This window comes from Melospiza melodia, chromosome 23, assembly GCF_035770615.1.
Source record: "Melospiza melodia melodia isolate bMelMel2 chromosome 23, bMelMel2.pri, whole genome shotgun sequence".
Taxonomy (NCBI): domain Eukaryota; kingdom Metazoa; phylum Chordata; class Aves; order Passeriformes; family Passerellidae; genus Melospiza; species Melospiza melodia.
This window is the reverse complement of record NC_086216.1, coordinates 7770840-7913483: the sequence shown is the minus strand read 5'-3', so window position 1 is coordinate 7913483 and position 142644 is coordinate 7770840. Positions and strand designations below refer to the sequence as shown.

At 45.7% G+C, this 142644-nt stretch overlaps 2 protein-coding genes across 4 annotated transcripts; one reads left to right on the top strand and one right to left on the bottom strand.

Annotated features, from left to right (window-relative positions):
* The first annotated feature begins 25644 nt into the window (after nt 1-25644).
* Nucleotides 25645-80477, top strand: DPYSL2 (dihydropyrimidinase like 2). 2 transcript variants are annotated; one of them, XM_063175213.1, is made up of 14 exons: nt 25645-26216; nt 39500-39588; nt 40829-41013; nt 59205-59369; nt 60133-60194; nt 61279-61359; nt 62620-62688; nt 66599-66719; nt 69825-69981; nt 70138-70279; nt 70468-70638; nt 73693-73872; nt 76543-76708; nt 77684-80477. In XM_063175213.1, exons 1-14 carry the CDS (start codon nt 25866-25868, stop codon nt 77773-77775), a joined length of 2031 nt encoding a protein of 676 aa, XP_063031283.1. In that variant the 5' UTR covers nt 25645-25865; the 3' UTR covers nt 77776-80477. The 2 variants fall into 2 exon arrangements, with proteins under 2 accessions (XP_063031283.1, XP_063031284.1); XM_063175214.1 differs by lacking the exon at nt 25645-26216 and adding an exon at nt 36156-36361.
* Nucleotides 80478-91570: 11093 nt separating this feature from the next.
* Nucleotides 91571-121620, bottom strand: ADRA1A (adrenoceptor alpha 1A). Of its 2 annotated transcripts, XR_010030401.1 has the most exons (4): nt 121380-121620; nt 118574-120209; nt 104996-106136; nt 91571-95064 (listed from the first exon to the last, which is right to left on the bottom strand). XR_010030401.1 is itself a non-coding variant. In XM_063175248.1 (3 exons), the coding sequence occupies exons 2-3, from the start codon at nt 119454-119456 to the stop codon at nt 105625-105627; spliced, it is 1395 nt and encodes a 464-aa protein (XP_063031318.1). In that variant the 5' UTR covers nt 119457-120209; nt 121380-121620; the 3' UTR covers nt 100739-105624. The 2 variants fall into 2 exon arrangements, 1 of the variants encoding a protein (XP_063031318.1); XM_063175248.1 differs by lacking the exon at nt 91571-95064 and having other exon boundaries at nt 100739-106136.
* Between the last annotated feature and the right edge of the window lie 21024 nt (nt 121621-142644).

Below are 142644 nucleotides of genomic sequence, written 5' to 3'. Positions count from 1 at the left end.
CTGTATAGTTAAGTTCACAGGTATCCAGGGACAGGCAGAGCACAGAATCGCTGAGGTTGGAAAAGCCCTCCGAGAGTATCGAGTCCAAGCTGTGCCCGATCCACACCGTGTCCCCAGCCCGGAGCACTGAGTGCCACATCCAGGGACACCTCCGGGGCTGGGGGCTCCAAACCTCCCTGGGCAGCCCCTGCCAAGGCCTGACCATCCTTTCCAGGAGGAAATTCCTGCTGCTGTCCAGCCTGACCCTCCCCTGGTGCAGCTCAAGGCTATCGAGCCCCACCTTTAAATCCTCTGCTGTCTTTTCACAGCGCTGCAGGCCTGCCTGGGCTCTCTGCCTGGAGCTGAATTGCTTTGACCGCGTTTGGGATAGAAACCCAAAGTCTGTTGGCTGCATTGTTATAACAACGAGTTAAAAGCACCGGTGACGAGGAGGAGGAAGGTTCTCCCTCCCCCTGAAATCCCTGCACAGAAGTAGGAGGCTGTGATGGGAATCGCCCCCTCAGTCTGATGCTCAGACCCCCGGGTTCGCTGTGCAGGGCTCGGTGCGCGGGTGTAGGAGGGCTCACTCACGCTGGAGTGGCGAGGGGAGGAGTGGCAAGATAAGCATCGACGAAACAGGATCGAGTGTTTGCCGTGTGGAGCATTCTCCTATAGGCTCCTGCAGTCGGTGAGAGGGACGGCAGCGAGAGAGCCCTCCCCAATTGGCTGCTCCTGCGGTGGCACCATCGCTGATGTCACCCTGGCAGCCTCCACACCAGGCTCTCTTTGGGGGCTTTTCTTTCCCGGCAGAACGCTCTGAGAGAGAAAAAGAGTAAAGAGTGATGGTGAAAGTGCTGCCTTCCGTCCCCTTCTGGGAGAGCCGCTGGCAAATCCCCAGCGCTCCTCCCAGCAGTGCAGTCGGAGCGAAGTTGATGTGAAATTAGCGGGGGGGTTAATTAGATTTCAGCGCTTGTGCACCAGAGTTTGGGTTTGCGAGGAGGGGCGGAGAGCTGCCGGAGATCCTGGCGCTGCTGAGTGCGTGAGGAAGGGAGATGCAGCGGCACGGGGAGGATTGGGTCAGTCGGGAGCATTTGGGAGTCGATTACAGGATAAATGTAAGAAAATAAGGAGAAAAGGCAGAAAAGAAAAGATTTCCTCCCAGCCCGTTTCTGCCAGAACTCTCTGACTGGGATTTGTGATACTGAATGCTTGAAACATGGGAACATGTGTTTTTTGTCCCAAAGCACTTGTATGTTGTTGCTGCTGCACGCACCTAGCTGAGCATCACATTTGCATCATTTGTGTAATTGACACAGCCACTGCCTGCCAAAGCCACTCAGGCTGCACAACTCCCCCTTTCTCTTACCAGTTTATTTTGCTCTCCGCCCCTTTCTGCTGAATTTGATCTTCTCCAAGTGTTCAGGACTTTATTTTTTAATTGGGCTAGAAATAGGAATTGTGTGTTTGTTTTCCAAGATGAGTACTTGAAGCAGCAGGTGCCTTTATGCCACTGATTTGATACTGGCTGTAGGAAAGTCTTTGTGACTCAGTCCTCTGTAAAATGGAAATATTAACGTGCTGTGGAAAGATGTTAATGACCTTAGTTAAAAGCAAAGGATTTCTATAATCCTTTCTTGTAATGATCCCAAATACCAAGGATATTTTTTCCAAATTCTCAGCCAGTGTAGATAATTTTAGTGTCAGCCAATTGCATGCTAACGTGTGCTCTCTGACCTGTTCTGGTGTAATTTGTTTTGGATTATATTCTATGTCTGTCTTAGTTTATAAAACCAGATTTAATGACCCATGAAGCAATTACTGAATTTATATTCCTATAGAAGAATATTCCTATGAGACTCATATTTGTGTGGAGTTCCATGATTTCTGATGGGCTGGTTTTCTGGGCCATATCTTACAGCGATAATGAGGTGATGGTCTTTAGTCTTAAATTACTGAACTTGATGTGTCAGCATGCTGAGTCAGTGAGCATATTTTTAATCTCTGTTTTTGATGAAATTAGTATTTCACATTTATCTCTAGTACAATGCTATGTTTATTCAATGGGATCAGGCAACGGGGATGCTGCATGACCTGTGCCATGAGGATCAGGATTTGAAAATCCAGTGTCATTTCTGCAGTGAGTTGATATTGTGGAGTCTCACTGGAGAGCAGTGGGTCTGTGATATCAACTTGTTGGTGTGAACCAAACTGGGATTGTGCCAAATTCTGCTGCGCAGGGGAGGTGGAGCCTTGGACATCTCTGTGCATGGGGTGTGAGTGATTCCAAGATGAGGGATGCTGCCATGTTCTGATGCTTTCTCAGTGCACACACAGAGCCTGGTATAAAATCTGTCCCTCAACATTCTTATCCACAAGAAAATGTACATTGTTTTCCTGGCAAAATCCCTCGGCCTTCCCAGGCCTCCCATGGAGAGCAATGAAAACCTTGCTGGTAAGCCCCACATGCCTTTATCACATGCAGCAGGGCAGTGAGCCAGAAACTCAGTGATGATCTCTGGAGGTCAGGCAGAGCCATTAGAATATGGATTGGACAGGATAATTTAAACCTCCTGAAGGCTTTTCTCCAATACACCAGTAAACACCTTTCTTCCTTAGAGCTTCCATTATATTCAACCAGCAGCTGCTTTTCCTTTTTCCTGAAGGAAGTTTCTATCGGTTTTATGTCAACCTGTTAAAATCTGCTTAAATATTTGCTTTTCCCATCTCTGCCTGGGTTTGCTGACAGCCTGGCACACCAGCTTTTGGATGGATTTGCCTCATGCAGGAGAGCTGAACTTTCACATGTGTTGGCTGTGACATCACTGTGCTGTCAGAGGGCTCCCTGTGACAACGTCCTCAAGCTGGGTCACATGCCAGGCCCCTCTAAGGGTCCTGAAGATGCAGTGGATGCTTTCCAGCATCAGCATCTGTCAGAAGATATTGGAAAAAGGGCTCCCAATATTCCCAGTTAGATTGTGCCTGGGCCAGTCTGACCCTCGCTGCTGGGCCAAAGGCAGCAACTGCGGTGTGTCACCCCAGAGATACCTTGGCTTGCTGGAGATTGCAGCTGGGCACTGAACAAGTCCAGGCTTGTTAGGAACCCCGTTTACCTCAGGAGGAATGGCTTCAGGCGATGGTGAAGAGAAAAAGGAGAGGATTCTGCTGGAGGGGTTAATGTCCAGAGGTTTATTCCATGGTTACAGAGGTCTGAACGTGAGCAACTGCTCCAACAGAATAATGACCGCATGGTCTGATCACCTTTTAAGCTCAGGGACAGGGGGAGGGGAGGTACAGGTGAGCCACCAACCAGGTGAGAGGGGCAGGGTCTCAGGGGAAGATGACACCCAGACAGGCCAATGACCTCTGGGCACAGGGGCATCCTTTGAACTTGACCAACCACACGACGCCTTGCTGGAATGTTCAGCCTGATTGACAGGACTCACTCAGCATGGGGGCAAGGGGGAAGGGAGAGAGGCACAGGCACACCTGGGGGGATGACCTGGAAGGCCAAAATGGGACATTACAGCACACCACAACAAGAAGACAACTGGTTTAAAGCATGAGGAAGGGAAGCTGAGGCTTCTGGACAGGCTGGCTCAGAGTCCCAGCAAGCCCAGTTTGTGCTACACCTCACCCTTCACTGGGAGTTGCAAATTCAGCAGCAGCAAGGAAAGGCTTCTTTCTGCAGGAGGTGTGTGTGAAATATCAGCAGCTGCACTGATAAGGGACACGGCTCAGGTTCCCTGTGCACAGTCTGTCCTTTGTGGAGCCCGAGGGTGCCCAGGGCAGCTCTCTGCACCTGAAGCACGCAGCGAGCTCTCCCCCGTCCCCCGTGGCCTCCAGGGCTGCCGTGGCCATGCAGAGCCTGGAGCAGGGCTGGGGGAGCCCCCACGGTGCTGTGCAGGTGCTGGGGTGAGGGACAGGGCCGCGGGGGCTGCACTGGCAGCGAGTGTTCCTCTGTGTCTGCTCTGCAGCTCCAGCCTGCAGTGGGGTTTGCTGGGGCTGGCACAGGGAGCTCTCAGGCCAGCCCTGCCTGCAGGGAGTGTCAAAATCATGGAATATCCTCGGCTGGAAGGACCCACAGGGAGCATCAGTCCAGTCCTGGCCCTGCACAGGCTCAGGGTCACGGCCCTGCTGGTTCCCAACCCCACCAGTGCATCCCAATCCAGGAACGGAGATTTCCTGCCCCAAGCACACACTTGCCTTTTGTTCCTGGAGCCTCTACTCCCTAGCAACTGCTCACAGGGATTTTCCCCCACCCCATGTGTGTTCTGACAGATAATTAACCTTTCAGCAGCTCGATTAACCAGGAGCTGCTGCAGCCCTTCCAGATAATGCAGAATGCAGCAACTTCCCTGGAAAACCACACTTTCTCTCATCCCAGCTTGATTTTTAAAAGAAAACATTAATCAATCAGCACTGATTCTTCATTCTTGATCATATGACCTTTGTGTGTGTTGATTCTGGGTAACATGAAGAAAAGACAACATTTGGCTTGTGACTAGTGGCAATTTATTGTTGTTAAAAGCTTTTTTTTTTTTTTAATCACCTATAACTTGGGTAAAACTGACACTATTTTTTTCAGAGCTGTGGAGGTATTTTAGTGTTCCTATTTGCAATGTTTCAAGGGAAGTCTGCAATTCTAGTGGTGATTTTTTCCTTTTCCTGAGATGTGGGATACTTTGAGATAACAGAACGTTTCCCTCAATGCATAGACCATATTGTGTTTCACTTTGAGGTAAGAACAAGGAGATTTAGCTCAAGTTGAAGGGGCATAAAATGAGTAAAATCTGTATCTCTTTGCATGGTTGTAGGAGGAAAGAAGAAGGTGTGATACACATTTGTAGCATTAGGCTCAGACAGGGAAATAAGAAATAGGATTTGGCCTAAGGATGCTTCTGTAAAGCATTTAATCACAGCAGCCTAGACAGCCTTGTGCGTTACTCATTAGCTCCTCGTTTTTCTAGCTGTATTTTTCCTCTATGAACTCTGTAGGGTGGGATAAGCAGACTTTTAATAAGGCCATTTATACATAAATTGAATCTAAAGTTTGTCACAGCTGTCTGTGCTGAGTTTTTGTCTCTTGCAGGGTGCTGGTAGATGCTTAAATATTCTGACCTATGTTGCTTCTGCCTCCCTTTGCTTTTCCCTGGCCAGGGAGCACTCACCCAAAGTGTTTGCATTGCCAGAGATCTTGCTGTTGCTCTCCCTGGATTGCAGCTGTATTTACCCTCCCACCTCTGCCACTCCAAGCTTTGTTCCCAGAGGGATGTGGAGTCTCCTGGCTTTAACCAAAGAGCAGCTTCTTGTGTTTGTGCTTTCCCAGGTGCTTTCCTGTGGGATCTCAGCAGCTCAGGACTGATGTGCAGAGTGACCGAGACCACCCTTGGGGGGCTCGGGGGTCCTGGGATGTTGCCAGAAGTGTCTGGTGGCTGCACTTTGATCCTGCACGGGAGACGACACCTGTATGAGGATGGGAGGATCTCACTGGGATAAATGGTGAAGGGATGGGTTAATTAGAGTGTGAAACACAGGGTTTAGGATTTCTGTACAGGGGGGTCTGGAGAAGTAAGATGGAGGAATTGGGGCGTGTCCTGTCCTTCTTCTTCTTCTTCTTGGCCTCCATCTTCTGTGGTGATGTTGGCACTTTGGGATTGGTTATTACTAAAAGTGCACTGGTTAATAAGGGTAGAAGGTATTGGGGAAAAATTATAAATATTGCATACGTAATTTTGAGTATAAAGATAAGTGACCGCCCCGGGGGCTCTCAGTGTGCCCATGGCTGGCTGCTGTGCAGACCTCTGTTGGGCCGAGAGAAAATCTTTTAGATAAACAATTAATAAACACCGAGACCGAGAAAAGATCTGAAGTCTCTTCTCGTCCTTTGGAGCGTGGGCTGTCCAAGGCCACCCCGAGCCTTTCCAGGCCACCTAAACAGCCGAGAAACCGACAGTTCCCCAGCCTCAGCAGCATCTCCCAGCTCCTCAGAGTCCATTACTGCCCTGAGCTTGCCATGGGCTGTTCTTTCACTGGCTGGCTGCTAAAATAGGTCTGCTTCAGAAAGGTCATTTCCCAAGAATTTAAAGGGAAAATTGCAGATATGTTCTGATGGGTTAGAATCTATGATGCCCTGGGTTTGCTGAGGAAGGTGAACTCCTTGAGATGGCTGTAGCAGAGCTGTGCCAGCCCTTGAGCTTCTCTGCTCTCAGTTTCAGCAGAGCAATCCAGGCTTTACCCCCCTGCCTGAGGGTCTCTCAGGGCTTTAAAGTTCCTGCAGCTGAGCCCCCTCTTCAGTGGCTTCTTCTTCCCTCTATCAGGGTCTCTGTCTGACAAATCATGGGAGATGGAAAAGATCTTTAGGTTGGAAAAGACCTTAAAGATCATCCAGTGCCACCCCCTGCCACGGCAGGGACACCTTCCACTGTCCCAGGCTGCTCCAAGCCCCGTCCAGCCTGGCCTTGGGCACTGCCAGGGATCCAGGGACAGCCACAGCTGCTCTGGGCACCCTGTGCCAGGGCCTCATCACCCTCACAGGGAGGAATTCCTTCCCAATATCCCATCTAACCCTTCCCTCTGGCAGTTTGAAGCCATTCCTCCTTGTCCTGGCACTCCATCACTTGTAAGTTGTCTCTCTCTATTTTCTTGTCAGCCCCTTTAGGTACTGGAACACCCCAATTAGGTCACCCTGAAGCTTCTCTTCTCCAGGCTGGACAGTCGCAATTCTCTCAACCTTTCCTCACAGCAAAGCTGCTCCATCCCTCCAGTAGGAGGATGAGGAAACAAAGAAAAATTAAAAAGCAAAACCTTCTTCCTTCCCTGGATCACACCTCTGTTTCCTTGCCATGGAACAGGTCTCTGTTCCCATGTGCCCAGAAAGTGGATGCACGACCTGCTGGAGGCAGGCACACCAAGAATTTGGGCCTCTGTAAGACGTCTCAAGTTGGGAATCTTAATTGCTAAGCCCTTTTGAAGCCCTTGCTGTAAACACTTCAGGGTTTTTCCTGTCAGGATGGGCATCTGGCCAGTGGATTTCTATTGCACCCCCTCCCTTTAACATCAGGATCTTCAGAAGAGCCCTTCCTGACAGTGGTGGTGAGTGCTGGGCTGCTCTCAGCTGTTATTTCTAGGGTCAGCTGCCTGATTTGCTGATCCAGAAATCCCAAGGCAAACAAGCAGGCTGGCAGGAGGGTGCTGCCCTTCAGCACTGCAGCTGGACTATCAGAGCCAGCATTTCCAACGTCAGGGGGATCCACCCAGGCTGGAATGTGAGGCTGTTTGCTCTGGCTTGCTGCTCCCTGACCAGGCTTGTGTCTGGGGCTGGGCTCCTCTTGAGTTTATCTGTGCTTAGGTGTTAATTCAGGGGTGAAGGATTATTTTGTTCAGAATCCAATGGAATTATCAGGACCTGAAGGTTTCAGAGCCTCCCAGTCTGCTGATGGGGCTGAGCTGACAGGACTGGTCCAGCTCAGAGCCTCTGCTCTGTGTCTGTGAGCACGGGGAAGGAGGGCACTGCAGAATGACTCAGTCTGCATGAATTGTTCTGGCAGGGCCTGACCCTGCTGTATTCAGGTTTATCCAGGCATAGCTGAATGAAATGGAATGGTCTGGAGTCCTGTGATGATCTTTGCCCAAATTACAGTGAGGTTTCTTTCAGTGGAAGTCTGATGTTTAAGTCCCTTCTATTCCTTTACTTTTTCCAAGGCTTATTCCCTTCCTTCCTCCCAAGTTTGAAGGTTGGAGGGCCATACAGGTGTTGTTTTAGCTTTCCACAAAAAAAAAAACAAAAAAACAAACAAACAAAAAAAAACCCATAAAAAATTAAAACATAGAAGAAACCTACTTGTTTTCATCATCCACGAAATTCCAGGCAAAACACATGTACTTTCAGCTATGCACTGTGGAGCTTAGTAGAGAGCATCAACCCCCAAAGTGTTTTGGAAATAAATATGTTGTGAGGTGTATAGAAGCCTTGGGAAGATGATTTCAGAGCTTGCTTAGGATTCTCCTTTTCTTTCTCCACTAGAAATGCAATAACATTTGTCACTAAGGTGGAAGAAATCCTTCTTTCCTCGCAGATAGACTCCTGGAGGAGCATTAGTTTTTTTTTTTTTAGTTCTGCGGTAAAGGAAGATACTTTTTCCTCAGCTGTGAGGAGTGAATGGTGAAGTGTGGCTGTTTGCAGCAGTTCCTCTTTTGGGATGACTTCCAAGGGTTTTACTGCTGTGCTGCCTTGAGAGAGGGGCAGCCTAAGCTAAAGAGGGAACATAAAAGGCCAGAAGCTGCAGTGGATTAAAATACAAGGAGAGACTTTGTGCCTGTCAAGTCAGCAGAGCAGCAGAGGACAGTGTGGGGAAAGCCCCATGTGGGAAGAGCAGACACTCCTGGAGCTCTGCCAGCAGTGGCTGTTCATGAACTGGGGCTCATGATGTTTTCAGGGGGGCGTTGGGAGCAGGCTCAGCCTGACTGTGGGGACTGTCACCCCCCGTGCCATGGGTTTGCCCTTCCCATGGAGAGCACAAACAGCTGCGGTCAAAGTGTGGATATCAAACTGGTGGCAGCACAGAGAGCTCAGCAGGGCCTAATTTTGGTGGAGAAGATATGTCCTCAGTCAGTGTAGATGAATAATTGTGGGCAGGCCCTGGCACAGGGTGCCCAGAGCAGCTGTGGCTGCCCCTGGATCCCTGGCAGTGCCCAAGGCCAGGCTGGACAGGGCTTGGAGCACCCTGGGACAGTGGAAGGTGTCCCTGCCCATGGCAGGGGTGGCACTGGATGGGCTTTAAGGTCTCTTCCCACCCAAAACAAGGCTGTGGTTCCAGGATAACTGCATTCTCCAGTGTGGTCCTGGCTGGAGGCTCGAGAGCAGCTGAGCAGGGCACAAGTGGCAGCAAGGCCAAATGTTTGTCCACACAGCAGGGACAAAGTGTGGCCAACAGCCACGTTACTCCCCCAGAGGGCCCCTCATTGTGTCCAGGGCATCATCACAAAGGGGAGGTTTGTGGTGCTGAGGACGGTGGGGAAAGGAGCCTGCTGCTGCGAAAAGTGCGTAAGAGCGATCAAAAGCTGGCCCTTCTGGATAATTGATTAATTACTCTCATTTTATTAGGCAATGTATTAAGTAGGGTTCAGTGCACTAAAAACTCATTAACTGGGGCAATCAGGGACAAGCACAAGGAACACATGCAATTTGATTTTCCCAAGGGTTGCAAAATACCCTCACATACACACAAAACCCCTTTGAAGTCCCAAGGCATCCTATCCTGCAACCTGGAGGAGCAGCACAGCTAAACTGCTCCACCTAGGCCTGGCTGCCCTGCACAAGGGCTGTCAGGACCCTGCCTGGGGAATTTTTGGGACTTTTACTCTGACATTGTGATGGTCACAAATAAAAGATACTTGTATAGTTTGCTTCAAGGCTGTGGGAAGAGTTGGGAGTCCTCTCCACAGCCCCATGGAGGAGCAGGTGTTGTACAGAGTCCAGAGGAGGCACCAGGATGATCAGAGGGATGGAGCAGCTCTGCTGGAAGGAAAGGCTGGATTGTTCAGCCTGGAGAAAAGAAGGTTTGGGTTGACCTCATTGTGGCCTTCCAGTGACTGAAGGAACGTAAAAGAAAGATGGAGAGAGACTTTCCAAGGGCCTGGAGTGCCAGGACAGGAGGAAATGGCTTCCCACTGCCAGAGAGAAAGGTTAGATGGGATCTTGGGAAGGAATTCCTCCCTGTGAGGTAGGGAGAGGCAGGGATGGAATTCCCAGAGCAGCCGTGGCTGCCCCTGGATCCCTGGAAGTGTCCAAGGCCAGGCTGGAGCACCCTGGGACAGTGGAAGGTGTCCTCGCCCATGGCATGGGCTGGAACAGGTTGATCTCTAATGTCCTTTCCAATCCAAACCATTCTGTAACTCCGCGGTGTGAATGGACACAAGTCCATAGCCCAGGTTTGGAATATAGTTCTGCCAAACTTAATTTGGGTAGGAGGTTCTGAAAGGGTCTGGGTAGTACCAGAGTGCAATAACTCCCTAAGAAAGCCACGCTCATCCCCATCCTCCTCATCTTCCTGCCCAGCAGAGCACTGCCTGCTGCAGCACAGACCAAATGGGAGCTGGATCTCAAATCCTCTTGGCAAATCTTTGTCTGGCTTGTCAGGAATTGGGGTTGGCAGCCTGTTGTCAACCTTGAATATTCTGTAGAGACTGACTGGGACCCTTCCTGATGGAAGTGATGAGCTGCAGGGTGGCTCAGTGGGCTCTTCCCCCACTGACATCTGTGCTCTGCAGTGCAGAACCATTGACATAATGCAGTGCTGAAAGGTAGTTCTGCTGTTCAGGGTGCTGGATACAGCTCAGGAGCAAGGGCAGAAAATGGTGTGTATTTATAGGGCTCTCATCAAGAGATATGAACTATAGAATGAAATGTTTTCCCAGAAAAAAAAGCTGAGTGTGAGAACTGCTGACAGATTGGAGCAGGGCCTGTGGTGGGGCATGGAGAGGCTGCAAAGATGGATGCAGCAATTATGATGAAGGCAAAATCTGCTGACAAATTGGCTGGTTCCCCTTTTCCCTTTCAGTTAGGAGCGAAAAATGGTTTCATTTATATTACTTCCTACATTAAACAACAGCATGGCCAAATGCCTGAAGGTCCATCTCTGAATGGATTTTAATGTGTTTTCTTTTGAGAAGTTCCCAGTGAATTTTGCCTTTGGTTCTAGTCTGTTAGGTCCCTGCAATGTGGCGTTTGCAAGAAGGAAGGATTGCAGTGCAATTAAAATTCCTTGTTCTTTTTCTTTCTCCTTACTGGAACTCCTGTGTGAGGAGTGGATTGTTTCTGTTTGGAAGATCCAATTAAGATTCAACACTGAAAGCCTTAGAGGTGGCCTTTACAACTCAATAGAGGTGGAGCAGGAGTGCTGCAGATATCTTATTTATTTCACATTCTTTAAGAATTTTCACTTGATATGACAATTAGAAATACATAGATAGGAATAACCCTTTGGTTTACAGTGCTGAAAATGTTGCCTGTACTTTCCAAAAATGGGTTTAACCAAATATAACTTGCTCTCTACACAGAAGAATGCAGAGACTTTTCTCAGTAAATATTAACATTTTAGTTAGCTCTGATTCAATTCACCCAGACAGTGTTGAAAATTTTAATCAGGCGTTATTTTTAACTGCGGCTACAGAAAATAGCTAATTTCTAGGAACAGGAGGGTAGTGAACAGAAATTGTGAGCATTTGGCTGTGTCTCTTCTTTGGATTTACCCACTGACACATCCAAGTTTTCTCAATGTGTCTGTTCATCAAAAGCAGCCCGTGGTGGATCTCTGTGAGTAATTTTGGTCTGTGCTGTGTTGATGAGTGTTCAGCACCCTGAACCCACCGTGGTGTGAGTCCCTGTGCCAAACGTCCCCCACCCCTTTCCGGAGACCTACTTGTAACCCTAAAATCTGACAATCCCGAAAATCCTGCTGTTCTTCCTCGGTAGAATCGGCACAAAGGGATTTCTTTCCTCCCTCGCCTTCTTTGGGCTTTGGAGATTTGGGCTTTGGGCCCAGGCAGCACCAGTGATGCCCTGGTTTTAGTTCTGTCTCAGCACTAATGGACAGCAGAGCTGTGTCAGCTCCGGCTCCTCGAGAGGGGGACATAGGCTGAGCTGAGTATATTCCCTTTAATATGTGCTTTATACATGGAAATATTTGTTTAAAATCACCCCAAACCCCCGTTGAAATGAAAACACAGGGTATCACTAACTCTTGGAGGGGAGCAGTACCAGGAGATGCAGAATTTCTGTTCCATTCTGGGCAAAACAGCCTTTCCTGGCCTGGTGTGCTGGGATTTTGTTTTAAAAATCTGAGGTCAACTCTAAACAATTTGTTAAATAAAACTGAGTGAATCAAAATGTAAAGTTTCAGGTTTCCATCTGATAGGGATCATCTCCTCTGGAGGCCAAGCAGGTTGATTTGTACTTTTGTAGGATCAAAGGAAATGTTTGCAGAGAAAGTTCTTACTTCCAAATTAAGAGCTGCAGTTTAAGAATCACTTAACTACCTGCAAAGATAATTTCAATAAATATTTTATAAATATTTGGATAACTTGAGTAAATTGATATATCAATCTTTTAATTCATTCATTCTTTAGTGATTAGAAAAATAGATGTGGGGATTAAAGACAAAAAGACATAATAACAAAATTAATTACTTAAGATGTCTATTGCATTAGGCATTAATTAATCAGCATCTCAAAAATCAGATTTAAGAAATATTAGTGCTAAGGCAAGCAGTTATTTACTAATAAGAACATGTACACAACTCAGCACCAACAGAATTACCTGAAATATCATCATCATCAGAAAATCCATGAAAGTGCAGTCAATTTGGTGGAGCAGGATTTTAAAGCACATAAGTTTTTGCTCTGAAACCTCCTTTGTGCCAAACTGACACAGCAGTGCATCCTCTGATGCTGGTTTTGTTCTTTCTGACGGGGATTTGTACAAGACTTCAAAAATGGTGCACATCCAAGGACGTTTCCCTCAGGTTTTTATTTATTTAATTGATGTGTGTGAGAGCGGAAATTCCTCAGTAACGCAGAAAACAGAAGCAATCCGAGGTGAAGGCCGATTTCGGGAGAGGCTTGGCAATGGGTAACCAAGGCAACGTGGCCTGTTTGGAAATCAGTGGCTGCAGCAGCCCCCCATTTTGTGTGCAGAATGGTCAGCATCAAAAATTAGGGAAGACAAGGTGAGACATCTGAGGCAGACAAAATCATCAGGCAGGGTGTCGGTGGTGCTGTGTGGGAGCTGGACAAGCTGGGGATGGATGGTCATTGCTGGTGGAGTTATTGCTTCACAAGGGGTGAAAGAATCTGGTTCTGCTAATCCAGAAATTAAAATAGAGATTGCAAGATTTTTGGGTAAAGTGGTCTCAGTCTGCTCTGTTTATACACAGTGAATCTTTGGCAGAACTCAGACAGCAACTGTTTATTAATAGAGGGGGCAGCCCAAAGCCTTCCCTGAATGGGAAAATTCCTCTGGGTCTGATTTGAATCACTCAATTGGACATGGGGATAAACAGGAGGGAGACACAAGGAGTGTTTTAAGCCATTTCTGTATTCCCATCATCTGTTAAATGCCCCGGGGATAAACAGGTATTGTGGCTGCTTTAATTTACATTCACACTGTGGTATTCTTTGGCTGATCGTGTCTTTCTTTTCACTGAATGTCCCTTCAGCATCTCTCCTGGTCAATACAGAAGTTGTGATTTTAGGCTTTTAGGGAATGATCTGTGGAGTAGGGAGATGATCTTGTATGGATGTATCTGAACCAGACCTTAGCTTTGGGGTTTCTTACAATTGCAGGGGGTTGCTCTCTGTCCCAGCCAGTCCTTCTGGATCAGCATTCCCCAGGGCTTTCCTGTGTTTATGTGGGGACAATCAGCTCTCCTGGGAGATGGGCTCAGTTTTGCACCAGCGCATATGGAAACTGTAACCCCTGGATCAGCAGCCAACAACACTGAATTCATTCCACATGAGCCCCATCCAGGTGCTGCTGAAGTTGTGCCACACCCAGGCCCAGGGGCTGAGTCAGGGACTGAGTACAGCTCTGCAGGAACCTCATGGCCAGGTTTGGGGGTGGTCCTGGGCACCTGAGAATCCCTTGTCACACCTTTGTCACACTGCTGGCCAGTGGGATTACATGCCAACGCCAGCACAGCTTTGCCCTGCTGGAAGTGGATAAATCCACAACTGATAAACTGCCTGGAAAAAGGCATTGGAGGAGGGGTCTGTACCCATGGATGTTTTTATTGGCCAGTGCTTTTTATCATATAAAGTGAGCCCAATCTTTCATTGTGCAGGAATGGGTGACTGTTTGGCTGCTTCAGCACCTGGAGAGTAATGGGGTGAATGGCTGTGCTTTGTCTTTAGCTGGGCCTTGTTTCAGTGAGGTTTAAGCTGAAATTCAGTGATCTACAGTGAGAATTGCATGGAGAGGAGGGTGTGTTGGTGCAGTGGAGCTGATGGGAGTTCGCACCCTGCAGGATGGGGACGCAGAGTCCCGATGTCTGCAGGAGCTCTCTGGCCTCTGAGGAGCTGCATTCTGCTGCCATTGCTATAGTAACTTTCTGCCTCCTGATTTTGTTATGAATGGCAGTGGGAAAGCCTCCGTGCCGGCTCCAGCTGATGCCCTGCTGTTCTAAACATCCTCACAGCTTGCTTTCCTTTTTAACCCCTGAGTGCACGGCGCTTTTTAGCCGGGAGTTCCTTTGTGAGCTTGTGCTTTCTTCCTTTGTCTCTGCACACTCCACAATGAACCGTATGTCCACAGCACACAAAGAGGGGAAATTTGGGAGCTTTGTACAGTTGGATCTTTGCAGGAGGGAATGCTGGTGGGCATTCTGGGGATGCAGCACCTTACCATGGTGTTTTTTGCAGGATGAACAAGAGCCGGTAGATTCTGCAGCTGCCAGTGCTCTGAAGATTTAGTGCTCCTTTATCACTGTGCAGACATCCCCTCTCCAGACACAATGCAGCTCTTTTCCTTCTGCCAGCACTGCTCTCCCTCTGGGAGCTGCTGCTGCCATGGAAAACATCAGAGACCAGGGATGGCCTGTCCTGTAACCAGTGGGAGCAGAGGGTTGATGTTGTCTGTGCCATTTAACAGATGTGTCCCACCGAAGGGACGGGGCTTGTTCTGCTTAAAGGAAGAGAGACTCCTCCAGAACTGGGGAAGGAGGTCAGAAATTGGCCCTTGCTGTCACATTAATGGCCTTTGTTTAGGACAGAACTCAAAGAACCTTGAAAATGACCCAGTGCTAAAGGCTGCACGCACACAGGGGCTCCCAAAGAACCGTGATGGGAGAGAAAGCCCCAGGTGAGAGAGACTGAATCATGTCCAAGGAGGGGACGGGCTTCCAGTGACCACATTCCTTGTGTTCTCATCAGGAATCAAACCCAGCTGCCCAACTTAATTATTCCTAGAGATAGTGGTGGCTGATTCCTCCCAGCACCCTGAAATTTATCCTCAGTCAGAGCATCTTTTCTATCAGACCTGATCATTTATTCCCCCACCAGGTACTGGTGAAACATTCTTCAATATTTGCCTTCACTTAGTTTCTACTGCTGTTTGTTAAAGTTAGAGAGTGGGAATATATTTTGGGCTCAGGGAATGTGTCCTGCCTTGAGTTGAACAAGATAAATACACCAAAAACTTATGTGCTTTAAAATCCTGCTCCACCAAATTGACTGCACTTTCATGGATTTTCTGATGTTGATGATATTTCAGGTAATTCTGTTGGTGCTGAGTTGTGTACATGTTCTTATTAGTAAATAACTGCTTGCCTTAGCACTAATATTTCTTAAATCTGATTTTTGAGATGCTGATTAATTAATGCCTAATGCAGTAGACATCTTAAGTAATTAATTTTGTTATTATGTCTTTTTGTCTTTAATCCCCACATCTATTTTTCTAATCACTAAAGAATGAATGAATTAAAAGATTGATATATCAATTTACTCAAGTTATCCAAATATTTATAAAATATTTATTGAAATTATCTTTGCAGGTAGTTAAGTGATTCTTAAACTGCAGCTCTTAATTTGGAAGTAAGAACTTTCTCTGCAAACATTTCCTTTGATCCTACAAAAGTACAAATCAACCTGCTTGGCCTCCAGAGGAGATGATCCCTATCAGATGGAAACCTGAAACTTTACATTTTGATTCACTCAGTTTTATTTAACAAATTGTTTAGAGTTGACCTCAGATTTTTAAAACAAAATGCCAGCACACCAGGCCAGGAAAGGCTGTTTTGCCCAGAATGGAACAGAAATTCTGCATCTCCTGGTACTGCTCCCCTCCGAGAGTTAGTGATACCCTGTGTTTTCATTTCAACGGGGGTTTTGGGTGATTTTAAACAAATATTTCCATGTATAAAGCACATATTAAAGGGAATATACAAGCAACTCGTACTCTTTTTGAAACACTGGTACCAATTTTATGGGATGCTAAGGCAGCATCCTGGATCATCTCATCCTCTCTGTGGCCCATTCCAAGTGCTCCAAGTTGGCAGCGATGGAATCACAGGGATGTCTGTTTTGTCAGGAGTGCCATCTGCAAGGTTATGGAGAGGAAAAGCAGAGCCCAGGCAGGAGTTAACTCTCTGGGTGATCTGGGAGGCAAACTGATTTATGAAATAAAAGCTTCTAATGCGGTTTAATAAAATTAAATTTATTTAATAAGTGCAACAACATAAGGACGTTGGTTCATTGCAGCAGCAGCAGCAATGCCCCAGACTTTGTGCAGAGGGGCACAAAGAGATCTGAGGCTGCAGGGCTGGGAGTCTGTTCAGTCCCTTTTCTTACCACTGGTGCTGCTCCTGCCTGGAAACAGGGGCAGGGAACTGTGAGGGCAGAGCAGTGGTGGAGGAGATCCCCAAACAGGGCTGGCTGCACACAACAGGAGCCTGGCCCAGGGTCTTGCTCTGTCCCAGGCTGTTGCTGTGGTTGGAGGTGAATTTGAATTTCTATGCCTCATTTCCCACGTGTACAGTGAGGCCAATAATGCTGCCTTTGTCTGTGGGACTGTTTAAAATGTAATGAGATGAGATTTTCAGAAATGACAAATGGTTTTGGGGGCTGTGTGTGAGTGCTGGGATGAAGGCTCTGCAGAGGGCCCTGGGCTCTCCTGCTGGGCAGCGTGGCCTGATTGGGTTTTCAAGCTGTGTCAGCAAAATGAAGAACCTGAGCAGTGCACAGACAGCCCAGGGCACGTCACTGCTTGAAGCTGAAGCTTGAAGCTTCTTCTTAGCTTTAAATTAAAATTCAGCAACACTAAGGTGTCTTTCCAGCTAGCACTAGCTCTCCCAGACATCACATGTGGAGAGGAGAGAAATCTTTGTGAAAAAAAGAGAGAAAGGGGAAGTTTTCCTGTTATGGGATTTAATGACTTGGTTTGATTTTTGCTTTGATATTTACAGCACAAAATTTTCAGCATGAAATTTTCAGCATGAAATTTTCAGCATGAAGTTTTTGTTTAACTGTTTGTCATCCCTGTTCTTCTTTCTGACATTGAACCAAACCCCAGTTCCCTGGCAACATTGATCATCAAGGAAATCTTTGATTGAGACCTTTGGAAAAGGCTGCTGCTTCTGTGTATGTTTATAGTATTATACAGCTCATGACCTGCTGCAATAATGATCTGAAGCATATAGGAAGCTTTAGTTCTTTCTGTTTCTTGAAAATGTTGCACTGCTTGAAAATCTGTTTTGTGTAGTTATTTGCCATTTTTTCCAGTTGGAAAAAAAAAATGTACCTATCTGGCACTGTGGCCCAGTTTAGCCATAGCCATTGGATTTCCAGTGTAGCAGCTCTTTCTTCTCTATTACTGCCTCTGGTTGGCATTTTTATTGCAGAATAAAGCAGGGCAGTCCGTTTATTTCTATTGATGGACTCAAGATATTTTTCCTCTCCTTCACCTGGGTTCACCAGGTCAGTGATGTGTGCATGTAAGCCAGCAGGGCATTCAGAGGGGTTTTTCAGAGCCTACCTGTGCAGACAGGTGCCCTGTGTTTAAAATAGGCTCTGAAGCCATCCCCAAACACGAGGTGAAGCTGCTTAATGCAGCTTAATGGTTAAGATGCTCCTGCTCTATGAGCTGGTGGAGATTCCAGCCAGCGCAGCTGATAAACAGAACCATCAGCACAAGCAACACCTGCTGAACTCACCTGGGCATTTCCATCCAGCATCCCTTCCTCCCCTGGGGCCATGGACCCTCCCCCTCTTTTCTTTCAGCTTGTGGAGTTCAGATATGCACAGTGAATTCCTCACAAGGGAGCGGGGAAGGATTTCTGTTCTGCTGGGATGTGCCTGTGTGAATGTGTGATGAATATTCTCAGCTCTGAACCAAGTGTGGATTCTGTTGCTGCCTCTGGGTGCTCAAAACTGGCTCCAGTACCCAAGGAAGCACATGGCAGGTGATGTCCCAGGATATCATTATGTTATATTTAAGTATTTTTATTCCAGTAAAAGGCAAGGTGGTTTCACTGAATGGGAAGTGCTGCCCTAGAATTGTTAGGGAAGAGCAGGGACAGGAGAGAGCAATTCTAGGGCAGCTGAAAGGAAAGGTGAGGCTGAGCTTCACCCCTGATGCAGTTGAAGTATGTTAATCCAAGAAGAAATTTTTTTCATGAACCTGGGCTCCTTCTCCTGTTGAATTTACATCTGATTCTTATTTTTAGTGCTGTTGTGCCCTGTTTCAGAGGAACCCAGGGGCTGCCACCACTCAAAGTCAAGCAGGGAATCACAGGCCAAGCTGTGCTTTATGACCTCTGCTATTATTTTTGACATTATTATTTATTAATGTAGCACTTGGAAGGTGTGTGAAGTTCACATGGATGACAGCTCTGGCATGTCTGCAATGGGAAGACCTTATCTGGGGAGATGGGGAGCAGTCAGGAGATCCCAGTTACAGGACATAAACTGATATTCACTCACTCCTCTTTGCTCTTTGGCCAGAGCTCCCTGCCTTGGAAGGTCAGATTTTAAGCCATGTTCCAATAGTAAAGGTTGCCATTGTCAATTTTGGGTTCATTTGAGACAATGCTGGAAAAACTTCAGATAATTTCCAGTCCTCAAATCAATGGCTATTTCCTGCCCAGCACCAGCTCCACATGAATGTCAGTGATGGTGAGCCAGAAGCTGTCATAGTCTGAGAGAGGAGTTCAGAGGAAATGTAAATATTTAATGTTGCTTTTTTTGTGGTTAGAAGGGCGAGTTCTCTTAATGACAGTGTCTGGAAGAAGCATATCTCAGTCATCAGCTGTAATTCAGCTGTGATGGGGCTTCCAAATGTCACAGGACATTTATGGATCTCAAGGAAATAAAAAATTTTGGAAATTCTGTCTTAAATATTGAACACTTCTGAGAGATTCCTGTTGCTTCTGTCCATGATCATCCTGGAAATAGCTGAGAAAAATCTGATTTTAGGGCGGGCTGGTGCCTTTCACATACTGGATTAGTGAGGAGCGATTTTGATAGCAATGAGGCTCTCCACTCCCTCTGGAAGTCACTGTGAATTGTGGGCCTCATTTCCATTTGGGCCTTTGGAAAATCCTCTGGTAATTGACCCAATATTTGTACTATTGCATGGACCAAAACTGTTTGCATGGGCTAAAACCCACTGGCAACAAAATCTGAGTGGCAGAAATTTTCTAGGGCTACTTTATGTTAGCTGAGGTCGCTGAGGAAAAAAAACATAAAGGAAAAGTGAGGCATAGGATAAACAGAAATAAAAAGGACCATGGAAAAAAAAAAAGATCTTTGTCTCAGCATGTGAATGGACTGTATTCATTTATCAAAAGACTTTCTGCTGGTCTTTAATGTTCCTGAAATAATGTGTCTCGTCTTTGAGTGCTCACCGCCAAGAAAAGCCGTCAGCCACTCCAGCAATTATCATATCCCAAAGGGAAGTTGCCTAATGATTTCTCTGTGGACAGCTTGCTCTTTCAGATTTTATGCTCTGCCACAACAATTTCCAATCCAATGAAGCATTTTAGGATTTGGTTGGATTTTCAATACTCAAGAATTATTCTGGAAATGGCAGTTATTCAGTGCCACCTCCTGATCATGAACCTGTGCCTTAGAAAATTCAAATCCAGGGTGGGATGTGGGGAGCAGCAATGGGTGAGGCAAAACTCAGAAAGAGGGAAGGTGGCTTTCCCAGCTTCTGGCCAGGGAATTATTATTGCAATGGCACATGCAACAGGTTGGTGCTTTTAAGGGCTGCATCATTTTGTAAGCAGTGCTAGTTGTAGAGTTCAGCATAGCCTAAAACAGATCCTTGCTCTGAGCATCCATAAATTTTGTTGATTTACATTCAAGGTTTGTTGAGCTTCTCTTTGAGAATCTGAGTGGTTTGGCTTGGAAGAGACCTTACAGATCATCCCCTACAGAGATCCAGGCTGGAGCTCTCTAAGCTATCCCTTGAATTGCCACAGTGACTTGTGCCAGGCTTTCTTTGCACATTTTCACTGGAGAATTGACTCAGTGGAGTTCTGCTACAGAGTTCTGCTTCTGCAAATACCCAAATTTCACTGGGATCCTGCTTTGCATGATAAATCTTGCACCCACTGGAAGTATTAATAATTAATTATTTGCAATAGGAAGAGCCCCAGATTTGGAAGGAGTTGCTGTCATTTAGTTTAATAATGGCAATTTAATGGTGGAATATACTGCTGTAATTTCTGTCTGGATTCTTAATTGTTAAATAATGAAGAAAATTCTGGATTTGCAGCAATTATCTCACATAAGGATGGAATACAAATAACACAACATAGAGCTTATATTGCCTTGTTTCTAATTCAAATCAAGTTTGATTGTTCAGCCTTGGAAGTAACTATGAGAATGAAATAGAATAAAGCGCCATTAGACATTTCATTCATGAGGAATGGAATCAGAGAATCCCATAACAATTTGGGTGGGGAGGGACCTTAAATCCCACCCAATGCCCACCCCTGCCATGGGCAGGGATGTCTTCCACTATCCCAGGTTGCTCCAGGCCCTGTGCAGCCTGGCCTTGAACACTTCCAGGGATCCAGGGGCAGCCACAGCTGCTCTGGAATTCTGTCCCCTCCCTCACCACCCTCACACAAAATAATTTTTTCCTAATATCCAACCTAAAACTGCTGTCTGTCAGTTTAAAGCCATTCCTCCTTGTCCTGTCACTCCAGGCTCTTTTAAAAGCTGGGATCTCTTGGCCAGATGGAACAGGAGATGAGAAATTGCTGGTCACCATTGGTGTGACACAGGGATCAGTCCTGTGCTCCTGAGTTTTTCCAGTCAGATTGCAGGGCTCTGTGCATGAAGGAAGTCTCAGTATGAGAGTAAAGAGACAATTTTCACCTTGTTTGACAAGGAGCCAGCCCAATGCCTATCTTTGTGCTCACATTTCCTTTCTCTCAGTGTAAAGTTATTTTTGCAAAAGAAAATTGTGCAATCCAGGGTCTTCATGCCATCCTTCTCCTTGTCTCTGCCAGGGTGGGGATTGTCTCCTCTCATGGGGTGCTGAGTGCTGAAGGCAGGGAGTCCTTATGGCACTCAGGACTTTTGTGCAGGAGCATAAAAGGATCTTAAATTAGGCCAATTCTGCCACTCTCCTCTGCAGTTTCAGGTAAGCGCTCTATTCATCCCTTTTCTGGGGTGTTGTTCCTGATGGAAATCACTTGCTCCAAGGTGTCCGGAGTTTTAGGATATGAAGAAAATCTGAAGATGTCTTTCTACTTATTTTCCCCCTTTTGTTCCTTTTTTCAATTAATATATACACATACCATGTTATAAATTTAACCCATTTTCACGTGTTGCTAAATGGTTTATCTGGAAATAAGCATTCAGCTTATTCTGCTCTGCACACCCTATAACTGATATAGCAAGAACTAATTAATGTTCACTACAGGAGCAGAATAAAAAGCTGCTGCATGGAGACTGAAACTACCAGTGTGATTCCAACTGCCCTGATCAATTTCTAATGTTGTGTTTAGGTTTCTCCAGCGCTACCCCACCTTTGTAGGGCCAAATATGAGCAGTTTTCTGAGGAATTTTCATATTGATGCCAGGTTTATGAAATTCAAATCAGAGTCAGTGTCATTCTCAAAGTAATTTATGTGGTTCTCAGTGAAAACAGAAACCCTATGGGATTATTAAACACATGGATTATCAGCTGCCAGTGATTTTTCAGTAAAACGTTGTTATTTCCATGCTTAGAGCATGGACATATCCAGTTGCTGGCTTAATATGTTACTACTCAGGAATTGTTCTGTGTATGTAGCCGTGAACTCAAACTGTAATATAAATTCCATCATCCTATATTCTCTTTATGATAACAAAGTTGATGGGGATCTGATAATACCTGACTGGAAATTCTGGAATCTTAAACAAGGCTTGTGTGTCAGGCATTGTAGAGGTTTAATGGGACTCATGTAGGCAATAATTTCTATGTCTGGTCCCAATTTTGAGGGTCTGAGTTCTTACTGCACTGGCTGGTGCATCTTTACTCATGCTAAGACTTTTCCTGGAGGAAGAAATATTTGAGGAATAAAGCTGCGGAATCTTGTAGACACATTTAAGTGTTTCAGTTCAAGTGTAACAGAATAAATAGAATTTGCTACAGTTGGGAATTTTGCAAGATCTGATACTTGGGTTTCATAGGTGGAAATAAAAACTTTTTTTATGGAATTGCATGCAGCTAGGACTTTTGCCTCAGCAGCATTTACAGAAGGCATCAGCCTGAGGCCATGGGAAACAGGACACTGAGGGGGGACACCGAGCCAGGTCATGGTGAGGGGTCAGGGGAGCCAGGATGCTGATAGAACTGTCCTGCATCTGGTCAGGCTTCTGCTTCTTGTTCTCAGCTGGTTCTGGTATATAAGGTGGAGTTCTGAGCTGATGCTTGGACCCTGCCCTCCAGGATCCCTACACCTGGTTGTGTTTGCCATGCCCCAGCTCTTTAGATCTCGCCCCTCAGACGGTGCAGTTTCTGCATTTGTTGTTTTGCCATTAAAGATCTTTAATTTTGGGCAACTTCACTGTACCCATTCCTCTGTTTTGTGCCACACTTCCCCCGGCCGAGCCAGATTAGGGATCACAGTGAGCCGGACTGTGATAACTTTTTTAATTGCCTCCTTTGTTTTTTCAGTGTCCATGAAAGGACCGTAAAAACAGAATTAGTAGACAGACACTGTGAAATACCCAGAAAGGAGAATAAAGCCAAAGGAGGATGTCTTTTAGCAGTTCAGTAATTTTTTGGAATGCCTGAATTTCCTCTGGGTGATTGAAATCATCTTTGGTTTGATACAAGAGACCAGCCAGAGTCTCAGCAGATCAGCAGACACAGGTGAGGTCTTCAACAGAGTTGCCACAAGCCCAGCTGGAAATACAAACCCTGAAACTGAAATTCTGCTCAGTGTGTCCTCAAGTGCCCGTGGAAAGGGGAAGCACTTGGAGACTGATATTCATTGTGAGGTTATCTGTATGTGGTAGGGTTATTGTAAAAGAGTCAGATCTGTACAGCAGGAAAACTCTGCCTTTCGAAGTGACTTTAACCATTGGAGGTTTAGTCCTGTCTGTAGGATTTCATTCCTGTCTGGATCCCTGCACAGCCTCTGCTTTCCTGACAGATCCTTCCCACCCTTCCACAGAGCCTGTGCCTGTGGCCATCTGAGCATCTTCCAGGTCTGTGCCAAGGGATGAATGAGCTGGATTCCAGGCTGTCCCTGAAAGCCGCTGCCTTCATCTCAGCAGATTGCAGAACGTGTCAACACAATCACCCCACGGCTTTCCTCTTGCTGGAGCCTCCACCGACGCTCGCCGCAGCTCCGGCGCTGCCTGATCAGCAGTGCTGTGGCAATTAATATTTATAAACCTTAAATAAAACAGCACTTGTGTGTACCTGAGAGACCATCTGTTGGGCTCCAGTCCCCAACCAAGCACCTGAGATCAGCGTGGCTGTAACCCTGCTGGGTCCTTGGGGATGATCCCAGCAGGGGAAGGAGGTGGGGCCGTTTCCCTGGCGAGCCCCTGGCTTTGGATTCCCCCCTCCTTCATTAGTTACCAGAGCACATCATCCTCATCCTCCAGGGCCAAACTGCAGGCTCTTTTTTTTTTTTTTCTTTTTAGTCTGGAGTCTTTTATCACTGCACTGTGCATTTATTACTGGGCTTTGCTCAGCTGTGACCTTGGCTTTGGTGGTTGTCCACCTTTTGGATACAAATGCCTTGATTTGGGTGTGGTTTGCAGGAAGAGATGGCTCTGGGATTATTATTTTTTAAATACACCTCTATTTATTTCTTTTAGTAGTTTTTGGGGTTGTTTTTTTTTTTTTTTAAAATCTTGCAAAGGTGCTTGGTAGCCATTTGGACACAGATGCCTCTCAATTAACAGTTAATGCATGCGTGTGCAAAGATGCCTATCCATGAATAATGCATGGGAATAAGTAGCCTGGCCATTGGGTTTGGCCCGCACAAATATCACATATGGATTATCCTGAGGGCCCCAAATCACACACGAAAAACGTATTGACATGCAGAGACGGCCACGTTCGACCTATTGTGCGCTGCACTTCTTACCTTTGTGGCCAGCCTGGCTCTGTTTCCATGTCCCCAGGGTCTCCCAGGCTCACAGCTCTGGTGGACTCTGCTCGAACGAGCCCTTTGGGAATGACCCCAGACCTCCCTCCGCCCTGCCGGCCCTGGAGCGGCTCGTTTAGGTACAAACCCTGGGGAATAAGTGCCAGGTGATGCCAGACATGCGTGGCAGGCGCTGGGTGTGAGCCCAGCAGCGAAGGGGCTGCGCGGGCGGCGGGAGCGCGGCCGGCCCTGGCCCGCTGGGCTGCGGGCGGGTGGTGCTGAAGGGACAGCGCCGGGGCCGAGCCCAGCCCCGCTCCCTGCCTCGGCCTCATCCCCTCTCCCTTGCCCCCATCTTCCCTCTTCCCCATCTCCTCTGCGCTACATCTCTGCTCGCCCCCTATCTCCACTCTGCTCCCCACCCTCGCTGTGCCCCATCTGCTCTCCATCGCCCATTTCCCCCTTTGTCCCCCATCTCCTCTCTGCTCCCACCTCTCCTGGCCCCCATCTCCCCTTTGCCCATCTTCCCCCTGCCCCCACCTTCTCTCTACCCCATCCCTCCTTTCCTCCCCATCGTTCCTCTGCTCCCATCTCCCTTCTGCCTCCCTGCCCTCTGCCCCCGTGTCCCCATCTTTGTCCCCATGTCCCCTCGCCCCTGTCGCAGGGTCACGGTCACCACGGGCAGAATCTGCGGGGCTGCTCTGTCTCCTCCTCTAGGAACCTGCCCCCAGTCCCAGCCGCCTTTGGCTGCTTCCCCTCATCTCCCGCAGGGAGGAACCGGGGTCTCCTGGCACTGCAGAGGCTTCGCTGACTCGCAAGGTCAATAATTTTGGCTCCTGGAGGTAAGTCCCGGTTGCCAGCTCGTTTTCCTCTCTCCCCCGGTTCCCACATCCCTCTCCCATCTGCGTCTCTGTTTCATCCTCTCTTCAGTGCCATCCATCAGCCCTTTTCCCCCCTGAAGAGGGTCTGCACCCACGACGCCCGAGACCCAAAGGAGCTGAGTCAGCGTTCTGCTCCGAGCCCCACTGACCCAGCTGCGATCCCAGCTGCTGCCGCCCTCCGGCTCCGCGGCGCCGGGAAAAGTGAGGAACAATGGGATTCCCGGAGCCCTCCACCATTGCTGGGCTGGGGGAGGCAGGGAACCGGCTGGTGGGAGGAAGGGAGGAGGGAGGGAGGCAGAGCCCCTTCCTGCCCTGCCCGGGCACGGGGAGCAGCCGGAGGGGAGGAGGTGCCCGGTGCCCATCAGCCTCCTGGAACAGCGAGATCCGCACGCCGGGGAAGGGGAGGGGGCGACGGTGGGTGCGAAGGGGGTTGCTGCTCCAACCTGATCGAGTCCATTTGCCAGTTCACCATTCGCATCACTTCCGGAGCAGTCCTCAGTTTCTGCTGCAGAGTGAGCTTTTTTTTTTTTTTTTTTTTTTTTTTTTTTTTTTCTCTTCTCTCTCTCTCTCTCCTTTTCCCTCCCTCCTCATCTGGATGCTGGGAACTTGAAGCCTCCTCCCTTTATTGCAGCAGGATCTGCCCCATCCTTGCTTCAACTTTGCGCTGCATCAAAGGGAGAGAGCGAGCCACAGGCTGGCTGGTGCCGATGGGGGCAGGGGACGTGCCGGGCACAGCCCTTTGCAGCTGATGTTGCCGTATCTCTAGGACCCAGATCTGCCTCTTTGCTCTCGCTTTCCTTTTCCCCCTCCCCATCTCTTCTCTCCGTGCGTGTGTGTGTGTGTGTGTGTGTGTGCAGGATCCTCCTGGTTACCGCTGTTGTTATTCCCCCTCAGCAGGGAGACCACCCCAGCCATGGCTGAGAAGAAGCAGAACGGGCGGCAGGGCGAGGAAGAAGAAGTGCCAGCCTTCTTCAAAAACCTGGGCTCGGGCAGTCCCAAGCCTCGGCAGAAATTCTGTGGCATGTTCTGCCCGGTGGAAGGCTCCCTGGAGAATAAAACCATCGACTTCGACTCGCTCTCGGTGGGCCGCGGATGTAACAAAGTCGTGGCAAAGCAGAAGGATGTTGCCCACCTGGGTCCGGATGCTCCGTCCGTCTATTCCAAGCAGAGCGGGAAGGGAGGGGAACCATCTGTTGAATTCGGGAGAAAGGTGGAGATCAGGAGTGCCACGGGGAAGGAGGCGCTGCAGAACCTGAATGACAAGGTGGGTGCATATATATATAGAGATATATTTATATATATATATATTGTGTGGGGTGAGCTCGGGCACGCGATAGGCTGCAGAGGGGACGGATCCTCTCCACCTGCAGCCGCTGGCTTTTATGTCCCCTGCATCCGTGTGGCCGCCCGTGCCTGCCCCTGGGCAGCAGCATCTCTCGCAGAGCTTCGCTCCGGAGCTCGAACGCTGTCCGTGTGCTCTCTGCAGGTGTGCGAGAGGGGGGCACAAGAAGAAAGAAGATCCCCCCCCACTCCCCCGCACTCACAAACACCCCGCCCTGCCCTCCCGAATGGGGAGAAACAGCGACTTTTCTCTTTCTTAGGCGATTCCCCCAGCACGGAGGTAGGGAAATGCCCCACCCAGGCAGGGAATGCAGCTCACGGAACAGAAACGCGATTGCGAGCAAAGAACATCAATGAGCCTCCACCTACCGGGATCAAATCCCTGCAGGCTTCTCCCAGGGGGGACTCTGCCCCTGCTCCCAGGGGAGCACAGGCACCGGAGCGACCCTGGGAGCTGCATTTCAATGCCAATTTTCATCAGGGCTTCTGGCTACAGTGGGAATTTTTGACTCGGGAAGATCTGGGACTTTCACAGGAATGTGGCATCCTCGTAGCAACCCAGAACTCCTCCCAGGATTTTAAGACTGCTGCAGATACTTCTCATTCTCTGGATTTGTCAGGGTGTAATAAAGCCCATCTTCTTCCAGAGGCAAAACCCACTGAACCTATAGATCTGCCTGACCATGCCCATCTGCTTTCCTCAATAGATCGATTTAAACCAGCTTTACTCAGCTGTGAGCCACGAAATACTCAGTGCACAGCTCTGACAGCGCTGGCAGAGGTTGGAAGAGCAGAAATGAATGAATGAAATACCCACCAGCAGCCTGCTAAACTCCTAGCATAGGGCATGAGTTTCTCTGAGTGGTCTCCCAGTGGGCATAGAGCAGCCCTTTCTTCTGGAAGCTGCTCCTAGGATGTGCCTTCTGGTTTTTAAATCTGATCTGGATTGTGTATGATGGGCAGAAGTCTGCCTGGAATTCAGAATATGGGCTAGTTCACCACTTTCTCCTGCTTTCAGAAACATGAAGTATTACTGGAGGTAATATAAAAATAGAAATTAATCAAATGTATTAGTTATAAAATATGAGCTAGAGGCTCATCCTCCCCAAACCAGCTCCTGCTGCAGTGACCTAAGGGCTCCATCCAGCCATATTTCCACATGTGAACCACTGCTGTCACAAAGAGCTTACAAAGGCAGGCACAGATTTTCAGAATTCCCACACACCAGCCCCAGTGAGGAGCAGGAGGAGGATGTGCTCCACCCTGCTCCAAACCTGCTTTCCCAAACCCAAACAAAAATTTGCCACTGCAGATGCCTGAAGTTTACTCTGATCATGCTGAAGTGTCTACTGATGGAGTAACTTTCCAGGATTAATTAGTCTTGTTGGACCAATCAAGGTGCATTTCAAGAATAAAGGGCTTTTTCATCTTGGAGAATCAAAGGTTCTGCAATTCATGACATTTTAAGAGCTAATTTTGGACAATCTGATATTCTGTGGGACATAAGTATAGGCAGGATTTACATTAACTCTGAAAAGATAAATTATTTTCTGATTAAATGGTACCAGTATAATAAAAATTTAAGTACAACATTGTGCAAAATCAGAATCCACTGAGAATATTAATAATATTTTTTAAAGTGTGTTTTTGGTTCTACTTTAAAGATTATTGTCTAAATATTAACTGAGGAGATGAAATAATGGGATGGTACAAAACATTTGAGTTGTTTCTCATTAGCTTTACTTAACACTGATGCCAATGGATTGTGATGTGAGGGGTGGTGAGCACTGGTGTAAGTGAAGTCTCTTGGGATAAATGTCATGCTATGGATTGGGAAATTATTGCAGGAATGTTTTAGCTTTGGTTTTCCAGATGACTGCACCCATAGCTTGAATCAATGGTTAAATCCTCAGCAAGTAAAATTGGCTTTATGGGTTTAAAACTCAGTCATCCTTTCTGTCACATATAGAAAGATCTTGTCTTAAACCCCTTTGAAATAGTTAACAAAGCAATATGGACAAGCTATTTTTTCTATTTTTCTCTGAGGTCTCAACTGTCAAGAGGATAAAAAAAGGGGATGTAATTATTCCACATTAAATTGCAATATATTGTTTTGTGGGGCAAGATAAGGGCAATCAAATCTCTCTGTGTCTGTCTTGCCTGGGACATTCTGCAGCCATCTATCATGTGTTGCCCCTGGGCTGTGCTGCCTCATAATTCAGGGTTAAGATCATCTCTGGAGGCACCAGGAAGGCTCAGCCTCAGTTCCAGCAGCATTTGCAGCTCCATCTCTGGTGGCCAATTCAACAGGTCTGCAGCTCAGCTCAGAGCCAAGCTCTGCTGCTTCCAGCTGCCAGGCCTCAGAGAACTGGCTGTGCTTCTGTTTCCCATCTGAACTTTCTCATCTTCCCTGTTCGGGCTGTTCCTGTTTCTGGAGCTGTTGGTTCAGTGTTGGTTCTGGGCCCTGCTCAGTGCTCTGAGGCCCTGACCCCAACCCTGGGATGTGCCAAGAACATAATCTTCAGATGTGGGATTCCTTAAACGAGGCAAGAGGCCCGTGGCCTGGCTCTCGGGAGCTGCTGTGCACCTGCACGATCAATTTCTGCTGTGGGATTTACCCCCAGGACAATCCAGGTTGGAAAAGCCGTCCAAGACCATCAGGTCTGACCTTGCCCAATGGCTACCCAGGCCAGAGCTCCGAGTGCCATATCCAGGCCTGCTTTGGACACCGCCAGGGATGGGCACTCCAATCCACCCTGAGCCTGCCCTGAGCCCCCTTTCCATGGGGAAATTCCTGCTGTGCCCACCCTGAGCCTGCCCTGAGCCCCCTTTCCATGGGGAAATTCCTGCTGTGCCCACCCTGAGCCTGCCCTGAGCCCCCTTTCCATGGGGAAATTCCTGCTGTGCCCACCCTGAGCTGCCCTGAGCCCCCTTTCCATGGGGAAATTCCTGCTGTGCCCACCCTGAGCTGCCCTGAGCCCCCTTTCCACAGGGAAATTCCTGCTGTGCCCACCCTGAGCTGCCCTGGCCCAGCCTGAGGCCGTTCCCTCTGCCCCTGTCCCTGTGCCCTCCTGGCAGGAGCTGGGCAGAGCCACAAGGGCCCCCTGAGCCTCCTTTGCTCCAGGCTGAGCCCCTGCCCAGCTCCTCAGGGATTCTGCAGCCCCTGCCCAGCTCCCTCAGCCTCTCCCCAGCTCTGTTGCCCATCAGCTCTGCTTTGTAGTCAGTGCAGAAGCTGGAAGGTTCCTGGTCGCAGAGCAGGGACTGCTGGAATGGCATCCCAGGGCAATATTCCCCTTTTCCTTACATGACAAGTCTCGAGAGAGGGGCATTCATCTGGGGTTCAAAAAACTTTGGCCATTGATTTCCTGAGCTAGGTAATTTCTCCTAGTTTGTCTCTCAGATTTCCCATATCTGTAATTGCTATTCCTTCTGTCTTTGTGACCTATTGACATTTTTGGGAGAGAGACAGTATTTTAGGAAACATCTATGGAGAAAAGCAAGGTTTAATTGCAAGAGAGATCACAGGGCTTTAATCTGGTTTGCAGAGAGAGCCTGAGTAGCTGCTCACACCCTACAACACCAGTACAAGACCCGGGATTCCGGATCTCTCCTTCGTTTGCCATCTCATTGTTACTCCAGTGGTTCAGGTGTTCCTCCTGTGCACTTTTACATTCCTTTTTTGCCTCCTGGTCCTTTGGGAAGCACAGAGCACTGTGTATAAACTGCTGGTCCAAACCAACAAAGCCTATTGTAACAAATAGCAACGATGAATAAACAGACAGTAGGAAAATGTTTTTAGTTTGGAATTGATAGGAGGACTCACTTGCAAAACACTGTCATGAAGCTTGCAACATGACTGGACTTTTTCCTAAAACCTCAAAGCTCTCAGGATCATGGTTGTTCATTCCTGGAGAGAAATAATGAATAACAGGATGTTGTTGAGAGCTCGAATAATCACAGACTCTGGAACATTAATGGAACTGTTGTCTAAAACAAAGGAGCTGTTCCAGGCAGCTGGAAATGCAGTCCTGAGTTTAATTTGTTACAATGCCTGCAATTTTTCTAGCCTTGTTTCGACAATCATTGTTTGCAAAATAATCATAAGGAAGGATGACTTGCATGTTCTTCCAATGGGTCAGGATTGTTTGTGGAAACAGTGAGGAGCAGAAATGCCAAAATCCTCTTAACTTTTTCTCAAAGCCATCATTCTGCACAGCTGCTGTTCTATACATCCAATGGGTGTCTAGTGGAGTGGTTTTATATGCAGAATTCACTAATACCACACTTCCAGGCAGGAATGAAGAAGGGGTTTTTATACAGGGCCAGCGGATTACTTGGGTTAAAGATTTGATGAGAAAATTTAAACACTTGGAGCCAGATGTCCCTGCTCAGCTTGGAGCTGATGCAGGCTGCATCCCAAGGGATAAATTCAATTACTGGCACACGGGAGTGGCAGTTTGGTGTGCCACTCTTATGCCACCTCCCTGGACACAATTTAACAGGCACCATCTGGTGTTAGTAGGTGCTGAGCAGTCATTTAGGGTCTGCCTGAGATTTTCTACCTGCAGGGCTGTGTCTGACTCCCTGTATCATCCTGTGTCTTGTGGCACATCAAATCTGGGTGTTATCTCCTGGGATGTTGTTGCAAAGTTGGAAAATGACGTTGTCAACAAAGTTCAGGTAGGATGGGGGCATGTGTCCTCATGAACTCTCTTAGCTTATAAAACAACAGCATTTGGGAGCAAAAAACCACCAAAAGCCAAACCCCTTTGCACTTCTGTGTGATTATCAATGTCCTGTCCTGTGATCCCCTCCCAAAGAGCAGGAATGACTCTCAGGGTGGGAGAATACAGGTCAAAATTCCATTTTTTCTTTGAGTCATGATCATCCTGCACCTCAGAGGAAGGCAAAGCAGGGACAGCAGTGTTTGAGAGCCTGATGCTTTGCCCTGTAGGTTTCTGGGGAAGAAGAGATTATAATGTTAAAAAAACTACAATCACTGAAAACAGACATTTCTTAGTACCTGCCCATGCTTCCCATGGGCCTGAGGGTGCGAGACGATGAAAGGGAGAGGCAGTGACAGTGAGGCCTGGATGTCCCATGCCTTTGTTCCAGAAATTCTGCATTTAGCTGTGCTGCAGATCAGGGCAGGATGTGGCTGTGAGTGGTTTGGAGAGAATAGCACTTTTTTTTCTGTGAATTGTGTAACCCCTGACAGAGCAATCTCTGTATAGAACCCTGAAGCGAGCCTGGCTCATTCCTGGTACATGATAGGGAATTGTTTAATTGCTGGGATTGTTTAAGGATAATTCACATCATGGCACTCAGGACATTTCCTCTAAGAAACACACTCCAACACTAACAGCCTTCTTAAAATGCTATTTTTGAGCCTCCTGAAGGGTTCTCTGGATTTTAAAAGAAAGAAAATCAATTGGAAGGTTAATTTTAATTTGCAGATCGAATGTACATTTTGATTGACCTGTTTGTGTGGCTAGAAAGTGAATCTTACCCTCAAAAAAAGTGATAGTCTGTATGCAAAAAAAAAAAAAAAATCAGGCTGTTTCTCTGAGAAGCTGTATGATTTTCACCTCCTCATAGTAACATTTGACCCCCCATGGTCATTTCTGTGCTATGACTCTTAATTTTAATTTTCTCCTCTAAGATAATAAAGCAAGAGATGCTCATTGTCAAGTTTAACTCCTCTCAGTAATTTAATTTACAGTGATTAATAAAGGACAGTTCTTTTATAATCTTTTGGGAAGGACAGATGTAACTCCTCCTGCCACGTATCAGCCTGGATTTAATTCTCCCTACACTTCCTAGGATACAGGACATTCCTGGATCCATGGAAAACTCCTTTAAAATCGTTGAGAGTTGCAGCTGATGCAACAATTGGCATTGGCAGGATCATGACAGAAAATTAGGGCCTGATGAGTGAACTCCTGAAAGCTCTTTTGGCCCTGTTCATTTAAATCCATCTCTGATTCCTCTTTTCGTTAAGTTTTAAAATGGATATTTCCATTTGCAGATTTTTTAATTTCATGGCAAAATGCCATTGTGGACACACCTTTAAGTATTGAGTAGGAGTAGAAGCAATTTGGGTGTTGCAGAAATTCTGTGGGCTTTGTTGCCATTACACTAAAATTCCACAAAGGAAGAAACTCTTTTTAATACTTCTTCTCCCAACCATCCAGTAACTTCACAGTGGGAATAAAATTCTTTTCCAAGTGCTTTATGGTAGTTCACAGAATCTCTGAGTTAAGATTCAGAGCTGATGTAAATTGATTTCTTCTGATGCCTGTGCTGATTTATTTCAGCATAGATTTATTTTGATGACTTTAGCATAGATTATCACTGCACAAAGGCTCTCACATTCCTGTGCCATTTTCCCTCTAGACCTTTGCAGGATACAAATTTAGACATATATATATATGCTCCTTTAACATGAAATAAGTTTCTGCTGCCAAGAGCCTCACAAGTGCTGCAGCACCTGGGCAGGAAGGGCTGCTGATGATCCTGGCCAATGTTCCCCCAAATATCTGAAGCCTGAGGATGGCTCAGGGACACTCTTGTCCTTCCCTTTATTAGCATTGATTAGACAGTGCTCACTTATGTGACACCTATAACTTTATCCTGTTCAGCCCCCTGTGTGCAGAAGAGACCTGTGGAAGACAAAGTGCATCAGCATTATGCAGATATCCCACCACTTCTCAAAATATCCTAGCACTGCATAGGGCAGCAGGGCTGCATCCAGCCTGGATTTAACAAGGAAGTTCAATTCTCTTCTTTTAACAAAGGACCCAAATCCTGCCTCTGATGTTTCATCAATAGTTACTTTTCTTCATTTAACTTGTGGGGGAATTTATGCAGGAAGTAGAGATTTACCAGAAGAATTACTCAGAGAATCATGGAATAGTTTGGGTTGGAAAGAACCTTAAAGCTCATCCCGTTCCAACCCCTTGCCATGGGCAGGGACATCTCCTACTGAGCCAGATTGCTCCAAGCTCTACCAGAACTAACCAAAAAGATGCACTTAGGTAATTCCAGGCTGTTCCCCACTTGTTCTCATCCTAACATTGTCAATTAGCTCTACTCCTCCCCTCTCCTTATGTGAGATTATACAATAGGCAATTTCCACTCCTTACCTTTTTTAAGCAAGGCTAAATAAGCCAATTTGCAACTACAGTAATTTGAAAATTACTTATTTTGACGTTTTAGCTCATTGTTAAAAGCAAAGAAAATTGGGGCGTATTGGTGAGCTGTAATGGAGCTAGGAAACATGCTTGGGAGATCATTTCTAGTCCTAAATCTTGGAAGTTTTAAAAATTCGGTGCTGTGTAGATGTTGCATCTTCAACAAGAGTGGTTTTCCAGCCCTTTAATCTCTGAATTTATTTCATTCTGAATTACTTAGGTTCTTGCAACAAGGTGATTAGAAAGACAAGCTAAGTGTCACCTTAAGGTTGGTTATTGCTTTCTGACCCCAGTCACTGCTGGACCCAAGTTATGGAATACATGATTATGGAATACTCAGCGTTCAGAAACTGCTGCTCTGAATTAAGCCCATGTGCAGTAGGAAGCCTTTTTAAAATAAAAAAAAAAAAAAAAAAAAAAAAAGAAAAATTGCAAAAGGTACATTTGGGCAGCTGAGATGGGCTCTAGGTGTGTTGGTGATCCACTGCCCAAGGCCTGGGTGCCACCTCCCAGCCTTGGGCAGTGTGTGATCCCTCTCTGGTACTCTCCCACCTGCAAACAAAAGGCATGAAACCATTCAGATATGAATCTGAGGAGGAAAACAAGCATCAAAGAGAAAAAAAGAGGAACAGTTGCACTGTCTAAATTTATAGACATGATGTAGATTCCTGGTGCCATGTTCTGAGCAGAAATATGCTAAGGTTTCAAAACTTTTTCAAGCACACATCAGAGGCTCAGGATAATTCATTCAGGGTTGTCTATTCTAATCATTAAATCAAAATAAACCCTACAGGTTGGCAAATTAATCATTTTGTCACTGTAATAATGAGCCACTTTTTCATTTGTTGCTAATTGGATATTAACTGATTGACATATCATCTCCTTAAGTATTGTGGGATATCCTACCTATACCCAGGAAAAACGACTTTTTGGAAGGAAAAATGGAAGGAGCTGTTAAATCCTATATTCCTTAGAGCTTCCTGTGAAGAAACGAACATAAAAGTTCCTGATAGGAGTCTCTTTGAACAGGTGATGTTTTCATAATGAATTATTGCTTTCCTAGACCAAAGGTTTCATTTCCTACTGGCTGTGCATGGTGTGTTTGGGTATGTAGAGATCACAATTTTGTGGCAGGCAGAGATGCAGTTTGTGTGATGTGAAATTCATCGTGAGTGATGGAAGAAGGTAAGTCGTTGATCGTTAATTATTAGTTATAATCTTCAAGCAGAAGTGAATTTGTGGTATTGAGTTCTCCAAAAATTGTGTTGTACCTTACCCCAGCACAGTCGATGTCAGAGGAACCTGCTTGGCCACGGATCCCACCTCCTTTTCCTGCACTGGGACAAGTGCATTGTAAACAATGAGGAGATATTTATGCCATTTAATGCATTTCTTTCCTTGAAGTACCAGCTTATGGAGTTCAGGGACTGAGAAATTTGACTCCAAGTGTGACTGAAACATGGAGCACGGAGTTGGCAGCATTGGAGTAGTAAGGAATGGCCCGAGGCACCATGGAGAGGACCCCCCCGCCCGGGTGCGTAGCTCTGAGCCCACATTTCCCTGGCACTAAGGTTTCAGGTTAGTGACCACAGGTGTCTCTGGGGGGTTGGATCCGGGCTGCCTTGTCTGGATGAGGTGTGGGAGAAGGCAGACTGGGAAAACAAAGCGTCGGGAGTGGCTTCACATCTTCATTCCCTCCCCCCAGTTTGCTAATTGGGAGCGCCAGAAGGGTGGGGTAGGACAAAGGAGATGGAAAGCACCGAGGTCCCCACCGGGCATCCTCTGCTCCTCTCGTGCGGAGCTCGGATGGGGACTGTCCGCAGCCCCGGGAGCGGGCACGGCTCCCGCTCCTCCGGGATGGGCACAGCCTCGGCGGGGACGCACGGGGGTGTCCGCACACCGGGAACAGTGGGGCCGTTCCCGCTCCTCCCGGGGATCTCGCAGCCCCTGCGGGGATTAAAACGCAGCGTCCGCATCCCCCGAAGGGCGCATTTCGCAGAGCCCCGCGGCTGCCCCGCCCAGCGCTGCAGCTTCGCTAAGCCGGGGCCCGCGGGAAGCGTTGCGGTGGAGCGGGGGGCCGGGCGGTGCCTGGCGTGTCCCGATGGATTCCGGTCTGTGTGTCCCGAGGTATCCCGATATATCCCGAGGTATCCCGATATATCCCGAGGTATCCCGACATATCCCGACGCCTTCCCGGCCCCGTCCCTGCTCCCGCGCCCCGGACCGCGGTGCAGCCCCTCCCACCGCTCATTTGCATTCTGGCGCGTCCCTCGCTCTCCCATTGGGCGGAAGCCGCCGCTGATTTGCATCCCCGTGGGCACTCAGCCAATGGCGCAGCGCGCCGGGCGGACGGGGCCCGGGAGCGGCGGGGGCCGCATGCGCGGCTGCCGCCCCGGCGCTGCTCGGGGCTGGGCCGGGCTTGGCTGGGCTGGGCTGGGGCTGGGCCGGGCCGGGCTCCGGGTGAGGGAAGAAAGGGAGGCGCGCAGGGTTGGCTGCCTCTGCCGTTCCGGCCATTGCGGAGAGCACCGATCACCTCTCGCACCGCGCCCCCCGCTCCCCTTCCCTGGGATCGCCGTGATTTGACCTCGGGGGATTTATTTTTGTTCTGGTTTTTTTTTTTTTTTTTTTTTTTTTTTTTTTTTTTGTTCTGATTGGGGGTTTTTTGTTTGTTTGTGTGGGTTTTTTTTTTTTTTTTTTTTTGATCTACACATTGGTGAAGGGGAGGTTGCGGAGCAGTTGCTACGCGGGAGACAATAGCGGTGTAGCAGCCGCTGCGCTTCTCTTTAAAAAACATATAACATTACTGAATAAATACATCGGGGGTTGATTTCCCAAGATGTCTTATCAGGGGAAGAAAAATATTCCGCGGATCACGGTGAGTGGAGCGCAGGGGAAGGGGAACAGCGGCGGGGAAGGGGGAGGGGTGCGCGGGGATGGAGCCCTTTGTGTGCCAGAGCGATGCGGGGCTGGGGCAGGATAATGGGATCAGGGATAATGCGGCGCTTCCTGTGCTGCAGCGCCGGGGGGGCCGGGGTCGGCGGAGCTGAGCGCGGCCGGGGGCGGATTCGGCGGCATCGCCCGCAGCAGCGCAGCGCCGGCCCCGGACGGCACCGCGGAGCCCCGCTCGGAGCCCGGGGCTGTGCCCGCGGAGGGGTCCCTGCCTGGGGAGGGCTCCCTGCCCTGGGGCTGTGCCCGGGGGGCTCTCCCTGCCCTGGGGCTGTGTCTCGGTGCCTTCCCGGGCGTTCCATCCCCGCCCGCCCCAGCCCGGCCAAGGGCGGCCCCTGAGGGCATCAGCTCGGCACCCCAATCGCCGGCGGGCTGGCGCTGGGGATTTGCCAGGATGGGCTTTTCTTCTCCGGGAAGCTTCTGGCAAGGCGCAGGTCTCGGTGCGGTCCTGGGGGAGCGGGGACGGAGCCGTTATATAAACCCCTCCCTCGGTCTCCTTGTTGAGCGAGCCGATTTAGGGCAGGTATTGCAGATCCAAGGGTACCAACTTTGGGTTACGTAAGATATCCTCGACTAACGGGCTGCTGGAGCTGCTTATTTTTTTGGACGCGCGAGTTTTTCATCCTTGGCAGCGCTTCCGCACCTTCCCCACGGACACACCCTTCCCCGTCCTCCTTCCTCATCCTCGGGGGCAGGAAAAGGAGCTCTGGAACGGGGCTTTGACGTGTCGGGGTTGGGCAGGAGTCCCTGGGTTGTACAATTGCAGTGCTTAAGGAAGGCAGGGGATGTGCAAAATGGTTATTGCTAAATGGTGCATTCTTCTTTTTTTGAATTATTTTTTCTCTGGAAAAGGGGAGTCAGTTTCCCTCCAAGAGCCCAGTGGTAAAGAGTTTAAAAAGCTGCCTCTGTTTTAAGGGCGATAGAGGTTCCTGCTGAATCCCTGTCACGGGCCAGGAGTAGCATGACGCATTTTTCTTCTGGCTGAACGCTCTGATTTATGTTCTGTGCACCCAGTCCTCCTGCAAAGGACTAGGAAAAATCAGATTCTGCTGCTGTTTACTGTTGTGCAAACCTGGGATTATCAACCGAGGCTAACGCTGGAAAAAGGAGGATAATGCATGTGTGGCTGCCCTGATTTCACTGCTGAATAGACACAGATTTGGTGGCAGGCCCTCGCAGGGATGTGAGCTGCATGTGCTTTTGTCTCCAAGGTGGTTGAGATGAGCAAGAGGATTCGTCCTGATCTCAGAGCCCTCTCAAGAGCCCTGCAGCAGCCCTGATTACTGCCAGAAGCATCATTAAAATGTTCCAGGCTGCATTTTGTGGCCACTTTACATATCTATTTTTCCCTTCTTCTTCCCTAATTGATGCCCAGTGTATGAAGACTTGAGCTGTTGGTGACACCCATGGCCAGGCTTTCCCATTTTAAAGGCATGAGGAGCCTGCAGTGGAGGTGGGCATCAACACTGCAGTATTTCTGGAAATGGTAAACATGTAGGACAGTTTGCTGGAGAGGCTGGTATTGAAAGACAAGTGGGTTTTTCACACCCCACATTAATTCACTCAGGCTTATTGGCATTTGCAGCAGCTCCTAAATTTAAATTTTGGGGGTTTCTTTTTATTTGAAATCAGTGGTATTATCTAGGGGAACTCTCCACTGCAGCAGGAAGAGGAAGGAGAAGCAGAAAAGGAGAGATGTTAAGCAGTGTTATAAAAGATGGATCTAATGGTATAAATCAGTATCTGATGCAATTCTTGGAGCCCTTTTGGTGTTAAAAGAGCCGTGTCAGTTGAGAATTGGGTGCTCCAACTCTTCAGTTTTATTATGAGGAATTTGGGAAAATGCCTGATTGTTCCTTCTTTCAATCAGTGGAGCTGGCATTTCAAAATCAGGGCCCTGAGCATCCCCGTCACTGTTTTAAATGTATTTTTCTATAAATTCTTACATATATTTTCTCTAAGTCCATGGCACCTCTGGGTTAAAAGTCCAGCTTTTGATTTCCCCAGCCTTTGGCTGTGCTAGTATTGCTTTGTTCTCTTCCAAAGGTGTTTCTGTGAGGAGGGAAAAAAGAATCAGAGTAAGTACAAGCACAGCTCCGAGGGCCAAAGGTGTGGTTTAAACCAAAGATTCACAGCATGTATGTGCTTTGCTTTAAATATTCATCTGCTGTAAAAATGCATCTGTGATGTGGGGAATGAAGGAACCGGGGGGATGTAGCAGCCACTTTTAACTCTCCTCCCCATCAGGAGCTCTGCAGTGAGTCTCGCTCTTGTTTATGACTACTGCAAAACCCCCCAAAAACACAAATGGCAACATTTTTTTTAACCTAAAATCTTGTGGAAGTAGGCTGTAACCTGGGCTGGGATAAAGTCGTGCTGCCTGATAGCTGCCTTTTTATAATTACCTTCCTGTTCCTGCCAAACTGTCTTCTAATTTGAGGAAATTTTAATGACTGTGTTGTATATCCTTCCCATAACCCTAATTTGCTGAATACGTGCATATTTCCATCTGGTTCTGCAGTGGTGCTCTGGATCCACTGCATCGAAACATCACTGAACTGGACCAAAGGAGTTTGTTTGTGTTGTGCAACCCCTGGCAACAGACTTTTGGGCCATTTCCCTGACAGCAGTTGACTCACATTTGGCCAAGCAGTGACTCCACTGTGTGGATGCGTGTAGGAAATTTTGCGCACGACCAAGGCAGAAAGAAACAAGAGATGTGGTTCTGACACGTCCCTCCAAGTGCTATTCAGTGCTGCTGGTGATGGTGGCAGGCTTCAGGTGGGAGTGAAGCTGCCAGAGTAGATAAGATCACTGGAATCCACCTCTTTCCTCATTCTGATTTTTGGGTTTTTTTGGATCATCAGTGATGAAAGGCCATGCAGATGAAATAAAGCATTTTATCTTTCCAGTTGAAAGTGCAGCAGTTGACTCGTGTTTTGATGTGTGCTGGTGAATAATGCAGGGGTTGTTGCCTTCCTTCCTCTTTCATCTCTGGAGTGACACTGCAGACTGTCAGCTCTCCCATTGAATAATTGTGTCTTGTGTTGTGCTTCTTTTGTTGTAGAGCGATCGTCTTTTGATCAAAGGTGGTAAAATAGTTAATGACGACCAGTCCTTCTATGCAGACATTTACATGGAGGATGGGTTGATAAAGTAAGTGAAGCCTCATGGTGGGATTGGGTATGTACAGAAATGCACTGCAGGTTGGCTGGAATAGCTTAATCTCAGAGAGATCTATTCAATTACAGTGAAAAATGAATATTTCCACGTCTATCCTGGTGTTTACTGAAGGAGCTTTAAAAGCAGGGTATTGAATAAATAAACAGCTGGGCCCAAACCCTGCTGGCTCCAAGGAGGTACTTACATGTGCTTAATTTTAGCCATGAGAGCAGCCCCATGCTGAGATGACACATGTGTTTGAAGTTATCTGTGCTGTAAAGTTTCACTGAGTTATGACTTCAGATATTTTGAATTCAGAGTTCAGCATCCTAACACAATTCTCTTTTAGACTTGGAGGCTGGACTTGGGTGACCTCTGGAAGTCTCTTGCAGTGCTGACTTCTCTGGGTCTGTGATGCAGAGATCACTCCAACCCCCCTTCAAGTAAAAAAGGACCCTGAAGTGGAAGAGGTTCAGACTTCTTTCTGTGTTCTCAGGCCTGGAGCATATGTTCCTGGCACGTTAAGTGTGTTACAGATTTCTTTGGAAAATTATTCCTAGGAAAAAACAGAGAAGCTAGAGGTTACAAACAAGGAATTTTCCTGTTCTGGCTAAGCAGCCAGCACATGTGCTTTTTCAATCAAGGTTAAAAGTTAAAGGAGCTAGCCAGAGACAGCTAATTAATTGCATCCACTACTGCACTGCTAAAAATAGGTCTGTGAAGGGCTGGACTGGAGAGACCTCTGAGGGTCTCACCAGGAATTTGGTAACCAATATCTGCCTGAATTTATGTTTGTGTAGAGACTCCGTAATACTTACATATGAGAGGAAGGTAGAAAATAAAGAAGCGAAAATTCTTTCAGTGTTCCCAAACCAGTAGCTGTTAGAAAGCTGGAATCCAGTGTTGAGCTGCTGCTTTAAGAAGTCCAGCCCCTGGAAAGCTGTGTTGGGGGCAGTGATCATCCATGACCTACACGGCCCCTTCCAGAGGGGCTCCTTCTTTTCCTTCCTTTTAATGTTATCCTGAAGTCCTGAAGGAATTGCACACTGAACTCACCGTGAGGCAGCTGCTTCCACAGGCAGAATGAAGCACCCTCAGCCCTGTGCGTGCTGATCCTGTGCCCTGCTTTATATGGAAAATACAGCTGCAGCTCAGCTAAGTAGCACAGGGGTGTTTGTTTACAGGCTGCTTACCTGGCTGTGCCTGACCTGCTCCTCAAAACCTCTTTCCCCAGGCAAATAGGGGAGAACCTGATCGTGCCAGGGGGAGTGAAAACCATCGAGGCCCACGGCAGGATGGTGATTCCTGGAGGCATCGACGTCCACACCCGCTTCCAGATGCCAGAGCAGGGCATGACATCTGCTGATGATTTCTTCCAAGGGACCAAGGCTGCATTGGCTGGGGGCACCACCATGATCAGTAAGTGCCTGTTTTCCTCTTCCAGCAAAGCTGGGCTTTTCTTTTTCCCAGATAAGAACAGGAGCTTTGGGAGTCACCTTGTTCTGAACCAGTGGGTGATGTCTGGCCAAGTTGCTGGGCAAAGCTTGTGGGAATAGGGCTGGAAAAGCAGGACCCCAGGATTTCCTCATCTTGCACTTTTTACTCATTTCATTTATCTTCCCTTGCTGGTGGTGTGACTTCAGCAGGTTTTGGGTCTGCTGCTGCTGGAGCCAGTTGTCTCTGTGACGTCTGGCTCCAGAGTGAGGAGCAGATCCCCCACCTTCCTGTGCCTTGGTCCCTTGTCTGTGGAAAGATATCTATTGTGTTTCTCACACCCAGAAGCCTGATGGCAGTGTTCAGTGTGTCTTTGAAATCTGGACTACTTATTTCAGGATCTGCTTTAGCCATCAGGATTTTTTTTAGTGTAGCTCCACTTGGGCTCATCTCCTCCTTTGGAGAAAGAGAGGAATTGTGAAGTAAAAATACCTCAAAATAAAAAAGACAGGCAGACTGACTGGTGTGCTGGCAGCAGGATTAGATACTTTTGGTGTCTAATCTAATCCCTTCGGCCTCTAAAATGCCTCAGGAATTACTTCCAGACTATCTGTTCCTGCTTATATTTGCCACAGGATCTTAAAACTCCACAAGCAAGTCATAGTCATAACCTTGTAATGTTGTTTGAGCCAGAGGAAAAAACAAACCCCTCTGTTGCAGGGCAGCTGATCAGGTGTAAAAATCTGCCATGGTGTCCCAGGCTCGGTTGCTGCATGTGGGAATGAGGGATAAAGATGTGAAGTGATCCAAAATCTGAGCATCTCACAGTCTTTCATGTACTCTCAGGTGCTGCCACTCCACAGGAGGGGAGTTCAGATACAGAGGGATAAAAGAAGCTGTTTCAGAACATGTGTTAGTGTCTGTTGTCCAGTCTGTGGGTATAAGGAGATCTTAGGCACAGCCAGAAACCAGCTTAACTTTCCTCAGTTCCAGCCAAGCCCTGCATGGACTGGAACATCCTCACCCCCAGAGTGTGACTGTGAGCAGTCCTTGGTCCCTGGACTTGAATGGATTGAGGAGGCTGGAAGTTGGTCTTAGTTAATGCTTCAAAGAAATAATCTTAAAATAATTCAGGAAATTATCTTTCATAACATTTTCACTTCAGAGTGTGAGGTTTTTGTCTGAAGATAGCCTCACCCACACAGGGCATGTGGCTGTGAATGATCCCTTTGTGCACACTAATACCGAATTCTCCTTCAAATCTTTGCTGTCAATTTAAATCAATAGCACTGAAATGGTTTTTTTATTTTCAGCCTCAGTTCATTGACTTTCTTTCACTGGTTGTTCCTTTGTTAAAGTACCTGGTTCACACTTGAGTTATCATTTTGTTCTTCGTTGTTAAGTTGAATTAGATCAAAATAACATTCTCTGTCATCTGCATCATCTGCATGTGACCTTTCAGCAGCACTGTTCCCCTCGGTGGCACCTTTTTGAAAGTAGAAATTGGTTTGGCAAATAGCCCTTTACTTTGGATGCCTAATTTTACCTCTGCTGAGCCTCTTGTTTCAGAAATCCTTTATGTGTGTAAATATTTATTGCCTTTATGGCTGTAATATCTGAATACTTCACTAATGACAATGTAATGCTTTTCTGAGTTAGGGAGGTGGGAGGAGAATACCCCATTTTACAATTTTTCCTTTTACAGCTGTGAAAATGAGCATAATTTGGATTATAACCATGAGCAAACCATTTAGAGGAGACTAGGGACTAAACTTTACCATCCTGAGTATCTCAGATAAAGAAACCAAAATACAAAACCATCTCTAAACAACAAAAAAAATTCCTCCTGAGACTGCAGCAAGGACTAAATGTACTAAATAGGATGATGGAGAGACATTTATGGTAGGTGAGAATCAGCAACTGGAGCAGCAGAAAGCAGGATGAATGATCCAGAGTAGACTTCCAAGCCTTGGAGCCTCTGCCCTGTGTTAGCTCAGCTGTTTCTCTGAGCAAAATTACCGCATTTGGAAAAGTTCTTCCACAGTGAAGCTCTGGTGGGTGGCCCTTGGGCTTCCCCAGAGCAGGTGGGAGCTGTGGTGGATGGCAACATTTTTGCTCTTATGATTAAGATGACAATATATTCACCAAGAGGTGAACTGGATTCACAGTATCACAAATTGCAGCCTGGAAATGACACTCTTATCTCATTGAATGCTTTAAATGCTGGGGTTTTGCAAAGGGAATCTGCTCCTTCCATGGACTTGTATCCAGCTGTGTCTCTGTTCTTCAGTCTTTTTTAGGAAAAAGCACCTCTTTTTGGATGTGAGATCTGTGGAAAAAAACACCCAATTTACTCATTAGTGCTTTTAGCAAACTTGGTATGATTTATTTACAAATACCTTTACTCCATCTGTTTCTCTGCTCTATGCATAACCCTCACTTTGGACACACAAATAGCTTCCTTAGCTTCATGCTTCAATTTATTTCACATTTTTGTGCTGGAGGGCACTTTAAGGCTGTTTACTTTACAATCATTTTAGGGAAATATTTATTTTGCATGCAGTTTTCGGTGAAATTGAACCAAGAACCTTGGATAGGTTTCCACTGATGGTTGGTTTATAAAAATTGTGGGTGCAATTCTGACTTTGGTGAGTTTTGGCATCAATCTGCAGTGCCAGGAATCATCTGGAGGATCTGCTTTGGTGAACCTCATTTTCAGCTCAGATCAAATTCAATGTTGCCCCTTTAATTCTCATGGCAGACACATCCAGGGGATGCACAGGAATGTAACCTGTTTTATCCAAGCCCTGTCCTCATTTGCTTGTTCCCCTATAAATTCATCCCTGCAGCATCAGGGAGGGGGAATCAGACGGGTCCTGCTGTCAGATGGAACAATTGTGTGTTTTTTGTGGCACCAGGGGAGATTTTTCCTGGTGGGAAGCAGATCTAGCTCCAGTCCAGGAGCTGATCAGGGAAAAGGGGCTGGGGGCGAGGGTACAAACCTGCCCTTTTGTCTCTCAGTCCCTTGCTTTGCTGAGCCCTCCCTCGGCCGCTCCGCTCAGGAGTTCGGGCTGGTTGCTTGTTCTGCTGGCTCCCCTGAGGCCATCAGAGCAGGAATTCCAGCTATGGTCCTTCTGTCTCTCCCCTCTGCACTGCCAAAGGCAAGGCTCCAGCTGACTTTGCTAGCAGAGGAACAAACAGAGTTGGTTTTGCCTGAAATGACGTATTGTGATATCTTTGTTTTTCTGCAGCAACAATTTGCACAGTCCTTTTCTTGGTCCCCACCTTAGAAAAATACTGGTGTGGGTATGTTAGCTGAAAAGCCCTCCCTCTGGGCTTTAGGATAACATTGCTCTGGGAAAGAAACTTGGATTGCCGCCCTTTTGAAATGTCAGAATGCAGTGTTTGGGCATTAAGTTGAAAGGAGAATTCCAGAATGCTCCGCAGAGGATTTTGATGGAGAGGAGAGTATTAAATATGCTCCAACCTGTTCTGGTTGCTTCTGTAAACTTTCCTGTATTCCATGGAAAGAGAACAGTCCTTCCAGAGTTTTGGAAAAGGATTCTGTCTGAAGTTGCCCTTACAAGAGGCTAAAGTTTTGGTGAGCTAAAAATGGTATTTTTCATGGACTCACAAACCATCCTGAGTTGCAAGGGATGGTCTCCAAGGATCACCAAAGCCCAATGCCTGGCTCTGCACAAGACACCTTTTTTGAGTCCCTGTTTTCCCAACCTGAGCTAGGTTAATACCCCAGGATATAACCCAGTCCCTGGAGCTGTTAGAGGAGGAAGAATCCCTGCTAGGAACAGGGTGGCCTCTTGGAGCCTGCTGATGGTTTGGTTGCTGATTAACTGTGATGGGTGAAATCCCCATCAAAATCAGTGGAAAAACTCCCCCTGATTTGAGCAGGGGCAGGATTGCCTCTGTCTGTTCCCAGCCCTGCAGAAGGGATGAAAAAGTTAAGCTCTGTATATTTACTGGCTCTCTGATCCCTGAGCCTGTTTAATGTCCCAGTGAGAGCTCCATCCATCCAGGCCAGCTCCCACACACATTTGAGCCCCTCCTCCCAGACTCTGCTTCTTCTCTGGTATCTGCTGTCCTTGGGTGAAATCTCTTGCTGACATTGCCTCTCTTGACTCAGTCAACCACTGTTATAATCATAGAGGGAAATTACAGTGAGAGAAATTATAGCTTTTTCTGGGCTGGTGGCTTGGAAGCCAAGAGCCTTTTGAACTCAAGCAGCAGTTATCCTAATGACATGGGGAGGGAAGGCTGGGGAGGGGAGCCTGTGTATCTTGGGAACTTCAGGAAATGAAGGAGGGCCTCACATGGGCTGCTGTTGGCTCCCCAATTCCTGACCCTGGATTAAAGAGCTCCTGTGGGTCGCAAGGCAGGGGTTTGGGCTGCCCAGCCACAATCCAACTCAATGTGAGGTGACACCAGGTCTCCCAGGTCATTCTGAAGATCACCACCTTGCTGGAAGGAGATGTTCCTAGTCAGGAATGATTCCTCACCTTTTGAGTTTTGATCTAAGTGGGACAGAGAATGCCCCAAAGGAGATCAGACTCTGTGACAGTCTCAGCTTAAAGTGGGGTTTAGACAGGATGAGGGTGTGGGTTGGTATTTAAACCCTCCAGTGGAGATTAAATTCTATTCTGCCTGACTGGGTGCATTTATTTGGTGTTATTAGGGTTAGTCCTGTGCTGCTCTAGAGTCTAAATGGTGAGAGGAAGAGGAGGGAAGCAGAGACAGAAGGGGCTGACAGCAGTGGTCAGGCAGGGACTCATGGCTGAGCTGGAATTATAAAACCGAATGTTTTGCATCCAAGAGCAGCGACCACAGAGCTGCAGTGTCTCCCCAGGTCCCTGGCTGTGTGTACACAGCACTGCATTGTTCCACAGGCACCAGCCCCAGTTTTGTTTCTCTTTGCACCTAGGGATGAAAGAGGAACTGTGCCCTGGGACCAGCCCTGCAGATGGGCTGCCCTAGCTCTGGAACTCGTTTCTGGCAGCGCTTCTTCTGCCCCAAAGAAATGTTTAACTCTCCAGAAACATAGTGAAAATGTCTACACGTTATAGGAGATTTCTATGAGTAAGAATCCTTTCTCTCTGTGACTGGAATAATGACATCCCCACACAGAGGTGCAGAGTCCCTCCTGCCCTGTCCGTCCTCTCTCCAGCTCCCCTTGGTCCTTTTTACACCCCCAAAACCAGCCTTGGCCCTGATTCACCCTAAATCTCTTTGCTTCACCAGCTCCCAGCTTCCTGCTGCTGTGTTTGTACTTTTCATTCAGGGCAGGCTTAAAGTCCTTAATGAGAAAGTGGGGCTGTAAGCAGAGCTGGGCAGTTCCCTGGTGTGAGCTTCTCTTGCCGAGCTTTTAAACCCCTCTAAGTCCATTAGGCTCTGCCTGCAGGGATTGTGCAGCCTCTGTCCAGGGCTTGCTCTGTTCCCAGCATCCCAGCAGTGCTGGATGGGATCCCCATTGTCCTGGGGGGGATTCCAGTGGGGGCTTATGGAGATGTGCCAAGTCCTTGATGTCCCTTGCCAGAGAGCACAGGAGGAAGCAGCTGTGCAGATCAGATGTGTGATGTGTTTCTGTGTGTGCTGAGGGGGCGTTTTGTGACCCTTTGGGCCATAGCTGTTGTTTGCCACCTCTCTGTGCTGTGGGGAACGAGCTCCCGTGGGAGCACACAGGGACTCAGGGGCCCTTTGGCTGTGTCTGGCGTGGTGCAAGAGACCTGTGGTGTGGTGAGGTGTTTAACTCTGGTGTCACACACTCAGCTGGGCCGTCATTCCCCCTCAGTGCTGAAGGGTGAAATCATTCGCCCTGATGTTGGGCTGGAGTCCTGTGAAACCTCTGTGCAGTCTAGCCTGGCTTGTTTTTGAGTCAGTCAGGAGATTTTTCCCTGTTTTCCATCTTTTCCATCCCCAGAGCTGCTGGGCATCCTGCCCCTTTCTCCTCTCCATCCTTCTGCCTCTTGGTAGCACTGATTTTTTTTAAGGAGCAGGTGAGAGGTCCCTTTCTCTGTTTGTTTTGACCCATTGTGCTCCAGCCTCTCCCTGTGCAGGAAGGAGGGGATGGAATGGAATCAATTCCACACGTGCTGGAGCTTGGTTTAGTTTGGAACACACAAGGGCTGGAGTGGCAGCAGTTCTGACAGTGCAGGTGTGACTGACTCAGATTTTTTTCATGCATCCAAAAAGAGGGATTTATCTCAGGAGAAATTAACCTGTGTTGTCTGTTGATGCAATAGCACTTTGTCCCTCTTATTCCATTTAATGGTGGGGATCAATGATGCTGCTTTCCCACTGCATAGGGAAGAGTTCTTTTGCTTGAAGAGCTGCTTTGAAGTGCTTTTCTTACAGAATCACTGAATGGTTTGGGTTGGAAGGGACCTTAAAGATCATCTTGTCCCACCCCTTGCCACGGGCAGGGTACCTTCCACCACCCGGATGGTTCCAAGCGCTGTCCAGTCTGTCCTTAAACACTTCCAGGGATGGGGAACCTGAGCCGGGGCCTCACCACCCTTAGAATAAAGGATTTCTTTCTAATATGTCATTTAAACCTGCCCCCTTCTGCTTAAGGCCACCCCATTTGTCCTATGACTACATGCCCTTGTGAAAAGTCCCAAAAATCCCCAAATCTTGCTTTCTTTGTCCACTGCTGTCAAGCCCAAGATGCAGGCCTTAGAGATGACACAGGAGTGAAGAGCTGGTGGGTGTCTCTGGTGGGCTGTGTCTCACCCAGCTGCTTACATCCATGGGAAATGTACGTGATGTTCTCATGGGGGCTGGTGTGAAAGTTGGCTCCTCCAGGTCTGGTGTGGATGGAAAAAAAATCTTAAAAAATAAAATGTAATTATCCACCTTGCTTCTTTTAACATCATTAGCTGCTTGTGATAGGTTTTCAGGGCATGTGTGTTAAACCTTGCTAGCTAAAGTGTCCTAATCACCTTCAAGTGTCCTAATCACCTTCAAGTCTTGCCAAGGCCTTCAAGGCAGCAGCAGGAAGTGGTGCCCCCAGCTCTTTTCTTGGCCTGTTTTTGTGGGCAGGGAATTTTTGCCTCCCCACCAGTGTTCAACACCTTGGCTACTTTTGCCTTCCTGTGAGCCTGACTAAGCAGAAAATGCCCTGGTCAGGCAGGACCTTTCAGCTCTCCACACTGGAAATGAGCTCTGTGTGCCATGGGAAGGAAGCAAGTGGAGCCTGAAAGAAGCAAAGGCTGTAACCAACTGCAGGATTCCCCACTTGGGATGGATTTGGAATGCTGCCTGTGGAGTGGGATTTGATGTCTTTGATCAGCAGAGCCTTTTTTCCCCTCTTCCCTTCAGCCCCAGTGCCTTTAGAGTTTGTAGATCCCATCTGTTTCTTAGAAACTGGATTTATTTTTTTTTTTTTTTAATCTTTCTGGTGAGAGGAAGAATTGTTTGAGGAATACAAATGAGCTCCTCCTGTCTGGCACTCTTTAATCACCCTCAGGAACTGCCAGTTGTTAGCAGCTTGGGGCTGGGCCTGCATCTTTTCACAGCCCTCACTCCCACGGAAGCCCTGTGCATTTGCAAGGAATGCAGGGATGGACATTTACAAGTTATGGCTTCTGGGAGAACTCTTTTCTTCCCTGATACCCTGCAGTTGGTGTTGGGGCCTCCTCTGTGACAATGGGAATATCATTCCATTTCTTCATGCTGGTTGCTGGCTGTCTGTAATGGGAGGTGGCTTTGTTGCTGAGGGGTTGTGGTTTTAATTCAAATTCATTAAGCTCACCTAGAGCCTCATATCATAAGTAAAAAGTGATTATTTTTGTGAAGAGGTACCTGAGAAGCTGGTGTGGGCAACCCTGGAAGTAAGGAGATAATCCCTATCCCTCCCACTTGATACCTGCAGATCCAGAGGAGAGTGCTTTTGGCTTCCTATGTAGGTAAAAGAAGGAACTTGTAGCTTTCACATGCAAATGTGAGCTGGGAGATGCTTTGGTTGGTTTTCAGAGCCCACCTAAAAGGGCTCAGCTTTTGGAAGCTTCCCTTCCCATTTGTCCAAGTGTGTTTCCACCACACTGCTTTTGTCCCTAGAAGCAGCTACATATGTACAGCGTGGATATTTTTGGGTCTGGGGGATTGATGGTGGTGTTTTACATATGAATGAAATTCCCTTGCACAGCCTCCAAGCAGCAGGAACTGGGGAAGGAGTTCCTGGAGAACTTTCCCAAATTATTGCACAGCACTGAGTTGGTGCAGGGAAGGGGAAGTTCCTAATCTGCAGCGCCCTGAGTGGTTTGTGCCCTCAAATTTGGGCTCTTCGTGGCCCTGGTGAGATTGCAGACTCCTTGAAAAGCCAGGCAAGGCCGGTTCAGCAGCCAGGGACTGTCACAGGATTCTCTGTTCAAATATTCCAATATTGCTTCAAAAAAATCTCATTCCAGAGTGGCTGTCAGTTAATGATACTTTCCAGCAGGCTTTTCTTTACTTCAGATAAGATTTCTGAGGATTAGTATCAGTGTCCCAAGAGAAGAGTTCAGCTGCTGATGGGCTACAAAGGACTTTTCAGCCTGATGGGCGGAGACTTTCCACTGTGAATGGAAAAAGTTTTGGAAAGATTTTGTAGTAAAATGTGGGTGTGCAATGTGTTCCTAGAGGCAGAATTGGGCCATGGAACCAGGACCACAGCTGAGGGCTCTGAACCAGTCAGTCCTGCTGCAATGCAAACATTGTCATACAGGGGAAGGTGGCAGCTGAGTGGAGCACCTTGCACTGAGCCATCCCACCCAGATCCAGGGGCAATTCCAGCTGTTCATGGAATCCCAGAATGTTTGGGTTGGAAGGGACTTTAAAGCCCATCCAGTCCCACCCCCTGCCATGGGCAGAGACTCCTCCCACTGTCCCAGGTTGCTCCAACCTCTGTCCAGCCTGGCCTTGGACAGGAATGGGGCAGCCACAGCTTTTCTGGACAACCTGTGCCAAGACCTCCCACCCTTACAGTAAATAATTTCCTTCTAATACCACATTTGAGACAGAAAATAAAGCCTTGGTGTAGAAAGCAACAGTTGCCCCTAAAGACTTGGTGCATGGATAAAACAAAAGTTAGATCTTGTGTGTAGCAGTTTCCCAAACCAGTTTGCCACAGGGTGGGTGTCTCTCTTTGGGTGGGCAGCTCAGGAGTGATGCTTTGTGCCCCAAACCTTGGGCTCTTCACAAGTCTAGGAGGACCCCAGACAGCTTGTGAGGCTGGGCTGGGCTGGCTCAGAGCTGGAGGAGGAGGTTCAGGGCTTGGGGAACGTGCCACAGGAGTCTCTGTTTAAACTGGGGATAATCTTGTTAGGGCCTCCCACAGGTTAATGATTTCAGCAAGCACCAGAGCTAATTTTCAGGCAATATCAGCGCCACAGAGTGGAGAGAACACCTGCAGATGGGCAGGTGTGGTCAGGAAATGGCTGTGTGAGGGACGGATGTGCTGCTTGATCCCTGTCCATTGGTGGAAACCAGGTTCTGCTGCACCTCCCAGCAGGATTTCTCCATAAACATTCGGGTCTCAGTCAGTGCTCTGCCCTGCCTGCAGCTGTGTGAGAGCAGTTTGAGTGGGAGCAGGATGGGGACTGCTGGTGTTGGAGCAGAAGTGGCTGTGGTTTGGCAGTGGTGGGTGACAGCTTCCTCCTTGGAACAGGATGTCACCTTGTTGCAGTCACGAGGAGAGGAAGTGTCTGGTTCTCATCCAGGCACGGGAGATGTTTATTTGACAAATACAGGGTTTTTCTTTTCTCCTGTATTAATACAAGCTGTATTAATAAAAAAGTGCTTGTGTAGAATCAGAGCTCTTCACATTTAGTTTATTTTTTGGGGGTAAAAAGCCAACTTTTCTAATGCCAAACACACAAAGCCCTCTCAGAACCGCTACAAATTTCCATTGTAAAAACATGTTTGTCTTCATCTCCAATGCCCCTGAAACAGCCCCAGGCCATGAAATGAAGGTGAGAATCCAAAACTCGGTGAGAATAATGCCAGTCCAGAACCGTTCCAGCTTCCCAGCGAGTGGAAAAAGCCCAAGGGGCAGCACACATCTCCAGTGACCTGAGAGGGACAGAGTTGGCTCATGGCACGTGGTCTTTTGTCCTCCTGTGTCTGATCAGCTCTTGCCCCTTGGATGTGCTATTAATTCTTGTGTTTTGACTTGAAAGTCATGGCTACAAACCGAGGTTTTTTTTCCATCTCAGTCCCTCAAGGTTTACAGAGCAATTAATATGGAAGCCTTGGAAGCTCTGTGTGCTCTTTTCATGGCCTTCAAGTGTGGAGTAATGCCTGAAAGAAGTGATAAATCTTGGAACCACTTCCATGTCTCTTTTGAACTTGGTTCCCCTCCTTCTCTGCCATGCTGACCTCCTGAGATACAATAAATGCACAATAAACCTGTACTGGGAAGAGATGGAGCCTTTTTTTTTGATCTGACCTTCATATGTTGCCATGCCAGCTGCTGGGGGGTTATTAATAATTGTGTGAATTCTTTATGTTTGTGTCCAGCTGGCCTGAGATTGTCAATTGTATTTTGGATGTAATCAGCCAAAAGGGCAAGTGAAATATCTGTGTGACATCAGTGAGGGAATAAAGGAATGTTGCAGTCTGAAAATGCAATCAGTGGAGCACGGATGTGTCTGATTCTTCTGAGCCTGGTCCAGCTTCTGATTTCTCCACATTAGGTCTTACAAACTGGATCTGAACTGACAGAAAACAACTTGTGATGTCATTTAGGCTGCCTTTACTATGAATTTGGCAGGCATGTACAGGACACCAGCCCTTGGGTAGTTGTATTAGTACCATAAATGCTGTTCTGTGCAGGGCTGTAGCTCTTCAGAGTAATCTCCTTATTGCAGTATCTTTTCTTGGGGAAGGGGGACAGGGGGGAGGGAACAAGAATAAAATATTGTGGGAATAAATCCCCACAAATACACAGCTGAAAACCTGGTTGCTGGAACCAGGATGTGAAGAAAATCCTTCATTTGATTTCTCTTTAGCTGAGGTGCGTCAGGTCCATGGAGCAGTTTCCTTTGAAGTGATTTTGTCGCTGTCCTTCCTTTTCCCAGATCAAACCCATGACCCAGAATGTGGTTTAGAGGAAGAATTGGGATGGAATAAGAAAAAAAGGAGGTGTGAGGCTCTTCTGGATTGCTTTATTTGGGATTTTTGAGCTCAGAGAAGGGTTGTGGTCTCTGGATGGGTGCAGGGCTGCTTAGCTGGAAATTGGGGTTTAATACTTAAATCAGAATTTTTGCTGCTGAAAATGGCTTTGTTACTGGATGGGGCGGCTTTTGGTAGCTCAATTCCTTGACACATAAAAGGTAGAAGGAATTGTGGTATTTTACCAGCTGAGAATTTGAAGCCTCTGGATGAAATAAGGTCTGTGATGATGATGATATAATCTGTGCGTCCGTCAAGGGCCTGACTTTCAGTTCACAGAGACTGATTTTATTCCTCTTGCTTTCACAGAATTACTCCCAGTTCACATCAGTGCCAGGAGAATATTCCTGCAGCCACAGCCTGACAACTCCAGACTTCTAAGTAGGGACCTGTGCAATTACCAGGGCTGAATTTAATTACAGCCTCTCAATAAAATGGCTTGTGACAGAATGTACAACTCAGTAAATTCACCAGATTTCACCACACGCAGTTGCTGTGGGGATTAGGTAGTATTAAAAAGGCAGATGTGTTTAGAGTGATCAAGTTGCTATTTAAAGTTTTGGGTAGGAGAGATCTGCCTGTTAACAGTTAAGCTTAAATGTTAAGGATTTTCACCTTATAAACTCCTCTTAAACAATAGGCACATTTAATGCTGATAGGAGCAAGAAATAATGTGTAAAACTGCAGTCTGTAATAGCAACTGGAACCACCCTGAATACATGGTTTTTATTACATACACAATTTTGGTAACATCTGACCCTAATTCATGTTTATATTGTCCATTTCAAACAGTTTTTCTTCTCCTGATAGTGGCATTCATGAGCTGAAGCCCCAGAAAATTTTCATGCATGCTTTGGATGACACTTAATTAAACCAGTTGAAAAAAATCCTTTCCAGTGGAAAGCTGCAAGCATGGGCTATTAATAGAAGCTCCAGGAACGGGTTGTTTGCAAGCCAAGGCTTGCTCAACTGAGGCAGGATGCAAAAAAGAAAAAAAAATGCACATGCCACAATGCCAGGAAGCTATAAAATCCATTAATCCCCACCCATGAGCACATCCATCCCAGAAGCAGAGTTCTGTTTTCAAGGCAAGGCAAAGAGCTTGATCCAGCTCTCCCTCTGAAGCAATAATTTCTCTGGAGTTTAGCAAGGGGTCAAAAATATAAAGGCATTGCTCTTCATCTGCATTTTTTTTTTTTTTTTAATTTGAGAGAGATTCAAAGTGCCAGAAAGAGATCATATGGAATTTTTCTGGCTCTGGTCTCAGAGTATCCTGCAGGCTGTGGGGTAATTCCCCAGCTTTCTGTGCTGGATCCCTCTTGCCCATCTGGCTTCTTGCTCAGGGTGCAGGTTCCACTCTGCTCCAGGAAAGCTCTTCAGGAGCAGAAAGCCCCAAAAGGGAACCAAGATGTGATGCAGCATTTCCTGAAGCCACCATTTAAAGCTGAAATTGGCACCATTTTCAGTGGGCTGTGGAAGTGGTTTTAAAGTCTGGGGCAGCTGGATGAACACAAAGGAGGAGTTTCAGGCCAGCCTGAACTGTGGTTCAGCTTTTAGGCTGCTCTTTCTGGAATCAGTTGTTGGACTTGATCTGTGCACGTCCCTTCCAGCTCAGGGTATTCCATGTTTCTGTGAATTGTGCAAAAAAGCAGTAGGAGTGATCTGAACTTTGAAATTACTTGTGTGGATGGGATTGTGCTGGGATCTGATTTTAGTACAGGTTTTATGTTAATGCATGATAAGATTGTGTTAATAATGGGTGATGCTAGCACTCTATATAAAAGTGCTGCTAGCACTTCTAAACTTTTTTTCCCATGATTTTTCCATGCTTATGTTAAAACAACGCTGCTTTATTTTCCCCATCCTTGGAGCATTTCATCCATTCCCCTAAGTTTTTGCCTTTCCCTTTCATTTCACACCCGATTATCTCCCCACCAGCATCTAACCAGTTTGGCCCATGAGATGCAGAATATTCCAGCATGGCTGGGTGCCAGCTTTGGTGCAGAGGAGCCACGTGGATCACCCAGTGTCGTTGTCTCACTTCAGCTCATTGTCTGCCTTTAATCCTGAGCCCATTAATCTGCCCGAGGAGGAGGAGGAGGAGGAGGAGGAGCGAAGGCCCCTGAGCTGAGCAGGGCAGGCAGGGAAGCAGCCCTGGCTGGTGGTGGGTGGGAGCTGGAACACTGGGCAGCAGGAGCAGGTGCACCTTTTAATCCTGTGTGTAATGACAGGAGAGCCAAACCAGGAATGGGAAGGGTAATTAAGAGTCTGGAATGATTAGGGCTGGAGCTTGTTGTGTCCACAGGTGCTCGAATCCCACTGCCCTCAGAGGGAGCTTAGAACTTGGGTTGTCTGGGAGAAAGACAGACTGTCCAGGTGTTTTGGAATCCTGTCAGTGTTTAATAAGGAAAAAATTAGAGTATTTGTAATGTATAAAATGGTTTTTCTCATTTTTTTTTAAAGAAGTTCCTTTGCTGGTGTAACAGCCTTGTTTGCCCTCAGCCCTGGGCTGCTGCATTTTGGGTTTTGCAGCTCAAAAGGTTAAAAGATAATCTACAGAATGTTTTCTGCTCTTAGCTGAGAAACCAGTGTAACCCTGAGCTTGGCTTTGCCCTGTGCCTTGCTGAGAATTAAATAAAGAGAAACATTTAAATGTTAAATAAAGAGAAACATTTGGATTAGACCTGAATTTCACTCAGATTCAGGGAGCCACTACAAGGCCCACAAAGCTATTTAATTTCTTCTTTGAAGATTTCAGCACTGATTAAAGGATTCTTACATTATCTTTTCCTTTTCTTTTTGTTTTTTTTTTTTTGTTTTTTTTTTTTTTTTTTTTCTCAGTTTTTTTTTTTTTTTTTTCCTGTTTTTGGAACAAGCTTTTAGTTTAAAAAAGAGCTGGCAACTTCCTTCTCAGACCTCAAGCAGCTGAATTCATTTGCAGTGCGAAAAAACCAACAACAGGAAGAAAACATCTGGGCTGGGAAGCACAGCAGATCAAGGCTGTGGTGGTGGAGGGAATAAAGGGGTGACAGCAGCCTGTGTCACTGCAGCTTGTTTGAAGCGTGCCCTGCAGGCGTGGGGTCACCCAGGGATTGAACATTCCTGGTTCCCGAAGCCATGGAAGGAAAGATGGGGCAGTGGGGTGGGATCCCAGGGAGAAGGAGCATTGTGGGGTCAGGACAGCACTGCCTTTCCCATGGGAAACCTCCTAGGAATTCTCCAGGAGGGAGATTTGCTGTGAGCTGGGCTGGGTCAGCCCTCGTGTCCATGGTCCTGGGACAGATCATCCCCAGGGGTCAGCCTGGAAGCCTGGGGCTGTGGGAACGGGGTGGGATGGAGCCTCCACCAGTTTCTTGTGCTGCTCTGGAGCACAGGGACCTGAAAGAAAAAGCTTTTTGTTTTACTCTGAGCTCTTGAGTTGTGCCTGAGGGCTAGAAGAAGCTTCTCTGAGCTGCATTTCCATCTGGCCATCTCAGCAGGCAGAAGCAGTTTCAGAGCTCAGTCCTTTCAAGAGCAGGAAAAGAGCCAACCTTGACTACTCTCCTTTCCTGGATCTGGGCTCATTTTTACTTATTTGGTCTCCCCCAAAGCCCACCCTTGCATGGGGGGATGTAGGCCATGATCTTGCAATGTGTTTGGCCCCTTTCATTGCACAGAGGATGGAAAAATCAAGGAGACTGCCATTTGTGTCTGAATTGCCTCCAGACCAGGATATGGTGTTACATCCACTTTCTCCATTTCAAAATTCTCAGTTCAAAATTAGCAATATAATAGATAATCCTAAGTTTATCCCAACTAATGTTAACAAAATTACAATGGGATGACACAACTTATTAAAGATTTCATTTGCAGCTGGTGACCACCCAAAGACCACATCCCACCAGTGATGATCCACATTTTGTTTTATTCTTTGTAGAACTCTGGTTATTTCTGTTGTATCATGTTGGACAGTGTTTGGCCCCTTTCATTGCACAGAGGATGGAAAAGTCAAGGAGACTGCCATTTGTGTCTGAATTGCCTCCAGACCAGGACGTGGTACTACATCCACTTTCTCCATGCCTTTTGTGCAGCATCCACTGCTCTGTGGCAGCACAGCTTCCATCCTGCCGCAGGGTCAGGTACGGGACACAGGACCCCAGCTCTTGGGCCCCTCTGCAGGGATGTCCCTGTCGCCGTGACTGTCTCTTGGTGTGCTCTGCTGGCACCTCCCCCTGAGCCTCTCCAGACCAGTTCAGTCCCAGGGTGCAAAGGCTGTCCCTGACCTCTCAGGCTGCTTTCCTGCTGAGCTCTTCCATGTGGATGTGGGGAAGTGGTTGTTCACTGGTGTTTGCCTGGCAGAGCTGCTGTGGAGACAAAGTGTGCTGTGTTTTGAAGGGGCAGGGGAGTGCTTTGGCTGTCAGGGAGCTGTGGGGTGCTGCCACAGGAGATGTTCCCAGCCCCTGGGGCTGACTTCCCTGCACACTTGCACCAGCACTTCCATGCCTGACTCTTATTGCGACCAGCTGTGGTTTGGCTTTGTCAGAGAGCTGACAGAGCTCCCTTACCCCTGGTTCCACTGCCTCCAAAAAATCCCATTTGTCATCCTTGGGCAGTGCATGAAGTGAGGTGGTGATAAAGCTGTGATCCCTGACAACACAGTCATTCCTGGGAGCTCCAGAGCATTCCCAGGGGCTCAGTCCTGGGCTTTGGGGACTCTGTGTTAACCCCTTGGTGCCTTCAGGCATGATTTCCCAATGCCCACAGCCCATCCATCATCTTGGGGCTGATAGAACTCTGAGGGCACCTTTAGTCTCAAGTGGAGATGGATTTATTCCTGTGATGTGTTAGAGATTAAATGGACTTTTTTTTTTAATTAGACATTTGTGTAAACCTGGTCTTTCTCCACATCCCATTGGAAAAGCAAAAGGAATGTTATTTTTCTCCTTGTTGTTCATTCTACTTAAGCTAAAGATTAACTTTGACAGAGCAACAAGGGCTCTGGACTGGCCAAGAAACAATTCAGGCTGGAAGTCAGTGGAAGGTTTCTGACCACCGGGGTGGTCAGATCATGGAACAGAAATTGGACGATTTTTTAAAAAACAGGTCTGTTTGTTGTCTGCTTATATTTGGGCTGCTTTTTGCAGTGGTGGTGAAAAGCACATCTTTGGTGTGGTGCCAGACAAGAGGCAAATTTCCAAGTTTTCACTCATAGCACAGATTTCTATGATGGGTGCTGGGGGAACAAAGAGACCCCCAGCCACTCCTGCAGCCCTGGGCTGATGAAAGCTGCGGCTGCCAAGGCAGTAAGGATGTGCATATCATGTCCTTGCCTTGGTGTGATTGCTTCCAGGGGAAGAGCCTCTTGGAAAGCAGAAATATTCCAAGCTGTCTCCCTTTGCAAAGGGGAGAGGGTGGGCAGCGTTTTGCCGCAGGGGTGTTGTTCTGTTCTGGGTGAGCTCTTGGCTTTGTGCAGTGTGTGCACAGCTCAGGCAGCTGAGAGGTCTCTGCTGACTTCAGGAGAGCTGGGCTGCCTTTCCCAGTGTGAATCTGGTTCCTTAGGTGGTGCAAAACCAGTAAATCTTGGCTGCTGTGTCTGTGTGGGGGCAAAGCAAAGCTTTGTTCTGCCCTGGGGGAGAGTGGATCCCAGGGGCTCTGTCTCTCATCCCAGCTGTGACTTAGAGCAGCCCTGATCGTCACCATAAAGTTAAAAAAAAAGCTGCTGGGATTTCTCTGCTGATAATTGAAACAACTTTTTATTTTTCTGGAGGTTTAATGTAGATTCAAGCCAGACCCTCTCCTCCTTCCCAGCAATGCTTCCCAGTTTGTGACCCCAAAATCACACAGGCTTTTCCTGTTCTCACAGTTCAGTATTGGAGATGCTGACTTGCTTTTTTTTTTTATTTCACTGTGTCTTTTGAAGAACTCAGAGACTCCATGTGCTCAAGTAAAAGCCAGGAGCACTGAGCCTTCGGATCCAGGTCCCTTGTATCACCCACTGAGGCTGTCCTGCAGCTGCAGCTGCCTGTGAATCCAGTTGCTGCTGGATTTGGTGTGAGGATCAAACTAGGCAGGTGCCAGAGGCAGCAGGACCTTCTCAATGTCAGAGAGATCTCTCCAACCACAAATTGTTGGTCCTGCTTCCTCCAGTCCTCTGGAAGGTGCTCCTGGTTGGGATGTGTAACACCAACAGCTGTAGTAAACAGGTTGTAATAACAACTCATTTTCCTTCAGCTGCTGCTCCATAATCGACTTCCGTGCTGCATTCTCTAGAAACCACTGAGAAATTGCAAACTTAGAAACACTTTAAGGGGAAAGAGGATGCGTTGATTTTGCAGCAGCCTCTGCACAGCTGTGCTTGCTGTCCTGGGCACCCAGGAAAGCTTCTGCACTGACCGGTCCGGCCTTTTGTCTCTGCCCGGTCACGCTTGGGATGGCCTTGGGACAGCCCATGCTCCAAAGGACAAGTCTGGACTCTTCAGATTTTCAGTCTTTGATATTGTTCATTATTTCTTATCTACAAAATTTTCTTCCAGCCTGACAGAGGTCTGACCAGCAAGGCAGCCAAGGGCACTCTGACCTCCCACTGGGCGGTTGTCTATTTTTATACTAAAAACTACATACATCATATTTACCTTTATTTCCCAATACCTTTCACCCATATCAGCAAATGCACCTTCACCATGGACCAATCCCACAGTGCCAACATCACCACAGAAAGTGGATGACAAGAAGAAGAAAGGACAAGACACGCCCCGATTCCTCCATCTTGTCTCCATAGCCCCCCTGTACCAAAATCCTAAAATATGTATTTCCACCCTGTGAATACTTTAATTCTTACATCATTTATCCCCAAGTTATTCTCTTGCCCTCAAACAGGTGGCACATCCCGTGCAGGGTCAAAATCCAACCACCAAGCACTCCTGGCAACATTCCAGGATTTCCGAGCCCCCCCAAGGGTTGTCTTGGTCCGGAGCGATGTGCTGAGTTCCCGCACTGCACCAGCAATTTACCAGTGCTTTGGTTGTCATTCCCAGTTGACCACGTGGTGCCCGAGCCTGGGACCAGTTTGCTGACGGCGTTCGACCAGTGGCGAGAGTGGGCAGACAGCAAATCCTGCTGTGACTACTCCCTGCACGTGGACATCACTGAGTGGCATAAAGGTGTCCAGGAGGAGATGGAAGCTCTGGTTAAAGATCATGGTAAGCCAGGGAAGCCTTGCCCCTCCTTGTTTTTCAGGATCCCCTATTATTTAGGGCTGTCTCTCATGCAGTATTTTCCTTTTATATCCCAATGAAGCTGTTTTAGGCCCATTCTGGCTCCTTGAGAAGGTTTGGGCAGTTGGGATTGCAGAGGGCTCAGGGGTTGGGGCACACTGGTGTTGCAGCACTGATTTTCCTGAGGTGAATCTCCTGCTTTTCCCATGCAGAGCAGCTCCTGTGTCCAGTGAAGGGTCCATCAGTGCCCTTGATGACACCTACAGCCATTAAAGTGCTGTAAACAAGGGAAATAAGAGCCCCAGGAGGACCAATCCAGCTCTGGATGCTAAAAGTGAAGAGCTGAGTAAAACGACCTCATAGGTTTTCCCCCTCTTTATTTACCCTTGGCATTTCATCCTCAGGCTGGAGTAATTTTCCATCCTGATTGTAGTTTGAAAACCCAGCATTTTATGCCATAATGGGAGCTTCCCCCATGTGCTAAAGGCTGTGGAGGAAAAGCCAGCTTAGGATCAGTCAGGGTCCGTTTGGACACGTCACAGACACAGATTTCCCATTGTTCTCTCTGGAGGGTGAGGGGGATCAGCCATGCAGGCCCAGTCTCTGATTTTGGGTGAGATACAGTTTTGCTTTTATTTTGTTACTCAACCTCCTATGGAATTATGAGTGAATTTATGGAATTATTGCTGGCGGCTGATTTAGAGATTGTAGTCCATGGCTTTACTGCAATGTGCTCTCTTTCCCCAAGGTGTGAATTCCTTCTTGGTGTACATGGCCTTCAAAGATCGCTTTCAGCTCAGTGATTCTCAGGTAGGAAGGAAGCTTTGTGTTTAATTTGTCACAAATTAGTGTTTAAGTTATAAGTTAAGATATCCTGGGATCTGACACTCTATCCTGGTTCCAATCTTTATGTGTGTAACAATACCTAAGATTGGCAACACCACCCATAGCTCTGCTGTGAAGATTATATTTTTAATTAAAAATAAAACCTAACCAACAGCAAACCCTGAAAGGCCTGGCTGAGGGAAGCAATGGTAAAACTCGTTTTGAGAGGTTGGAGGTTTTTTCCCAGCTCTTTGGGGTAGAAGCAGTGGCAGTTCTTTGAATTGCTGCTTTATGCCTCTGCACAGGGCAGGACAGGGAGATCTCTGGGCTAATTATAATTATTCTGTTTAGAAGCTAAAACTGATCCTGATCCAGAGGTGTTTTTTTGGTGGTAGAATCACTGGGACCTTAGAAAGGAATTAATTGCTCTCCTGTTTGCTGTTCTGGTGGGCACATTTGGGCACATTTAGCTGTTCAGAGGAGCAGTTTATGTTTCTGAGGGCGTGGGAGGAGAGGAATGCCTGGGAGTGTTGGTGTGTGAGTTATCTCTGAGGGCTCTGGAAACATTTTGATGAGGGAACATTGATGGCGCCAGTTGGGGGTTACTGGACCTGAGCCCTCTCAGAGTGGCTGCTGGAGTGGGAAATCATACTGCTCCTACCTCCAGACACTGGATTTCCATGGAGAACATGCCCCCAGCACTCAGATATAAGGGATGTTTTTCGTGCCAGGCACCAGTAAATGAGACATCAAACAGGTACAACTCTGCAAGTCCTTTAAAATCATCCAGCTGTGGGGCTTGAGTTGTTGCTGTTTCTTCCTCCCGTACTCCAAACCTGCCACTGGATAAATCCTTCTTTGCCACATTAGCAGCATCCAGCTGTAGAATTGGGAAATCCAGTGATAGGCATGAAAATGATTTGCTTCTCTCCAGCAAACCACATTTTATATTGCTTAGTGCTTGTCTTTCTCTTTTCTCCTCTGCAAAATTGTGTTTTCTCTGTGGATCTGGGTTGTGGCCTCCCCAGCAGGTGTGTTCCTGGTGTGATGTGTGTTCTCTGTCCCCCAGATTTACGAGGTCCTGAGTGTGATCCGGGACATTGGCGCCACGGCCCAAGTGCATGCTGAGAACGGTGACATCATTGCTGAGGTATGGCCTGTTTATTCTCCGAGTTATTGCCTTCAAATGCTGGGAGGGGTTTAAATTCCGGCTCCTCCTTTGCAAACTCAGAGCCACCCAAGCTTTTGAGAGCATGGCAAAAGCTTGGGTGGGAGCTGGGGTTGTTCAGCCTGGAGAAAAGGAGACTCAGGGGTGACCTTATCACTCTCTTCAGCTTCCTGAAGGGTGCCTGTGCTGAGCTGGGGTCGGTCTCTTTCTCCGGGCAACAACAGACAGAACAAGAGGACACAGTCTAAATTGTGCCAAGGGAGATACAGGCTAGAATTAAGGAGGAAGTTTTTTACAGAAAGAATGGTGAAATACAGGAATCATCCACCCACGGAGGTGGTGGAGTCACCATCCCTCAATGTATTTAAAAAAAGACTGGATATGGTGCTTGGTGCCATGATCTACTTGAGGTGTTAGAACATGGGTTGGACTCGATGATCTTAAAGGTCTCTTCCAACCTAGAAATTCTGTGAGTCTGTGCATGGTTGTACCAAGGGTGTGAGTGGGGCTGTGCAGCAGTTTTTAACCCCTTTGACACTGATAAAATAGGTTTTTGTGGCAGCTTACAGTTTGGGATGGATATTGGGCATCTCTGCCTCTCTCCCCAAAAGTGAAAAGCTGGGTGTGACTGTCACTGTGGGGAACAAATTGTTCTGCAGGGCATAAGAAGAGGGGGAGTGGGAAGGGATGTAGCTTCATACAGTACATGGGGTGCTGATGTTTGGGATCTGTTTATCCTTCAAACAGCAGCAAGGGAGAAATGTTAATAATGTATTCAATTTAATCTTATCTCCAGCTCATTTGGTACACTGTGTCTCAAGCACCCAGAGGATTTCTGTGTTCTTTGACTGGGCAAGAGCCCGCTCCAGTCCTTGAGCCCAGTTGCAGGATGATTTTTTCCACGAGTTATCATTTTGCCACATCTTAAAGATGATTTTATAGACACAAATGAGTGCTGAAAGTCGAGGGGCTATGAGCCCAGTGTGAAGAGAATCCAAATAAAATGTTTCCTTGACCTCCTGTGAACAAATCAGCAAGGTTTTGTGAGCTCTGGTTATTCTCAGCAAGGGGAGTTGGACAGGACTTTCTTGCAGGGCCCTTATGCAAAGCCCCATGTGATTTTTAGCCAGCACAGATGCTCAGGATCTCACTCATGCCCCTTTCCAATAGCTGTGTGTACTGCAAGAAAAATTCCCTGTTGCTTTAAATCTCATCCATGCTCTTTTTTCTTCTCTGCCTTAGGAGCAGCAAAGGATCCTGGAGCTGGGGATCACAGGCCCTGAAGGGCATGTGTTGAGCAGACCTGAAGAGGTGAGAACTCCCCTGCCTTTGCATTTAAACCCTCCCCAATTTCGTAATATCTCTCCATTAAATGCTTCGTGTTGGGATGAATGTGGCTGGAAACAGGATTTTTATGCATTTGGAGTTATGTTGGTGGAATTCTACTATTGTCCTTTCTAAGTCTGGTGTCTTGGGCTTCTCTCTTGGTCATTATTTTGTCAGACTTCCAGTGAATCAGCAGAATTTTTAAATATATGCCCAAATCTTAACATTGTTTTATGTACTTCCATAGCTTCCATTACTGTGATATTTGATATTTTGATGAAATTTTACCAATGGTGTGGGTTTTTTTACAGCAATGGATGAAGTGGTTTGCTGGAGGCACAGAAAATATGTACCAGAGAGAGGAGGTCATGCTCAGGCCTTAGCGCAGCACTTTATTATAGTTACCCTTCATATTTCCCCATGGATTTCTCCAGGGATGAGCACTCCAGTCCCTCTAAGCCTTTGAAATAAATCCCAGAAGTTTTAAAGAGTCTTAAAACTTTTCCTTTGAGGTTGTTTCCCATTGCATTCTTCACTCACAGTCCTTCACTGTCTCTAAGCCGGACACCTCACCATGGCATTCCAGGTTTGTGGGGTTCATCTGTTCTGTGCAAGCAGCTCTTTTTGTTCCTCCAACATCCTGGGGCTTTGCTGCCTTCCAGATGTGGCAGCTGGGAGCTGGGGCTGTGAGATCATCCACACATGCTCCTCATGCTCACTCTGCATTTCCTCCCCTGGATTCTGACAAACAGCATCCAGAGGCAGTTCAGTGGGAACATAAATCATTCTGTTGCCTAGAGAAAAAAAACAACAAGCTCCACTTGTAAGTGAATTAACACAGAATCTGTGTGTGGCTCCCAGAGCTGGAATCTTTTGCTTCCTGAAATTGTGAGCACTTTGCACTGAGCTTTCCAGTCAGTCATCCAATTTGTGATTTTTTTAAACATATTTTTTGGCCTGCCAACATTTTTTTTTTGGGAACAGATGCTGGTGTGACACTTCACGGAGTTCAATTTGTGTTGCGTTCAAGGGAATGCTGCTCTTACCTTAAAGGATCTGGACATCAAACCAGCCAAGTTGTGTCTGGCTGTTTAAGAGCTCATCCTTCATGGAGCAGGAGCTTTAAAGTGTGAGTTGTGTGGCTCCCAGGCATGGATGGATTGTTAGTCTGTGCAGGACTGTGCTCTACCTCAGTGCAGGGAGGAGAGAGGCAGCCTGAGGACGCGTGGCTGCTGCAGATGAGGCTCAGTGAAGCCTCTCCCTGATGTCAAATGGGGCGGCCTCTGTGCAGCTGAACTCAGCTGTGCTCTGCCCAGGCTTGGGAAGCATTTGGTCCAACATTCTCCGCCTTGAAAGTCATAGGAAGCAGAGCAGGAAACGATGTCATCTGCTTCCCTCCTCCCCCTCTCTGCAGCGCGGGAGTGACTCTGCTTTAAAAACATCCAGCTCCCCTTGGGCTGGCTGCTGAAAGAGGCCAGTTTCCAAGGGTGGCAGCAGATCCCTAATTCCTGTTGACTTCAGTGAAGGGGATGTTTGTTGTGTCTCTCTGGGGTGCGGTTGACACTAGAATTGGTTTTCCTGCTGTCCTTCAGGAAATGCAAAGCCCATCCTAAGGATGGTTGGCATCTGACTGGACAGCTCTGTCATTCAGTGCTCCATCTACAGCAAACCAGCAGGACTTGCTGAGCAAATCTAAAACATTTATTAACTCAAAACTCCTACTCATTTCTGGTAGAATATATCAGAGTGAAGCATTCAGGGGCTGGCCACATGCACTTGTGTCTTGGAGTACACACATCTGAATTCCCAGGCTGGCAGGAGGCTCAAATTGAGGCTTAAGTTTCACTGCTGACTCAGGGGTTTAGCTTTGCTCACCTCAGTGTTCAGCACATTATTCCAGCCACAAAACAGGGCCTGAGTTAAGACAGCACCATCCCAAGTCAGCCTCACCCATCACTTTCTGGAAAACTCTCCCCCTCACAGCTCAGTTCATTCTGTGATGACTTTTCAAGCAGTCCATCATTTTTTTTGTTTTTATTTCAGCCACAAAAATGCTGGAAGTACAAGCAGTTGTAATGCTCCAGGAAATGTCTGTCTTCTTTTTTGGTTTGTTTTGTTTTTTTTTTTTTTTTTTCCAAGAGAACTGCTGTGCTAGGGCTTCTAATGCATCCTGGTAATTGCAAACATTCTGCTTTGGACTACTTGTTGGGTTATTGTTATATGCCTGTCACCATAGCATCTGGGCACAAGGCAGGAATTCAGCAGCCTTGTTCAGAAAATACTCTCCTGCTGCTTCACAGTTGCTCAAATGCCCTCTGCCCAAAAGTCTGGAGGTGTGTGTTGTTTCATCTCTGCTTTGCCTGGTGGGAAACGGAGGCACGGAGTGGAAATGTGGTTCCCAGGTGCTGCAGAGGCAGAGCTGTGCACAGACCCGCTCTAGTGGGGAGTTTGCAAAGGGAGGCCATGGCCTGGAAGCTCTGGCCTGTCTGAGTCCTCCCCTTGTCTCTCAGGAGGGACAACGGGCTTTTCTTGGCTCTTCCTTTCAGCCTTTGTGAGTGCTGCTGGCTGTGACGCTTTGGGTCCAACATCCTGGAACAAAACCCTCCGTCACAGCCTTTCCCGTGTGTCTGGGGCATCTGGGCGAGAAAATACCCCCTTGTGAGCATCCCCTGCTGGGGCTGTAACCACCCTGCTGACTCTGGGGGGCTGGTTTTCTGTAAAAACTCCTGGCTGTTGTTTTCCTGGGGCATTCTGGCTGCACACACGGCATGAGTGCAAGTGGTGGCATTGCTGGCATGAGTCGAGCTGTTCAGGACACTTGGACATCAGCCTGGCCATGGTTCCCTAAGCTGGTGGTTCTTTTCCTCCAAGCACAGTGTTGAGAGCCAGCAGTGACAGAATCCCAGAGTGATTTGGGTTGGAAAGGACCTCAAAGCCCACTCAACCCCACTCCTGCCATGGGCAGGGACACCTTCCACTATTCCAGGATGCTCCGAGCCCCATCCAGCCTGGCCTTGGAGACTGCCAGGAATGGGACACATTCCTGCAACCTGCCTGGGCAATGTATTCTGGGGCAGGTGATGATGATTTGAGGCACTTGGGCTGTGATCAGTCACTGCAGGGCAGATTATCACAAGTGCTAAGTGTGTGTCAATGCCACCAGAGTCCATGGAAGAGGTTCTGGGAGCCTGTTGCATTGGGGAATCTGGTGGGGGATTGCTCTGGGTTTGTTTCCTCTGTTGCTCACTTGGAAAATGTCTGTGGCATTGCTGGCAGCAGGCACAGTGAGCATCACCCAGCTGCTCAATCTGTCCCTGGATCCTTTGATTGGGATGTGTGATCCATAAAGTCAGAGTGATGCCCTGAGGCTGCAGTTACAACATGACCCTCAGTTTGGCTGAGGTTAATTCTCTGTACACATGCAAGGAAGAGCAGTTGATTTATGGGGTGGTTCACACTCTCTCAGATCCCAAGCCAGAGATTGTAGTGGAGAGTACAATTTAGGATGCTTGTTTGCAAATGTGGTTTACCAGAGTATGTGGTACAGCATCTCCCTTCTGCGTGGGCTGGAGCAGGAGCAGGTCTGTTGAGTCAACATTTAGTTGCTTATTTTTTTGTAGGTTAAAGAAGGGGCTTGATCATTCTGACCCTGGGCACTTGGAGTGTTGTTTTAGTACAGGCAGAGGGGCTCTGAAGTGGCCTGGGAGAAAAGGTAGTAATGAGAGGGAACTGCAGCTTGATGTCATTTAACTGCTGTGATTACACTGTGCCTTTTCAGGCACAGAGGTGGGAAATACTTTGTCACTCCTTGTTTTCTGGGAGAGCAGGGTGTGTGACTTGTGAGGATGAGTGGGGTGCTGTTGGGTGTCCCTGACCTGCCGCCTCTGTTTCTCAGGTGGAGGCAGAGGCTGTGAACCGGGCAATAACCATTGCCAACCAGACCAACTGCCCCCTGTACATCACCAAGGTGATGAGCAAAAGTGCTGCTGATGTCATTGCTCAAGCCAGGAAAAAGGGTAAGTTATTTCCTCCTTAGCTCATGCACCTCTGCCAACATCAGCTTCATCCCTACAGGAAAGGTTTCTTTTTCATTTCCAGCACATGAGGATTCAGTGGTTGGGTCAGAGCCAGGAGCTGCTTGTTCTGCTCAGTCCTGAGCTTGTCTATTCACACTCATCCTCCCCCACCAAGCCATGTGCCTTCATGATATCACAGAGTCATTCTATGCTCTCTCCATGTGGTGAATTCCCCCAGAGGCTGCAACTGGGTCCTCCTTCCAGCTGCTGTGGTTTTCCCTTGTTGCATTCTGCTGCGCTTCCTGGGGTCAGCAGTGATTCCTGCTGGAGTTCTTGACTCACAAGCTCTGTTGTATTTAGCTGGAGTAGCCAAAAAAGCTCACCAGTTGTAGCTGTTGGGCTGTACTTCTTGTTTGTGGAATCGGCTTTTCATGTGGTGTAACTCATAGCCTGACATCCACGCAGGGATGAGAATCAGCAGGCTGGGTTAGGTTTGGGAATTGTGACTGCCTCTAATAACTCTGCTTGGGGATGCTGCAAGAAGCAAGACTCAGACCCCCTGTGGATGCTGCTGTCATGTCTCCTCTCTGACTGAGGCTTGTGAGGGAGCTGAACTGCTCTGAGGGATGCAGGAGCTTCCCCCAAGCCCTTCCCCTGTTGCCTGGCCCTCAAGGAGTCAGGATTGCCCACAGAGTGAGTGCTGTCTGCTGCTTTATCCTGTGACTAAACCTTTCACTTCTATTTAAAGCTGCTCTGGTTGGGTGAGTAACCAGGAGGGATGATTTACCCCCTTCTTTCCTCACAAGGCTTGGATTTAATTTTCTGCAGCCTAAATAAGCCTGGATGGGTATACAAATGACATCACTTTCCATCTGGGTGTTTGATGTGAGAGGAGCTGATTTCCAGCAAACAGATTGGTGTTTGTGCATCAGCTCCGGGAGTATTTTGGTCCCGTGATTCCTGTGAAAGGAATTGGTGAGGAGGACTGATTTTCAAGGCTGTCTGTGAAAGCAGCTCAAGCTGTTTGGAATGAATCTTCCTCTCCCAGCTCCATCAGAGGGGATCATTCTGAAGGAAGATGCATTGACCAAATGTGGCAGTAATGTGGCTGCATGCTGCATCCCCCCAGGAAAGAACTTGATGTCGTAGTGCAGTTGTATCCTGAGAGCCAGGGAAGTCTCTCTTCTCTTTTCCAGATAAAAATATTGAAGGCATGTGCCCCACAAAGGTGGAGCATCAATAGAAACATCTTCTTGCTGCACTCAGTGTCCTGAGACAACCAGTTGAAAGTGGAGTGGGGCTTTGGGATGAGGGACCACACACCTGGATCACAGAAAGCCATAAAGCACAACTTGGCTTGTGTGGATGTTACCCTGCCTGTGAAAGGTGCTGGGATTGTCCCAGATGAATGATCAACAGGGATCGCTTCACTCAACCTCCTGAGTGAGCCAAAACATGCAGTTTTCATTCAAAATGTGTTTTCTCCTTATAAAGAGAATTTGGGGTATAAACAGTGCCCCATCCTCTGTTCCTTTTATTCAAATAACTCAAGTTCAGTGCTGTGCAGTAACCCAGAAGGGCCACACGCACTGGTCTTGCCCTCCCAAACAATAGAGGAAATATAACCAAAGACTATCCAAGGCAAAAACAATCAATCCAAGGATTGACTTGCTAAATGGCAAAGAACAGACATTATATAAAGCCAGATGTTCCCAGTGGCTTTTGTATGGAGGAGATTCCCTGCAGACTCCATCGCTGGCAGATTGGGGCCTGAAAACATCACTCCCTGCAGAACAATATTGCCAGTGTGCTGGACCACAAGAGGCCTCCCATTAACAGCCAGCATGTGTTTGGCCTTGTTTTGTTTTCAGAACCCTATTTGGGGCCAGTGATGTCAGGGAGCTTCTTCTTTTGCTCCTGGAAGCTCTCTAGCAAAGGCTGTTCCTGGACCTCCTGCGTCAGCAGGGTCCTGGGAGCAGCATGGAGCCAGTTAATCATCATCCTGCCTCAGCTAGGAGGCTCTTTCCAGCTGTCTTGAGCCCCCAGAGATGTAACAGTAGCTCTGGCAGTATAGTGAAAGAAATATTCTGTGTTTTCATTCTGCATGGTGAGGTGTGAGACCCTGCTGACCAGCTCTGGTCGTCCCTCTGCCCATCTTTCCTGACAGAAATATTTAGGGTTGGCATCTCGGCTGCCCACATCTTTGGTAGGCAGATCCAAACCCGTGAAGTGCTTGGGGAGGCAGATGGGTGGGCACAGAGCAGATTTTGGTGAGGTTGCATTTGGTAAGCAGATCCCTGGGACTGCCAGCTTGTGCTGCTTTTGAAGTTGCAGCATGTGCTTGGTGTGCAGATGGTGCTGGTACATTCCAGCTTGCAGAGTATCCTGGCCTTAAGGATCTGCTGTTCCTTCATGTGGCTCCAAAAATGTTAATGAGGAGGAAGGATGCACTGGTGGTGAGCGCACTGGACAGAGTCAGGAGATGCAGTTCCATTTCCCAGTTCTGCCACAGATTTGCTGTGTGCCTTGGGGGGATCACAGAGTTCCCTTGCATTGCATTTGTGAACCAGGAACTCTGATATTTCCCCTGTGATGGGTTTTCTTTGTATGTGGAAAAACTTTCCTGCTAGGAGTTTTCTCTCACCTGGTCTATGCATAGACCCTACTCCAAGAAACCTGGCCTTGTTAGAAGGTCTTTATTCAAACTATAATTTATAAAAACTCTTTTTAAAATCCTTTTTCTTGCACATCTCTTCTAGATCAGACTGGATCTCCTCACTCCCTTGCAGTTGCTCTCAGGTTCTTCCAAAGTTCTTGGCTCAGGATAAATAAATAATAAAATGAATATAAGCAATAAAATGAATCTTTACAGTAACCATTTCAAGACCAATTAATCAGTGCCAACCTCTGCAGTTGTGTAAAGGGTTGTTTTGCTGCTCCCAGCTCTGGTCAGTAGCAATATCTTTATTTAGTGCTTCAGAGGAAGCATCAGGCAGCCCTGCAGCATGTGTCCTTTCCCAGGAGATGCTTTCTGCCAGGAAGCCAGGCTGGAAGTGCACATTCCTTGGCGTTCACAGAAGGTTTATGTGTGTCCCTGTCCCACAGGCACCGTGGTGTATGGAGAGCCCATCACAGCCAGCCTGGGCACCGATGGATCCCATTACTGGAGCAAGAACTGGGCAAAGGCAGCAGCTTTTGTTACATCTCCACCACTGAGTCCTGACCCGACCACTCCTGATTTTCTCAACTCACTACTGTCCTGGTGAGTGGAGCTTTCTGTGTTCAAACAACATGTGATTCATCACGAGGAAATGGGTGATAAAAGGGATGTTGCTGCCAACAAGCAAAAAGCTGTTTTACCTTCAGGAGCATTCCTGTTACCGTAAAATATCTTGAATACCTTTTGTTTTTCTTCCAGTGGAGACCTCCAAGTGACTGGCAGTGCCCACTGCACCTTCAACACTGCTCAGAAAGCTGTTGGGAAGGACAACTTCACCCTGATCCCTGAAGGAACCAATGGCACCGAGGAGAGGATGTCCATCATCTGGGATAAGGCTGTGGTAGGTCACACCTGTCATGGGTTTACATTTCAGCTGGACATTGAGAGTGGAAGGAGCTGCAGGAATGTGTTACTTTCTTGTCATGGTCCTTCCACGTGGTGTTCTTAGCCCTGTGGAGATCCTTGGGAATCTGCTGCACTGCCAGCTCTTCGCTGGCTCACGCAGTGACTCCTGTGCTGTCCCCCCAGGTGACTGGCAAGATGGACGAGAACCAGTTCGTGGCTGTGACCAGCACAAACGCAGCCAAAATCTTCAACCTGTACCCGCGCAAGGGCCGCATCGCCGTGGGCTCCGATGCCGACCTGGTCATCTGGGACCCTGACAGCGTCAAAACAATCTCTGCCAAGACTCACAACATAGTAAGGATGTTCCCTACCATTCCCTATGTCCTTTACCCCTCTCATCCTCAGTGCCAGGCTGTGCTGCCAGCAACGGGAGCTTGTGACAGCCCCGGGGTCATCTTCCCTGTGCCTGAAGCCCTGTCTGGTCTCACTGTGGAGCTCAGTTGTGTGAGCAGGATGAGTCCATCTGAAATCACATGGATTCCCCCTGGAGCAGAGAGCATATCTGCTCTTCCAGAGTGCTGGGTGCATAGATCTGAGCTCACAGAAAGCTCTTTAAATCCTCTAAAATACGCAAAGGCCTCGTAGGACAATGTGTTGTTTATGACATCCAGGCTTGCCAGTGGTGGGAATGGGAACTGCCCCTTTTCACTGAAGTTTTATCAGCTCATGGACACTTTTTCTAGAAATCTGGCCCAGATCCAGGGTCTGAGTGGATTTATACCACCTACTGATCTGGCACATGTGTGCGGAGTCAGGATTTTCCTGGTGGTGACCCCCAAATTAATTGGCAAAGGGCAGTACCCAAAACAACCAGACCTTCCCCTCAGCTCTTCTGCAGCTTGTCGCTGTTAGCTTCTGCAGTGGTAGCACTCTTAGGGACACTTTTGCTGAGTCCCATGCCTTACACCTGGCCCCTGCAGTTATCAAGCTGTCTCAGCCTGTGGGAATCTGCAGAATGGTTCCAGTGCAGGGGCCTGGCTAAAGTCTCTCTGTGACATTCAAGCCCTGTCTCAGAGAAAGCAGCCACTGTTTGCATTTGTTGACAACTTGTTTCGCTGCTGACTATGAACGTATGGAATCTTTCCCTGGAAAAAGAAAAAACTGCTTGTTCTTTTTCCCCATGAATGCTTTCATTCACTCTGGAGCTGAAGGAGCAAAATTTTCTTCCACACTTGGATCCCTGGGCACATTCACAAGGAAACATCATTTTTTTTAAAGGTTTGGTTCACTTCCCTGTGACTTAACTCTTTGTCAAAATTGGTCACAGATGCTTTTGCTTCATCTTGCCTCTGCTTAGGCTTCTGACAGAGGAATTCCAGGAGTCTGGTCACTTCAGTCACCTCAGAGGTGCTTCCAGACTCCTTCCAATCTGGAGAGGAATGACTTAAGAAGACAGAACCCAACAACTCACTGCTTTTAAGTGTCAGAATTCATGGTCTGAACCTGGGCATGTACTTATGCATAGCTCAGAGAGCTGGAAGTAGTTTGGGTGGAGTGCTTGAAAGTCATTTCTATTTAGTGGCTGTTGTCTTTGGGAAATGAACTGGGCTCTTTCAGTTTCCTGACACAGAACTCATAGACTTTCTCTTTTGTGGATATGCCCAAGTGCAGTCAGGATTGGTTCCACGATTTTGGCATGGATCTGGGCAAGACAACGGAGAAGCAGATCCATTCAGGAGTATTTTTGTCTGCTGAAAGCTGCACATCCCCCAAAACCCTGACAGTGTGTCAGAGGCCCCAGCACTCAGCTGTGGCTAAAGGCTGCACCCTTGAGCTGTGCCAAGAGCATTGAGGAGGAAGGGCTCTCATTGCCAAGAGTTTGAAAAGCTGAGCAATCACAGCTTGTTTGCTTACAAACACATCTCTGACCTCGTCCCCTGTCATTGCTTTGCCTGTTGTACCTGGCGTCACACCTGAAGCTACATCAGGAGGAATTTCTCCATGCAAAGGGTGATTAGACATTGGAAGGGGCTGCCCAGGGAGATTTGGAGTCCCCATCCCTGGAGGTGTCCAAGGAAGGCAGTCTGGACATGGCATTCTGGGCCAGTGACAAAGTGGGAATCAGGCACAACTTGGACTCAGTGACCTTGGAGCTCTTTTCCAACCTTAATGATTCCCAAAGTCTGTAATTTTTTGGGTCTCACGATGCCTTGTGTTAGAGGAGAAACTGATACAAGTGATGCCCTTGGAGTCCAGATATCCTGGTTTGGCCAAGCAGAAAACAAAAGGCCCCTTGACAGTCAGGCACAGGGACACCCTCTGATTATGTGGCCTTGGACGATTGCTACTTTTTTAAATGTTTGAGCAACTTACGGATATTTTCCAAGAATTCGCACTGCTCTTGCCACTCTCTGGCAAGGAAGCATCAGGAGCTGGAGAGGGAGGTGGTGTTGTTCTTGGAAGCAGCCTAATCCATAAGCTCCCGACCCAGCCTCCTCCTTTACCACCCCAGTTCTTTTCAGGCTGGACCTGGTTCAGACGTGGTTTAACCACTGCTCTGGCTAATTGCAAAGCTGCACTCAGGCCTCCCATACTTATAACACACTTCAAGGGCAAACTCCATCATTAACTCGGTAAAAAAGACCTGCATTTGACTCAGAGATGGTCACTAGAGTAACAGTCCCCAAATGACATGGTTGCAGTGCATCTCATTCCAGGATGTTTCACATTTGCAGTGATTTCTTTCAAACTTGCCTTTTTTCCATGGTGTGATGTTTCCAATCCAGTTAATTGAGGATGAGTAATCCCATTAAAATAAAATAAGATTGTCCTGGTCCCTGATCCATCAACCAAAACACTGGTTTAAAATACAGATTTTTCAGAATTATTCTTTTTAGTAGGAAGCTCACATAAAGCTTTCTGTGGCTCCTAAATCTGCCCCCAGCTCAACAGACATAGGTGCCTAAATATATTTAAACAGGGAGGCTCTCATTTGAAATTCTTTTTTCTCAGAGAAGAGAAAAAACAATTTCTTCCTCAGAGAAGCTGTGGCTGGAAGTGTCAAAGGGCAGGTTGCATGCCACTTGGAGCAACTGGATGTAGTGGAAAGGGTCCCAACCCATGGCAGGGGGTGGAATGGGATAAACTTACAGCCCAAACCATTCTGGGATTCTTTATGAACCTTATTTCAGTGGAAATTTTGCATTAATAAAGCCCTAAAGTTAGACTGATAATTTATAGCAGCCTTTATTAAATCACAGCAAATACAGCTCAGGTAAACACCGTTGAGTTTGCTTCCATCTGTCCTTAAAATTTTGGCAATTAGCATGGCCAGTGATTGCTAATTAAAGCCCAGTAGGCTCTGCTGGGTGAATATGTTTGCCTTATGTGCTGGTTTTCTCATTGCAGTCTCTGGAGTACAATATCTTCGAGGGCATGGAGTGCCGTGGGTCTCCCCTGGTGGTGATCAGCCAGGGCAAGATCGTGCTGGAGGATGGGAATCTCCACGTCACGGAGGGCTCTGGGAGGTACATCCCCAGGAAACCCTTCCCTGACTTTGTGTACAAGCGAATCAAAGCAAGGAGCAGGGTGAGTGTCAATGCCTGGCTGCACATTTGTTCTCTCCCTCTGACAACACCGAGTTAAAGTGGCTGGAAAACAGATGCTGTCCCCTGGCTCAGGCCACACTGCTGTTTCCTGGATGGGAGCCACATTTATCTCATTCCTCTTTCGTTTTTGCTGTTCGCTCAAGTCATTACAGGAATATACTTTGGATTGAGCTTGGGTTTTCTGCAGGTTTTAATTTTTCTCTCTCTGAGGAGGGCCAAACTGAATATGTGTCCAGGAACCCTTGAATTTTGCCATTTTGTCAAACTACCCAGAACCCACCAGGTTTCTCCTGTCACAGAGGTCCCAGGAAAAGTTATCATTAGCATTTATATATCAAAGCTCTCAGCAGCAATTTAGAATTGTAATTTCTACAGATATGTTATGCTGCTTTCCCTTCTGCCAGATACGATCAGATGCTCTTGTCTGGTGACTAGTGAGTCACAGGCACAGCCTACAGACTGCTTAAGAGGAACAATGTTCTATTTTTAAGAGGCTAAAATAGTTGGAAAATGATTCTCTAAAATGCACTCGTTCAAAACTGAACCTGTCTTTTGATATGCCTGAATTTGCCTGACAAGGGAGATGACACTGAACTCAGTTGCTGAGAATTGAAGGAGCTTATTTATAGATGAAATTATTTCTGGGGAGAAATTATTTTGCTGTTTGAAGTGTTGCCTTCTGCTGGACAACTCCTGACCTTTGTTGGTTCTGCTGGGCGCAAGTGATCCTCCCACTCCTTGCAAATCATCTTTCTTTGATTGTTCTTTTGAAGAAATTGTTCTTTTGAAGAAATTGCAAGTTATCAAAATTACAACCTAGCATAATTTAGCCCCATGGAGAACAGATCCCTGTTCCTGGGGTCAGGAACTGTGTCCTCCCACAGAAATACATGTCTGACCTATAAATCCAATTGGGCAGCATCTCAACTGGAATAATTGCATTTATCCCAATCTGCAGCTCCAGGGCTGGCCATTGAAGCCAGCCTGGCTCCTCTGGGCTGCCCTGCTGGTCTCAGCACTGCTTGGCTTTTTGGGGATGAGTAATAAGGTGCATTTGAGACCTGTCAGGAGCCTTTAATCCAGGGGCACATAGATTGGGATCATTAAAGGACAGCACCTTTGGGGCAGGGGACAGACTGGCTGGAGCCACAGCACATTCCATGTCACATACTAATTAGTAGGCATCTTGTCCTGCACAGAAATCTAGAGTCAGAGTAGGAACCTATGTTCTTCCCAACTCACAGTATTGCACAGCAAGGATGATCCAAAAGTGGGGGTTTTTAGGAGTGCAGAGCAGCCAAGTCCATATTGCCAAGGAGCCTTGGGGTGCCCACGGACTCAGGGAACCTCAGCTCTCCATCATGGAAGGTGTTGAGCTGCACCAACATCTGTTTTAGCTTGTGGGAAAATAGTTGTTTGCTGCAAAACTGTTTGGGTTGGACAGAGACACAGACATGTTTATAAAGATAGATTTATATAGATATGGATGTAGAATAGGAATAGATGTAGATGCAATACAGATAGAGATATAAACATATAGATATATAGATAGGATATAATAGAGATATAAAATAGATATAGATATAATGCAGATATGGAGCTATGTATTAAATAGAAATAGACATGATATAGATGTAGGTATAATACAGATATAAATATGTTACAGATATAAATATATAGATATATAGATATAGATATGGATATAATATAGATGTAAAATAGATATAGATAAAATCTAGATATAGATACAAGATAAATATAGATAGAGAGCAGCTCCCCAGGGATGAGTACGGAAGAGATGCTGTGTGCTTTCAAATTTTCTTACCAACAGCCAATCCCGAAATGTGTGTCACTGGCTGAGCCACATCTGAGCAGCTGAGGGCTGCGTCGTGGCTGTGTTTTAAGGCTGTGTTGTGGCTGTGTTTTGAGGCTGTGTTGTAGCTGTGTTTTAAGGCTGTGTTGTGGCTGTGTTTGAAGGCTGTGTTGTAGCTGTGTTTTAAGGCTGTGTTGTGGCTGTGTTTTGAGGCTGTGTTGTGACTGTGTTTGAAGGCTGTATTGTGGCTGTGTTTTGAGGCTGTGTTGTAGCTGTGTTTGAAGGCTGTGTTGTACTGTGTTTTGAGGCTGTGTTGTAGCTGTGTTTTGAGGCTGTGTTGTAGCTGTGTTTTAAGGCTGTGTTGTAGCTGTGTTTTAAGGCTGTGTTGTACTGTGTTTTGAGGCTGTGTTGTGGCTGTGTTTTGAGGCTGTGTTGTACTGTGTTTTGAGGCTGTGTTGTACTGTGTTTTAAGGCTGTGTGGTGGCTGTGTTTGAAGGCTGTGTTGTGGCTGTGTTTTGAGGCTGTGTTGTACTGTGTTTTAAGGCTGTGTTGTGGCTGTGTCTTAAGGCTGTATTTTAAGGCTGTGTTGTGGCTGTGTTATGGCTGTGTTATGGCTGTGTTTTGAGGCTGTGTTGTAGCTGTGTTTGAAGGCTGTGTTGTACTGTATTTTAAGGCTGTGTTGTGGCTGTGTTTTGAGGCTGTGTTGTACTGTGTTTTAAGGCTGTGTTGTGGCTGTGTTTTAAGGCTGTGTTGTACTGTGTTTTGAGGCTGTGTTGTACTGTGTTTTGAGGCTGTGTTGTAGCTGTGTTTGAGGCAGTGTTGCCCTCTCTCCCTCAGCTGGCTGAGCTGCGGGGCGTGCCCCGAGGCCTCTACGATGGCCCAGTGTGTGAGGTGTCGGTGACACCCAAAACGGTCACACCAGCGTCCTCAGCCAAGACCTCTCCTGCCAAACAGCAGGCACCGCCCGTGAGGAACCTGCACCAGTCTGGGTTCAGCTTGTCTGGTATGTTATTTTGGGAATGATTGATTGTTGAGTGATCTATCGCACTGAAATCATGGCTGGTTTGTGCTCCCATGCTCTGAGTTCATTCTTCTGGGATAGGGATGGAATGAGAGAGGCTGTGGGGGGATTTCAGCTGTGAGCTTTTCCCTTTAGAGAGGAAGAAGAGTAGTACAGGAGTGGTCCTAAATTCCTGCTTCTTCTCATGATGTCACATGAATGCTCCAATGTATTCTGGGCTCAGTCCTTGGCTGGCTGTCTAGAGAGGGCAGATCACAGAATCCTGGAATAGTTTGGGTGGGAAGAGTCTTAAAGCCCATTCATTCCCACCCCCTGCCATGAGCAGGGACATCTTCCACTATCCCAGGTTGCTTCAAGCTGCATCCAGCCTGGCCTTTGACACTTAGAGGGATGGAGCAGTCACAGCTCCTCTGCAAATTTCACCCCAGCCCCTCACCACCCTCAGGGAGGAATTTCTTCCCAATATTTCATCTAACTGCCCTCCTTCAGCTTGAGACCATCCCAACTGTGTTTAGAAATGGGTATTTTCTGGTTTTAAGAGGCTTTAGCAAAAAACCCTTTTTTTTTTAAGATGACACAAGCTTCAGGAGAACTTTGCCAGCTGAGAGCAGCTCTGGATCTGGGATGTGGCAGATTTTATTTCTCAGCTGGTGCTTCAGTTGCAAGAAGGGCGGACTATAGAAAGGGATAGTAAAGCTGGCTAAGAGATAATCATTCATCCAGCTCTTACCTGTGCAGGACTGGGTGCTTCAGGTGCTCAGACCAGAACAGGTTTCAGCAGAATAAAGGCAGTGTGGGCCAGTGAAGGCTTTTCCTCCAAAGACAGAATCACAGAATGGTTTAGGCTGGAAAAGCCTTCTAAGAGCAAATCCAGTCATTGAGGCAGCATCAAAGTGCTACACCCACATGGATTTTAAACGCTGGCAGAGTTGGTGACTCCTCCTCTCTCTCCTACAGGGGCACAGATCGATGACAACATCCCACGCCGCACGACCCAGCGCATCGTGGCCCCGCCGGGTGGCCGTGCCAACATCACCAGCTTGGGCTAAGGACCAAACCCTCCTGTGCCCACTGGGTACACCTTGGGGGGACTGGGGCACCTGGAGACCCTTTTTGATTCTTTTAGAGCCTGTGACAGTTACTGCGGGCACCCAGTGTGGGGAGGGGCTGAAGTAAACGTACCTCTTTCAGTCCCCTCAGGTTCCTTCCTCATCTTCACCAACCCCTCGCACTTCCCCCCCCCTCAGCCCCTTACACATTTAAAGAAATAAACCGTGTTTTGACACCTCTGACATGAAAGAGTAAATGTAAAGAGGGTATTTGAGATACATGGTCTCTGTCCTATTCAGCATCTTTCTTTTAGTAAAGGAAGGATAAAGTGAATTTCCCAGGAGCTGCCTTCAAGACACACACACACAAAAAAAAAGGAAAGAAGTAAAAATAAATGCATAGAAAAAGCTTTTTTTTTTAATGTCAAGCAGAAGAGTAATTCAAGGGTTTTAAACTGGATATTCTGTAGGGTTCTGTGTTCCAACAGAATTAGCTAGGCAAGCATTAAGGACCAGGAATCCCAGCCTGTCTGTGGCCATTTTCCACCACCAGTGCTGAGGTCACTAGATGCTGCCAGGAGAGAGAAACAGGACCCAGCACTAGGAATGGCGGAGAACATCACCCCATCCAGTGGCTGAGCCAGAATCCTTGGGGACTTCTGTTCTGTTCAGTTGGTTTTTCCTTGGTTTCTTTTTTTCTCCTGGATTTTGCTGCAAATTAGGTCCTTGAGGAAACTTTTTTTTTTATGTTTGTGTGTGTGTTTTCAATATGTTTGTATCATTGTGTTTATGAAGCCTTACCTGAGAACTGGGAATCTCCCTGTTCTTCCCAAACCTCATCCAAGTCACAGATTCCCACCAGTGTTGCTGCCACTGCCACCCTGGTACTTCAGGTGTCCCTTAGTTGCATTTTCCAGACATTTCTTGTCATGTAGCTGCAGTAAGGGCATGGAGCAGGTCCATAGGATCTTCAGTCCATCAGGTCTTGAGCTGGTGCAAACAGAGGAGCTGGACACCATCTGAACTGCTGGGATGGAGTATCTGGAAGAGTTTGTAGCAGTTAGTTTTTCTTCTGTTCCTGAAGGTGGGTATGGACGGGCAGGGAGCTGTGGGCAAAGAGCAACACATTGCTTGAAAGATTTTTGTAGCAGAAACTCCCTCCCTGGCCATCAAGGAGAGGTTATTCAAAGCTTTGAGGGCTTATCTTTAGTTCTCAAAGGGCAGTCAGGGAATGTGTGCCGAGCACCTGTGGCAATTCCAGTGCAGGCCCAGCTGCTGTAACTGGGAGCTGGCTGGGTCCCCAGCAGCTGAGAATCTCTTGTACGAATGTCACGGCTATCCAGCCCTGCAGGAATCCTGCACAGGGGAAGGCCTGGCTGTTCCCCACCCAGCCTCACATGCCTAGGATTTGAGACACCATCAGTGGTCCTTAAAGGAATGCCTCAGCTTTGGGGCAGCCAGCAGGGTCTGGGTGTTTAACCACCCTCTGGGATCGAAGGTCTGGTAGCTCTGGGACTGGAGGCTTCTTGTTTTTGGGACATGGAGGATAAACCTGCACCCTCAGATCCCCACTTCTGCATAGCTGGAGGGCTCAGCAGTCCCAAGGACTTGTCTTCACAGAGCTTTTATTACCACAGTGTTGCCTCCACTGTCTGCCTGCCCTGGCACTTGGCTGCATCTTCTGCTCCCTCTTCTCTTTGTGCTTTGCCACCTCCATCAACCTTGTTTTTCCATAGTTGTATTTTCTTAAATGGTGTTTACAGGTTCTTTTAGGAAAAAAAATATATATATATATGAAGGCTTTCAAGAAATTAGTACCAAATTTGTTGTTATGAGGTATCAATGCTGGGATCTGCAGAGTGTCTGGAAGCTACTTAGCTACCCAAACCCTCCCAGCTGCAGCACCTAAACTCTTTAGGCCACTTTGAACACGAAAGTTAAGAAAAACTTTGCCATATTCCTCCACGTATTTTGCATTTAGGTTCAACTCCTGGGTCTTCTAGTTTTGCATAAAGAGTTTGCACTTTGTTTGTTAAGTAATCCATGAACTTAATATATATATTGCAGCTATTTTCATTTTTAAATTTTTTCTTTGTCACCTGTATGTTAAAATCAATTTGAACGAGTTGGGGAAAAAAAAAAAAGAATTGTGGATCTGTTTCAGTTCTACGAAACACTTGCGGCTCTTCAGTATTCACTTAAGTCTTCCTTTTTTTTTTCCTTCACTGACTCATGATAACTTGTTAAATTTTAATTTGTTCTTGAAAAGGAAAGAAAAAAAATCACAAAAAAAAAAGTTTTTTGCAGGCTATGTAAGCATGTTTTTTCTGTGAGAACTCGTCCGCTTTGTGTCTGTTTAATGAATGTCATATGTAAATGCTAAAAAAAGATGATGACTTAATGAATTAATTAATTAACCGCAGTGACTTGAAGCTCTAAAAATAATAAAAGAAAAAAGTAGGATTTAATACTAGCTGGATTTAACCCTTGGATTTGTGATTGTGAACCATGAGTGGAGGAGCTGTAAGTGCTAAAGCTGATCATGTGTGTAGACAAAGAGGAGTACTGATATTTGACCATTGTCTCAATGGCAAAAACAACCCCCCCATCCCAACCCCAAGTCTTGTGTTTTATTCCTTAAGAACTCTGTGTTATATTACCATGCGAACTCCTAATAAAGACAAAATGTTGTTGTTCCAGTAGGTGCACCTGTGTCTCAAGGCGCTTTGTGTTGTGTGTCGCTGTGTTCTGGGCTGTTGCCTTCAGCAGGGACAAACAGCCCTAAAAACCAGACAGGGGTGGGCTGATGTGGAGATGTGCAGGGGCGCAGCTGGAGAGGAACTCCCATGGTGATGGTAAAGATGAATTGATGGGCCACAGAGTCATTTCCTCTGGAGAAAGTGAGCTGCGACTGAGGGCACTTGGTTTAAAACAGCATTTGGCAAAGCAGAGGCAGTTGCCTGAAAAATCCTGGCTCTGCATTGCACGGATCGCTGCTGGAATGTGAGCAAAGGCCCCTAAAAGTATCATCATAGCTCTCAGCCCCTCAGTGTGGATGTGCTTGGACCTTCTGCCACCCAAGGAATGGGGAAAAAAGCAGAGTTGTAAATAGCAGCTGAGTGGGGAGATTTGGAGCTGGCTGGAACAACTCCAGTGGAACTTGGGGTGGTGGTGCTTGGAATTTACAGCAAAAACACCAGTGGAACTTGGGGTGGTGATGGTTGGATTTCACTGTCACAGGGACAAGCATCCCTGTCAGCTGCTCAGAATGCTGGATGTTGCATTCCTACACCCACCAGCTCAGCCCTCTGGGGGATCTTCACCCAAATCTGAGCACAGCTGAAGTTTGTAACTGACTTTGTGAGGAGTTTTAGCTCTTGTTCCTCATCTGAACAAATGCAAATGTTGGGGCGCTCTGTGAAATGCATTGAGCTTCCTCCACACAACTTTAAACCTGGCACCCCACGGAGTGGCTTTTCCTTATTCTGTGAAGGGGTCAATGGTCATCCCCTGGTAAATAGTCCTCTGGTTAACATGAGGATCCTGGCTCTGGCACCAGTGACATGCTGCTATTTGGCTACCGGCATCATAAATTAAATATTACTATCTGTGCAATCAGGTCCCATGGAGCAGGGCTGGTGGGTAGCTGCATGTAAGATTATCTGCTAATCCCAACCATAATATCCCAGTGAAAGATGCATTAATCTGGTACTCAGTTAACACACATCTGCAGAGCCTCCATTTGGTTTTATTCTATCATTATTTTTTTCCTCCAGCACTTGAATTGGAACAGTAGAAACCTCTTCCTGAGGAAATAAATGTCAGGGACTCAGGGAAGCTGTTGGAACTGGCAGAGTAGAGAAGGTTTTGAGGTCAGGAAGAATTGCCAACAGCCAGATCTAACTCAAACGTGCTGTGGGACTGAGGCAGGGAGAAAGCTCTGGAGGCTATTCAGGTCAGTGGGGCAGCCCTGATTTGGTGCTGCACAGGGCAACAGGAATCGTTGTATTTGGTCAGTCCCTTAATGCAGGTAATTCCCCATCTGGCAGCCCACAACGCATTAATAGGTGCTAATTTGGTTCTCTGCCGGCCCATTGTGTAAGGCCCAAATTAGAATGAATCGGACCTTGACATTGGTGGAGTATTCTGTGGCTGAAAGGAGAAGAAATAAAGTAGGTGATGAATGTGACTCTGACCTGGAACAGGAACTGTCAGTTATCAGAGATGGGGACGATGCAGCCTGATTGGCTTGGTGGCAGAGCAATAAATGTCACTGTACTGTAGAAGCTTTAGGATCTGTTTTGCTCAGCGCCATCAGGTGGCAGCAGGACATGGAGAAAGGTGAAGGTCCAGCTCCCTCGAGGCACATGGATCATCTTGGGAATGATCTAGGATGTAATAAATGTGGAACATGCACAGGGCTTATGATTACTGTGACATGACATACACATCCTGTCGGTTGTATTAATATATTGGAAGGTATTTCAATATTAAAGAGATACGAATCACCTGTGTTCCCTTCTTGTTAAAGCCTCACAGGACACTTGTCTCAAATCAGATACAGAGCAAGTGGTAAACTTTACCCATCAATTTATTACATCAAATACCCCTAGACTTTCAAGAGATCTGGAGAAGGACTTTTGACAAGGGCCTGGAGTGCCAGGACAAGGGGGAATGGCTTCCCACTGCCAGAGGCAGGGTAGATGGAATATTGGGAAGAAATTCCTCACTGTGAGGATGGTGAGAGGCAGGATGGAATTCCCAGAGAAGCTGTGGCTGCCCCATCCCTGGAAGTGTCCAAGGCCAGGCTGGACAGGGCTTGGAGCAACCTGGGACAAGGGCAGGTATCCTTGCCCATGGCAAGGGGTGGGACAAAGTTCCCTTCATTAAAGAGATAAAGTAAGCAATCAGAGGAAATTACTTTTTCTCTTCTATAACCCAGGCCAGAGGAGGTGCCCTCTGCTAATTCCTGTAAACTGTGACTGACTTCCAGCTCTGGCACTCCAGCTGTGGATTTACCACTTCATGCTTGAATGTGTTGTTCTTTCCACAAGCATTTTTTGACCATTAACTACTAAAACTTGGCGAGTGCCTTCCAGTGTTGACTTGAGAAGCCTCAAATGGTAGGAAATTCCTTTGGTAGTTTATTCCACGGATTAATCATCTTCATGGTTCATTTTTGTCTGCTTTTGATCTGAACTGGCCTGCTTTGCATCTCTCACCATCAGTTCTTGTTCTGCATTCCCACAATAAAGGGAAGATCCCCCTGAGATGTGTGGGGCTGTTCTCTAGGATCTCTTGGAACCTGGAGGCTCATCTCTGGAGCCATCCTTTCCCCGCCTCCTGGGGCTGTGTTCCATGGAATGATGAGAACAACTGATATCAGGGAATCATGGACTGGGTTTGGGTTGGAAGGACCCTCAACACTCACAGAATCACAGAATTTCAAGACTGGAAGAGACCTATAAGATCATCTAGTCCAGCCGATGTTCTAACTGTTCAACTAGATCATGGCAGCAAGTGCCACATCCAGTCTTTTTTTTGAATTCTTCAAGGGATGATGCCTCTACCACCTCACTGGGTAAATTATTCCAGTATGTGACCACTCTTTCTGTGAAGTATTTCCTTCTTAATTCTAACTTACATCTCGCTTGACGCAGCTCGAGACTGTGTCCTCTTGTTCTATCCGTTGTCACCCGGAGAAAGAGACCGACCCCAGCTCAGCACAGGCACCCTTCAGGAGAGACCGACCCCAGCTCAGCACAGGCACCCTTCAGGAGAGCCCAACCCCAGCTCAGCACAGGCACCCTTCAGGAGAGCCCGACCCCCAGCTCAGCACAGCCACCCTTCAGGAGAGCCCGACCCCAGCTCAGCACAGCCACCCTTCAGGAAGTTGTAGAGAGCGATGAGGTCGCCCCTGAGTCTCCTTTTCTCCAGGCTGAACAACCCCAGCTCCCTCAGTCGTTCCTCACACGGCTTGTGCTCCAAGCCCCTCACCAGTCTCGTTGCCCTCCTCTGGACACGCTCAAGTAACTCGATGTCCCTCCTAAAGTGAGGGGCCCAGAACTGGATACAATACTCCAAGTGAGGCACTCACCCAATCCCACCCTCTGCCATGGGCCAGGACACCTACCGCTATCCCAGATTGCTCAAACCTGGCCTCGGACACTTCCAGTGATCCAGGGGCAGCCACGGCGTCTCTGGGAAATCCGTCCTCGCCCCTCACCATCCCCACAGGGAACAATTTCTTCCTAAAATCCCACCTAACCCTGCCCTCTGGCAGTGGGAAGCCCTTCCCTGTGTCCTTTCTCTCCATGTCTTGTCCTAAGTCCCTCTCCATCTCTCCTGGAGCCTCTTCAGGCACTGCAAGGGGCTCTGAGGTCTCCCTGTATCCTTCTCATCTTCAGATGAACACCCCCAGCTCTCCCAACCTGGCTTCAGAGCAGAGAATAATTCACCCGGTATTTGCTCCTCTCATTTCCACAGGAGGGCACCAGATACCCGTGTTTAAATCGAGTTTTGTTCCTTTTCTGAGACTCTCGTTTGCCCTCCTGTTCACACCACTTCCTTCCCAAAGCATCGAGGCCTTGGCATTTCTGTATGATGCTTTTCAACACCAAAATCCGCCATATTTCCCATCATCCTGGATTTGACAAATGCTGGTTCATGCACATCTGAAATAACCTCTTTCACCCTCTGTGCCTCAACCCTCCATCAAGTCTGGCCGTAAGTATAGTAGGGGATGCTATTTATCACAGCATTTTTTAATTTACACACAGAATTCTGCAGCAAGTTTTACAAGTGATTGTCCCCATCAGAGCCACCCCCACAGGATTTTATACAGACTCTTGCAAGATTGTTTTACAAAACAGTCCAAGCAAGGTGAAAGCAGCTGCACCCCTCTCCCTTAACATCAAGCAAGTAGGAAAACATCCTGGTTTGTTTATAAATATTCCCATGTTTTTTTTTTTCCTGCAGGACAAAAACAAATGTACAATGGGAGAGGTAGAGAGAGGAGGTGGATGTCACCTGGGTGTTTCTGAAACAGGGAGGACAGGCCAGGTGCCAACTCAAACAGCAACAGGGACCTGGTCCAGGACTGAGTGACATTGAACTGTCACAGCTCTGGACAGCACTCAGGCTCCCAGCTCCGAGTTCCTGGCAATTCCCAGGAATGACTTGTTTTGGGTGATACCTGAAAGAGCAGGCACATCATGGGGTGTAAATTGCCCTCCCTTTCCAGGCCACATTGCCCCTTGGTTAAGGGAAATCGTCCCAGGGACAGAGCATGGCTGAGACCAAAATTATCCAGGGATTGACCAAAGCTCTTCAGAAACTGCTGTGGTTTCCTCCCCTCTGATTCCCTGCCCTCCCTGAAGCCTGGCTGGTGGTAGAATCAAGGTTTCCCAGGCTCTGGGCCAGTGGTGTAATGAAATAATATCCCACACGTGTGCTTTAATCCAGTTTTATTTTGTCTTTTCCTCTGACAACTCAGAGCAGCCTCACTGCTTGGGTGCAGGGGGGACCCCGTGGGGGATGTGACCAGGGTTTAGCAGTCATTTTAAAATCTCCTGGGAATTTTATAGTGTAAGAAACAGAATGAAAAAACTCTCACAAATCAGGCATGGGGATGAGCCCTTCTAGCACGAGAGGCTTGGAGGGATCACCATCAATTTTCCAACCTCCCTCCTCTTTAGGGACACCTTCCACTACCCCAGGATGCTTCAAACCCCATCCAACCCGGCCTTGGACACTTCCAGGGATCCAGGGGCAGCCACAGCTGCTCTGGGAATTCCATCCCAGGCCCTCCTCACCCTCCCAGTGCTCCCAAGGTTGTGTCCCTGCAGGTGACATCCTTCCTCCTTCCAGTGTGCCAGGGAGGGATCTGTTTGTTTGCAGCAGACTATTTTTACAGCACCTGAATTCATCAATCTCTCCCAAAATAACATTGGAGGCACGTGAATAAAAATATTCCAGCTTGTGATGGATGGGACTCAGCACCCCAGTGAGTATTTTATTCACGTGTGTTTTTCTGGCAAAAATCCTCAACCAATGCCAGCAACAAAGTTTTTCTGAGAGGGGGAACGTAGGAACCTCTTTTCCCTGAGCTACTCTTGATTTACTGCAACGAGAGTTTTAATCAAGCCCTTCTTCATTTAAGCCATAAGTTCTTGGAGCAGAACAGGAACTGCTCAAGTCTGAGGACTTCCTGACAGAAATTCTGAGTTTTCAGGATTATTACTCAAAAATGGGGTCTTGAAGAAGGTTTTTTGGGGGTTGGGATATTTATTTTATTTTTTGCAGGTGCCACTCAACAGCCAAATTATGTCAGATGGTGGAGGACAATGTGAACCCCTACTGAGATCAGCTGTAAGTGTGCCTCATAAATTACTCCAAGGGTCATAATCTCCCTCCTTTGTGTTCAAATTTAATTTTAGTTATCTGGTTCCTCAGCCTGTACTGCGTGGGAACCTTGGGTAGAAATCAAGGAAGGGACAAGGCTGCCATTCTGCAAGGGAGTTTTCCACAACAGGCACAAACCAGTGCTGCAGAGAGACTCTCAAACTAAGGCCAGAACTGATCCCCTTGAATATCCCCCCAAGACACCTCTCAATCCACTGACTGGCTGGGTTTTGTAGTTTTGTACCTGAAATGAAACACAAACCACGATGGGCCTGTGGAGAAAACCCATGGCCAGGTTCTTTTTCTCCCCTGAATGACGGATTGGTTTTTTTGAAGATGCTGGAGAGAGGGGATGTTTCTGGCTCAGGCTTTTAAGAAGAACAGAAGGTTGAAGACAAGCAAAACCATGACATGGAGGGGAAAGTTTTTTCCTGGCATCCCAAAAAATAACTGTAGAACAACCAGAAGTACAGAGGGACTGTCTTTGTCACAGAGTGTTGGTTCAAGAGGCACAAACCAGCCAAGTCCAGGAGGACTCCGATGGTGGGTGCTGCGTGGGTCTCTGTGCACGTGTGAACACACAGCTTCTCGTAAAGCTTAAATATTTGGCCACCCCAAAAAATTAAAGCTTAAAATTTTGGCCACACCTGCCTCAGCCAAAGCAACAAATGGCACGGCCTTGTTGGCTTGGAGGGGTCTCAGCTTGTGTATAAACATGGCCATGGCTAAAAATGATGAATTGACAGAGTAGAAATGTGACCCCAACAGGTATTTATTGTTCTGTGTAAAGAAAGATGAGCCTGGATGAGGATTCACAGCCCCAGGTTTAGGGTAAATTTGGGAGAAATCTCCTAAGGGGCTCCTCTAGGAAACAGATTCAACTGGCCCCTCCCCCAGCTCGATCGGGAAAAATATTTCCTTGGAGAAAAGCGGGAAAAAGCCCTGTTTATTTAACAGGCAAAGCATTTACCAGCACAAAAAAAAAAAATGAACACTATCAAACAATAAAACCTCTGGCCACTGCGAAGAGATGACAAACTCACGAGGTCCCTCCGCGGGCTGTAGCTCAGCTCCCTCAGTCTCTCGCCGCGGCCCAGGCCCGGCCCGCTGGGCCACAGGAGCGAGCTGCCGGCGCTCCGCTGGTGTTCAGGCCTGAGCAGGTTTAAACAGCTCCAATTAAAAGTGAAACCACAGTCCAGGGAACTTCTCTGCCGTAGCTATCTAAAAACTAACTACAAGCAAAGGAGAACTCTGTCCCGCCGTCTGTGTGTGCTGCAGACAGTGCAATCCAGGAGCTGGAATGTGGAGGAGTGAGTGCAGTTTCTAATAACAAACCGTGCACCTCTGCTCTCCCCCGCTTGGCTCTCAGAACCAGCCTTAAAGGTGCAGAACTTATTCCTGAGCTAAACACACAAATGGAGATCCAAACATCATAAAGTCACCCCAGGACACCTAGCTGGCTTTTTTTAGGATTTACAGCCCCAGCCTGGCCACTGCCATGGTACGACAGGTTCTGATGGAGAATGATGATAATGCTGCATCTGGGTAAATCATGTCCATCACCTCTGGATGTCGGGGTCTCTGGAAATGGGACCTTCTGTGCAGCTGGTGCCTCTGACTGAAATTCATGTGGAGAAGGATGGGGAAGAAAAATCCAGGGGATAAACAGAGCTGAAGAGCCAAGAGCCTCAAAAGGATAGGGGCTGCAAGGCACCTGTTCAGCTCCTAAGAGCAAGAGAGGGTGCTGGGCTCAGGTACCCTAACAGCAGCAAAATAGGATGGAATCCCTGTCCTCCTTTCCCAGCAGGAAATCTGGGTTAAGGAAGAGCACCTGCCATGAGGATTTTGCACCTGGAATACCCATAGGAATGGTAAACACAGAGTGCCTTGCCCGAGACACCACCTGTCCCTCACAGAACCAGTGTTAAAATTCAGGTTTTTTTATTATCTTTTACAGAAGTGGCCAGGTTGAGTTATTAATTTTAAAATTATTTAAAATACTTTATTTTAATGTAATATGTATTATAGTTAAATATATATGGTATTTAAATATATTATAGTTAAATATATTAAATCTAAATATATTTAAATATATTACATTTCAACACATCTATATATTTTATATACACTGTATAGTGCATAAAATAAATATTAGAAATAAATATAATATAAATCAGTTGAAACTTTAAAAACTCATAGTCTTAAAAGAAACTGAAAATGAAAAGATCTCTTTTCACCTCCCTTCTCACACTCTGGTGGTGATTTCAACAACACAGACTGTGTCTTTGATGGCCAAATTGCTCTGGCTTTCACCAGAGTTAAAAAATCAAGGAGTACAGAAGCTCTCTTCACTCTAACCAGCAAACCCAGGAGGAACCCAGCTCCTCCACAGACATTTTCTGGTTTTTGGGATCTCCAGGCAATCAGTCCTTATTAAACATCATTTTTGTGGTGCTGCAGAGTTGTGTTGTGCAGGGTCTTTTGAGCTGGTGAATAATAGAGGATTCATCAGTGCAGCCCAGAAAAATCTCCCACTTTGTGTAACTGAACGGGTCAACACAGAGGGAAAGTAGGGAAAAAAAACACAGAGGGAAAAGTAGGGAAAAAAAAAAAAAAAAAAGTTCTTGCCTTTTTTGCTCCAGGGCAGCTTCTCCAGTGCTACCAGACACGTCCTCTGTCACTGCAGGCTCACCTTCCCCGCACACTGAGGTTGGCTGGTGGGATTTTTTTCCTAATCCAGCCCTAGAGCAGTTTTTCCTGATACTAAATTTCACAACAGCCACCAGAGGGCAAGAGTCCTTCATCCCCAGCTGGAGACATCTCCCTGTGCATCCATCCTGGACTGAAAAGACGCTCACCCAAACTACTTATACCAATGAGAGGATTTCCATCCATTTCAGTGCTCTTTGGATTGGGTCCTAGAGTTCTTTAAAAACCACAAAGCAAAGCCAGTAAGATGTTTTATATAAACTTAGAAACAAGGTTTTATAAACTGCAAAAAGCCCCTGGCATTTATACACTTTGGGTTTTGCTGTAACCTGTCACTTGGCTATGAAATGGGCCTTTTTATTTATAATAAATTTATTTTCTAAATACCCAACGTGTTATGAACCAACCACGGCAACAGAGGAGACATAATCCAAACCCCTGCAATTTTTGTTTTAAATCTTCTGTGAAGAGCTGTGTCAGCCTGGTGCTGTAATGGGGCTGGCAAAGCTCATTAAAGCTCCCATCCAAAGGCAAGTGCCTGCATGACAGCTTTAGGACATAATTTAGTGGAATGTGTTGGCTTGTGCTGGGTTTCAGGCATGGAAGCAGCTCCCTGCCTGCAAAGTGGAAAAGGATGGAGCCTTAGTGTTGAAATCCCAAAGCCCCTCTCCTGATCACAGAATCATGGAATGGTTTGTGTTGGAAAGGACCTTAAAGCTCATCCCTGCCATGGACAGCAACATCCTCCACCAGACCAAAGTCTAAGTCCATCCAACCTGGCCTTGGACAGTTCCAGGGATGGAGCAGCCGGAGCTCCTCTGGCCAAATCCCACCCCCTGCCCTGTTTGCCTGCCAGCTCCAGCCCCAAAGACCTGCAGAAAGAATGATGGACATGACCCTGGACACACCATTCCCACTGAAAACACCAGAACCTTTTTTTTGCATAAAACTGAAAAAAACACATGTTACCCTGAGCACCCTCAGTTCTATGTCAAGATTATTTCAGTCTTTAGGGCTGCCAAAACTTGCACTAAACCCACTTTGCTTGGACACCTTTGCTTGGGAAAAAGCTGAGGAACATCTGAGCAGATAATATTGGGACATATACCAGTTTGGAAGGGCAGTTTGCTCCCCACCATCATGGGAGAGGGGAAATTCCTATTTTGAGAAAAACCTCCTGCCTTCAGGCCTGTCCCATGAGTTTAGAAATCAGATGAACTGCATATGCCACAGGTCTGTGTGTGCTTTGGGAGGGAAATCAATTACCCCTGGCTTTATGCAGGGTGAAAGTATTCCCAGAGACAAGCATTCATGGGGGAAGGATGTGACAATGACCAGTCTGACATCCAAAAAAAGGAGAAAATCCAAAGCCCTGGGAGAAAAAGGGAAGTTCTTCCTTTCTGGCTTGGAGATGAGAATGAACTGAGATAACATGGCACAGACAGGATTTCGACTGGAGAACCTTCAGTGAAGGCAGCATGGATGGAAGTGTCAGGCTGAAGGCACAGGGAGATTTCCCAGGAAAGCTCCCTTCTTGTGTTGCCTTCCTTCTCTAAAGAGATTTAATTAATCAGGGACCAGTAATGAGTTGTCAGGGCACGTCCAGTCCTGTTGCTGCTGGTTGCTGCACTTCTCTCTGGAATAAGCTGTGGTTTAAGGATAAAAAGAAATACAAAATGCTGTGGCAGCAACTCTCTGTTTGGATTGATTGACCAATTAGGTCAAAACTGTATTGGACTGTCTGTAAGGGTTACAATCTTCTTAATAAATATAGAATATAGTATGAGATAGATAATAAAGCAATTGATCAGCCTTCTGCCATCATGGAGTCAATGATAATTATTACCCAGCTTGGGGTCTGCGGTGACAAAATGCTTCTTCTCATTAGAAGAAAAAGCCTCAAATAATGAAATATCTGCCTGGAAAAAAATTATGTGTGCTTTGTGCACTTTGAAAGGAGAAAAATATTTCCAGTTTTGTAGCTGTCAAAGGCATTTGGATTTCTAAACGTTTAGTGTTTTTTAATAATTTATGGTTCTTTGGTTAATTCCCTGATTTGTTCTGACCCCAGGTCCAAGATTTTGAGCCTGAACTGTCATATTCTTTAGACACTCATCTAGTTTCCTTAAAAGTCTTTTGGAGATTATGTTAATTTGGCACAGACTGGTTTTTGGTAGGGGGTGAGGGCAAAAGAGGTGGCTTTTCTGAGAACTTCAAAGTTTCCATCGTGTCCAACAGAATCAGTCTCTGATGGCTCTGAAGATGGACATGCTACTGAGCCAATTAAAGAGGTTGGTAATGCCTCTGGGATAACATATTTAAGAAGAAAACCAAAACAGTGCATGGGTTTTTTTCTGGGGGTGGTGAGGCATCACTGCCAGCGACATCCCTGGAGCCACTGCAGCCACCTCCACCTCAGTGCAGCCTGTAGCAAGCCTTGCCTGCCTGGCTGCCCCTAGCCAGCCATGCCACGGGCAGAAGGGCAGAGTGGCAGAAGGGCAGGGTGGCAGGAGGGCAGGGCAGCTTCTCCTTCCCAGCGCCCTTATGGAGAGACGCATTAGACAGTGCCAGCATCATGGTTAAGGGCAAATCTGGGAGAAAACCTCCAAAGGGGGCCCTCCAGAAAGCAAACCCACACAGCCTCTACCCCCAACTGGGACAGGAAGGATTCCTTGGAGACAAGTGGAAAGAACCTGTTTATTTAACAGGCACAGCACCCCCCAGCACACAAAATGAACAATACCCGATGACACCACTCTTTCACCACTCTGAAAAAGATGAAAAAGTCAGAGAGTCTCTCTCAGGGGTGGTCACTCTGTTCTCAGTCCCTCTGGTGCTGGGGCAGCTGCTGCAGCCACAAGGTGCAAACTCTTGGTGTTTCCCAGGTCCCAATTCAGAGCAGGTTTGAGTGATTCCAAGAAAGGGAAAGAAAAACAGTCCAGGGAGAAATTCAGACTGCTAAGCTAAACTAACTAATGAACAGAAGCAAAAAGCAAGAGCAAAGCAGGAGCAAAGCAGAAGCAAGAGCAAAGCAAAAGGCAAAGCCAAAAGCCAAAGCCACATTATGTACTGCCCTGTCTCTGTGTCCCACCAGCCGTGGGGGAGCAGCTGATAGCAAAACCAAAACAAAACATTCGCTCTTCAGAGCCAGGCTTGAAGGCACAGAACATGATATCCAGCACAAACAGAACACATGAATGGGGATACAAGCATCATAAAGTCACTCTAGGACACTGACACAAACCTACATGAGATCAACCACTCAATACTGCGAGATCTTGCAAGAATTTTTGCATTAGTGGAACTTGCACCTACAAGCAGCAATTTTTCTTCTAGTCAGAGGAGGAAGTGTGAACATGTGAGGGAAAACAATATAGTGGCCCCAAGGTCAGTAGAAAAAGAGGGGGAGGAGATGCTCCAAGCATCAGAATGAGATTCCTCTGCAAGCTGTGGTGAGGACTATAATGAAACAAACTTCCCCCCATAATGAATGAAGTTCATGGGGAATGCAGAGAACCACTTGCAGCCCATGGGAAAAGTGCTCACACTGGAGCAGATAGATACTAGAAAAAGCTGTGATCGAGTGGGAGATGCGAATAGAGAGAGAGAGGGCCCCTGCTTCCAGAGGTAGAAAGAGAGGGCCCTTACTTCCAGATATAGAGAAAGAGAACCCTTGCTTTCAAACTACAGCAGCCTATCTTTAGAGGACTGCACCCCATGGACTAGGCACCCACACCACAGCAGTTTTGGGAAGACTGTTTGCCCATTGGAGGGATCCCATGGCACAGCAGAGACAAGACTCCTCTCTCTGAGCAAACAAAAGAAGATCCTGAGTGATGAACTGACCAAAACTCCCACACCCTGTCTCCCTGCACTGTCCATGGGAAAGAGGGAGGGGCTGGGAGGGGCAGAGGGAAGTGTTTTAAAGGCTCATTTTACATTGGGATCAATGGGATGGGGTGGATGGTATGGGATGGCATCAATGTCATCAATGGGATGGGATGGGATGGGATCAGTGGTATCAGTGGGAACAATGGGATCAATAGGATTATCCTCCTCTGACTCTGTTAATAATAAATTTACCTTATAGCTTTAAATTTGGACCTTAGAGTCGAAGTCCTTATCTCAACTCGTGAGCCCTTTGTTAATTTTTTTCCCTCTTCTCTGCCCAACTATGATAAACTAAGGTAAGCAAATTACTTTCATGGGTGCCTAGCATTTGGCCAGTGTGAAACAATGACAAGATGAAGAATTTGTCATGGCTCTTGGCAATCTGTTTTGCTCTCCCCAATACACAAAATACCTCTCATTTCTAATTTGCCTTTCTAACATGGACTTTTAAAAAAATGAAGCAAGAAGTTAAAAATATTGTGTTTTTTTAAAGACGTCTGAGTTGCCGCAAAGAGAATAGAAATCCCATTGCTGTGGTTTGCTGCTTGTCCTGAGCTGGTCTCAGCTTGCTGGAAGGTGCTGAGTCGTGTCACCAAAACAGATCCCAAAGAGGCAGATTCTTTTACTTTGATCATCTTAAAAAAAATATTTCAGGGGGTTTTTCAAATGACTTTTCCCCTCTGTGGCTTGATTCCTTTGTCTTTGCATCATTCCAGCCTTACCATTTACCCAGGAGTTCTCTCTTCTAAATTTAGACCAGACTGTTATTCCCTTTCATAAGAAGTGCTAATATCCCTTAGGTTAAGAATAACTAGAAGGGAGAGCAGGAAAACAATCCCAGCTTCATTTTGCTTTCCTGATTTCCACATGCACGCATTATCCCTTCACAGCGACTGAGTTTGGACCCCACTGAAAAGTCTCTCCAAAGATAATCTTCCTCTCCCTCAAAAGAATTTCCACTGTTTGAATAAACAAAATTAATCCTAAAACAATTGCAGAACCTTGGTTGTATAAAACAGTGAGAAGAAGATACACTATAAACTCACTGCAGTAATCAGAGTTTCATGGGAAGGGCTCGTTTTCTGTGTCAGTCTCAAAATTTCCTCGGTCTCCTCAGTTAATTTCAAGCATTTTCTGCTGGTGTTTCTGAGACTGAAGCTCTCCAAACCTGCTCCCTCCCTACCGCTGCTCTGGCATCTCCCAAGCTGCTGTGACCTCTTTGCAGAGCCAACACTCCATGTTCCTGTTTGGGATGAGGTCATGGATGCCTGGACCAGCCTGCACATCCCTTGCAGGAAGGGAGATTTTCCTCCCTGGGTGCAGCCATTGCTCAGCAGCAGTGGGATCAGAAATAAAATCCTAAAAGTTCACTGCCAGGCATAAATTGGTTGTGCAGTACATGGAGCAACATCCTGGTGTAAAATGGAATCAGGGTAAAATGGGAGGGTAAACTGGTGAGGGAAATTGTTGGAGAATTTTGCTCAGAAATGGCTTATAGAGTTTTGTTCAGACATGCCATAATCATATACAGCTGATGGAAAAGTAAAAGGCAGCTGTGAGGAGCAAATTCTCACAGCCTGTTTCTGTAAACAGCTAAGTTCTCAGGCAGTCTTCTCATAACAGGTAAATATTCTGTCCTTGGCTGTTTTGGGAACAGACATGGAGGTTTTGAGAACCCTTCATATCAGGGTGAGAACACAAATCTTGGTTTCAATAAACAAACCACAGGTATTGAAAACAAAAGGAGGGGTTAGTGTTTGATCTGTGGCCTATGGTGAGCTCGGGTTTGCAATATGTATGAGCTTAATTAACACGGTTATAAAAACGTGCCTTTTGGATCAATAAATCGGAGTTCGATGCTGATCAAAGAATGGGTCGTCTCCCTTCGCTTTCAACAGGAAATTCCCTGCCTTCTCTGACTTCTTCCCCATTTTCCTGAGTTCCTGTAGTGCCACTTTCTCCTCCCAGATCCTCTTGCCCCAGCTTTGCTTCCAGACCACCATGAGATGGCAAAACTGCCCAGGACATTCCAGGGGATACAGTACATGTGGACTGGCCCATTTGCTGTTTGCCACCTGTCTCCATAGACCTTGAATTGTATTTTTATACCTGGCTTTCAGCAAAATGAATATCCCCAGGGAGGAGAACGGGGATTGTGGGGTGTTTAGGCATCATCTCTTTGCAGCACTAGGGGTATATCATTCTCAGGAATCATCAGAAGCCTTGCAATATGTCCAGATCCATATAGAAATATAGCTTGAGATGAGATTTGTATTCAGATATTTCCTGTGTAGAAAAAGCAGGCATGTCACAAATTAAACAACATCCCAGCCAAGCCTTGTAATTTAATTTAACTGCCTCTCTTTGGGGAATGTGTCATGCATTCAGAATCAGGCAGCTGAATTCCCAATCAAATGTTCCTTGGATATACCAACAGACTGTAAGGCATGGAAGTGCCTGAAAATAGCTTGCTAACAGCCCCGTGGAACCTGTGCTTTTGGCAAAAAGAGGAGGCAATTTATGGGTCTGGGCTCAGGGCTCATAAATAAGTACATGTTCCTTTCCCTCTGCATTGGCAGGGGTTTGGCTGTGCAGATTCTCTGTAATTTCTCATACACACTATAAATTCTCACACAACTCCTCAGGCAGTTGATGGGAATGCACAGACTTTTTGGTGATGTGAATTTATCCTGTTTGAACTGGCACGAGTTCTCTGTGTGTACCTTGTGAGGAAATTCTTCCTGTGGTGAGTACTCCAAATCCACTTCTGCTTCACCAGCCTGAGCCCAGACAAGCTGCTTGTTTTACTGAACATACTTGAAATATTGTTTTCCATAAAGGAAACAGCAGCGAACAAAAATTTTAGCTTCTCGCCTTTGTGTTTTGTGATACCTGGTAGCAGCAAAAGGTCTTTTTGAAGTACATAAACAGTAATGGTTTATAAAATAAGAAAAACAGCAGAAACACTTTGAATTTGGCGGCCAAATTCAGCTGCCTCAGTGCAGGCCACTAGGCAGCAGTGCCTGAACTAAGTACTAAAAGAAAACAGAATGAAAAGTTCTTTTTCTCTGTGATTATTCTGTGATGGGGGTCTGACAGAGTAACACTAAAAGCAGAAAAGAGTCAGTTTTCTAGGAGTGTAGAGAAATGTAAGGCCAAGGGAATAGGAAGAAGAATAATAGCAATAATAATGATAATGATCACAGAATCACAGAATGGTTAATGTTGGGAGGTAACACCACACTAGTGGTGTTACAATAGTAATAATAATAGTAACAGTAATTTTAATACTAATAATAACCCCCAACTAGACCCCATTCATCTCTGAAATGGATCTCTTTCAGGATTTTTGAGAAAACCATGTTTCTTGCAGGTCAGCTGACGCACTGGATAATTAAATACGTGAGGAAAAGACAGGTTTTTATAAAAAATCCACCTCATGTTAAAAAGTCCACAATGAGTGTGAGAACTTCAAAGCTTGAATACAAACAAAATCTTGGGGGTTTGTAAGTGTTAAGGATAGGCTGCTCATTGCAGAGCTGGCTGTGCTCTCCCTGCACACCAGGACATCCCTTTTGGGAATACCTGTTCTCCTAAGGGGAACAGCTGCCCCTGGGATCCCTTTTACACAATCCCCTTGGAGTTCAGGGATAGGATACTGCTGGACTGGGCATCCTCAAACTATAAAAAGCCAGTGCAATAAGTTCTGTTTTCCAAAACAACTGATTTTCTCTAATTTTTAGAATTAAAACTAAATTAAAAAAAATATTAGCAGGGGTTTGGTGTCTTTTGCTTTTGGGGGTTTAATTAGTGATCCCGGGCTTTAACAATAATTAAGTTTGTCCTCCATTTTCCAAGTGCTCAAGGAAAGAAATGCTTTTAAACCCTGGCAGTGCTCCTCCCTCATGCCCCCTCCTGCACCACAGCTCCGGATAAAGCACCATTAGTTGGAGATTTTTATGGCTCTCAGGGGAAACTCAGAACATACCTGAAACAGAAGCAGCATTTTGGAGTCCCTGAGCTGGAGTTCAGCCTCTTTCAAGGATAAGTCATGGGAGCTGCCAACAGAGGGGATTCTTGGTTTAAGTGGCAGAGGGTCAATAAACACCAATACTCTTCCTTGAGTCATTAATAAATACTAGTTTCACCTCAAAGTAGCTCAGAGTGATTTCCAGCAGTGAGTTGATGATAAAGAAGCATCACAACTGGAGGGAGGGAGTGGTGGCAAAGAACCCACTTGTCAAGGAGGCTTTGCTTGCTGCCATCTGCCTCTATCTCTGCAGCTGGAACGGGGGGAAAAAAGTCCAGGGAAGGAGCAGGTAGCAGCTCTTCAGCTTTGTGTCAACACCAAACATCACGGTGAAATTGTGGATGTTGATAAAAAAAAGGCTTTTTAGTGATACAAAGCTCTCAACCAGCAAATCAAATCCTTTTAATATAACACAGGCCTAAAGGGGCTGAAATACTGCTGTGGGTTTCATTGAGTGGAAGTGGAATTGCGCCAGTTTTCACTACTGAGGATCTCATGAAAAGCTCAGGAGTATTTTAGGGGTATTTGATGGGAGGGAAATACTGCACTAGCCAGAGAATCTGTAATTGTGCCCAAATATACTTCACTCCTCTAAATTATTGCTCCTGCGATGGTTTAACAGGAAAACTGGGCAGGAGATGGGCTCAGCAGTGGGTTGTTACTGACTGACAGTCTGCTCCCCTTTCCTACTACAGCTCAGGACTAATATTAGCAGTATTATGTAGAATTAAGCCTGTCTAGCCCTGTTGCTTTCCTAGGGAAACCCATTTTTCTGGAGTTAAAGCCTGAGGAAGAATACTGAGATGTGAAAGTGCTGTCTCCTGGGTGTCACCCAGTGGAGAAATGGAGAACTTGTCACTCAGAAGGGATGCAGCTGCAGAAACCTCCCCTTTCCACAACCTCGTCCAGCTCCACCAGGAAAGGAGAGGAAAATCAGGCTTTGTTGTTGGGAAGGAGGGAAAAATGCAGAGCCACGGGCAAATGTGAGATTAAGGTTGTCCATGGGGAGAAAACCATCAACAAATGAGATATTTAATGAAGCCCTCCAACATTATCTTCCCTTTGCTTTGAAGGAGTGAAAGAACATGTTAGGAACGTGCAGGATCAGGTGTACCCATTTAGTCAACAAGTTCAGGGTAGGTTTTTCTGTGTGAAAATAAATCTCTTACAGAACTCCCTTTTCTAAAATAACCCTTTGGATCAACTGCTCGAAGGCTGTATTTTTGCCCCCTGTTTTTCCAGTCCCAGCTATGCAAATGCCTTCAGACACTGAACAGGGACTCTGGGCTAAAGCTTAGATGGGCTCTGGGTGTGCATGCAAAGGATAATGTGATGCTGAGTTGGCTTCACTCTTTCTGCTTTACCACTGAAATGGTTTCCTAATTGCTGGTAATTGTTTTTTTGAGATTGTGTTTGCTAATGCGGAATTCTCCAGCTTCATGTTGAGGAGCCAGAGGTAATTCCACAGCAAACTCCTGTGACTGACTGCTCAATATGGATAAGGAATGCTGGATCTATTTCAATACATATTTTTAATTGAGTTGAGGGGAAACAGAATTAGCCCTTCATTCTTTTCGTTATGGGAGGCATTTAATTTTTTTCCTGGTTTTTTTTTCCCTTTCTCTATTTTGTCAGGAAGAAAATGCCAAAGAAGAAGAAAACATACCCAGAAAACTTCTATCCATCATATACTGTGTTCCTCTGAAAACATAACAGAGCACTTCAGTTATAACAAACTGTAAAAGATAAAAGATGTGGTATGGAAGTGTATTTTGGAACCATCCTCAGCTGAAATTAAATCCCACTCCTTATTTTTTTACCTCTCTTTTCACAATTTCAATTAAATACTTGGAAATATTTATGCAGAATTTCTTACCCATCTCCCTGATGCAAATTATGCAGGTTCTCCTTGCTTTGGGAGATGGATTATTATATTATAGGAGCATTTCTAATTGTATCTGGAATCCGTCCCTGATGGAGCTGATCATTGTAGTGAGAAAGCAAACTAGCCGTGCCACATCACTGGTGGCCTGTCCATGAAGCTGCTCCAAATCCATTCGTTTCATACAAAAGATCAGCTGCATTCCCAGACCAAAACTGGGGAATCTTGGTGTTAATGTTGATATCAGGGAGAAAAAAAAACAACAACAACATTTTTCCACAGCTACTCTGACATTTCTACAGCTTCTGATAAAATTCAGGATCTGGTAATTGGCTGCTAATTCATTATATGAACCAGTGGGTTTAAACAAATCCAGTTTCAACAGAAATTTACCTCAAAAACCTCAACAGCATTAGGCCAATAAGCAGCTGAATGAAAAACTGGTTGTTTACTTCTCCTGTAATTGCCACACAGAGTCACTTGTGTTGATGTATTGAATCTCAATAAAACTCCCTACTGTGTTGACCTTTGCCTCCAGCTCGATTAGCAAAACAAAAGATAAGATTTTTATCGTGTAGGGATCATGATTATAACTGTCATAGAATTTCTCTTGAGGTCTGAATCTTGATGAAAAAACCCTTAAAAATCCAGTAGACTTGAGAGCAGAATCTGCTTCATGGAAATTAAGCAGTGCCATCATCACCAGCTGCTTATGGGTGGGCAAAGTATCAAAGAAATCAGAGGAGCCAGAAAGAGGTAAATCAATGGCAAAATGCACAAGCAGAATTGGATTAATTCATGACCTTGTAGTGAAATTAAACAAATACACCAAGATGTTTTATTTTTCTCCCTGACATCTGTCAGTTTTTCAAAATCATTGATGGTGTTTTATGAGACTCAGCATTCCTGGGCCAGCTGGGATAAATTACCCCCATTGCACAGAAGGGAAGTTTGGACATTGAAAATGTGGTGACTTGCATAAGGTCAAACATTCACTACCCTGTTAGGAAAACAGAACCCTTATCCAAAATGCCAGAAAATGTGACTCCTTCCTCTCGTCACCTGGCAGGATGCAGCAAGAGAGGGTGACCTGTAATACAAGGAAGGACCTACAGCCACCTTACCAAGACTGATGATGATGATGATGATGATGTGTAATCTTAGCTGAACTGGATTTAAATTACAAAGCCAAGCAAAAATGCATATTTTTATTTAAAAATTCTTCTTTTATCTGACAGCAAATGTGGTGGTCATAAGGGCATTCTGACACTCCAAGTTATTCCTTAGAGTTGCAACAGGTTTTGTGGCCAACTGTAAGTTCAGGAGGGAATTTTTTAGAGCAAGGTCTGTGTCTATTAAAGACCAAATCATAGGCCTTCGCTGAAGCTCCCAGACTCTACTGCAGCATGAAATTATTTAGGATAAATGCACATTTTAATCCAGAAAGAGAACAGACCTGTGGAAGAAGCAGGAGAGCAACGGAGGTTTGATTTTTGTTTGTTTTTTTTTTCATTTAAAGTCTTCTCCAGAGTTTCCCTGGATGAAATTTCCCAGGGTTTCACTAGAGGCAACCACAGACAAGGCTTTTGAGGTTCCTGATGCATCAGCTGTTTTTGAAATCTGTCTTTTCCTTCCCCGTGTCTCAGTTCTCCCTTTATAAATCAGGAAATAATAACTCAGCACTTGTCTTTCCCATTTACATTCTTGGGTGGATGAGGATTGTTCTGCTGGTGTTTGTTTATAAGAAATACAGCAAAATGAGCTGGATTTCATCTGGGACCTGATGTTTTACTGTAAGCAAACTGAAAGAGCAGAGTAAGGACCTGCGGCCCAAATGAAATTGTTCAAAGTTTTTTTTTAAGAACTTCGACTTTTTACAGTGGAAATATAATTCCTTTATTTGCTTTGCACGTTGCTCCTACTAAACCCAACTAAGATCAGAAGTATTGGGAAGAATCTCTACCTGATCCTCTGTCTGAAATGTTTGTTGAAAAGGAGAAGACAAATCTGTGTGAATAATTTGGAGGAAAAACAAAAAAACCCCAAAGTACACATCCCCCCCAATAATTTATTTGTTCATCTTAGCAAGATTTTGTATACATTCAGTATTTTGTTCAGGGAAATGACCAGCATGAACAGTTCAAACATGATAAATCTGGAAAACAGCACATAGAAAATTCAATGACACGGGAATACCACATTCAGAAAATGCAGTGCCTGTTTCAGGAGAAATCTTTTAAAACCAGCCAAACTTGTACAACATGCAGGCAAAAAGCTGCTGCAGGCAGAAGAGAAAAAAAACCCCCAAACCATTTTTTTTGCAAACAAAGACTGGAAAAGCAAAAAACCAAAACCAAACAAACAAAAAAACCCAACCCAAATCAGCTTGTATACAATTCCCACAGTTGTACTGTCAGGAAGAATTGAGTGTTCAGGGAAATTCAGAGAGGTTTTCCATCATTGGCTGAGTGGACTTGCTTTGAAAGTGGAAATATACTGAAATGCTAGGCAGGTTTGTGTTTTCCTACTTCAGAAAACAGTTTACTAGGGCTGAATTTTGGCACCTGATAAATTTGGATTAATTCAAGAATGTCTCATTCTTCGGATGAGATGTTGAGCACTGTAAAATCATGTTTATTTTTACTATTAACATGTGGAGGTTTTTGACTCTGAAAAAGACCTTGATGTTACCATGATGATAAAGGAGAGGCTGTTACTCATCCTGGGTTTGAGCCCAGTGTTGCTCTGAGAGAGAAATGTTCATAGAGTGGAGCTTTGAGCCTGTTGTGGGACTGACAGATGTGTTATTTCTCACGTGATGGTTGCCATCCATAGCTCTCCTGCTCAGTAATTCATTTCCCCTTAGCTCACATTTGCTATTTTCTCCTTCTCTGTCAGCATGAGAAATATGCAGTGTGCTCTGCAGAGAAGGAATGACATTTCACTCCAATCCTTGAGACAAATGCTCCATCTCCTCCTGGGAAATCAGAGATTCAATTGCATCTGTCAAGCTGGGGGGAAGATCTGTATTTTAAAACACCACAGGCTACCTCTGCAGTGTCTTGTGGTTTTTGTAGCACTGTCATACATGAAATGCCTTCACAAATATTTGAGTGTGTGAGAGGGGCAGGCAGAGAGCAGATGCTGCTGTGAGAGCAGCTGTCTCATGACCTGCTGGATTTTTCTGGCAAAGGATAACACTGGTGCAGGTCCCAGATTTGCCTGGAGCTGAGTGCAACACTTTGAGGACCAACTGGCTTTTCTCTTTGGCTCTGCTGTCAGAAGAGATCATCCAGGAAAAATTGGTGTCAACAGCCTGTCCCCTTGAGTTTGTTTTCCACATTGTCTTGCTTATCCAAACCATATTAAGACAGGAAAGAGGATCAAGGTATCTCTGAGTAGGATGTGGAGTTAATTACCCAGTATGGATTCAGCCTGGGACAGCTGAAACCTTGCTGGATGAATCACTGAGTTGCTCTGTGCCTCAGTAGCTTTATTTTAAAATGCAGTGCCTAATAAAACCCCACTGAGCCATGAGCAACAGTAGCTCAAGGACAACAGGCACACCTAGAACTGAGCACTTCCACTTCAGCAAAGCAGTAAGAGCTTTTTTAACTGACTTCAATCCATATAAGATGTTGCAGCCTGCCAGTGTTGCCTTTCAGAAAATTGAAAAAGTCAGGCAGGGAAATTTTGTAAAGAACCTTTGTGAAATGCATTTTTGCTTACTCCAAGTAGAGAAGTAAGAAATATTCGTGCCTTAATCTTTTTTCTTTTCAGTGCTATGGATTTCCAGTACATTAAGGCCTGGCAAAGGAGAATATTCTTTTACACAATGCATAATGTATCCTTGGAGTTGGCAGAGAAAAATAAAGAATATAAAAATTAGAAGACCTTTATTTGGATAGTGGGCAGAACTTAAATATTTTGGATTTGAAAAATCTGGCAAAGTACACAAAGCCTCAAAATCATCAGATAGTATATCTGAATTGACTGTGGAAACTGGACTTTCCCTGCCCTGGGATGAAGAGGGATTGGTGATCTCCTTCACCTCAGGCTGTGCAAGTTAGGAGTCATCTCTGTGATGCTCCAGCTCTCAACCCTTTGCAGCAGAGACTGCTCCACCCAACATGGAAATCTTGGCTGTCAGTCCCAACAGAAAACCCTGACCCAAGAGGATGCTGAGATGTCAGTCATCCCTCAGAGGTTTCAGGCAGGACACATCCACTGCCAGGTCAGGTGTGGATCCTGGATGTGGCTTTGAGGGGAACTCCTGGCACTCCACTGTTCCCACTTCCCATCTGGCCACTCTCTGATCTCTGCTCTGTGCTCCTGCAAGGTTTCACATGACAGAATCCTTATGCTGGGAAGGTTTTACAAGTGATGATCGATGTCCAGCCTCTGGGAAAGCCTCTTGTCCTGTTCATGCTTTAAGACAAACAGATCCATTCAACCTCTGTGACTGCAGCTCTTTCACCAGTGCCAAGTTCACTTTAAATAACAGGGAAAAATGGGCTGCTTGAATCTGCACTCCTTTTTTTTTTTTTTTTTCCCTGTTTCCTAGAGCTCCTTCTATAGTTTTTGAGACTTCTCAGTCCAAATATCCACCGAAATGACAAGTGCCAATGACCCTTCTTGAAACAAGGACAGGGCAGTTTTCCTGCAGAAATTCTCTGAGGGAGCCAAACAAATTTGGTGTTTGTTGTTACTGGCAAACCTGGCAGCAGCAGAGGTGTGGCTGGGACCAGGCCCATCTGATGCTGAGGACTAGAAGCTTTTCAGAGTCACTGCACACAGAGACATTCTTTAGAATCTGTTCGGTGGCAAAAAAAAAAGGATGAAGGTGAGATCGACACTTCATTGTTCCAATCTCTGTCTCTGCCACGCAGGAGAACTGTGCTACATCCATGTCCATCCTGACACTGCCAGCAGCAGGTTGACTTTTTTATCTTCATCTTACAGGGTCAGATTATATTGCTGCATCAGAATTGCTCTGCAGTTAAATGAATCCAATTGTGAAAGCCTACATGTGTAGCTCCACAACTACTCCTTGCCTGACACCGTGAAACCTCAATAAATCTAAAATTACTGCAGCAACCCTGTGTAAATCTCCCAACTCCAAAGAAGATATGGCAAAAAGGGTCTTACTGGTCATAAAACAAGTCCTGATTGTAGAATAAGACAGGGTTGGGCACCAGGAGTGTGCACTGAAGACTTTAAATCTTGCCTGTCTTGCTCAGTTTAAGGAGTGTTTTTTTCAAAATGTTTCAAAATTCAGGTTTTGTCCAAATACACATCCCACATATCTGAACCCTGTGAGACTGGAAACCTCAGCCATGAGTCTCACGTGACTTTCTTATGAGATTTCCAGCTTTTCTCCTTCTGCTCTTGGCTTGAAGTACCATGAGAATATTTTCTTATATGGTATTTCCACACTTTTAGCTTCAAATTCTAGGCCTGAAGAACCTTAAGTGTGAGGTTGATTTCTTATTTAAACTAAAACTGGGATCGTGCAACAGATTTGTGTTCTGTGCATTTATAAACAAAAGACACAGGAGACAAATCCTCTTTACATTGGGGATTTAATACTGAGTGAGAGATAAATAAACAATGATTTCTCATCAATGCCACCAAGGTGTTGTTTCAAGACTCTGTCCTGTGATAATGAACCTTATCTTGAGCTGTTTCCCTTTTCAAGGCAGTGGATCTTCAGCACAGCAGCTGACACAGACAAGAGTAGGGGCTCCTGTGCTGTTTCAAAGAGCTGAATTCTTCCTTGGCAGGCTCAGGAGGAGTTATGTCAAGAGTGGCTTATTTCCAATATTGTACAGAGAATTCCTCCCACCATTTCTTCCAGATGCTGACTATCTCATTTATTTATTTATTTGGATTAGCTGTATTAAAATATAACATGCTTCCAAATGCTTTTCTCCTAAATTCCCAAGGGAATGGGAATTCCCCTTTCTCGTGGGGATGGACATCCTTAAGCCTTTTAAAATGTTCAACTCCCCCTGCTTAAAACAAGGAGAAAATTCCTGACTCTAGAGTACCAGGATCTCACAGAAAGCTTTGAGCACTTGGTCACTTCCCAACTTGAAGGAGTCAGGAAAAGGAAAGTAGCAAAACACTGGGCAGGGAGACAGGAAAGATCTGTAGTTTTTCCAGTGACTGTGGCACTGATCTGGCTATTGAGTACCTGAGCAAAGAATTACTGAGCCTTTCAGCAGGTTCCTGATGGACTCAGAAGATAAAAAACAAAAGGATAAATGCAAGTGAGTTTTGAGCCTTGTTTGATAAGGACTTACCTAGTTTTGAGTTTTATTAGACTTGCATCAAGGCACATGGATCGTCGGAACAAACCAGGTACACATGCAAATTTTCATTTGGTATGGTGTGGAGATAAGGGAGGCTGATTGTACAAAAAGGAAAAGTTCTCCTTGGTCTCTGAAACTTGGTGGAGTGCAGTCACTTGGATCAAGTTTTCCTTGGCAATGGAGTTGACTGAAATCCAAAGGTGAGGTTTGGCTTCATGGGGAGGCGTGGAATCACAAAATGGCTCTGAAGGTGGAGCTGCCAGAGTGTCAAGGCTGAAATCAGCACAGGGTCTTTGTGGTTCTCACTTTCTCCTCCATTGCCTAGATGAGAGCAGTGGGAACTTTAAAAGAGGAGAATAAAGAGATAAAGCTTTTAAATGCCAAGGAAACACCTGGCAGATGCTGGACTCTCAGAATAACATCCACTGAAGCCATGCACTATCTTTGAGGGGCTCCATTCATGCTCCCAGCACTCACAGACATCCTTCCTCTGAAGATTTGGCCCTGTTTCACCTGTTCATACCTGGATCCTTTCAACTATCATGCCTATTCCTTCTTCCCCATAAAAAGAGTGACATCCCATGAGGTCCCCAAGCTGCCAGCCTGGCGCACCCAGCTGGTTATACATCCTCCCCACTCTCACTCAGGGAGATTGAGTGGATTTTGATGGTTGGCACTTTGCAGTTCTCGTGGACAAGACTCCCTGAAGTGCCTGCACAGCAGCATTCCTGCAGGAACCCTTTGCTCTTGGCTTTAGCAGCTGTGCAGTCTTTGGAAACAGCATTTTTGGTGGGCACACCCTGCACGGCGGAGAAGATCTTCCACTCGCAAACCCCGTCTGACTTGGAGATCTTGTAGAAGGTTTCTCCTGATCCCACAGGGATCCGGACCACCCCTTTGCCACCCTCCATGCTCTGGCCTGCAGGATGGTTGAGGTTGAAGCTGGGTGTTTGCTTCACTGCTGGCTGCTTCCTCAGGAGGCACTGAGCTCTCAGGACGTTATGGAATGCTTTCTTGAACTCTTGACTTGAGCATGGATAGATGATGGGGTTGATGCAGCTGTTTAAATATCCCAGCCAAAATGTTATTTTAAAAAGTGTGTCCGGGGGTTTGATTGCAGGAAAGAAAGAGCCTAAAATGGAAAATACACAGAGTGTTAGGGCAGAGGCAGTGAGGAATTGCAGGTAACCAAAGAAACTAAAACACTGGAAAAAATAAATAGGATTCTGTTCCGTCTTGAAAAATTATGATTGGAAACACAATTCCTGCAGGAACAAGTGTTTCAGATTCTGTGGTGTCATACAATTACATGGATGTTCCATCAGAAACCAAGTCAAGAGAGCTATTTTATAATTACAAGAATTATATTCCCATTTACAGCTAGAGAGGCAGCCAGAGGGCTGATTCCAGGGATAGAGGAAAATTTCTTCCGCAGGGACTCCTAATTCAAGATTTATTACCCATATGACAGCAATATCTTGGAGGTCATCACAAGGGGCTTCAGATGGCAAGAAAATCCCACCATTTCAGAAGGGTTAGAGAAAAAAGGGATTAGAGTTGACAGTGTTACAGCTAAAAGTCTTTGAAATGATGAAGTATTGGGTACTGATATTCCCTGAAACCTTCAGAAAATCTAACTATCCACACCCTGCCTCATGGAATGCATCTAAAATTGAGAGAAATTAAAAGAAAGTTTCCTTCTCATATCAAGGAACACTGGGGAGTGTCTCATAGGCAGCCATGAGATGTGTGTATATATTTTTAACTTTAATTTTAATATTTTTATTTATTTATATACACACATATTCTGATATATACTTGCAATGTTACCTTCCAAAGATGATTCAAAGAGCACAAACTTTCTTTACTGTTTCCTTAGTAAAAAAAGTGCTTTGGCATTGGCATTTCTTTTTCTATAGAATGATGAGTCATCTGCCAATTTAAAGTCTTGAAAATGTTTTTCCTGATGTAAACCTTTAGTTTTATTTAAAAAAAACAAAAAAAAAAAAAACAAAAAAAAAAAAAACAAAACAAAAAAAACAAAAAAAAAAAAAAACCAAAAAAAACCAACCTCATGGAAACAAAAGTGGCTTATTTTGGAATTTATACAGAAATTTATAATAAACAGGACTTTTAGCACTGATAAATGCTTGTCTTCATGCTTCCTCTGGAAAAACTGTAAGCATGTGGAAGAAATAGTGTGGAAGGGTCAGACATCAATGCATCCATCATCCTCTGCAGTTTAACCATGTCCGGGAGCAGAGCCTAAGCTTTACAGGGATCGATCTGTTCCCTGGACCTTTCGTGGCCGAGGAAAAGCTGTTAATGCCCTCTGAGGATGTTCCGATTGAAATCTGAGAGCTGCTCAACCGCTCTGCCCTTTTTCCTCAGTCTTTGTCAAACAAAGCTGCACCACTTGCAGCAAATGCTTTCGAGTGGTCACAGCAATTCCTAGGGTGGTTTTGCCTGCCTGGGCTAGAGACACAACTGGTGCAGGGTGATTAATGTGGGATGCAAAGCTGTGTTTCGTGTCAGGTACAAACAGGCGACGTGTGTATTTGTGAATGTGAAATGTGTGGACCCCGACAATGGGATAGTTGCGAATTCTAATAATAACCGAGGAAAATAAAGCATGGAAAAAGGCCTTTGAACCTATCTGTTGTTTGCAATTAACCCTAGTTGATTTAGGAGCATTGGAATTAAGGTGTTAAGGATGTTGCTTTTTGCTTGCATTTAATCCATAAAAAGCTCTGTTTTGAAGTATAATTTTAGAATATTACTTGTATCCTTGAAACAATAGCTTTGGAATATATATAAAGGAAATATGCTTATCTCACACCTTATTGAAGCAGAGAAAAACAGCTTGAGAAAAGAAGATGAACATCACCTCAAGGGTTTATGGTTTCGACCAAAGGGAAGCTGGACATCACTGTTATGAGATTTATGGTCTCTGCAATTAAAAGGTGGACACACATCTGGGGAGCTGGACCCCACCAGATGGCATTAATCTTTCTTCTTTCAGAAACTGGACTGTGACCATCTGGGGATGCTCCTTTGAGAATACATCCTGAGAAATTAAAATCACAATAGTGTATAGAATTGTGATGTGATAATTTGGAATAAAAATTGCTGATGAGTAAAAGATTGGAAATAGAAACTGCTGAAAAAAACTGATGGGTACTCCTATAAATACCTGTAACCATCAATTATCGGTGTGCAGTTGGAGGGAAAATTTCCCCCACTGTACCCAGCGCTGTATTGCTTATACTTTACCGTATTAAATAATAAATTGATTGCTGCTTGAATATTGGCCTAGTCAAGCTTCTTATTCATAACATTAATAACCTGCTCTTCTACTGAACACGGGATCTGCGGGGAAATGTGGAGCGATCTTGTGGTGGCAGCAGCTGCTGCACCCTGGGCAGAGCACATGGCCCAGGGAGGGGACAGGACACGGGGCAGGGTGAGAAGCCCTGCAGGCGTCTCTGACCTCGCCTCGGACCAGGCTGTGTGTGTTATGAGTAGAAAAGTTGCCCATTTTCTTTTAAAGGCGCAGAGTTCATAGGTTGAGCCGGTTGCTGCCAGGGTGGAGTTCTAACTTTTTGTTTGTTGTTGTAATCACCTGTTGTTAATGGTTTTTTGTTAACTGTTGTTGATGGTTGGGAATTCCCCTTTTTGTCCAGTGGCACCCTGCTGCTTCCTGGAGGATGGCACCTGGGACGGTGAAGAGGAGGGGGCAAGGAAGTTGGCATGCAAATGACATCGGGGTTGACATGCAAATGAGGAAGCCCCTCACCAAAATAGTAAAAACCCCTAAAAACAACGAGCCAACACAGAATTGAGGGGTCGAAGTGATGTCTAGATGTGAGGAACAGAATCAGTATCTGCTAAGACCCTTTTAACCCCTCACCCTAACCTGAAGATGTCAGCTGGAAAGAGAACCTCAAATGTCAAACCAAAAAATGGGGGAATCTCCCGATGCTCTCGTGAGGACAGAAGCCCCAGCTCTGCCTGCAGAGCAATGCACTTTTCCTCCTCCTCCATGCCACTCTTGGAAGCAGTAGTGGCATGAGCACAACCCATCGGTTCTTCCCACCCAAGCTGATTTTTAATGAAGGTATTAAAAAGGAGAAAGATCTCCTGCCCAATTAATTTCAGTGTGTGTGTGTGCTACAGCAGCAGCAAAGCGACACCAAGTCACAATCATCACAGGATGGTTTAGGTTGGGAGGGACCTTAAACCCATCCAGTGCCACCCCCTGCCATGGGTCGGGGCACTGTCCACCACCCCAGGGTGCTCCAGGCCCCGTCCAGCCTGGCCTTGGGCACTCCCAGCCATCCAGGGCAGCCACAGCTGCTCCAGGAATTCCATCTCAGCCCCTCCCCACCCTCACAGAGAGAAATTCTTTCCCAATATCCCCTCCATCCCTGCCCTCTGTCAGTTGAAGCCATTCCCCCTTGCCCTGTCCCTCCAGGCCTTGTCCCAAGTCCCTCTCCAGCTCTCTTGGAGCCTCTTTCGGGGCACTAAGCCTTTCCCAAAGCTGTCTCTTCCCCAGGCAGTGCAGAACATGCCACAGGAGCTCTGTTTCTGTTCTGGGGCAGCTGAACCTCTGATTGCAGCCTCAGATATGACCTGGGCACCAAGCATGGTTCTCACTGCCTCTGTGGTAGCTTCTGGTTGCTCCAAGCCGGCTCAGGTAGAGTAGTTTCATTATTACTTTCAGTATAAACCAGATTTTAAGACCAAAAAGATTTTGCTAAAGAAAACAAATGCTGTTTTGCAATGAAGCACAAGTAAGCACACATATCCACAACCTAATTTTTTCTCAGCAAATTAATGCTTCTCTCCTTTAGTGAAAAACAACTAAATAACATTCTCAAAGAACTTTCTGGCTGAAGTCATTGGCAGATGAAAAATAATGAAAGGCTTCTAAATGCCCAAATTATGCTAATTTTTTTTGTCTGCTTCCTCATTTAAATGCTATGTATCTGCTGTTTCCCATTTTGTGGTGCGAGAAAAGGTGAACCAAATCCCAGTTTATGGATTCAGCAGTGTGAGGCCAAGTGTAAAAATGGGTAAACAATAACAATTCCTGTTTGCTGCAACTCCTGGCTCCCTCCAGATGGAATGCAATGGCTGTGCCAAAGTCTGATAAAAATAGAAAACAGCCAGTGTCAGAGTCTGTCCCTTGCTCTTTTTTTGGGGTGGGATCTGCATGTTAATTTATTAATGTAGCCTTTTTTGGTTCATCAGTGGAGACACTCGTTGTTGCCTTGGAATAATACGCAGTGAAAGAAAATGAAGGAGCTTTAACAGCACAGAGACTTTGCCATCTGCTGATTCCACTACACACTGGCTTTCAGATAATCATGGAACGATTTGGATTGGAAGGGAAATGAAAGATCATCTAACTCCAGCCCTTTGCCATGGGCAGGGACATCTTCCACTATTCCAGGGTGCTCCAACCTGCCCATGGACACTTCCAGGGATGCAACAGCCACAGCTCCTGTGGGAAATCCATCCCAGCCCCTCACCACCCTCACAGGGAGGAATTTCTTCCCAATATCTGATCCAAGTGTACCCTTCTTCACCCCAAGCCATTCTCCCCTGTGTTATCAGTGCATGCCCTGGTAAAAACTCCCCCTCCAGCCTGTCTGTAGGGTGTGTTTGACACTCAGGGGCCACCAAAATCGCTGTCCTTCTATTGCAGCCCCACAGTTACCTCTGTAGCTCAGAAATATTCCCTAACATTTCCTGTTGGCTACCTGAGTATCTAGGAAAAGGGGAAAAATATCCTATTTTCCAAATCCTTGAGTAATGGTGTTCCTCCCCAGAGAATCCTAAGAACACGTCCCTTTCTTGCAAACCTTTAATATTCACTGATGTTGTTGTGATCAATCTCAGTGGCTGATGGATCTGTTAATGAGCAGGAGGCATTTTCAAACCTGGTGACAAAGTAGTTTGTTCAGTGCTGAGCTCTCAAAATGGACAGCTCAGGTCAGATGAACTCAAAGGAGAAATAAAACAAAGATTCTGTGGGATTTTTTTAAAACAATGACCATAATTAATCATGAGATTAAACAAGTGTGGTGAATTATGTCTTTTTTAGGGTGTATGGTACATGTTCCCTACAGAGCAGTGAGCACAGGGAAAGCAGGTGGAGCTGGGATGAGCATTTCCATTCAATCCTTGACCATTTGGTGAATGCCAGTTCATGTCAGTTAAAGTTTGGACACCTGGACACCATCATCCAGGGCTGAGAAAGCAGAATTTTTGCACCTAATTCTCAGAGCAAATTTTTCCAGTCCTCTCACTCCATACCAGGTGGAATCACAGGTGCCATCCAGGTGTCCTCTAGGAGAGCTGGAGGGTTAACAGCAGCTAATATATTAAGTTTTCATCCTTGAAATTAATTCTCTGTGCTATTCACTGGCCTTAATATCTTCCTTTGCACACTGTCAGGAATTAAGTTGTAAGTAGCAGCAAACCTGATTAAAATTTAAAGGCTTCACCTTACAATGTCCCCCTGCAGTCTGTGCTGGAGGAACAGTAAAGAAAGCTTCATTGGATCTTTTAATGCATTTTGAATCATGGATTGAGTAAATGACGCTGCAATTCCTGCTTTGTTTTCAAAATGTTGAGGAGACTCAAGTGTCAGTAGCACAATACAATTGCTTCTTGTTAAAGTAAATGAAATAAAATGTACTATGAGCCTCCCGAGATCTTTTGCCATTAAGTATTTCATCACTCATCCCTGGAAATGTCAGGATTGCATTTTGTTCCCACATCTTTTATTTTCCAGTTTTTCAGCTGGAAGTTTCTTCAGCTCTGAGAGGTAAGCTTGCTGCATCCCTCCTTTTGAGTAAGTGCTAATTCATTCTCACAACTGTTATTTGACTTTGTCATTTGTCACAAGAGCTGCCTGATTATGGGTTGTTTAAAAACCAGCCCTGATGCCATGCGTCATTTCACTGATGGACAGCAGAGAGGGTTTTGGAATCTGCCAGACTGTAAAAACATGTGTTATTTACTCTACATCATTGCTGCCAGCACCATAGGGATCAGATCCCTTGTATTTGTGTGACCCATGAACCCTTTGTGGTGTTAAAAACCATCTCAGCTACAAACCCATCTGTGCTACAAATCCATCACAGCTATAAATCCATCTGTACTACAAATCTATCTCTGCTACTGAATCTTGCAGCTCTGTTTAGGTTTGCTGCTTTTTCCCCCTCTTTTTATTTTGTGTAGCTTAAATATGGTGACTGAGACAGAGCACAGAGGTCAGGTGGGGGTGATGCTGCTTCAGTGTATGGGGGAGATCGGGGTTGTGTCCATAGAGAATCCCAGAATGGTTTGGGTTGGAAAGGACCTTAAATCCTATCCTGTGCCACTCCATGCCATGGGCAGGGACACCTTCCACTATCCCAGGGTGCTCCAAGCCCTGTCCAGCCTGGCCTTGGGTCTGGGGCAGACAGAGCTTCTCTGGGAATTCCCTCCCAGACCCTCCCCACCTCCCAGGGCACCATCCAAATCCCATCCAACCCTACCCTCTGGCACTGGGAAGCCACTTCTGCTTGTTCTGTAATTCCCTTGTCCCAAGCCCCTCTCCAGCTCTTGAAGCCCCTTCAGGCTGGGAACAGGAAGAGTGCTCTAGTTACAGGGAAGCAAAGCTCAGAACTCACGTCCTGGGATCTGTCTTGAAGCAGTCAGTCCAGAGGGCATCACATCTTCCAGAGCCATAAAGACCCAGAGGATGAAGCACAGAGGAGCAATGATATTCCAAAGGGAATTAACTGTGTACCATGGCCTTCCTAATCTCTCATGGCTCTACAAACATTGATAAATATGCTGCATTTTGTGTTCCCAAGCCCAGTGTTAGCTCTAAACTTTATTCCCTAAGTGTTCTATGCTGCATCTCAGGTCATGATTCAATCCACCCTCTGGAAAGTGTATTTATAGAAAATAAGTATATATAAGTATATATAAGATATACATACATACACACACAGATATATATGTTGCTGCAGACATTGAAAGCTGCTCCCTGTACACACATGACCTCTCCTATAGGCCCTCATTATTCCCTTATGGGAAGTATTTTTTTATGGAATAAAAAATGGTATCAAAGAACCATTGGACAGTAGGAAATGAACCTGGACTCTGCACAATCCAATTAACACAACCAGTACAGAAAAAAAGCAGTGATGTGAGGAAGTCTTGCACTTTCTAGCTGTGCCTCCCCAGGGCCTGGAATGTTTTGGCTATTCCTGAGGGAAAATGAGAGGGACTTTGTGTTTGGCTATTGCTGATGCATAATAAACAGACATAGAAGGAGGAGCAAGTTGGTTTTCCCTCCCAAACCCCTGAATTCAGCTCTTTGCGGCACCATGAGGGTGTCTGGGCACAGGTGAGAGGTGAAAAGGTCAGGCAGCAGGAATGGGTCAGTCTGGGAACACTGCTCTGATGATTTGGATTATTTCAGACCTAATTTATGCTCTGTTTCATATTGTACCCACTTAGGATGGATGATATTTCTGGGAAATGTCTCAGCAAGCAACTATTTCCAGATTTGCTGTGGGCAGCTGCAGATTTAGAAAGCTGATAAAAAACCATGGGAAGGTAAACTGAGGTTTTGTTACCCGTGTGAACCCAAACAATCACATTGTTTCACAAATCAATGTAATTGTCACTCCAATTCCAGTTCCCAAGCTCTCACTGCAGTGGAATGGGTCTGGATCCCATTGCTGACATTTTGGAGGTACTTGATATTTGCCCTGAAGCCCTCACTCTTGAAGTCATTCACTTAAAATAAAATAGTAATTTTCCTTTAAAAATTAAAAAAAAACCAACCAAACAACCAGAGAATAGTTTGAGAATCTGAGTCAGTCTCAGGCTGCCTCATGAGTTTGTTTTCTGTCATGATTTTGGAATCCTTGGAGTCAGAAACAAGAAATTATCTCTTTCAGCAAGAGCCAAGTACCTCTCCCGTTATCCAAATTGCAGACAAATCCTGACATTTGCTCAGTGGGGTGGGAGAATCACTCACCACGGCCTTTCCATCACTCCCCAACCCTAAACTGTGCTGGGGCATTTGAGAGTGAGTGAGTGAGTGAGTGACACTCCTGTTTCCTTTACTTGGGGACTGCAAGGTGGTGGCTGCAGGAGGAGGGATGTTCTGAGACAAGGATGAGGCTCCTGTGACAGGGGACACACAGAGGAGTGGCTCTCAAAGCAGAGCATAGAAAATCGACCTTCCTTCCTTTGTTTTTAGTACAAATGGGTTTTAATACTGATTCCTCCCCTCCTTTGCTGTGTTTTCAGTCACTGCGACACATTTCAGGATTTGGGAATGGTGGAGAGATGTTAGCCCAGGGATGTCTGTGGGATCTTTGTCATTAGCTGAATTATCAGCCCAGACCAACAGTGCCTTTCCAGTGTGTGATTATGAAAAATGCCCCTTGTGATCAGCAAAAAGCCTTAAAAAACCCTAGTAATGGAAATATCTTGTCTGTTTATCTTCCTGGCTGAAATTCTCCCCATTCAATGGTTTAACTCGCACAGACACTTGTGCTCCGTGACTCAAGGAGGGCAAGCATCCTTCCTCCCCCTCAGCTGGGATCCAGAGAAAGAGCTGGGGCTTTATTCTGAGGGTTTTCTTCCACTTTTATATCTTTTTTTTCTCTATCACTAAGAGAACGCTGAAATATTGATGTGGGGAGTCTGTGTTGATGTGTGTTGCTACTCTGAGCCTTGTGACCCTCTGAGAGGTCATGTTGTGTCAACAGCAGAGACGGAAAAATGCACTTTATTTTTCTGGTTTATGTCTAATGAAAGTAGAGTGGTCCTCTTTGACTCTGTTAAAAAAAATTACCACAAAATAGTAAATAGAAACCATCTGCAGACAGGATTAGAGGATTCCCTCGACAGTGTTTGTGTCAGTTCACAAGACTAATTTACTCCTAGACCACAAACACAGACACCCTCCAGCAGATCCTCTTTTTTGCTTTCTTAATCATGAGAATGATTGACAAATGCTAAAACCCTTCCTCTCCCTTGCACAGTTTAGGATTTTTCCCCCTGTGGCCTCCTAGCTCAGACTTTCCCTTTTTATTTCTTCCAGCTTTGGAAAGCAACACCTGCAAGTTGATCCACAGAAAATAGACCACAAGCAAAGCTCTGGGAACTTGTTCTCTTCTGGGAGTTTGTTAAGAAAAATCATTAGTCCCAGGCCAGGAACCATTTTTGCAACACCCCCAACCCTTTTTTACATCAGTTCTGTGCATGTTTCACCTCAAAACAACCTCCAAGCAACTGTCTTTTATCTTGCTGAAAGGAAACCTTTTGAAGAATTCCCAGAACAACATATAAATGTCTTCCAGTTCCAGGACAAGATCTGTTCTATCACTTGAAAACCTTCCATCACTGGGGGCTTTCACTGATTTCTGGGCTCTTCCAGCTCTGAGTCTTTCTACATCTATCCATCTATCTACATATATCCTATATCCCTTTCTAAAAATTGCAAGAGGAGAACAAAAAGCCAAAAATGCAGGTTGCGATTGGGCATGCCAGAGCCCAACAAGCCCTGATTGCCCAGATGAAGCTGCATCTGAGCCTCTCCCCACAAATTCCCTGCCCCTTGGCCCAGGAGCTGCAGATAAGCTCAGGCTCTTCTCCATAACCCTCTCTGAGAGATGCAGACAGGCTCAAAGCTGCTTTTTCCTGTCTCTGTTTTTTTTATTTTGTGTTTGTCTGGTGGTCACTGAACTGTCAGTTGAAGCTGTCACTGATGTCAGTTCTGCTTGGTTCTGCTCACAGGAATGAAAACCTGACTTCTACCAGTGGAAACCAAAGCTCTGACAACCTTGTGTGTTACAGAAGTTTTGAAAAGCAAATATTGGCCTCACTTATTCTCCTGCAACAGGATAATAATTTCCTGGTTTTTTCCACAAACCTCAAGCCAAATGAGAAGAAGGTGTGTTGGATTATTGGGCTGAAGGATTTTGCACAGAACCTTTGGAATGAAACTTAATCCAAGATACTAAGAGAAAAAACATTCCTTACACAGACTGCAACTGGTACATTTACACTCCAGTTTCAATTCAAATAATTTATTATGGCAGGGATACTTCACTTGTTTCTCCAGTTATTTTCAGCAGCATCAGCCAACATGGATATTGTGCCTTTCTCAATATCTTTCCATCCCTCTTGGCCTTCCCATGCCTACACCTCAAAGGCTTCCACCCTGCTTTATGATGCACTTCAGTAAACCTAATATTTCTTGCTTCGAAGCAGTTCTTGGCTGGTAGAGTGGATGTTAACAGATGTGGAAATCTTGAAGGTGATGTAGATTACAGTGAAATTAATCTAGGTTTGGGGAAGTTGTGCTGCATGGAATGATGAGCACAGTTGTCTGAAGAGGTTTCTGTAGCAGTTTAAGTGTGTCTGTCTTGTGGGCAATCTGCATTGGGAGTGGTCTGGCTGATGGAATCATGGAATTATGGGCATTTAGGTTGGAAAAGATCTCTTGGATCATTGAGTCCAGCCGTCCAAGTCCACCTATAAACGATGTCCCTGCATGGCCCCTTCACATCCGTCAAATCCCTCCAGAACTGGTTGATGGGACCATGTTTTGGTCTGTCCCATGGCCACAAAGCTCCAGAGCTGGGCAAGTTCTGGTTGCCTAGCCATGGATGCTATGAGCCTCCACCAGGGTTTCAACAAAGGATTTTATACATCTGGAAAGTCAGACCCTGACAGGACCGCAAGACCCTGTCAGGATCACTTCCCTTCCCTATCCTAATTGGGCCTGGGTACAGGACAGACCTGAAAGTGGCTGTAATCTTTTGGAAAGTGCCCTGCATCAAGATGAGGCCTTGACTTTTTTGAGGACTTTTTTAGTGCCACTCATTTGTTCAATCAGTTTTTTTTTTTTTTGTCCTTAGACAAAAGCAGCAAATAGGTTTTGAAAGCCCTATAATATATGCTTTAAAAAGACCCAGTAACCTCCCAAAAAAAGAGGAAAAAAACCTCCAGAGTTTCCTTACATGGGATCAAAGGAGGATACAAAGTCATTCTGGAGCCGAGAAGATTTCTTGAATCCAGAGCAAATTAATTAACAACAGCTCTCTGTGAGCAATCACATTTGCAGATGAAAAGTGTGTTTAATGCATTCTCTCAAACCCTTTTTGAGTATGTTTCAATCATCTTGGCAAGCAGCATTTCAACGTGCTGACATCCTGGCCAGCACAAGCTAGGCCCTCGAGGGCTTCTCCTTAAGAAACAGTTCCAATCAGCACTTCCCAGTATTGACCAAGAGGAAAAAATTCTGATTTTTTGGGGTTTTTCACATTAGCAACAGGTTTTTGTGTGTCTTGACAAATCTTGGTAAAGCCAGTAGGGATTAATTGAAAAAAAAAAAAAACCCAGTTATTTATTAAAGTTTGAAAAAACAGAATTAAAAAGAAAAAAAGAAAAGGAAAATAAAATCCCCAAATCTTTCTTTTCATGTTTAGGTAACACTGTTTTACCATTTCTGAATTGTCCATATTGTTGTCTTACTACGTGAAGCTGCCATAAAATCTTACTTTATTTTTCTTGTGCAGCATAAGCCCTTTCCATAAGAAAAGCCCTGAAATTGAGTAAGTCACAGATTTTAGATGTTTGAAAAACCTAATATTTAATGGCAGAGCCCAACCCAGTGTGATAAGCTATGTCCTTCACCCTCAGCTACAGGTATGGAATTAGTATTCTGCTTTTCCATCCTCAACTGCATCAAAGGTAACTGAGCAAGGTTTAATTAAAATTCTAATTACTTCTTTATATTCCAGCAAAGCAGAACAAATCCCCAGCTTTGCTCCACTTTGGAATGACAACTGGAGAATAAATATTCACCTCCAGCATGGTGGCTGAGCCAGTGTTTGGCTGGTGGGCTCAATGAGTTCCCAGAAAAGCTGCAATCCAGAGCAGTATAAAATTAGTCGGAAGGACCCTCACTGCTGTCTCCTGACTGGTCATATGAAAAATTGGATTAAAAGATTAACTTTGTTTGGAGTTATGGTATCTCACAGGATGAATTTCCTCATAGGAAGCAGATATTTTTTTCCTTAGAGTGGGAATCATCAATGCTGGGCACTCCAGCAGATCTGTGAACAGCTACTTCAACCCTGAATGTATATAAATTATGACCTTTTACACATTTAAGTCACCTGGCAGCAAACATAAACCCACAAGCACCTAAAGATCCTGTTCCTATAGCAGAGATGGTCACAAATATCTGCTCTACTTCACAAAAGAGAATTTTCTATGTGGAAGAAGTACAAGATTGCTTCCCTGGTTTTCAGAATTTTGTTTCTCATCACCAGAGACCAGATTTGGTTGAATTTAACACTTGTGGTTTTTTTCATGGTCCCTGCTTTGTGGTGGTGAGTGTTTTGGTGTTTTGACAGCTTTGCAGCACAAAATTGTTCCCTCAGAGCTTTTCTGGTCAGTGTTACTACACCCAGCCACAAGCACAGCCCTCCCTGCCCAGAAGGTGCTGGAAGACACACAGGGGTTAGCTCTACTTACCAAGAGGCATTACTACAAAAAATGGGAGCCAGCAGAGAACGAAGCATCCCACAACTATTCCCAGGGTCTTGGCAGCTTTCTTTTCCCTGGAGAACTTGAGCAGGCGCACAGAGAAGTGGTGCTTGCTCTTGGGGTTGGCTGCAGAGCTGCTTGCACCAGGGATGTTTTTGCGGTGGATGCGGAGGGTCACCTCCTCGGAATGGGATTTCTCTGTCTTCAGCCCAGAGGTCAGCCCTTTGTTTTCCCTTTTGGCCACCACGTAGACCCGGCAGTACATCACCAGGATGATGATCAGGGGCAGGTAGAAGGAGCCCAGTGCTGAGAACAAGACGTAGCCAGGCTCCTCGGTGATCTGGCAGATTGTCTCATCCTCCGGGGCTGGCTCCTTCCAGCCGAAAAGGGGCCCAATGGAGATGACCAGGGACAGTGCCCAGACACACAGCAGGGCCAGGAGCCCCCTCCTCTCTGTCACTATGCTGGGGTACCTCAGTGGGTAGCTCACCCCGATGTATCGATCAATGGAGATGATGCAGAGGCTCATGATGGAAGCAGTACAGCAAAGCACATCAACAGCTGCCCAGATGTTGCAGAAGATCCTCCCAAAGACCCAGTAGCCCAAAATCTCCATGGTGGCTGAGAAGGGCAGGACGGTAGAAGTCAGGAGGAGGTCAGCTACAGCCAGGTTGATGATGTAATAGTGAGTGACACTCTGGAGGTGTCTGTGGCAGGCTACGGACAGGATAACCAGGATATTACCCAAAACCCCAAAAACAATCAGCCCCCCTAGAATAACACCCAGTAAGACGGCCTTGGAAATGTTCACGGGCTCCACAGAGTGGGTGCAGTTGGAGCACTCAGAGGAATTTCCAGGAAGGAAAGCCATGGCTGATAATGTCCATGTGAGGCTGCTGAAGTTCACCCCCTTTCCAGGCAGGAACAGTGACAAGATCAGGAAGGTCCTATAGGAAACATTTGCTTAGCCTTGCTGGGGAAAAGAGTTTTGAAGAATGTTTTAGGACTGCAGGACCAGAAGAAATGAGAAAGATCCAGAAACATATTAGAAAATCTACCCTTTCTCCTAAGCTTTCACCAGAATAACATGGTTGATACTCACAAGTTCCAAGTCAAATTTAACTCCTTCTGCATTTTCCTTGGTGTGCACAAGTGGGGATACAAAAAGCTGAGGCTGTTTGTCCCACTTTCCAGGGCTATGTGATAAGAAGTACTGGAGCTGAAGGTTCAAATAATTTCTGTCTTTTGGGGAAGGTTTTCTGTACTTAAGGAAAGTAAATATTCCAAAGGGTCTCGAATTTAGCTTCTCCTGAGAGAAAATCACTGATGCTTTTAATTGCCTGGTGTTAGTCCTAATTCTGCCTTAAAGTTGGCTTAGAAACCTGACTGGGCGGAGGTTGCTGCTGTGTCTGCTCAGCAGTTTTGTTTGAGATACCCATCACTCCCCATCCAGGGTTTCGGCTGTCAGTCAGAGCTTTCCATATGTGGAGCACTCATCAGCCGAGGTCCTGGGCTGCAAATTAAAGCTCATGTACATCAGCTCCTGGCTTGCTCTGAGGGGAAGAGTGGAGTTTGCCGTGTGCGCAGGGCCATGCTCTCGTGCTCTCTGCAGATCCTCACCCCCCTGGAGAAGACAAAAACAGGAACAATGCGATTCCCAGAAGCCACACTCGCTGCTAGGGTTCCCATATATGAATAGAGCAGGAGGCTATTTTAGGGTGCTTTTCCTCAAGCTGGCTCCAGCCAGTGGAACCAACCATTTCCAGCCCAGCACTGTTTAACAGCAACTGAGAGATCTATGTGGGTTTTCCTGCCTGAATTTTCCCTTCTTTATGGGGCTAGGCATCAATCCTTATTATTAGCTCACCTTCAGAGACCAGTTCTAGGAAAGACAGAAGCCTGCAGGACACAATTCAGGACTATACAAACTGTGCAGCAGATTTAGAAGCCCAGAATTCAATCTCAAGTTTCTTTATTAAGCGAGACTATTCCCCACTTAAGTGTTAGTCCAGCTGAGCTGCCAATTTTGAAAATCTATAAGGAAAAGCAACTCCAAAGCCAAGCAGAAGATGTTGCAAGGAGCAAGCCTCCTAGTGAGTGACACAACATTTCAGGGTATCTGGAAGCCAAGCTCAGCCTTTGCTGACTAAATATGGAGAAAAGGTACCTCAGATGGAAAAGTGAGGATTAGCCTGGGAACCGAGACCTGGGGGGCACAGAGAGCAGAGCTGCAAGTGGGAGCTGCAAAACCTTTCCCAATATCTCCATGTGGATATAGAATTTCTGTCCCAGTTATTAATCAGAGGTGAAAAACCACCACTAAGGCTGTGGCTGTAAAACCCCAGATGAGGAAGGACTCTCTAAGTGTCCTTTGGGATGAGTCCCTCAGGTCGCACTTTAAGCAGTAACAGCTGTCCTATTTCCCAGCCTTCATGTTGAACTTTCCTGTAGGCAAAAGCATTTCAAACTCTGAAGCCCCAAAATTCCCAGTTCACAGGCAGGGAGGAGGGGGGAAGGGAGAGATGGGGGGTAGGTATCACACTGTGGGTATTTTACTTCAGTACACTAAAATGGAATTGGATCTTACTTTCTTTCCTACCAGATAGAACAAGTTGAGGAATAATCCCAAGGAAGAAAAGGGCAGATTATCTAAGCATATACATGAAAAGTGAGTGTTGCATCAAGCATCTCTGAGCATTATAATTGTGATCATTACCAAATAATGCCCAGCCTGTGGAGATAGCTGATGCTGGGAAGAGCAGACCCCAAGCTGCTCTGTCTGCCCCACACCCACCTCTTCAGTCTTCAGAAGGCAGCACAGCTCCTGTGAGCATCTGGGAAGGCGATTCTCAGCACAGCAGGCTCCTCTTTCATGCGGGGATGGGGCTCCGTGCCTGGAAATCCTCGGCTTTGCTCCCTTTATTGCCCCACTGGTGTTCCAGCAGCTGGCAGTGGGGCTGAGTGCCCGTATCCCGCGGCTTGAGGGGCTGGCTCCGGGCTCCCTGGAGGGATCCGTGCCCTGCTCAGCGCTCAGCTCCACACTGCCAAGGAGCAGGAGGAACTTTGCTGCTCTGCTATGTAGCAGAGCATTAGTCTTACCATTACCGTAATTCACTGCCACTCCCGTATTGCCCAGAAAGAAAGAGCACTCTTTCTTTCTGGGCAATGTGTGGTTTTAAATATTTTCTTTTTTTTTTTTCTTTTTTTTTTTTTCTTTTTTTTTTTTTTTTTTTTTTTCCCACTCAAACTCCTGCAGAGACCAGAGGGTGGAAGGCAGATAACAAACTCCTGTTCATGAGTTAACACAAAGTTTTTGGTATCTAAAAAAGAGAATTTCCTGCAGGGCAAACAGAAGAAGGAGATGAAGGCAGGACACACTGCCTGGAGGTTCTGCATGATGGGACAAACCACAACTGACTGGAGACGGGGGTTTAAGGAGGAAATTCCTTCAGAAGAATGTGCTGTTGAAGGGAGATTGATTTTTCACATGGCTTTTAATTGCAGTTTAAAAAAAAAAGTGTCCAAAGTCCCCAATGAACAACAGATGCAAAAGTGATGTCTCCTGAAGTGAAGGGGACACAGAGTGGGATTTTGTAGCCAAAGGCCAGAAAATCCTGTAGCCACAATGAAGAAGGTGAACCATGTGCCTATTCTTGCATGACAGACTCTCCACCTCCTCCTCCTGGGCAGTAACTTTGAGAGGGAAAGTTTGGGGTTTGGGGTTCAAGAGTTTCATAGACAGAGGTAAATATGAGTGATGCTCAGATTCCCCCAGGAGAGTACTGAAAGCAGATCTATGCTTGTCAGCAGCCCTGATCACTGGTCCAACAAATTCAGAGTGCCTGCTTGCTTCTGCAATAGCCATTGCTGTTGGAGGAAAAATTTAAAAATGTGAAATTTGTGCAGGTTGGGCAAAGAGTTTGGGACAGTGTAGTCATCCTTGTGGCAGCTCCAGCTACACCATTTGCTGTCTTTTAGAGAGTAAAAAACCCCATGAGAAGAAACGGCAAAGTGAGGGGACATAAAAAAGAATAAAAAATAATAGAATTCAAGCTGATTTTGAGGAACTTGCAAACTGCAAAAATGAGGTGCTTTCTAAATGCTCAGCTGCTGTTTCTCCACAGTTTTCTTGCCACATGCAGTGCCTGTTCTGTTGTACATCTGCAGAAGTTAGATGGTTTTTGGAGGCTGCTTGGAGGTGTCATCCTTCCCTGGGTAACAAAGGGTGCTGGAAGAGAGCAAATCCTAAATGGATGAAGGGAATCTTGAGCAACTAAAGATGCTTAAAGGCTGTGATTCAGCAGGTTTATTTTAGATGCCTATCTTCAGATGGGGCAACTCTGTTTCCGTCAATTCATTGGGAAATGAGTCTAAATGACTGAGGGGAGGGAAAGGAGCTGAACCCCACTCTGGGTTTGTTTTTTCTACTGGTACATAGACCTTGCCATACTGGTAGCTTATTCCAGGCTCTTAAATGCACCATGGAAATAAATACATATATATTAATGACTTTAGTCATTAATATACTCAATATATCAGCTCATCTGTGAGCAATACCCTTGTTAAGGGACATCTCTCCAAAGTGGAGGGAAGCAGAAGGAAGTGACAGCAGATTTTGTCGTAAAATCTTCAGAGAAGAATGAATTAATGGCAGTGAAGAGCTTGTACACCTGGAGACCACCAAGAGCCTGAGGTCAGGAGGGTCATTAAACACAGGGCAGAGTGTCCCCAGGCAGGGACAGACAGGTCAGGTTAGTGTCACATCAACCTTGGTGAAGCAATCTTTGTGCTTGGCTCTGGCAAGATGTGCTGGAATTGTCTGTGTCCAGTGTAAAAGTTCTGGATTAATCAAAGTTTGGGAGAAAGCAGTGAGAGGGATGCAAGTCTAGAAAACAAAAAGAGGAGCTATTTAATATCAAACTTTGCACCTCTAAAGACAGGTGAAAGCTTGTCCATGGGATTCTGAATACCCACCAGTGGAATTTTGTAAGAACATATTAGGCAAGGATCCATGACAGGGTTTTATTCGGCTTTCATCCTCTATTGAGAAAGCATGAACTGTCCCCTGTTGTTCACAGTGTCATTGAATGGTTTGGGTTGGAAGGGACATTTAAAGCCATCTGATTCCCACCCAAAGTTTTTTGCCGCCCAAAATGATTTTCCAGACAGAGGCAGGTCTCTGAGTCATGTAAGGAAGGAACGCAGTCCTGGATGAGCTCCTCATTCCATCTTTGATCTTTGGCAGGTCCATTTCTGGGTGTATCTTTATCTGTGACACGGAGGAAATAATGCTTTTGTCCTCTTTCTCTTATTCATTTGGATTTCAATCCTTCTGAGTAATGTTTGTACCTGACCCTGCCCAGTTAGCATCCACAAACCAGATTCTGTTGTTAATTATACTCATTAGCATGAGAGGGTCTCTAGAGAGAGCTCCCAGCAATCCACAGCTCCTCAGCTATTTCTGAGCTAAAAAATGCTAAAATCAGAGCCTTAAACCCTGAATTTTGGGCAGCAATTGTGTTTTTATTACAAATATCTCATCAAAAGGCCCGAATCCCATTGTTTGTGTGTCTGAAGGCATTTGATGAAGTGTCATTGGTAATCTGCTCAGCTCAGTGCCAGACCACGCAGGCAGCTGAACAAGGAATGGAGGAACTTCTCTTAGGTGCTCCAGGCTTTGAAATGACTATTTACTTGCCCAGAAAGAAGTGAAAAGGGTTGTTTTGATGAATCATCCCTCAGATTTTAGCGAGGGTTTAACTTCTGCTTGAATAAGACAGAAGACCCACCCAAAGGCAAGAGATGTTAAATGTTGTCTATTAAACTTGGAGCTGGACTCATTCTACTGTATTTTAGGACTAGGACAGCCTGAAGGTTTTAGCATGGCTGAGTTGAAGACAAACTGGAAAATTCTGAGTGTTCAGAAAGGAAAAAACCCAACCTAGCATAGGGATTCAGAATGAGCATCCAAACTGTGGATTAAAAAAAGTTTTTGAAATAAGAAAAGGCTGAAATTTTCAAACCAGGTAGATCTGTCTGTGATCTCATACTTAATTATAAGATGTCCAAGTATAAGAGGTTTCTTCATCTTGGTATTCATAGGGACTTTTCTCCATGTTCCTAAATCACTTAAGCACAGGCCGGCTAAACAAGATCCATGCTTTTGCATAAATCAAGGCAGCCCCATTAAAACCTCAGGGTACCTTCTTAATTCTCCACAGATGAAGATTTGGGCCACTGGATTTTGTGTACAGCTGCAAATCTGAGAGGAGCTATTAAATGTTTATTTCTATGTAACTCACAACAAATTTCCTGGTTTGATTTATTACCTGGATGATCTGATAAAATTTGATCACATATGGAGGACAGGGCTCTTTTGTAGCCTCAGAAAGACTGATTTTAGTGCTGAAATAAATCTACCCAGAGATGAGTGCTTGCCTCAATTTTTACCCCTCCTATGTCTCGCTGCGTCCTTTCCCATCCTGGCACTGCTGCTTCCCTCGGGTGAGAGTTCACACCACTTTTCAGGGCTTTAGCTCAACATTCATCTTTAATATGTAAAATAGTTGGGAGAAATTTAAGATGTGTCTAAATCATGCTTTCTTGGACTCATTTAAATCCTTCCTTCCCTCTTTTATCTGCTGCCTGCCCACCTGTGAGAAGCCACAAGATCCAATGCACTGGAACACTTCCTTCATCCCACTGACTTGATTTCATCACCAAAGCATCTCTCTTCATCTCCCTTTCCCATTACAATTTTTGGCAAGGCTGAGCCCCCCTTAGGGCTGGAGCTCTGACTGTGTGTCCTCTGTGGCACATCCAGCCCTTTGGGCAGTGGAGTTCACAGTCCATATAACAGAAATAAACCCAGAGTTTATTTCTGTTTTGTCTTTTCTGCTTTGTCTTTTCTGGATCTGAGCTAGATTGAGGTCTGAGGGAAACATGTCTCTGAAAAATCCCAGGGAAGAAATTCCATCTTTATTCTTATTCCAGAGGGGCCGGAAGCCACTGTGAGTGTGTTGTGCCCTGTTTCGGCTGATTGTCTAGGCTCAGACCTCTCTTGCCATATGATTTTGTGTTTAATTCTGTCATCTCTGCTGACCCTCCAACTTCCTCCCATGCTCTAACTGCAGCTTGTGTTTAAAAAACCCTCGAGGCAGTTCAGCCCGTAGTCATGCTAGGTAGATGTTTGATAGATGGAGCCTCTCATCTCCAAGGAGCTGTGGTACTTGGGGACTATAAATGCAGAGCTCATGTCACCCACTACCATCCCTGGGGAGCAACTGTTAGAAAAAAAATTATTTAGGGAAAGGATGGGAAAGAACGTGCTTTTAGCGATGTATCAGTCTTTCCATAGGCACATATTTACCCATTATTTTCTTATCACCATATCTTGTCTGAGATCCCCTTGGAAGGAAAGGGGCCCAAGCTGATGACAGCAGAAGTCAGCAGCTTGGAAAGGAATGTGGCAGCAAAGTCCTCTTGGCTGTGTGTCCCAGGCAGCAGCACTGGCGTGGGCACGGAGGAGATCCAAAGCCCCCCAAAGTCAGAGTCAGCAGCTGGAGCTCCAGAAAAGTGTCAGCTGAGCTCACGGTGCCCTGTCTTTCTCATGGATAGACACTGCCATGCCAGGACAAATCAGGCTAATTTAGGAGCCTGTCACACAGCGGGAAGCACAGGATGTTCCAGACTAAGACACATTTGTAGAACAAGCCCACAAATCTACAGAAGACCAGACAATCAATATTGTACCTGTGCAAGACCTCTGGAGCTGCTGCTTTAACCTTTCCCAGGCCAACCTGTAGCCCTGGCAGCCTCCTCAGCTGACTAGTTTGGCCAGACAGAGGACGAGCCACATCATTCCTGGCTCCTGCTGCACTCTCTGCTCCTTCACTCATCTGCTCTGTTCTGTCTTAAGCACAACCCCTTTTAGCTCAGCCCTGAAGAAACAGAGCACTCTTTGTTCCCAATTAAGATATTAAGGTATTGCCATAACACCAACAAAGAGCTGGGCTTTATTCTTTCTCATCTGATGGGTCTTTCCCTCAAGAACCTCAAATCATGAAAGGAGTCAGCAGCTTCCATGCACCTTGTACTTTAACCAAAACCTTTGTCCATTTCTTCCTTAATTTGCACCAACTGACCTAAATTAGGGCTGTCTGTAGAAATGCACACAGTTTGTACAGTCGGTGGGATGCCAGCCGACATAGGTGCTGGAGAGACACCAGACAGATTTTTATTCCCTTAAGGGAACAAGCTGGAGCTTTCTTCCAGAGGACATGAGCATTTTAATGATATGTTTTCTTCTTTTTTTTTTTTTTCTTTCCTGACTCTCTGATGGTTATTACTAAAATACACACACCAATAATTCCCTTCCTCTGAGCCAGGCTCTCACGGCTGCAGAATGCTATTACTGCAAATTAGCATCTCATGAAAAATGAAGAGACAACAAAAAGCTCAGCAAACCCAAACAAACCTTTCCAGCTGCTTGGGAGTATGTTTAAAACTCTACTAAAAACACCAAACAGGCAAGGGTGGTAATGAGATTTGCAAAGAAAAATGGTTTACATGTTAAAGAATTTAATTGAACACCACCAGGGGAAGGGATTCTCCTGCTCTGCCCCGCTCAGGTAAGATGTGTCCTGCAGAGCTGCCTCCAGATCTGAGGTCCAACATCAGGAGGGTGTGGAGGAGAGAAAGAGAGTCCAGAGGAGGCCACAGAGATGCTTCCAGGCTGGGACAGCTGGGAATGCTCACCTGGGGAAGGATCCAAGGAGAGCTCAGAGCCCCTTTCAAGGCCTAAAGGGGCTCCAGGAGAGCTGCAGAGGGACTGGAGACAAGGGATGGAGGGACAGGACACAGGGAATGGCTTCCCACTGCCAGAGGGCAGGGATGGATGGGATATTGGGAGAGAATTCTCTGTGATGATAGTTATAAATACTACCTCAGTCGGTTCCATGTGTATGGATGGGTTTCTGTCTAGGGGAACAGAGGGTTTTGTGTCTGGAACAGTGGTGTTCAGGTTCTGATTTCCTGGCAATGGAGAGTCAGCCTCAGGAGTTGTCTCCTGGGTTCTGCTCCCAGTTCTCCAGCTGACATTTATGTCGCCTGTGTTTTAAGATAGAATTTATTGCTAATGAAAACACTTTTTCTTAGCATTTTATTGTTGTCATTGTTCAGTAAATGCCTCCTTATTTTAGAGTTCTAAGATGTCAGTCATTCCCTTGATACCTTTTACTCTCTCCCCATGGCCTATGGTATTTTTCACAGCCCCTAAATGTATGGGGTTTTGTTTTTTGTTTTTGGTTTTTTTTTGGTTTGTTTTTTTTTTTGTTTTTTTTTTTTTTTTTTAGTTTTGGTTTGGTTTGGTTTTTGTTGGTTTGTTTTTATTTTTAATAAAATTGTCTCTGAGTGCAGTGAGGAACTCCTTTGGGCCTGTGGCAAAGTGATTTGTAAAAATGTTCCATGGTCCTTTGTAAGCTGACACATGGTTGTTGATGTTCACACAGAACTGGGCTTTGAGTTGGATGCTCTTCATCGCTCTTGGAAAGATGACTAAAATACCAAAAGTCTTTGTCAAAGTCAAAGTTGGCTTGGAGCCTTTTCCCTGGTTTATGCTGGTCACTAGAGAGGGCCACTTCAAAGGCAGATGAGTCCAAATCATATCCTTGTGTTCAGAAAATTCTCCTTCCCTCGAGTTTCAAAACCTACCCATGTGGAAATATGGATTTCTCAGATTGTTCTGGACCTTGAAACTGTCCCCACCAATGCTCCCGGTCTGGCTGGGGTCAATGTTTTGGTCTTTATATACCAAAGAATGGAACGAAACCAAAGATTTACTCTCCAAAAATTATTCAGACAAACAATACACAGAATTCCTGTGACTCAACTTGAGAGAAACCCATCTCAAGTGCTGAGTTTTGAAAATAAATCTTGTCCTAAAGTTAGTGCAACACGAGGAAGGGAAGGAAGTGGTCGCATCTATTATTTTTAATCCCTCATTCTAGGCACAATACTAAGTACCTGGAGGAAAGGACTAACTGCTGGCTTATTTAAGTTCTTGTCTCATAAGCAAAAAATCTCGTGCCAAGGACAGTGATCCAGCAGAGGTTTGAGTTTTCAAAGTATCTGTCTGGATTTTCTGAGCCTGTCTAGGGAGTGTTGCTCCTTTTGCTGCTTATTTGACTATTGGTTGATCAGGCTGAGGAGCTGAAAAATATCCCTCTTGCCTAATGTTTGAGCCTGGTTTGATTAGGATTAAGGCTACCACTGCTGCTACTACGACGACGACTACTACTACTACTTCTACTACTACTACTACTACTACTACTACAGTAAAGTTCCCGATATCTAGGGACACACCTTTTGTAAACCTTATGTCCAAAATCTGGGCCTCAAGCACTGACTTATTTTAGCAAAGAGATACAGGGGAGAAAGTAGAAGCAGTTGAATAAAAAAATGAATGAATTAATTAACTAGTGAATTGATAAGCCTGTTCATTCATTTAATTATTCAGATAACAAACTTGTGATATCTCTCTGTGTGCTTTTCTGCATCTGAACTTCCTTACAAAACCAATACTCAGGATAATAAAAAGGCCATGCTGATTTCCCATTGCGAGCACCAACCAAGTAGTATTGCCTTGGGAAACATAAAAATTCATGTTAAATAATCTGATTTCAAATGAAAAGAGCTGTATAACTGTATTTTTCTCCTTTTGTTCAGTATGATGAGGGAGACTGTCTCAGTGAAGTGAGTTTTAGACATTTTGGTGATGGAGGAATCAGAAATTGTTGTTCAGTGCATTTTTCCTTCCCACTCAGCATGCCAGGATAGAAAAGTCCCAAGTCATCAAACCTGGCCAGAAGCGCAGCAATCCTCTCAGAAACGGATTGTGTCTGCAATGATGCATGGTCTGGAGGAAAAACTTTTTTTTAAAAAAACATAAAAAGGAACATCAGGAAGCAAATACAATTTTTTTCTCAATTCCAAGCCTGCATGAAGGGTAATGTAAGACACTTTAGAGACAAGGAAGAGAAGCAGGAAGCCCTTAAGAAAGGAATCAGTTATTGAACTGGAAAGATAGGCAGCATCCTCATGTTCCCTCCAGGGAAATTCAGCTAGGAAAGATCTCGCTGGAGTGAGTTTACACCTCAGTGAGTCAGGGCCAGAGAAACCCCTGTTTGCATTAGTGCAGTGCCATCGCTCATAGGAGGGAAGCTACCCACTACCTGTGCTGCCTTCCAGCACCTTCTTTTGTCCTAAAGGAATGTTCTGGATTATTGAAAGCTTTGCATTGGCAGCTGGCCATTGCTAAGGAATAGCCAGAGAAGCCGGAATTCTCTCTTTAGAGGCCTCAAATTGGGCTGTGTGTCCTTCCAAACCTCTGGAAAAATATTCTTATCAAAACCACATAATCACTGAGGGTTGAAAAGACCTCTAGGACCATTGAGTCAAACCTGTGTCCAAATCCCACCTTGTTCCCAGCCCAGAGTATGGAGTGCCACATCTAGGCCTTCCTTGGACACCTCCAGGGATGAGGATTCCAAACCTCCCTGGGAAGCCCTTTCCAAGAGCCTCTTCCTGCTGAGGGAGGTTAAATCCCCTTTTGTATAACCACTGACCTCCCAGATTTCATCTTCATCCCACATAAGAGCAGAAGGAAACGTTCTCTCCAAAAGAGAAACACATCAATCCTCTGACTTGGGGATTGCACCAATGTTCCCATGCAGGCCGAGCCTTGCCTCAACTCTAGGTCCAGAAATACAAACCCAAAAAGCTCTGGACAAAAGCTTCTGCTTGTTAAAAACTGTTCAAACAAGCATATCATTGCATAGGAATTCACTTTCCATATTCCATTGAGCTGAAAATGTTCTGAGAGCTGTAATTCACTCCCTACTTCCATTCCCCTTTGGAGCATCACTGCCACACAGTGCACTGCATGAACTCAGGACTAATTCTAAGCAGATGGACCTGATTTCAGTTGCTTTTTTTTTTTTTTTTTTTTTTTTTTCCCCTGCCAGCGCCTCCATTTCAGTGCCAGCAAGAAAGCCAGCCACACTGGATGTTTTCCTCCTTTCACTTCTATACAAGGCAAATGACCAAAGCATTTCTGCTGGGGCATCTCTTTTTTGGCCCCTGTAAACTAAATTGATGCTTTCAACCAACAGCACAGCCTTAACTTTAGGTCAGTGTTCAACTGGTTCCCAAGCTTTTCTGCTGTCTCTCATTGAGCAAACAGTGGATTCCTATTTCCATGCTGAAAAAAGGTTTCCTGGCACTCACTGCTTTCTGTAGGATTGAGCTCTTAAGGACAGACAAGTCTGGAAGTTCCTACTACACTGAGCTGAGAAGTCAAAGCACAGACAGCGGAGTGGATCCAAACATTTGTGTTGGACAGCAGGTTTTCTAGGGAAATTGCCAAGTTGGACATATTAAAACAATAATGCCAGCAAAATCAATGTGGAGAAGTTGCAAAGCGGAGAAGAACAAGGTTATTTCAAACTGCTTGGGCTGCAGAGAAGTTAACATGACTGAAATAAAAATAAAACTTTTAGTACAATTAAAAGAAATGTTTCAGCTTGTACGGCTCATTTTTGTCTATGATTGATTCCTTAAAACTCTTTGAATTTGGAGGTTTTTTGGTCATCTGGCTCTGGGGTTTGTGATGTGCAAGTTCCACATACTGAGGAAGAACAAACACCTCCTACTGCTCCCTGCATTGAGGGCAGAAGGGGGTACAGCTGCCACCAAAGCATTGCATCCTTGATGCCACCCCTTGTCCCTTCTTGAGATGTCTGTATTGAGGACACCCCTGCTGTGTCATGGTTTGAATTACTTTAATTTTCTGAGTGTGGTATAAGCACAGAAACCCACTCCTTTAGCCTAGAAAACGTAGCCTGTTCTTTGAGCTGGGATTTTCCATTTGTGTCCCAGAACCAGGATAGGAGTGCACATCATCCCAAACCTCCTGGGCTTTCACTGCTCACTTGTTTATGCTCAAATACTCTTGATTCATTGTTCTTCTTTGCAGGAGTTACAGAGTTTCTGGAATAACTATTGGAAGCCTCTGCTTTTAAGCAGAGGTCCAGTTTTGGGGGTTAAAGACCCAGGGAACTAATGCTGAAATGCACTTAATTTTGCTTATATAACCAAAATTTTGCTTTATATAAGTTGCCTTAATTTTAGCTTATATTTTGAAAAATCACACCTATCACTCATCTCTCTTGTGCCTTGCAGGAAAATAACAAATGCCATTAAAAAGTGGGGGCAGGTCCCACTTTGGAATATCAGAGACTCCTCAATATTAAGATAAACAGCCCCTATGAAATGAAATTTGACTGGGGAGTGGGGGAGACCTGAGATGCGGAGATTTAATAATGTCTTCCATGAGACCAAATTGACCCCAGACTTATTGATCCCAAATAACCTCCTGCTCTGCCCTCTTGGCTTTTCTGTTCTTGCTGGTGCCGCATATCTGAGCCAGCTGTAAAACTTCCACTGCCTTGGGTTCTCATCAAGACTCAGAGCTGGTCTGCCCAGAATAATGACTCTGTCCCAGACAAACGTGGTGCCTTTAAATCCAGTGCTGGTGACTCCTGGCAAGGTACAAGGGACACTTGCTGCTGGAATTACTCCTTGGATATGTTTGTGTATTTTTTTCTTCCCATATGCTACAGCATATTTCACAAATATGACATTTATTTGAGATCGAGGTAAAAATAGTGCAGGAGTATGGGAAGAAAAGGATGAATCATAAAATGAATCATGGAGTGGTTTGGGTAGGAAACAACCTTCAGGATGATCTATTCCTACCCCCATGTCATGGGCAGGGACACCTTCTCCTATCCCAGGTTGCTGCAAGTCCCATCCAACCTGGCCTTGGACACTTCCAGGGATCCAGGGGCAGCCACAGCCTCTCTGGGAATTCCATCCCAGTCCCTCACCATCCTCACAGGGAGGAATTTCTTCCCAAATCCCACCTGTGTCTGCCCTCTGGCAGTGGGAAGCTCCTTGCTCTCTAATTCTCCTGTCCACAGTCTCTCTCCAGATCTCCTGGAACTCCTTTAGGCGCTCCAGGAGAGGAAGGGGCAGTTTCTGTGAGTGCTCACTCAGGCTGAGGATTTCTGATTTATTCCATGTAGTGGTATGTTGGGAATGTCTTTGTTTTAAACAAAGTTGCTGCCTTGCATTCAGCTCCATTCCAAGTCATTAAAACCAACTGCTCAGTTGTGGTCAGCATAAATTTCACTGTAACTCCATTAGGAAAAGAAAAAAAGCACAGAATGAGAAATAATTAAAACTCTTCTAATGTGTTAAACGAGGGTGTGTGAGGGGAAGTGGAATATCAGTGCAATCTTCTCCAGGTTTGAAATTAACTTTATTAATTGGTGCAAGTGAGAGTCCTGTCTTTAATGAATTCATTAGAAGTCCTGGTGATCCCTGAATTCCCTTATGCTGGTGTGACTGCACTGCCTGGCTGTGGGAAACAATGAGCTCTGATTCCTCAGATGTTCCCCACTGCCTACAAGCCATCCAAAGCCCATAGAGAGCAGCAGCAGCATAATAAAATCAGGGTTTTTTTTTGTCCAAGCATAATCCTGATGGGTGCATCATCAAAAACAGGACAGCTGTGGTTTTGTTCATAAAAACCTCAGATGGAGAACATCTCCCAGCTCTGTTTGCAGCATTCCCTTTGGCTTAATCTTGATTTTGCTGATGCTTATGAAGCATTGCAAGAGGCAAGAGTTCAATGCCTCCCATATGAAATAAGACATTTCTCTTTATTCCCAGCTAGTAATATTCCCAACTTCCTGGGAATGCAGCCTGCACACCAAGGTAGCACATCTGACAACAAATCTCCTTCTCAGGAAGGCTGCCTCCTTTCCTGGTGCTCCAGAAGATTGCATTTCATCTGCAGGAGGTCTGGAAGCAGCATTTGGATGTTACAGTAAATATCTCTGTGGTTGGAAAACAGTCCAAGTAAAATTTTTCCCTGTCTGCAGTCAAGCAGGGACTGGATCCAATAATTTACCTTGAATTGCTCTGGTTTTGTAATGCAGGTTTTGCTGCAGGAAACAGGTAAAATGATATCCACAAGGCACACAGGAGAGAAAAGTAATGTACACATTTTACATTTTCATGGATTTATTACTAGTTAAAGATGCTCTCAGGGTGCTGGTGTGGTGGGGAATTATGGTTTTTCTGGTTAGCAGCCAGGCACAGCTGTGAACTCGGATCAGCCTGGCTTATCAGGGAGGCAGACTTTCATGATTATCTCAATATTTTGTTCTGCATTCATAGATATTTCCCCGCACCAACTCATCAGACTGGGAAGATGTCCAGGACTCCAAACATCAAGGACAGGAAAGCACATGATGAAGATGCTTGTCAAGACCTCATGCCTGAGCTGGATTTGGCTGGGAACCCCTTAAATAAAGCAGTAAGATCTCATGAAATCAGAATAATTTCTACCTGCTCAGGCCTGGGTAACACCTTGTGGAGTCAAAGTGGGTTCTGCTGATTGGCCAAGGGAGAGGGGATGGGCAAAGCGCTGCAGTTATGGATCTTCAGACCTGAGGGAAAAAAATCTGGTTCCAAAGTTAACTGAGATCCATCCCTGACCTGACTTTCTCTCACCCCAAGGACTCTTCCCTTGGGTGGAGCACGGAATGGCTCAGTTTTTATTCAAGTGAAACAGTAGAGAGGGATAACAGGGCTCAGGGGGCAGCAGGGACTGTTGAGTTGGCAACTTGAGGAGTTTTGAAAAGCCTGTGGTTTAACCCCAGATGAATTCACATTTTCTGAGTAATCTTCAAAGGCAAAGCTTGTTGCCATGCAGCAGCAATGCTCCCAAACCCCAGTCTTCCACAAGTACCAGTGACTGCTGCCCAGCTCTGCCTCAGCCAGACCCTCCAGGCTGCACCAAGACAAGGAGCAGAGCCCTGTTCTGGAAGAAAATCTGGAAATCCAGACAGCCTTGTGTGACCATGGTCACAGGAGTTTTCAGGTGAAAGGAGAGACTAGAATGTTGACTCCATGTTCAGAAGGCTTGATTTATTATTTTATTATATATATATATTGCATTATAACTATACTAAAAAGAAATAGAAAGGAAAAGGTTTCCTCAGAAGCTAGCTAAGCTAAGAATAGAAAATAAAAGAATGATAACAAAAGGCAGCTCTCTCAGACTCTGTCCGAGATAGCTCCGTCTTGATTGGCCATTAATTATAAACATTCAAGATGGCCAAATCAAAAATCCACCTGTTGCATTCCACAGCAGCAGATAACCATTGATAACATTCTTTCTCTGGGGCCTCAGCTTCCCAGAAGGGAAAATCCTAAAGAAAGGATTTTTAGAGAAACAGATGTCTGTGAGAGCCTTGAAAATCCTGGGAGAGAGGATCAGGCTCCATTGCAAATGTTGCTTGTGATAACCCTATGGCTTTTCCAGTTTTCAAAGCAGCTCCTAGAACAGTCATCACGTCTTTGCCTGGAGGATTGTGCAAGACCTCCAACTGAAAGTAGCTCAGTATGGTATTAATTCCTCAGAGGTAATGCAATTAATACATGTAATTAATGCAGATTTGCTTGCACCTTATGACATCACTCATTTTGCTACAATTCTATTCCAGTTACGTTCTATTCCAGCTACATTCTGCAATCTGCAGAAAATAACTATGGATTTCTACAGCGACACTGATTATTTCTCTTGTTCAAACCATGGGTTTGAGAGCTGCTGCAAAGGGAAAGGGAGCTGTGAAAGCCTAAAGCTTTTTGCCTGCAGCAAATTTATCCAGAGGATACGGTATATCCAGGGTTTCTGCCTTCAGATAATTTGTTGGCAAAGCAAATGCAGCTTCAGCAACCTTGGACTTTTGTTCTCAGTAAAATAACTTGGCTGGTAGATCAACCGTTGACTGTAAGTGTTTCTGTCATCCCTCAAAATATTTGAAATAAAAGGATGCTGGGCCATGCTTTTAGAGTTGGGTCCAACAACCATCTCCAAACCTGAGCAGTTTCTGAGCTCTCAAGTGAAAGCCTGGCTCGGTCACACCTCAGATCTTTAAATCTTTCTGGGGCTGACTTGGTTTTTCCATGGTTGCTCCATGTGCTGGTGCCACTATTACTGAGAATAGTGATGTGCATTTGGTTGTGGACCCCAGTCCAGGGGAGTTTCTACTGCAACAAAACCTTTTCGCACAGTTTTCCCCAGGGAAAGGAAAATCATCTTGAGCTCCAGATGAGGGGAATGACATGGACAGTAACAGTCAGTGACACGGACAAAGCCTGAAAAAGATTAAACCATAATGTGTTAACATGAATTGACAGTATTTTTAAGAGGAGGATGGGAAAGAATTATCTATTTTGAGGAAGAAATTATAAAAATATGTGGAAAAAGGGAGAAAGGGCATGGTTGGACTTGATGATCTTCGAGGTCTCTAGGTTGCTTCCAACCTAGTTATTCTGTGAATTCTGTGGAAGTGTTTAACTATGTGTAGTGAATGCAAATGTGCACATGACACCAGAAATCAGGTGAAGGAGAAACTGCACGTTCTTGAAACTCATAGGAATACTGCTCTTGGAACTTCCCTGATCCACCCAAAAATAGACTGGGCTTGGAGGAGCACAGGAGAGAACAACACCACCCATTACATTTCTGTGTCATTGATTTCTGACAGCCTCTGAAATGTATCGATTGATCCACCACACCCTGATTGGGAAAAAGACAGGAACTGACAACAATTGAAAACTGAACCCAGTCATTTTGTATTTTGCTTAGTAATAGGATTTCTGGAATGGGCAGCCTTGACAGGGCCAGGATTAGGAACCTGCTCCCATGTAATTAAGCTATAAAAAAAATCCCTTTTGTCGAGACTGAAGGGATGTTCCCTCCAAATCAACCTGCACTAAGATCCTCTACAGCCCATTGCTCTCTGTCCCATCTTGGTGGGATCTGATCCCACATCCCCATTTGCTGCTGGGGCAAATCTTTACATCTTAATTGTTATGCTGTCAAACAATTACATTAATTAGTGCTCCTCACCCTCCCACCTCACGTTCCTGGTACATTTCGACCAATAATTTCAATGTGTAGTGAAGTAAAAAGGGCAGCTCTGAGACAGAGAATAAGTCCTGTTGTGCACAGATTACATTTGCTGTAGGTTTTTCTCTCCCAAACTGTCAGCTATCTACAAACTGTTTGTATTCAGGTTTTGATGAATAGTACAGCTCAGCTTTTAAAATGGCTGCATGATGATTTCAACCAACCTGTTTAAGGTGGGATCCCCCTTAAAAATTTGCCAAAGTTTCTAATAATTTCTAAGAGCAACTTCCTTTCTTTAAGCAAAGAGAACTATGTTTCTTCCAAACTCTTTCCATCAGTAGATATTGATCACTTAACCAAGCCAGCCTTTCAGCTGTGAAAGGCCTTTGATTAAAATTTCCCTTGGCAGTGCCTTGGGTTAGATATTTTATCATCATCATGAATACTAAAGCCCCATAATGTAAAAAAAGGAAATTAAATGAGGAGCAGTAACCTTATGAAAGCAGTGGAAAATTGTGTATGAAATGCCAGACACACTCTTAGATACTCCTGGCCCACTTTACATTTTGTACAGTCAGTTAAAAGAAAATCTCAGGGCTGAAAAAATTCTATTTAATTTAAGCATTCTGAGTAGCACCTATAAATCTCACTGAGATTGTTACGAGATTGCAGATTTTCTGCTATGTTCCTGTGATAATTGGAATTCTCTCTCTGCTTCAAAAACCTGGGAGTGTTTGAAAAGTGTCAGCTTTCTCTCTTGTTTTTACCAGAAAACTCCCCACCACATGGGTCAAGAGCTGGTATTCCAGATAAATCTCACTGCACATGAGTCAGCTGCAGAGGAGGGGAGCACTGCTCAAGTATCTTTCTGTAGAAAGGAAAAAAAATTAACAGGATTTGAATTTTTCAACAAAAGGATTCAGCAAAAAGGCAGAAGGCAGTACTTTATTTAGCAGGGAGGCAGCAGTGATGATCAGAGCTGATATTTATTGGTGAGGCAGCAGTGATGATCAGACATGACAAAGGATGATGGGGTTTTTTTTATTATAACCAGGAAAACGTATCTATTGCAAGTGATCCATTCTGGCCCTGAAAAGTCTATCAGTGCCTGGTTTAACCCTTTCTTATGATGTTCTTTAATCTGCTTCAGCAAGGAACTCTTTGGAAGACACCCCACTAATGCCCCAGTGGGTTTGATTATGTGTTTCTCCAAAACAACACCAATTTTTGAGTTAATGATGTAGAGTTGCAGCCACAGTCTTTCAGAGAAAATGAAAGAGGAAGAGCAGCAGTGCTAAGACCAGGTGGTTTCAAACCCATGAGATTTAATGCTGTTTTATATGTCCCCCTTGGCAGCAATAAGAAGCCAACAGCTGACTCAGAGTTTCTTGCTAAGCAGCATTTGAGTCCCTAATTCTCATATTTGTGGATAAAACTTTGTTGTAAAAGAAGAGGTCAAGAGATGCACGAGCCAGAATTTCCTATTTGATTCCACTGTAAGGTGAGCTTTAATTAGAATTATGTCTGTAGAATGGCTGTGCCTAGGGGCAGGGTATTTTTGAATCCCACTCCTAGCGAAATTACTCTCCGTGGGTTTTCAAAACAGATGGATGGAGAGCTGTGCTGGCAGAACTACACCCCTGAAAGGTTAAACCTGTCAGAATGCAACCTGAAACACAGAGCATTCACTCTGCCATTTATTGAGGTAAATATTTATTGGCCCCTGCAACAGTGACCTGCCCAGGGGGCTCGCAAATTCCTGCAGAAGATGTGGAAGCAGCAACAACCGCAGGAGAAGAAGCTGCCCAGACTTTCATTGGTTCCTCTCCCCATTTCAGCTCCCAGTTTACAATGTCTTGATGATAGCCCAGCCACAAACAAGCTGGCTGTTCATCCAGCGTGAAATGATTTTTTGAATTTGTACCCATTATCTGAGGCAGAAAAAAACCCCCACTCTCCCTGTTTACTGTGCCAGCAAAGAGCTCCCAGTAACACCAGGATGATTGGAAAAGAAAGCTGGATCTGGCTTTGTTTTGCTAACTCTGTGAATCTGCTTTGCAGCTTCTTCAGGATGTTTGTTGGCCTCATTTTCTTTCAGCTAATTACTTAGGTATCATGGTCTTGCCTACAGCATCTGAATAAAGAGTTTAGAACTCGTTAACAACTGACATTCAATTGGATTGTGATTCTTTAGCAGGAAAACCAGAGGTGCTGCCGGAAAGAGTCAGTAGTGTTTTTCGATGCCTTTCAGACCTCAATATTCTTTGAGGCAGCAGAGGATGCAATTCCTGCAGCCACAATCCAGCTGAAGACACAACTGGCAGGTACTTCCATGTTTTCCCATCCATCCTGAATGGATGAAGTTGGAAAGGACCACTGGTGGTTTGTAGCGCAACCCTCTGCTCCAGATCACATTTCTCAGCTTTGTCACAGGACTGTGGCACAAGACAAAGCCTGGGTAATGACATCACCTTGGTAGTGTCCACCTCAGATAAAAGAGGTCTTTAGACAAGGAACTGACTTTTCAAAAAAGTTCTTCAATTCTATTCTCTTCTATTTAATTGCTGCTTGCACACAGATGAACTTTTGGTTAATTCTTAGTCCTGATGATGGCAGTTGAATAATTGTCCCCCTGTGTGTGTGTGTGTGTGTGTGTGTGTGTGTGTGTGTGTTGCGACTTGTCGTTTGAGGTTAAAGCATATCAGTAAGTCAACTATATAAAGCCAATTCTGTTTTAGTGGTTATTTTCAATTGTTTTTTACATTTTAAATGTAAAAAACCCTCTTCTTCTATTGATAATTCACTTAATGGCAAGCCATAGGCAAACCCATTAATGCATAATGTAAATTAAAATAACTCTTTGATTTCCTTGGTTGGAAAAGATTGATCTAAACATGATATTTTAATCTTATTTAGAACTATGGATGACTTGATCCTGCAATTAAATCCTCTTACAACCTCATAAATCCATCAGCAATCCATCCATCACTGACTTGTTATAGACCAGGAAACACTGCAAAATGCCAGATGTTTGTGAAACTGCCAGAATCAGAAGGCATTATCAGCCTTTAATAACAGAAATCCGAGAATTCCAGAAAGGTTGGGGTGCAAAGGGATCTTAATGCCCATCCAGTGCCACCCCCTGCCAAGGTCAGGGACACCTTGCACTGTCCCAGGATGCTCCAAGCCTCATCCAACCCAGCCTTGGACACTTCCAGGGATGGGGCAGCCACTACCTGTTCCAGTAGTTCCCCCTGGATGGTTGGGTTGTGGAACAGGTTCTTTCCTGAAGATGGAGAAACCCAGGTACAGCCTCAACTCTTCTGCAGCAAAGCAGGAAGGAAAGTAAGCTTCATCCCCAGTGCCACATTCTGATTTCCACAGTGTGCTGTTCCTCAGGATCCTCTGGGACCTCTCCTGGTGATATGAGAAGATGCCAGAGCCCAGCTGGAGACGTTGATTCCTTTCACTGCTGACAATAATGAGATGAGCAATGCTTGTCTTTTACAGGAAGGGCTTTCCCCAGAGCTCCTGTGGGAGCAACAGAAGCTTCCAAGCGCTGAATGGCCACACCTCTCCCATGTCCCTGGGTGCTGATCAGCCCCCACCACACTGGGAACAGGTCTGTGCTAGACCTGCAGGGGCTGGTGCCTGATAAACCAGCAGAGCCTAAATGATTCATGTCCTCTGAGCTGCCACAGAACAAACACTGTCACCCACAGAGCCCTGAACCAACAAAAGGGATTTTTCAGAGGCAAAGGACATCTGCTGTCAGTAGAGTGGGACACAGATGGGACATATTGTACCCAGGCTGCCTGTCACTGAGAGCAGTGTGTGCTGCTCTCTTTACATCCAGATAAGCTGCCTTTTGGTGACAAATATTCAAAGCCTCTTCCAAGGTTCAGCACTTCATTCTGCGGTTTTCACAGGGATCCCACAAGCACAAAGTTCTGAAATAAGCAGGGTTCACCCTGGCTCTGAGCATCCTGCAGAGGTGAAGCCCAGAGGGACTCTGCAGGGAGCCAGAAATTCGGAATTTACAATTATTTGAGATGGACTGCCTCTGCATTAGATATTTTAGTAATATGTGATAAGAACTTGTTCTGGCAAGACTGAAACCTAAAGGAGAAGCCAGATGTTAATGTAGATTCACATTATTTTTATTTTATTGCTATATTTTTATAATTATTTTGTATTATTCTCACTCCAGTCTCCAGATGCTTTGCAATAGGAGGAGCTGCACCCTCTTTTTTCCTACATTTTGTTCATACTATTCGTTAAAGTGAGAAAAACCATTGATTGAACTAAGTTACTTCCATGTGTATCTCTGTACAGCTCCTCAAGGATATGCAATTCAATTTTTCTATCGCTCCCAGGGATGGTGCAACGTTTCTCCCTTTCTACAAATTATTTGGCAAGTCTGAACGTAAACATATGAAGGAGCTTTAATTATCTTCTCTGAAGCACCTTAGAGCTTGTCCTAGTCCAGAGAGATGGAGGAAGCCCATTTTGAGAACAGTAATAGAACCAATTAATTTTCAGCTTACACTTGTGGATCTTTGAGAACTGAAGTGTCCAGAAAATCCAGTGCCTCATACAGAAAATTGGCAGGGAGATTTTCCTTGTTACTTAGATCAAATTGTTGACAAGATGAACATGAAAAAAATCCATTAAAGGATTCAAAAGTAGTTTGTTGTCTCACTTTTACCTCTGCACTTTGGTATGAAGCTAAAAAATTTCAGATATTGTTTAAGAGTCATGGCTTAATTGAAGGAAGACTGAAGTTGAAAATGGAATCATTTATCTGCAGACTTAAATTGGACAGTGTGGAGGAATCCTTCAAGTTGCAAGGAAAAAAACAGGAAGCAAATCCTGGCAAAAAAAAACCCCAAAAAACCAAAAAAACCAAACAAACAAAAAAAACCCCCAAACTTTTGAGGTAGGGAGGGAGAGCAGACAGTAATCCTTTCCAATAGTGTTTGAGGAGGGATGTGCTTATGGCAAAATAACTTCAAGGCATCACAAAAGGCAATTACAGGAGCTATTTTTGTATCTCTCAATCTCTCATTTCAAAATCTCCATCACAGCACAACCTGTTGATGTATCTGGGTGGTGAAATGCTCTCAAAGTCCACCTCACTGTGTTTCCCTGAAGTGGCTGAGTAGAGGTGCTGCGAATGCAGTGGATCAAGGCTCTGCTGTGGGGATTGGGAAAGATGAATGATGGGCTGGACTTCACTTGAGAGAGCAAAGAAAGAGCTCTTCAACAGATATTTTACAGCACACTGATGTCTTTTTAGTGGGAAGAGGTTTAAGTAAACATAAATGCACTTTATGATTCTTTAATGATGCTGGTGTATAGAAAACATGGAAGAGCTACAGGGAGAGATTGAATATGTTCAAACAGGGAGAAAAATGAGACAATTCTTTTTTCTCCCTACTCCACCAAACAACCATTTTGCTCTTAGACCTGCAGCGTGTTCCTCCTCTGGCCTGCAACCCACCTCCAACCTCTTCTAGGGAAGCCTAATTTGGTTTTTTGCAGTCTGACCCAAAACAAGCCCAAGTTGAAATCTTTTCCCTTTGACTTCAGTAGGTGCTCCGTGAGATCCTTCAAACCCAGCCCTGCTCGCAGTTCTGCTGCACTGATGGAAATTCATAGACTGCAGTGGAGTTAGGATAATGATGATGTTGTAGAATAAGAACTAAGTCAAGGCATCAGTGATGAAACTGCAAAAATAAACTTTGACTTCAAAGTCCACTTCAGCCAAGGATTGTGCAAACATTCTCACAAAAAGCAAAGCATGGAGGGAACAAGGAAAATAAACTCTCTAACAGTTGTTCCAGCAGTTGCAGGCACTGGTCCTGTGATTCCATGAATGACAGAGAGCCAAAAATATTAACTCATCTCATTTTGAAGTATTTAGTTATGTTCAGCTGTGATTTAAAAAGAACACACTGGCATGTAATTTCTCATGGAGGGAAAAATCTTCTCTTTATGTCACCAGCAGGTA

Coding starts and splice junctions, on each gene's coding strand:
- ADRA1A (XM_063175248.1), bottom strand. CDS start 119,456: ATGGCTTTCCTTCCTGGAAATTCCTCTGAGTGCTCCAACTGCACCCAC. Junction 106,137..118,573: donor TTTTGTAGTAATGCCTCTTG/GTAAGTAGAGCT, acceptor TTTCCATTTTAG/GCTCTTTCTTTCCTGCAATC.
- DPYSL2 (XM_063175213.1), top strand. CDS start 25,866: ATGGCTGAGAAGAAGCAGAACGGGCGGCAGGGCGAGGAAGAAGAAGTG. Junction 26,217..39,499: donor TGCAGAACCTGAATGACAAG/GTGGGTGCATAT, acceptor CTTTTGTTGTAG/AGCGATCGTCTTTTGATCAA. Junction 70,639..73,692: donor CTGCCAAGACTCACAACATA/GTAAGGATGTTC, acceptor TTCTCATTGCAG/TCTCTGGAGTACAATATCTT.